Raw genomic sequence first — 137,575 nt, 5'->3', positions numbered from 1 at the left:
TCTACTGTAGTTTTGTGTCATTTCACGTAGTCTAGTGTAGATTTGTGTTGTTTCAGTTCGTCCAGTGTAGTTTTGTGTTGTTTCACGTAGTGTAATGTAGTTTTGTGTTGTTTCAGGTAGTCTAGTGAAATTTTGTGATGTTGCAGGTAATCTAGTGTAGTTTTGTATCATTTCAGGTAGTCTAGAGTCGTTTTGCGTTGTTTCAATTTATCTAGTGTAGTTTGGTATCACTTCACGTAGTGCAGAGTAGTTTTGTGTTGTTTCACGTAGTCCAGTTTAGTTTTGTGTTGTTTCACTTTATCTAGTGTAGTCTGGTGTCATTTCACGTAGTCTGGTGTAGATTTGTGTTTTTACTGGTAGTCCAGTGTAGTTTTGTGTTGCTTCAGGTAGTCTAGTTTTGTGTTGTTTCGCAGTCTGGAGTAGTTTTGTGTTGTTTCGGGTAGTCCAGTGTAGTTTTGTGTTGTTTCACGTAGTCTAATGTAATGTTGTGTTGTTTCAGGTAGTCTAGTGGAGTTTTGTGTTTTTGCAGGTAATCTAGTGTAGTTTTGTTTCGTTTCATGTAGTCTGGTGTAGTTTTGTGCTGTTTCAGGTAGTCTAGTGTAGTTTTGTGTTGTTTCACTTTATCTAGTGCACTTTTGTGACATTTCACTTAGTGCAGAGTAGTTTTGTGTTGTTTCGGGTAGTCCAGTGTAGTTTTGTGCTGTTTCACTTTATCTACGGACGTTTTGTGTCATTTCACGTAGTGTAGAATAGATTTGTGTAGATTCAGTTCGTCCAATGTATTTTTGAGTAGTTTTGTGTTGTTTCACATAGTGTAATGTAGTTTTGTGTTGTTTCAGGTAGTCTAGTGCAATTTTGTGATGTTGCAGGTAATCCAGTGTAGATTAGTGTCATTTCACGTAGTCTGGAGTAGTTTGGTGTTGTTTCACGTAGTCCAGTGTAGTTTTGTGTTGTTTCACTTTATCTAGTGTAGTCTGGTGTCATTTCACGTAGTCTACTGTAGATCTGTGTTGTTACTGGTAGTCCAGAGTAGTTTTGTGTTGCTTCATGTAGTCTAGTTTTGTGTTGTTTCGCAGTCTGGAGTTGTTTTGTGTTGTTTCGGGTAGTCAAGTGTAGTTTTGTGTTGCTTCAGGTAGTTTAGTTTTGTGTTGTTTCGCAGTCTGGAGTAGTTTTGTGTTGTTTCGGGTAGTCCAGTGTAGTTGTGTGTTGTTTCACGTATTCCAGTGTAGTTTTGTGTTGTTTCACTTTATCTAGTGTAGTTTGGTATCATTTCACGTAGTCCAGTGTAGTTTTCTGTTGTTTCAGGTAGTCCAGTGTAGTTTTGTGTTGTTTCACTTTATCTAGTGTAGTTTTGTGTCTTTTCACATAGTGTAGTGTAGTTTTGTGTTGTTTCACGTATTCCAGTGTAGTTTTGTATTGTTTCACTTTATCTACTGAAGTTTTGTGTCATTTCACGTAGTGTAGAGTAGTTTTGTGTTGTTTCAGTTCGTCCAGTGTAGTTTTGTGTTGTTCACGTAGTCTAATGTAATGTTGTGTTGTTTCAGGTAGTCTAGTGGAGTTTTGTGTCTTTGCAGGTAATCTAGTGTAGTTTTGTTTCGTTTCAGGTAGTCTGGTGTAGTTTTGTGTTGTTTCAGGTAGTCTAGTGTAGTTTTGTGTTGCTTCAGGTAGTCTAGTTTTGTGTTGTTTCGCAGTCTGGAGTAGTTTTGTGTTGTTTCGGGTAGTCCAGTGTAGTTGTGTGTTGTTTAACGTATTCCAGTGTAGTTTTGTATTGTTTCACTTTATCTACTGAAGCTTTGTGTCATTTCACGTAGTGCAGAGTAGATTTGGGTAGTTTCAGTTCGTCCTATGTAGTTTTGTGTTGTTTCACGTAGTGTAATGTAGTTTTGTGTTGTTTCAGGTAGTCTAGTGCAATTTTGTGACGTTGCAGGTAATCTAGTGTAGTTTTGTGTCATTTCACGTAGTCTAGAGTAGTTTTGTGTTGTTTCACTTTATCTAGTGTAGTCTGGTGTCATTTCACGTAGTCTGGTGTAGATTTGTGTTGTTACTGGTAGTCCAGTGTAGTTTTGTGTTGCTTCAGGTAGTCTAGTTTTGTGTTGTTTCGCAGTCTGGATTAGTTTTGTGTTCTTTCGGGTAGTCCAGTGTAGTTTTGTGTTGCTTCAGGTAGTCTAGTTTTGTGATGTTTCACAGTCTGGAGTAGTTTTGTGTTGTTTCGGGTAGTCCAGTGTAGTTGTGTGTTGTTTCGCGTATTCCAGTGTAGTTTTGTGTTGTTTCACTGTATCGACTGAAGTTTTGTGTCATTTCACATAGTGTAGAGTAGTTTTGTGTTCTTTCTGTTCGTCCAGTGTAGTTTTGTGTTGTTTCACGTAGTGTATTGTAGTTTTGTGTTGTTTCAGGTAGTCTCCTGCAATTTTGTGACGTTGCAGGTAATCTAGTGTAGTTTTGTCTCATTTCACGTAGTCTGGAGTAGTTTGCTGTTGTTTCACGTAGTCTAGTGTAGTTTTGTGTTGTTTCACTTTATCTAGTGTACTTTTGTGTCATTTCACTTAGTGCAGAGTAGTTTTGTGTTGTTTCACGTAGTCCAGTGTAGTTTTGTGTTGTTTCACTTTATCTAGTGTAGTCTGGTGTCATTTCACGTAGTCTGGTGTAGATTTGTATTGTTACTGGTAGTCCAGTGTAGTTTTGTGTTGCTTCAGGTAGTCTAGTTTTGTGTTGTTTCGCAGTCTGGATTAGTTTTGTGTTCTTTCGGGTAGTCCAGTGTAGTTTTGTGTTGCTTCAGGTAGTCTAGTTTTGTGATGTTTCACAGTCTGGAGTAGTTTTGTGTTGTTTCGGGTAGTCCAGTGTAGTTGTGTGTTGTTTCGCGTATTCCAGTGTAGTTTTGTGTTGTTTCACTGTATCGACTGAAGTTTTGTGTCATTTCACATAGTGTAGAGTAGTTTTGTGTTCTTTCTGTTCGTCCAGTGTAGTTTTGTGTTGTTTCACGTAGTGTATTGTAGTTTTGTGTTGTTTCAGGTAGTCTCCTGCAATTTTGTGACGTTGCAGGTAATCTAGTGTAGTTTTGTCTCATTTCACGTAGTCTGGAGTAGTTTGCTGTTGTTTCACGTGGTCTAGTGTAGTTTTGTGTTGTTTCACTTTATCTAGTGTACTTTTGTGTCATTTCACATAGTCCATTGTAGTTTTGTGTTGCTTCAGGTAGTCTACTTTTGTGTTGTTTCGCATAGTCTGGAGTAGTTTTGTGTTGTTTCGGGTAGTCCTGTGTAGTTTTGTGTTGTGTCACGTATTCCAGTGTAGTTTTGTGTTGTTTCACTTTATCTACTGTAGTATTGTGTCATTTCACGTAGTATAGAGTAGATTTGTGTTGTTTCAGTTCATCCAGTGTAGTTTTGTGCTGTTTCACTTTATCTAGTGTAGTCTGGTGTCATTTCACATAGTCTACTGTAGTTTTGTGTTGTTTCGGGTAGTCCTGTGTAGTTTTGTGTTGTGTCACGTATTCCAGTGTAGTTTTGTGTTGTTTCACTTTATCTACTGTAGTATTGCGTCATTTCACGTAGTATAGAGTAGATTTGTGTTGTTTCAGTTCGTCCAGTCTAGTTTTGTGTTGTTTCAGGTAGCCCAGTGTAGTTTTGTGTTGTATCACGTAGTCTAGTGTAGTTTTGCATTGCTTCAGGTGCTGTAATGTAGTTTTGTTTAGCTTCAGCTAGTCTAGTGTAGTTTTCTGTGGTTTCACGTAATCTACTGTAGATTTGTGTTGTTACTGGTAGTCCAGTGTAGTTTTGTGTTGCTTCAGGTAGTCTAGTTTTGTGTTGTTTCGCAGACTGGAGTAGTTTTGTGTTGTTTCGGGTAGTCCAGTGTAGTTGTGTGTTGTTTCACTTTATCTAGTGTAGTTTGGTATCATTTCACGTAGTCTAGTGTAGTTTTCTGTTGTTTCACTTTATCTAGTGTACTTTTGTGTCATTTCACTTAGTGCAGAGTAGTTTTGTGTTGTTTCACGTAGTCCAGTGTAGTTTTGTGATGTTTCACTTTATCTACTGAAGTTTTGTGTCATTTCAGGTAGTCTGGTGTAGTTTTGTGTTGTTTCAGGTAGTCTAGTGTAGTTTTGTGTTGTTTCACTTTATCTAGTGTAGTTTGGTATCATTTCATGTAGTGCAGAGTAGTTTTGTTTTGTTTCACGTAGTCCAGTGTAGTTTTGTGTAGTTTCACTTTATCTAGTGTAGTCTGGTGTCATTTCACGTAGTCTGGTGTAGATTTGTGTTGTTACTGGTAGTCCAGTGTAGTTTTGTGTTGCTTCAGGTAGTCTAGTTTTGTGTTGTTTCGCAGTCTGGAGTAGTTTTGTGTTGTTTCGGGTAGTCCAGTGTAGTTTTGTGTTGCTTCACTTTATCTACTGAAGTTTTGTGTCTTTTCAAGTAGTGCAGAGTAGATTTGGGTAGTTTCAGTTCGTCCAGTGTAGTTTTGTGTTGTTTCACGTAGTGTAATGTAGTTTTGTGTCATTTTACGATGTGTACAGTAGTTTTGTGTTGTTTCTGTTCGTCCAGTGTAGTTTTGTGTTGTTTCACGTAGTGTCATGTAGTTTTGTGTTGTTTCAGGTAGTCTAGTGAAATTTTGTGACGTTGCAGGTAATCTACTGTAGTTTTGTGTCATTTCACATAGTCTAGAGTAGATTGGTGTTGTTTCACGTAGTCTAGTGTAGTTTTGTGTTGTTTCTCTTTATCTAGTGTAATTTTGTGTCATTTCACTTAGTGCAGAGTAGTTTTGTGTTGTTTCATGTAGTCCAGTGTAGTTTTGTGTTCTTTCACTTTATCTAGTGTAGTTTGGTATCATTTCACGTAGTGCAGTGTAGTTTTGTGTTGTTTCACATAGTCCTGTGTAGTTTTGTGTTGTTTCACTTTATCTAGTGTAGTCTGGTGTCATTTCACGTAGTCTAGTGTAGATTTGTGTTGTTACTGGTAGTCCAGTGTAGTTTTGTGTTGCTTCAGGTAGTCTAGTTTTGTGTTGTTTCGCAGTCTGGAGTAGTTTTGTGTTGTTTCGGGTAGTCCAGTGTAGTTTTATATTGTTTCACTTTATCTACTGAAGTTTTGTGTCATTTCACGTAGTGTAGAGTAGTTTTGTGTTGTTTCTGTTCGTCCAGTGTAGTTTTGTGTTGTTTCACGTAGTGTAATGTAGTTTTGTGTTGTTTCAGGTAGTCTCCTGCAATTTTGTGACGTTGCAGGTAATCTCGTGTAGTTTTGTGTCATTTCACGTAGTCTAGTGTAGTTTTGTGTTGTTTCACTTTATCTAGTGTACTTTTGTGTCATTTCACTTAGTGCAGAGTAGCTTTGTGTTGTTTCACGTAGTCCAGTGTAGTTTTGTGTTGTTTCACTTTATCTAGTGTAGTCTGGTGTCATTTCACATAGTCTACTGTAGATTTGTGTTCTTTCTGGTAGTCCAGTGTAGTTTTGTGTTGCTTCAGGTAGTCTAGTTTTGTGTTGTTTCGCATAGTCTGGAGTAGTTTTGAGTTGTTTCACGTAGTCCAGTGTAGTTTTGTGTTGTTTCCCGTAGTCTAATGTAATGTTGTGTTGTTTCAGGTAGTCTAGTGGAGTTTTGTGTTTTTGCAGGTAATCTAGTGTAGGTTTGTTTCGTTTCAGGTAGTCTGGTGTAGTTTTGTGTTGTTTCACAGAGTCTAGTGTAGTTTTGTGTTGTTTCACGTTATCTAGTGTACTTTTGTGTCATTTCACTTAGTGCAGAGTAGTTTTGTGTTGTTTCACGTAGTCCAGTGTAGTTTTGTGTTGTTTCACTTTATCTAGTGTAGTCTGGTGTCATTTCACGTAGTCTAGTATAGATTTGTGTTGTTACTGGTAGTCCATTGTAGTTTTGTGTTACTTCAGGTAGTCTAGTTTTGTGTTGTTTCGCAGTCTGGAGTAGTTTTGTGTTGTTTCGGGTAGTCCAGTGTAGTTGTGTGTTGTTTCGCGTATTCCAGTGTAGTTTTGTATTGTTTCACTTTATCTACTGAAGTTTTGTGTCATTTCACGTAGTGTAGAGTAGATTTGAGTAGTTTCAGTTCGTCCAGTGTAGTTTTGTGTTGTTTCACATAGTGTAATGTAGTTTTGTGTCATTTTACGATGTGTACAGTAGTTTTGTATTGTTTCTGTTCGTACAGTGAAGTTTTGTGTTGTTTCAAGTAGTGTATTGTAATTTTGTGTTGTTTCAGGTAGTCTCCTGCAATTTTGTGACGTTGCAGGTAATCTACTGTAGTTTTGTGTCATTTCACGTAGTCTGGAGTAGATTTGTGTTGTTTCAGTTCGTCCAGTGTAGTTTTGTGTTGTTTCACGTAGTGTAATGTAGTTTTGTGTTGTTTCAGGTAGTCTAGTGAAATTTTGTGATGTTGCAGGTAATCTAGTGTAGTTTTGTATCATTTCAGGTAGTCTAGAGTCGTTTTGCGTTGTTTCAATTTATCTAGTGTAGTTTGGTATCACTTCACGTAGTGCAGAGTAGTTTTGTGTTGTTTCATGTAGTCCAGTTTAGTTTTGTGTTGTTTCACTTTATCTAGTGTAGTCTGGTGTCATTTCACGTAGTCTGGTGTAGATTTGTGTTTTTACTGGTAGTCCAGTGTAGTTTTGTGTTGTTTCACGTAGTGTAATGTAGTTTTGTGTTGTTTCAGGTAGTCTAGTGAAATTTTGTGATGTTGCAGGTAATCTAGTGTAGTTTTGTATCATTTCAGGTAGTCTAGAGTCGTTTTGCGTTGTTTCAATTTATCTAGTGTAGTTTGGTATCACTTCACGTAGTGCAGAGTAGTTTTGTGTTGTTTCATGTAGTCCAGTTTAGTTTTGTGTTGTTTCACTTTATCTAGTGTAGTCTGGTGTCATTTCACGTAGTCTGGTGTAGATTTGTGTTTTTACTGGTAGTCCAGTGTAGTTTTGTGTTGCTTCAGGTAGTCTAGTTTTGTGTTGTTTCGCAGTCTGGAGTAGTTTTGTGTTGTTTCGGGTAGTCCAGTGTAGTTTTGTGTTGTTTCACGTAGTCTAATGTAATGTTGTGTTGTTTCAGGTAGTCTAGTGGAGTTTTGTGTTTTTGCAGGTAATCTAGTGTAGTTTTGTTTCGTTTCATGTAGTCTGGTGTAGTTTTGTGCTGTTTCAGGTAGTCTAGTGTAGTTTTGTGTTGTTTCACTTTATCTAGTGCACTTTTGTGACATTTCACTTAGTGCAGAGTAGTTTTGTGTTGTTTCGGGTAGTCCAGTGTAGTTTTGTGCTGTTTCACTTTATCTACGGACGTTTTGTGTCATTTCACGTAGTGTAGAATAGATTTGTGTAGATTCAGTTCGTCCAATGTATTTTTGAGTAGTTTTGTGTTGTTTCACATAGTGTAATGTAGTTTTGTGTTGTTTCAGGTAGTCTAGTGCAATTTTGTGATGTTGCAGGTAATCCAGTGTAGATTAGTGTCATTTCACGTAGTCTGGAGTAGTTTGGTGTTGTTTCACGTAGTCCAGTGTAGTTTTGTGTTGTTTCACTTTATCTAGTGTAGTCTGGTGTCATTTCACGTAGTCTACTGTAGATCTGTGTTGTTACTGGTAGTCCAGAGTAGTTTTGTGTTGCTTCATGTAGTCTAGTTTTGTGTTGTTTCGCAGTCTGGAGTTGTTTTGTGTTGTTTCGGGTAGTCAAGTGTAGTTTTGTGTTGCTTCAGGTAGTTTAGTTTTGTGTTGTTTCGCAGTCTGGAGTAGTTTTGTGTTGTTTCGGGTAGTCCAGTGTAGTTGTGTGTTGTTTCACGTATTCCAGTGTAGTTTTGTGTTGTTTCACTTTATCTAGTGTAGTTTGGTATCATTTCACATAGTGTAGTGTAGTTTTGTGTTGTTTCACGTATTCTTGTGTAGTTTTGTATTGTTTCACTTTATCTACTGAAGTTTTGTGTCATTTCACGTAGTGTAGAGTAGTTTTGTGTTGTTTCAGTTCGTCCAGTGTAGTTTTGTGTTGTTCACGTAGTCTAATGTAATGTTGTGTTGTTTCAGGTAGTCTAGTGGAGTTTTGTGTCTTTGCAGGTAATCTAGTGTAGTTTTGTTTCGTTTCAGGTAGTCTGGTGTAGTTTTGTGTTGTTTCAGGTAGTCTAGTGTAGTTTTGTGTTGCTTCAGGTAGTCTAGTTTTGTGTTGTTTCGCAGTCTGGAGTAGTTTTGTGTTGTTTCGGGTAGTCCAGTGTAGTTGTGTGTTGTTTAACGTATTCCAGTGTAGTTTTGTATTGTTTCACTTTATCTACTGAAGCTTTGTGTCATTTCATGTAGTGCAGAGTAGATTTGGGTAGTTTCAGTTCGTCCTATGTAGTTTTGTGTTGTTTCACGTAGTGTAATGTAGTTTTGTGTTGTTTCAGGTAGTCTAGTGCAATTTTGTGACGTTGCAGGTAATCTAGTGTAGTTTTGTGTCATTTCACGTAGTCTAGAGTAGTTTTGTGTTGTTTCACTTTATCTAGTGTACTTTTGTGTCATTTCACGTAGTGTAGAGTAGTTTTGTGTAGTTTCAGTTCGTCCAGTGTAGTTTTGTGTTGATTCACGTAGTGTAATATAGTTTTGTGTTGTTTCAGGTAGTCTAGTGCAATTTTGTGACGTTGCAGGTAATCTAGTGCAGTTTTGTGTCATTTCACGTAGTCTAGAGTAGTTTGGTGTTGTTTCACGTAGTCTAGTGTAGTTTTGTGTTGTTTCACTTTATCTAGTGTACTTTTGTGTCATTTCACTTAGTGCAGAGTAGTTTTGTGTAGTTTCAGTTCGTCCAGTGTAGTTTTGTGTTGTTTCACGTAGTGTAATATAGTTTTGTGTTGTTTCAGGTAGTCTAGTGAAATTTTGTGACGTTGCAGGTAATCTAGTGTAGTTTTGTTTCGTTTCAGGTAGTCTGGTGTAGTTTTGTGTTGCTTCAGGTAGTCTAGTTTTGTGTTGTTTCGCAGTCTGGAGTCGTTTTGTGTTGTTTCGGGTAGTCCAGTGTAGTTGTGTGTTGTTTCACGTATTCCAGTGTAGTTTTGTATTGTTTCACTTTATCTACTGAAGCTTTGTGTCATTTCACATAGTGCAGAGTAGATTTGGGTAGTTTCAGTTCGTCCTATGTAGTTTTGTGTTGTTTCACGTAGTGTAATGTAGTTTTGTGTTGTTTCAGGTAGTCTAGTGCAATTTTGTGACGTTGCAGGTAATCTAGTGTAGTTTTGTGTCATTTCACGTAGTCTAGACTAGTTTGGTGTTGTTTCACGTAGTCTAGTGTAGTTTTGTGTTGCTTCACTTTATCTAGTGTAGTTTGGTATCACTTCACGTAGTACAGAGTCGTTTTGTGTTGTTTCACGTAGTGTAATTTGTGTAGATTCAGTTCGTCCAGTGTATTTTTGAGTAGTTTTGTGTTGTTTCACGTAGTGTAATGTAGTTTTGTGTTGTTTCAGGTAGTCTAGTGCAATTTTGTGACGCTGCAGGTAATCTAGTGTAGTTTTGTGTCATTTCACGTAGTCTGGTGTAGTTTTGTGTTGTTTCACTTTATCTAGTGTAGTCTGGTGTCATTTCACGTAGTCTGGTGTAGATTTGTGTTGTTACTGGTAGTCCAGTGTAGTTTTGTGTTGCTTCAGGTAGTCTAGTTTTGTGTTGTTTCGCAGTCTGGATTAGTTTTGTGTTCTTTCGGGTAGTCCAGTGTAGTTTTGTGTTGCTTCAGGTAGTCTAGTTTTGTGATGTTTCACAGTCTGGAGTAGTTTTGTGTTGTTTCGGGTAGTCCAGTGTAGTTGTGTGTTGTTTCGCGTATTCCAGTGTAGTTTTGTGTTGTTTCACTGTATCGACTGAAGTTTTGTGTCATTTCACATAGTGTAGAGTAGTTTTGTGTTCTTTCTGTTCGTCCAGTGTAGTTTTGTGTTGTTTCACGTAGTGTATTGTAGTTTTGTGTTGTTTCAGGTAGTCTCCTGCAATTTTGTGACGTTGCAGGTAATCTAGTGTAGTTTTGTCTCATTTCACGTAGTCTGGAGTAGTTTGCTGTTGTTTCACGTAGTCTAGTGTAGTTTTGTGTTGTTTCACTTTATCTAGTGTACTTTTGTGTCATTTCACTTAGTGCAGAGTAGTTTTGTGTTGTTTCACGTAGTCCAGTGTAGTTTTGTGTTGTTTCACTTTATCTAGTGTAGTCTGGTGTCATTTCACGTAGTCTGGTGTAGATTTGTATTGTTACTGGTAGTCCAGTGTAGTTTTGTGTTGCTTCAGGTAGTCTAGTTTTGTGTTGTTTCGCAGTCTGGATTAGTTTTGTGTTCTTTCGGGTAGTCCAGTGTAGTTTTGTGTTGCTTCAGGTAGTCTAGTTTTGTGATGTTTCACAGTCTGGAGTAGTTTTGTGTTGTTTCGGGTAGTCCAGTGTAGTTGTGTGTTGTTTCGCGTATTCCAGTGTAGTTTTGTGTTGTTTCACTGTATCGACTGAAGTTTTGTGTCATTTCACATAGTGTAGAGTAGTTTTGTGTTCTTTCTGTTCGTCCAGTGTAGTTTTGTGTTGTTTCACGTAGTGTATTGTAGTTTTGTGTTGTTTCAGGTAGTCTCCTGCAATTTTGTGACGTTGCAGGTAATCTAGTGTAGTTTTGTCTCATTTCACGTAGTCTGGAGTAGTTTGCTGTTGTTTCACGTGGTCTAGTGTAGTTTTGTGTTGTTTCACTTTATCTAGTGTACTTTTGTGTCATTTCACATAGTCCATTGTAGTTTTGTGTTGCTTCAGGTAGTCTACTTTTGTGTTGTTTCGCATAGTCTGGAGTAGTTTTGTGTTGTTTCGGGTAGTCCTGTGTAGTTTTGTGTTGTGTCACGTATTCCAGTGTAGTTTTGTGTTGTTTCACTTTATCTACTGTAGTATTGTGTCATTTCACGTAGTATAGAGTAGATTTGTGTTGTTTCAGTTCATCCAGTGTAGTTTTGTGCTGTTTCACTTTATCTAGTGTAGTCTGGTGTCATTTCACATAGTCTACTGTAGTTTTGTGTTGTTTCGGGTAGTCCTGTGTAGTTTTGTGTTGTGTCACGTATTCCAGTGTAGTTTTGTGTTGTTTCACTTTATCTACTGTAGTATTGCGTCATTTCACGTAGTATAGAGTAGATTTGTGTTGTTTCAGTTCGTCCAGTCTAGTTTTGTGTTGTTTCAGGTAGCCCAGTGTAGTTTTGTGTTGTATCACGTAGTCTAGTGTAGTTTTGCATTGCTTCAGGTGCTGTAATGTAGTTTTGTTTAGCTTCAGCTAGTCTAGTGTAGTTTTCTGTGGTTTCACGTAATCTACTGTAGATTTGTGTTGTTACTGGTAGTCCAGTGTAGTTTTGTGTTGCTTCAGGTAGTCTAGTTTTGTGTTGTTTCGCAGACTGGAGTAGTTTTGTGTTGTTTCGGGTAGTCCAGTGTAGTTGTGTGTTGTTTCACTTTATCTAGTGTAGTTTGGTATCATTTCACGTAGTCTAGTGTAGTTTTCTGTTGTTTCACTTTATCTAGTGTACTTTTGTGTCATTTCACTTAGTGCAGAGTAGTTTTGTGTTGTTTCACGTAGTCCAGTGTAGTTTTGTGATGTTTCACTTTATCTACTGAAGTTTTGTGTCATTTCAGGTAGTCTGGTGTAGTTTTGTGTTGTTTCAGGTAGTCTAGTGTAGTTTTGTGTTGTTTCACTTTATCTAGTGTAGTTTGGTATCATTTCATGTAGTGCAGAGTAGTTTTGTTTTGTTTCACGTAGTCCAGTGTAGTTTTGTGTAGTTTCACTTTATCTAGTGTAGTCTGGTGTCATTTCACGTAGTCTGGTGTAGATTTGTGTTGTTACTGGTAGTCCAGTGTAGTTTTGTGTTGCTTCAGGTAGTCTAGTTTTGTGTTGTTTCGCAGTCTGGAGTAGTTTTGTGTTGTTTCGGGTAGTCCAGTGTAGTTTTGTGTTGCTTCACTTTATCTACTGAAGTTTTGTGTCTTTTCAAGTAGTGCAGAGTAGATTTGGGTAGTTTCAGTTCGTCCAGTGTAGTTTTGTGTTGTTTCACGTAGTGTAATGTAGTTTTGTGTCATTTTACGATGTGTACAGTAGTTTTGTGTTGTTTCTGTTCGTCCAGTGTAGTTTTGTGTTGTTTCACGTAGTGTCATGTAGTTTTGTGTTGTTTCAGGTAGTCTAGTGAAATTTTGTGACGTTGCAGGTAATCTACTGTAGTTTTGTGTCATTTCACATAGTCTAGAGTAGATTGGTGTTGTTTCACGTAGTCTAGTGTAGTTTTGTGTTGTTTCTCTTTATCTAGTGTAATTTTGTGTCATTTCACTTAGTGCAGAGTAGTTTTGTGTTGTTTCATGTAGTCCAGTGTAGTTTTGTGTTCTTTCACTTTATCTAGTGTAGTTTGGTATCATTTCACGTAGTGCAGTGTAGTTTTGTGTTGTTTCACATAGTCCTGTGTAGTTTTGTGTTGTTTCACTTTATCTAGTGTAGTCTGGTGTCATTTCACGTAGTCTAGTGTAGATTTGTGTTGTTACTGGTAGTCCAGTGTAGTTTTGTGTTGCTTCAGGTAGTCTAGTTTTGTGTTGTTTCGCAGTCTGGAGTAGTTTTGTGTTGTTTCGGGTAGTCCAGTGTAGTTTTATATTGTTTCACTTTATCTACTGAAGTTTTGTGTCATTTCACGTAGTGTAGAGTAGTTTTGTGTTGTTTCTGTTCGTCCAGTGTAGTTTTGTGTTGTTTCACGTAGTGTAATGTAGTTTTGTGTTGTTTCAGGTAGTCTCCTGCAATTTTGTGACGTTGCAGGTAATCTCGTGTAGTTTTGTGTCATTTCACGTAGTCTAGTGTAGTTTTGTGTTGTTTCACTTTATCTAGTGTACTTTTGTGTCATTTCACTTAGTGCAGAGTAGCTTTGTGTTGTTTCACGTAGTCCAGTGTAGTTTTGTGTTGTTTCACTTTATCTAGTGTAGTCTGGTGTCATTTCACATAGTCTACTGTAGATTTGTGTTCTTTCTGGTAGTCCAGTGTAGTTTTGTGTTGCTTCAGGTAGTCTAGTTTTGTGTTGTTTCGCATAGTCTGGAGTAGTTTTGAGTTGTTTCACGTAGTCCAGTGTAGTTTTGTGTTGTTTCACGTAGTCTAATGTAATGTTGTGTTGTTTCACGTAGTCTAGTGGAGTTTTGTGTTTTTGCAGGTAATCTAGTGTAGGTTTGTTTCGTTTCAGGTAGTCTGGTGTAGTTTTGTGTTGTTTCACAGAGTCTAGTGTAGTTTTGTGTTGTTTCACGTTATCTAGTGTACTTTTGTGTCATTTCACTTAGTGCAGAGTAGTTTTGTGTTGTTTCACGTAGTCCAGTGTAGTTTTGTGTTGTTTCACTTTATCTAGTGTAGTCTGGTGTCATTTCACGTAGTCTAGTATAGATTTGTGTTGTTACTGGTAGTCCATTGTAGTTTTGTGTTACTTCAGGTAGTCTAGTTTTGTGTTGTTTCGCAGTCTGGAGTAGTTTTGTGTTGTTTCGGGTAGTCCAGTGTAGTTGTGTGTTGTTTCGCGTATTCCAGTGTAGTTTTGTATTGTTTCACTTTATCTACTGAAGTTTTGTGTCATTTCACGTAGTGTAGAGTAGATTTGAGTAGTTTCAGTTCGTCCAGTGTAGTTTTGTGTTGTTTCACATAGTGTAATGTAGTTTTGTGTCATTTTACGATGTGTACAGTAGTTTTGTATTGTTTCTGTTCGTACAGTGAAGTTTTGTGTTGTTTCAAGTAGTGTATTGTAATTTTGTGTTGTTTCAGGTAGTCTCCTGCAATTTTGTGACGTTGCAGGTAATCTACTGTAGTTTTGTGTCATTTCACGTAGTCTGGAGTAGATTTGTGTTGTTTCAGTTCGTCCAGTGTAGTTTTGTGTTGTTTCACGTAGTGTAATGTAGTTTTGTGTTGTTTCAGGTAGTCTAGTGAAATTTTGTGATGTTGCAGGTAATCTAGTGTAGTTTTGTATCATTTCAGGTAGTCTAGAGTCGTTTTGCGTTGTTTCAATTTATCTAGTGTAGTTTGGTATCACTTCACGTAGTGCAGAGTAGTTTTGTGTTGTTTCACGTAGTCCAGTTTAGTTTTGTGTTGTTTCACTTTATCTAGTGTAGTCTGGTGTCATTTCACGTAGTCTGGTGTAGATTTGTGTTTTTACTGGTAGTCCAGTGTAGTTTTGTGTTGCTTCAGGTAGTCTAGTTTTGTGTTGTTTCGGGTAGTCCAGTGTAGTTTTGTGTTGTTTCACGTAGTCTAATGTAATGTTGTGTTGTTTCAGGTAGTCTAGTGGAGTTTTGTGTTTTTGCAGGTAATCTAGTGTAGTTTTGTTTCGTTTCATGTAGTCTGGTGTAGTTTTGTGCTGTTTCAGGTAGTCTAGTGTAGTTTTGTGTTGTTTCACTTTATCTAGTGCACTTTTGTGACATTTCACTTAGTGCAGAGTAGTTTTGTGTTGTTTCGGGTAGTCCAGTGTAGTTTTGTGCTGTTTCACTTTATCTACGGACGTTTTGTGTCATTTCACGTAGTGTAGAATAGATTTGTGTAGATTCAGTTCGTCCAATGTATTTTTGAGTAGTTTTGTGTTGTTTCACATAGTGTAATGTAGTTTTGTGTTGTTTCAGGTAGTCTAGTGCAATTTTGTGATGTTGCAGGTAATCCAGTGTAGATTAGTGTCATTTCACGTAGTCTGGAGTAGTTTGGTGTTGTTTCACGTAGTCCAGTGTAGTTTTGTGTTGTTTCACTTTATCTAGTGTAGTCTGGTGTCATTTCACGTAGTCTACTGTAGATCTGTGTTGTTACTGGTAGTCCAGAGTAGTTTTGTGTTGCTTCATGTAGTCTAGTTTTGTGTTGTTTCGCAGTCTGGAGTTGTTTTGTGTTGTTTCGGGTAGTCAAGTGTAGTTTTGTGTTGCTTCAGGTAGTTTAGTTTTGTGTTGTTTCGCAGTCTGGAGTAGTTTTGTGTTGTTTCGGGTAGTCCAGTGTAGTTGTGTGTTGTTTCACGTATTCCAGTGTAGTTTTGTGTTGTTTCACTTTATCTAGTGTAGTTTGGTATCATTTCACATAGTGTAGTGTAGTTTTGTGTTGTTTCACGTATTCTTGTGTAGTTTTGTATTGTTTCACTTTATCTACTGAAGTTTTGTGTCATTTCACGTAGTGTAGAGTAGTTTTGTGTTGTTTCAGTTCGTCCAGTGTAGTTTTGTGTTGTTCACGTAGTCTAATGTAATGTTGTGTTGTTTCAGGTAGTCTAGTGGAGTTTTGTGTCTTTGCAGGTAATCTAGTGTAGTTTTGTTTCGTTTCAGGTAGTCTGGTGTAGTTTTGTGTTGTTTCAGGTAGTCTAGTGTAGTTTTGTGTTGCTTCAGGTAGTCTAGTTTTGTGTTGTTTCGCAGTCTGGAGTAGTTTTGTGTTGTTTCGGGTAGTCCAGTGTAGTTGTGTGTTGTTTAACGTATTCCAGTGTAGTTTTGTATTGTTTCACTTTATCTACTGAAGCTTTGTGTCATTTCATGTAGTGCAGAGTAGATTTGGGTAGTTTCAGTTCGTCCTATGTAGTTTTGTGTTGTTTCACGTAGTGTAATGTAGTTTTGTGTTGTTTCAGGTAGTCTAGTGCAATTTTGTGACGTTGCAGGTAATCTAGTGTAGTTTTGTGTCATTTCACGTAGTCTAGAGTAGTTTTGTGTTGTTTCACTTTATCTAGTGAACTTTTGTGTCATTTCACTTCGTGCAGAGTAGTTTTGTGTTGTTTCACGTAGTCCAGTGTAGTTTTGTGTTGTTTCACGTAGTGTAATGTAGTTTTGTGTTGTTTCAGGTAGTCTAGTGCAATTTTGTGACGTTGCAGGTAATCTACTGTAGTTTTGTGTCATTTCACATAGTCTAGAGTAGATTGGTGTTGTTTCACGTAGTCTAGTGTAGTTTTGTGTTGTTTCTCTTTATCTAGTGTAATTTTGTGTCATTTCACTTAGGGCAGAGTAGTTTTGTGTTGTTTCACGTAGTCCAGTGTAGTTTTGTGTTCTTTCACTTCATCTAGTGTAGTTTGGTATCATTTCACGTAGTACAGAGTAGTTTTGTGTTGTTTCACATAGTCCAGTGTAGTTTTGTGTTCTTTCACTTCATCTAGTGTAGTTTGGTATCATTTCACGTAGTGCAGAGTAGTTTTGCGTTGTTTCACATACTCCAGTGTAGTTTTGTGTTGTTTCACTTTATCTAGTGTAGTCTGGTGTCATTTCACGTAGTCTAGTGTAGATTTGTGTTGTTACTGGTAGTCCAGTGTAGTTTTGTGTTGTTTCACATATTCCAGTGTAGTTTTGTGTTGTTTCACTTTATCTACTGTAGTATTGTGTCATTTCACGTAGTATAGAGTAGATTTGTGTTGTTTCAGTTCGTCCAGTGTAGTTTTGTGTTGTTTCACGTAGTCTAATGTAATGTTGTGTTGTTTCAGGTAGTCTAGTGCAATTTTGTGACGTTGCAGGTAATCTAGTGTAGTTTTGTGTCATTTCACGTAGTCTAGAGTAGTTTGGTGTTGTTTCACGTAGTCTAGTGTAGTTTTGTGTTGTTTCACGTTATCTAGTGTACTTTTGTGTCATTTCACTTAGTGCAGAGTAGTTTTGTGTTGTTTCACGTAGTCCAGTGTAGTTTTGTGCTGTTTCACTTTATCTAGTGTAGTCTGGTGTCATTTCACGTCGTCTAGTATAGATTTGTGTTGTTACTGGTAGTCCAGTGTAGTTTGTGTTACTTCAGGTAGTCTAGTTTTGTGTTGTTTCGCAGTCTGGAGTAGTTTTGTGTTGTTTCAGGTAGTCTAGTTTTGTGTTGTTTCGCAGTCTGGAGTAGTTTTGTGTTGTTTCGGGTAGTCCAGTGTAGTTGTGTGTTGTTTAACGTATTCCAGTGTAGTTTTGTATTGTTTCACTTTATCTACTGAAGCTTTGTGTCATTTCACGTAGTGCAGAGTAGATTTGGGTAGTTTCAGTTCGTCCTATGTAGTTTTGTGTTGTTTCACGTAGTCTAATGTAATGTTGTGTTGTTTCAGGTAGTCTAGTGGAGTTTTCTGTCTTTGCAGGTAATCTAGTGTAGTTTTGTTTCGTTTCAGGTAGTCTGGTGTAGTTTTGTGTTGTTTCAGGTAGTCTAGTGTAGTTTTGTGTTGTATCACGTAGTCTAGTGTAGTTTTGTGTTGTTTCACGTAGTCTAGAGTAGTTTGGTGTTGTATCACGTAGTCTAGTGTAGTTTTGTGTTGTTTCACGTTATCTAGTGTACTTTTGTGTCATTTCACTTAGTGCAGAGTAGTTTTGTGTTGTTTCACGTAGTCCAGTGTAGTTTTGTGCTGTTTCACTTTATCTAGTGTAGTCTGGTGTCATTTCACGTCGTCTAGTATAGATTTGTGTTGTTACTGGTAGTCCAGTGTAGTTTGTGTTACTTCAGGTAGTCTAGTTTTGTGTTGTTTCGCAGTCTGGAGTAGTTTTGTGTTGTTTCGGGTAGTCCAGTGCAGTTGTGTGTTGTTTCGCAGTCTGGAGTAGTTTTGTGTTGTTTCAGGTAGTCTAGTTTTGTGTTGTTTCGCAGTCTGGAGTAGTTTTGTGTTGTTTCGGGTAGTCCAGTGTAGTTGTGTGTTGTTTAACGTATTCCAGTGTAGTTTTGTATTGTTTCACTTTATCTACTGAAGCTTTGTGTCATTTCACGTAGTGCAGAGTAGATTTGGGTAGTTTCAGTTCGTCCTATGTAGTTTTGTGTTGTTTCACGTAGTCTAATGTAATGTTGTGTTGTTTCAGGTAGTCTAGTGCAATTTTGTGACGTTGCAGGTAATCTAGTGTAGTTTTGTGTCATTTCACGTAGTCTAGAGTAGTTTGGTGTTGTTTCACGTAGTCTAGTGTAGTTTTGTGTTGTTTCACGTTATCTAGTGTACTTTTGTGTCATTTCAATTAGTGCAGAGTAGTTTTGTGTTGTTTCACGTAGTCCAGTGTAGTTTTGTGTTGTTTCACTTTATCTAGTGTAGTCTGGTGTCATTTCACGTCGTCTAGTATAGATTTGTGTTGTTACTGGTAGTCCAGTGTAGTTTGTTTTACTTCAGGTAGTCTAGTTTTGTGTTGTTTCGCATAGTCTGGAGTAGTTTTGTGTTGTTTCGGGTAGTCCAGTGTAGTTGTGTGTTGTTTTGCGTATTCCAGTGTAGTTTTGTATTGTTTCACTTTATCTACTGAAGTTTTGTGTCATTTCACGTAGTGTAGAGTAGTTTTGTGTTGTTTCAGGTAGTCTAGTGAAATTTTGTGACGCTGCAGGTAATATAGTGTAGTTTTCTATCATTTCACGTAGTCTAGAGTAGTTTTGTGCTGTTTCACTTTATCTAGTGTAGTTTGGTATCACTTCATGTAGTGCAGAGTAGTTTTGTGTTGTTTCACGTAGTCCAGTTTAGTTTTGTGTTGTTTCACTTTATCTTGTGTAGTCTGGTGTCGTTTCACGTAGTCTGGTGTAGATTTGTGTTGTTACTGGTAGTCCAGTGTAGTTTTGTGTTGCTTCAGGTAGTCTAGTTTTGTGTTGTTTCGCAGTCTGGATTAGTTTTGTGTTCTTTCGGGTAGTCCAGTATAGTTTTGTGTTACTTCAGGTAGTCTAGTTTTGTGTTGTTTCGCAGTCTGGAGTAGTTTTGTGTTGTTTCGAGTAGTCCAGTGTAGTTTTGTGTTGTTTCACGTAGTCTAATGTAATGTTGTGTTGTTTCAGGTAGTCTAGTGGAGTTTTGTGTTTTTGCAGGTAATCTAGTGTAGTTTTGTTTCGTTTCAGGTAGTCTGGTGTAGTTTTGTGTTGTTTCAGGTAGTCTAGTGTAGTTTTGTGTTGCTTCAGGTAGTCTAGTTTTGTGTTGTTTCGCAGTCTGGAGTAGTTTTGTGTTGTTTCGGGTAGTCCAGTGCAGTTGTGTGTTGTTTCGCAGTCTGGAGTAGTTTTGTGTTGTTTCAGGTAGTCTAGTTTTGTGTTGTTTCGCAGTCTGGAGTAGTTTTGTGTTGTTTCGGGTAGTCCAGTGTAGTTGTGTGTTGTTTAACGTATTCCAGTGTAGTTTTGTATTGTTTCACTTTATCTACTGAAGCTTTGTCTCATTTCACGTAGTGCAGAGTAGATTTGGGTAGTTTCAGTTCGTCCTATGTATTTTTGTGTTGTTTCACGTAGTCTAGAGTAGTTTGGTGTTGTATCACGTAGTCTAGTGTAGTTTTGTGTTGTTTCACGTTATCTAGTGTACTTTTGTGTCATTTCACTTAGTGCAGAGTAGTTTTGTGTTGTTTCACGTAGTCCAGTGTAGTTTTGTGTTGTTTCACTTTATCTAGTGTAGTCTGGTGTCATTTCACGTAGTCTAGTGTAGATTTGTGTTGTTACTGGTAGTCCAGTGTAGTTTTGTGTTGTTTCACGTGGTGTAATGTAGTTTTGTGTCTTTTCACGATGTGTAGAGTAGTTTTGTGTTGTTTCTGTTCGTCCAGTGTAGTTTTGTGTTGTTTCACGTAGTGTAATGTAGTTTTGTGTTGTTTCAGGTAGTCTAGTGCAATTTTGTGACGTTGCAGGTAATCTAGTGTAGTTTTGTGTCATTTCACGTAGTCTGGAGTAGTTTTGTGTTGTTTCACTTTATCTAGTGTACTTTTTTGTCATTTCACTTAGTGCAGAGTAGTTTTGTGTTGTTTCACGTAGTCCAGTGTAGTTTTGTGTTGTTTCACTTTATCTAGTGTAGTCTGGTGTCATTTCACGTAGTCTAGTATAGATTTGTGTTGTTACTGGTAGTCCATTGTAGTTTTGTGTTACTTCAGGTAGTCTAGTTTTGTGTTGTTTCGCAGTCTGGAGTAGTTTTGTGTTGTTTCGGGTAGTCCAGTGTAGTTGTGTGTTGTTTCGCGTATTCCAGTGTAGTTTTGTATTGTTTCACTTTATCTACTGAAGTTTTGTGTCATTTCACGTAGTGTAGAGTAGATTTGAGTAGTTTCAGTTCGTCCAGTGTAGTTTTGTGTTGTTTCACATAGTGTAATGTAGTTTTGTGTCATTTAACGATGTGTACAGTAGTTTTGTATTGTTTCTGTTCGTACAGTGAAGTTTTGTGTTGTTTCAAGTAGTGTATTGTAATTTTGTGTTGTTTCAGGTAGTCTCCTGCAATTTTGTGACGTTGCAGGTAATCTACTGTAGTTTTGTGTCATTTCACGTAGTCTAGTGTAGATTTGTGTTGTTTCAGTTCGTCCAGTGTAGTTTTGTGTTGTTTCACGTAGTGTAATGTAGTTTTGTGTTGTTTCAGGTAGTCTAGTGAAATTTTGTGATGTTGCAGGTAATCTAGTGTAGTTTTGTATCATTTCAGGTAGTCTAGAGTCGTTTTGCGTTGTTTCAATTTATCTAGTGTAGTTTGGTATCACTTCACGTAGTGCAGAGTAGTTTTGTGTTGTTTCACGTAGTCCAGTTTAGTTTTGTGTTGTTTCACTTTATCTAGTGTAGTCTGGTGTCATTTCACGTAGTCTGGTGTAGATTTGTGTTTTTACTGGTAGTCCAGTGTAGTTTTGTGTTGCTTCAGGTAGTCTAGTTTTGTGTTGTTTCGCAGTCTGGAGTAGTTTTGTGTTGTTTCGGGTAGTCCAGTGTAGTTTTGTGTTGTTTCACGTAGTCTAATGTAATGTTGTGTTGTTTCAGGTAGTCTAGTGGAGTTTTGTGTTTTTGCAGGTAATCTAGTGTAGTTTTGTTTCGTTTCATGTAGTCTGGTGTAGTTTTGTGCTGTTTCAGGTAGTCTAGTGTAGTTTTGTGTTGTTTCACTTTATCTAGTGCACTTTTGTGACATTTCACTTAGTGCAGAGTAGTTTTGTGTTGTTTCGGGTAGTCCAGTGTAGTTTTGTGCTGTTTCACTTTATCTACGGACGTTTTGTGTCATTTCACGTAGTGTAGAATAGATTTGTGTAGATTCAGTTCGTCCAATGTATTTTTGAGTAGTTTTGTGTTGTTTCACATAGTGTAATGTAGTTTTGTGTTGTTTCAGGTAGTCTAGTGCAATTTTGTGATGTTGCAGGTAATCCAGTGTAGATTAGTGTCATTTCACGTAGTCTGGAGTAGTTTGGTGTTGTTTCACGTAGTCCAGTGTAGTTTTGTGTTGTTTCACTTTATCTAGTGTAGTCTGGTGTCATTTCACGTAGTCTACTGTAGATCTGTGTTGTTACTGGTAGTCCAGAGTAGTTTTGTGTTGCTTCATGTAGTCTAGTTTTGTGTTGTTTCGCAGTCTGGAGTTGTTTTGTGTTGTTTCGGGTAGTCAAGTGTAGTTTTGTGTTGCTTCAGGTAGTTTAGTTTTGTGTTGTTTCGCAGTCTGGAGTAGTTTTGTGTTGTTTCGGGTAGTCCAGTGTAGTTGTGTGTTGTTTCACGTATTCCAGTGTAGTTTTGTGTTGTTTCACTTTATCTAGTGTAGTTTGGTATCATTTCACGTAGTCCAGTGTAGTTTTCTGTTGTTTCAGGTAGTCCAGTGTAGTTTTGTGTTGTTTCACTTTATCTAGTGTAGTTTTGTGTCTTTTCACATAGTGTAGTGTAGTTTTGTGTTGTTTCACGTATTCCAGTGTAGTTTTGTATTGTTTCACTTTATCTACTGAAGTTTTGTGTCATTTCACGTAGTGTAGAGTAGTTTTGTGTTGTTTCAGTTCGTCCAGTGTAGTTTTGTGTTGTTCACGTAGTCTAATGTAATGTTGTGTTGTTTCAGGTAGTCTAGTGGAGTTTTGTGTCTTTGCAGGTAATCTAGTGTAGTTTTGTTTCGTTTCAGGTAGTCTGGTGTAGTTTTGTGTTGTTTCAGGTAGTCTAGTGTAGTTTTGTGTTGCTTCAGGTAGTCTAGTTTTGTGTTGTTTCGCAGTCTGGAGTAGTTTTGTGTTGTTTCGGGTAGTCCAGTGTAGTTGTGTGTTGTTTAACGTATTCCAGTGTAGTTTTGTATTGTTTCACTTTATCTACTGAAGCTTTGTGTCATTTCACGTAGTGCAGAGTAGATTTGGGTAGTTTCAGTTCGTCCTATGTAGTTTTGTGTTGTTTCACGTAGTGTAATGTAGTTTTGTGTTGTTTCAGGTAGTCTAGTGCAATTTTGTGACGTTGCAGGTAATCTAGTGTAGTTTTGTGTCATTTCACGTAGTCTAGAGTAGTTTTGTGTTGTTTCACTTTATCTAGTGAACTTTTGTGTCATTTCACTTCGTGCAGAGTAGTTTTGTGTTGTTTCACGTAGTCCAGTGTAGTTTTGTGTTGTTTCACATAGTGTAATGTAGTTTTGTGTTGTTTCACGTAGTCTAGTGTAGTTTTGTGTTGTTTCTCTTTATCTAGTGTAATTTTGTGTCATTTCACTTAGGGCAGAGTAGTTTTGTGTTGTTTCACGTAGTCCAGTGTAGTTTTGTGTTCTTTCACTTCATCTAGTGTAGTTTGGTATCATTTCACGTAGTACAGAGTAGTTTTGTGTTGTTTCACATAGTCCAGTGTAGTTTTGTGTTCTTTCACTTCATCTAGTGTAGTTTGGTATCATTTCACGTAGTACAGAGTAGCTTTGTGTTGTTTCACATAGTCCAGTGTAGTTTTGTGTTGTTTCACTTTATCTAGTGTAGTTTGGTATCATTTCACGTAGTGCAGAGTAGTTTTGCGTTGTTTCACATACTCCAGTGTAGTTTTGTGTTGTTTCACTTTATCTAGTGTAGTCTGGTGTCATTTCACGTAGTCTAGTGTAGATTTGTGTTGTTACTGGTAGTCCAGTGTAGTTTTGTGTTGTTTCACATATTCCAGTGTAGTTTTGTGTTGTTTCACTTTATCTACTGTAGTATTGTGTCATTTCACGTAGTATAGAGTAGATTTGTGTTGTTTCAGTTCGTCCAGTGTAGTTTTGTGTTGTTTCACGTAGTCTAATGTAATGTTGTGTTGTTTCAGGTAGTCTAGTGCAATTTTGTGACGTTGCAGGTAATCTAGTGTAGTTTTGTGTCATTTCACGTAGTCTAGAGTAGTTTGGTGTTGTTTCACGTAGTCTAGTGTAGTTTTGTGTTGTTTCACGTTATCTAGTGTACTTTTGTGTCATTTCACTTAGTGCAGAGTAGTTTTGTGTTGTTTCACGTAGTCCAGTGTAGTTTTGTGCTGTTTCACTTTATCTAGTGTAGTCTGGTGTCATTTCACGTCGTCTAGTATAGATTTGTGTTGTTACTGGTAGTCCAGTGTAGTTTGTGTTACTTCAGGTAGTCTAGTTTTGTGTTGTTTCGCAGTCTGGAGTAGTTTTGTGTTGTTTCGGGTAGTCCAGTGCAGTTGTGTGTTGTTTCGCAGTCTGGAGTAGTTTTGTGTTGTTTCAGGTAGTCTAGTTTTGTGTTGTTTCGCAGTCTGGAGTAGTTTTGTGTTGTTTCGGGTAGTCCAGTGTAGTTGTGTGTTGTTTAACGTATTCCAGTGTAGTTTTGTATTGTTTCACTTTATCTACTGAAGCTTTGTGTCATTTCACGTAGTGCAGAGTAGATTTGGGTAGTTTCAGTTCGTCCTATGTAGTTTTGTGTTGTTTCACGTAGTCTAATGTAATGTTGTGTTGTTTCAGGTAGTCTAGTGGAGTTTTGTGTCTTTGCAGGTAATCTAGTGTAGTTTTGTTTCGTTTCAGGTAGTCTGGTGTAGTTTTGTGTTGTTTCAGGTAGTCTAGTGTAGTTTTGTGTTGTATCACGTAGTCTAGTGTAGTTTTGTGTTGTTTCACGTAGTCTAGAGTAGTTTGGTGTTGTATCACGTAGTCTAGTGTAGTTTTGTGTTGTTTCACGTTATCTAGTGTACTTTTGTGTCATTTCACTTAGTGCAGAGTAGTTTTGTGTTGTTTCACGTAGTCCAGTGTAGTTTTGTGCTGTTTCACTTTATCTAGTGTAGTCTGGTGTCATTTCACGTCGTCTAGTATAGATTTGTGTTGTTACTGGTAGTCCAGTGTAGTTTGTGTTACTTCAGGTAGTCTAGTTTTGTGTTGTTTCGCAGTCTGGAGTAGTTTTGTGTTGTTTCGGGTAGTCCAGTGCAGTTGTGTGTTGTTTCGCAGTCTGGAGTAGTTTTGTGTTGTTTCAGGTAGTCTAGTTTTGTGTTGTTTCGCAGTCTGGAGTAGTTTTGTGTTGTTTCGGGTAGTCCAGTGTAGTTGTGTGTTGTTTAACGTATTCCAGTGTAGTTTTGTATTGTTTCACTTTATCTACTGAAGCTTTGTGTCATTTCACGTAGTGCAGAGTAGATTTGGGTAGTTTCAGTTCGTCCTATGTAGTTTTGTGTTGTTTCACGTAGTCTAATGTAATGTTGTGTTGTTTCAGGTAGTCTAGTGCAATTTTGTGACGTTGCAGGTAATCTAGTGTAGTTTTGTGTCATTTCACGTAGTCTAGAGTAGTTTGGTGTTGTTTCACGTAGTCTAGTGTAGTTTTGTGTTGTTTCACGTTATCTAGTGTACTTTTGTGTCATTTCAATTAGTGCAGAGTAGTTTTGTGTTGTTTCACGTAGTCCAGTGTAGTTTTGTGTTGTTTCACTTTATCTAGTGTAGTCTGGTGTCATTTCACGTCGTCTAGTATAGATTTGTGTTGTTACTGGTAGTCCAGTGTAGTTTGTGTTACTTCAGGTAGTCTAGTTTTGTGTTGTTTCGCATAGTCTGGAGTAGTTTTGTGTTGTTTCGGGTAGTCCAGTGTAGTTGTGTGTTGTTTTGCGTATTCCAGTGTAGTTTTGTATTGTTTCACTTTATCTACTGAAGTTTTGTGTCATTTCACGTAGTGTAGAGTAGTTTTGTGTTGTTTCAGGTAGTCTAGTGAAATTTTGTGACGCTGCAGGTAATATAGTGTAGTTTTCTATCATTTCACGTAGTCTAGAGTAGTTTTGTGCTGTTTCACTTTATCTAGTGTAGTTTGGTATCACTTCATGTAGTGCAGAGTAGTTTTGTGTTGTTTCACGTAGTCCAGTTTAGTTTTGTGTTGTTTCACTTTATCTTGTGTAGTCTGGTGTCGTTTCACGTAGTCTGGTGTAGATTTGTGTTGTTACTGGTAGTCCAGTGTAGTTTTGTGTTGCTTCAGGTAGTCTAGTTTTGTGTTGTTTCGCAGTCTGGATTAGTTTTGTGTTCTTTCGGGTAGTCCAGTATAGTTTTGTGTTACTTCAGGTAGTCTAGTTTTGTGTTGTTTCGCAGTCTGGAGTAGTTTTGTGTTGTTTCGGGTAGTCCAGTGTAGTTGTGTGTTGTTTCGCGTATTCCAGTGTAGTTTTGTATTGTTTCACTTTATCTACTGAAGTTTTGTGTCATTTCACGTAGTGTAGAGTAGATTTGAGTAGTTTCAGTTCGTCCAGTGTAGTTTTGTGTTGTTTCACATAGTGTAATGTAGTTTTGTGTCATTTTACGATGTGTACAGTAGTTTTGTATTGTTTCTGTTCGTACAGTGAAGTTTTGTGTTGTTTCAAGTAGTGTATTGTAGTTTTGTGTTGTTTCAGGTAGTCTCCTGCAATTTTGTAACGTTGCAGGTAATCTAGTGTAGTTTTGTGTCATTTCACGTAGTCTGGAGTAGATTTGTGTTGTTTCAGTTCGTCCAGTGTAGTTTTGTGTTGTTTCACGTAGTGTAATGTAGTTTTGTGTTGTTTCAGGTAGTCTAGTGAAATTTTGTGATGTTGCAGGTAATCTAGTGTAGTTTTGTATCATTTCAGGTAGTCTAGAGTCGTTTTGCGTTGTTTCAATTTATCTAGTGTAGTTTGGTATCACTTCACGTAGTGCAGAGTAGTTTTGTGTTGTTTCACGTAGTCCAGTTTAGTTTTGTGTTGTTTCACTTTATCTAGTGTAGTCTGGTGTCATTTCACGTAGTCTGGTGTAGATTTGTGTTTTTACTGGTAGTCCAGTGTAGTTTTGTGTTGCTTCAGGTAGTCTAGTTTTGTGTTGTTTCGGGTAGTCCAGTGTAGTTTTGTGTTGTTTCACGTAGTCTAATGTAATGTTGTGTTGTTTCAGGTAGTCTAGTGGAGTTTTGTGTTTTTGCAGGTAATCTAGTGTAGTTTTGTTTCGTTTCATGTAGTCTGGTGTAGTTTTGTGCTGTTTCAGGTAGTCTAGTGTAGTTTTGTGTTGTTTCACTTTATCTAGTGCACTTTTGTGACATTTCACTTAGTGCAGAGTAGTTTTGTGTTGTTTCGGGTAGTCCAGTGTAGTTTTGTGCTGTTTCACTTTATCTACGGACGTTTTGTGTCATTTCACGTAGTGTAGAATAGATTTGTGTAGATTCAGTTCGTCCAATGTATTTTTGAGTAGTTTTGTGTTGTTTCACATAGTGTAATGTAGTTTTGTGTTGTTTCAGGTAGTCTAGTGCAATTTTGTGATGTTGCAGGTAATCCAGTGTAGATTAGTGTCATTTCACGTAGTCTGGAGTAGTTTGGTGTTGTTTCACGTAGTCCAGTGTAGTTTTGTGTTGTTTCACTTTATCTAGTGTAGTCTGGTGTCATTTCACGTAGTCTACTGTAGATCTGTGTTGTTACTGGTAGTCCAGAGTAGTTTTGTGTTGCTTCATGTAGTCTAGTTTTGTGTTGTTTCGCAGTCTGGAGTTGTTTTGTGTTGTTTCGGGTAGTCAAGTGTAGTTTTGTGTTGCTTCAGGTAGTTTAGTTTTGTGTTGTTTCGCAGTCTGGAGTAGTTTTGTGTTGTTTCGGGTAGTCCAGTGTAGTTGTGTGTTGTTTCACGTATTCCAGTGTAGTTTTGTGTTGTTTCACTTTATCTAGTGTAGTTTGGTATCATTTCACGTAGTCCAGTGTAGTTTTCTGTTGTTTCAGGTAGTCCAGTGTAGTTTTGTGTTGTTTCACTTTATCTAGTGTAGTTTTGTGTCTTTTCACATAGTGTAGTGTAGTTTTGTGTTGTTTCACGTATTCCAGTGTAGTTTTGTATTGTTTCACTTTATCTACTGAAGTTTTGTGTCATTTCACGTAGTGTAGAGTAGTTTTGTGTTGTTTCAGTTCGTCCAGTGTAGTTTTGTGTTGTTCACGTAGTCTAATGTAATGTTGTGTTGTTTCAGGTAGTCTAGTGGAGTTTTGTGTCTTTGCAGGTAATCTAGTGTAGTTTTGTTTCGTTTCAGGTAGTCTGGTGTAGTTTTGTGTTGTTTCAGGTAGTCTAGTGTAGTTTTGTGTTGCTTCAGGTAGTCTAGTTTTGTGTTGTTTCGCAGTCTGGAGTAGTTTTGTGTTGTTTCGGGTAGTCCAGTGTAGTTGTGTGTTGTTTAACGTATTCCAGTGTAGTTTTGTATTGTTTCACTTTATCTACTGAAGCTTTGTGTCATTTCACGTAGTGCAGAGTAGATTTGGGTAGTTTCAGTTCGTCCTATGTAGTTTTGTGTTGTTTCACGTAGTGTAATGTAGTTTTGTGTTGTTTCAGGTAGTCTAGTGCAATTTTGTGACGTTGCAGGTAATCTAGTGTAGTTTTGTGTCATTTCACGTAGTCTAGAGTAGTTTTGTGTTGTTTCACTTTATCTAGTGAACTTTTGTGTCATTTCACTTCGTGCAGAGTAGTTTTGTGTTGTTTCACGTAGTCCAGTGTAGTTTTGTGTTGTTTCACATAGTGTAATGTAGTTTTGTGTTGTTTCAGGTAGTCTAGTGCAATTTTGTGACGTTGCAGGTAATCTACTGTAGTTTTGTGTCATTTCACATAGTCTAGAGTAGATTGGTGTTGTTTCACGTAGTCTAGTGTAGTTTTGTGTTGTTTCTCTTTATCTAGTGTAATTTTGTGTCATTTCACTTAGGGCAGAGTAGTTTTGTGTTGTTTCACGTAGTCCAGTGTAGTTTTGTGTTCTTTCACTTCATCTAGTGTAGTTTGGTATCATTTCACGTAGTACAGAGTAGTTTTGTGTTGTTTCACATAGTCCAGTGTAGTTTTGTGTTCTTTCACTTCATCTAGTGTAGTTTGGTATCATTTCACGTAGTACAGAGTAGCTTTGTGTTGTTTCACATAGTCCAGTGTAGTTTTGTGTTGATTCACTTTATCTAGTGTAGTTTGGTATCATTTCACGTAGTGCAGAGTAGTTTTGCGTTGTTTCACATACTCCAGTGTAGTTTTGTGTTGTTTCACTTTATCTAGTGTAGTCTGGTGTCATTTCACGTAGTCTAGTGTAGATTTGTGTTGTTACTGGTAGTCCAGTGTAGTTTTGTGTTGTTTCACTTTATCTACTGTAGTATTGTGTCATTTCACGTAGTATAGAGTAGATTTGTGTTGTTTCAGTTCGTCCAGTGTAGTTTTGTGTTGTTTCACGTAGTCTAATGTAATGTTGTGTTGTTTCAGGTAGTCTAGTGCAATTTTGTGACGTTGCAGGTAATCTAGTGTAGTTTTGTGTCATTTCACGTAGTCTAGAGTAGTTTGGTGTTGTTTCACGTAGTCTAGTGTAGTTTTGTGTTGTTTCACGTTATCTAGTGTACTTTTGTGTCATTTCACTTAGTGCAGAGTAGTTTTGTGTTGTTTCACGTAGTCCAGTGTAGTTTTGTGCTGTTTCACTTTATCTAGTGTAGTCTGGTGTCATTTCACGTCGTCTAGTATAGATTTGTGTTGTTACTGGTAGTCCAGTGTAGTTTGTGTTACTTCAGGTAGTCTAGTTTTGTGTTGTTTCGCAGTCTGGAGTAGTTTTGTGTTGTTTCGGGTAGTCCAGTGTAGTTGTGTGTTGTTTCGCGTATTCCAGTGTAGTTTTGTATTGTTTCACTTTATCTACTGAAGTTTTGTGTCATTTCACGTAGTGTAGAGTAGTTTTGTGTTGTTTCAGGTAGTCTAGTGAAATTTTGTGATGTTGCAGGTAATCCAGTGTAGATTAGTGTCATTTCACGTAGTCTGGAGTAGTTTGGTGTTGTTTCACGTAGTCCAGTGTAGTTTTGTGTTGTTTCACTTTATCTAGTGTAGTCTGGTGTCATTTCACGTAGTCTACTGTAGATCTGTGTTGTTACTGGTAGTCCAGAGTAGTTTTGTGTTGCTTCATGTAGTCTAGTTTTGTGTTGTTTCGCAGTCTGGAGTTGTTTTGTGTTGTTTCGGGTAGTCAAGTGTAGTTTTGTGTTGCTTCAGGTAGTTTAGTTTTGTGTTGTTTCGCAGTCTGGAGTAGTTTTGTGTTGTTTCGGGTAGTCCAGTGTAGTTGTGTGTTGTTTCGCGTATTCCAGTGTAGTTTTGTATTGTTTCACTTTATCTACTGAAGTTTTGTGTCATTTCACGTAGTGTAGAGTAGTTTTGTGTTGTTTCAGGTAGTCTAGTGAAATTTTGTGATGTTGCAGGTAATCCAGTGTAGATTAGTGTCATTTCACGTAGTCTGGAGTAGTTTGGTGTTGTTTCACGTAGTCCAGTGTAGTTTTGTGTTGTTTCACTTTATCTAGTGTAGTCTGGTGTCATTTCACGTAGTCTACTGTAGATCTGTGTTGTTACTGGTAGTCCAGAGTAGTTTTGTGTTGCTTCATGTAGTCTAGTTTTGTGTTGTTTCGCAGTCTGGAGTTGTTTTGTGTTGTTTCGGGTAGTCAAGTGTAGTTTTGTGTTGCTTCAGGTAGTTTAGTTTTGTGTTGTTTCGCAGTCTGGAGTAGTTTTGTGTTGTTTCGGGTAGTCCAGTGTAGTTGTGTGTTGTTTCACGTATTCCAGTGTAGTTTTGTGTTGTTTCACTTTATCTAGTGTAGTTTGGTATCATTTCACGTAGTCCAGTGTAGTTTTCTGTTGTTTCAGGTAGTCCAGTGTAGTTTTGTGTTGTTTCACTTTATCTAGTGTAGTTTTGTGTCTTTTCACATAGTGTAGTGTAGTTTTGTGTTGTTTCACGTATTCCAGTGTAGTTTTGTATTGTTTCACTTTATCTACTGAAGTTTTGTGTCATTTCACGTAGTGTAGAGTAGTTTTGTGTTGTTTCAGTTCGTCCAGTGTAGTTTTGTGTTGTTCACGTAGTCTAATGTAATGTTGTGTTGTTTCAGGTAGTCTAGTGGAGTTTTGTGTCTTTGCAGGTAATCTAGTGTAGTTTTGTTTCGTTTCAGGTAGTCTGGTGTAGTTTTGTGTTGTTTCAGGTAGTCTAGTGTAGTTTTGTGTTGCTTCAGGTAGTCTAGTTTTGTGTTGTTTCGCAGTCTGGAGTAGTTTTGTGTTGTTTCGGGTAGTCCAGTGTAGTTGTGTGTTGTTTAACGTATTCCAGTGTAGTTTTGTATTGTTTCACTTTATCTACTGAAGCTTTGTGTCATTTCACGTAGTGCAGAGTAGATTTGGGTAGTTTCAGTTCGTCCTATGTAGTTTTGTGTTGTTTCACGTAGTGTAATGTAGTTTTGTGTTGTTTCAGGTAGTCTAGTGCAATTTTGTGACGTTGCAGGTAATCTAGTGTAGTTTTGTGTCATTTCACGTAGTCTAGAGTAGTTTTGTGTTGTTTCACTTTATCTAGTGAACTTTTGTGTCATTTCACTTCGTGCAGAGTAGTTTTGTGTTGTTTCACGTAGTCCAGTGTAGTTTTGTGTTGTTTCACATAGTGTAATGTAGTTTTGTGTTGTTTCAGGTAGTCTAGTGCAATTTTGTGACGTTGCAGGTAATCTACTGTAGTTTTGTGTCATTTCACATAGTCTAGAGTAGATTGGTGTTGTTTCACGTAGTCTAGTGTAGTTTTGTGTTGTTTCTCTTTATCTAGTGTAATTTTGTGTCATTTCACTTAGGGCAGAGTAGTTTTGTGTTGTTTCACGTAGTCCAGTGTAGTTTTGTGTTCTTTCACTTCATCTAGTGTAGTTTGGTATCATTTCACGTAGTACAGAGTAGTTTTGTGTTGTTTCACATAGTCCAGTGTAGTTTTGTGTTCTTTCACTTCATCTAGTGTAGTTTGGTATCATTTCACGTAGTACAGAGTAGCTTTGTGTTGTTTCACATAGTCCAGTGTAGTTTTGTGTTGATTCACTTTATCTAGTGTAGTTTGGTATCATTTCACGTAGTGCAGAGTAGTTTTGCGTTGTTTCACATACTCCAGTGTAGTTTTGTGTTGTTTCACTTTATCTAGTGTAGTCTGGTGTCATTTCACGTAGTCTAGTGTAGATTTGTGTTGTTACTGGTAGTCCAGTGTAGTTTTGTGTTGTTTCACATATTCCAGTGTAGTTTTGTGTTGTTTCACTTTATCTACTGTAGTATTGTGTCATTTCACGTAGTATAGAGTAGATTTGTGTTGTTTCAGTTCGTCCAGTGTAGTTTTGTGTTGTTTCACGTAGTCTAATGTAATGTTGTGTTGTTTCAGGTAGTCTAGTGCAATTTTGTGACGTTGCAGGTAATCTAGTGTAGTTTTGTGTCATTTCACGTAGTCTAGAGTAGTTTGGTGTTGTTTCACGTAGTCTAGTGTAGTTTTGTGTTGTTTCACGTTATCTAGTGTACTTTTGTGTCATTTCACTTAGTGCAGAGTAGTTTTGTGTTGTTTCACGTAGTCCAGTGTAGTTTTGTGCTGTTTCACTTTATCTAGTGTAGTCTGGTGTCATTTCACGTCGTCTAGTATAGATTTGTGTTGTTACTGGTAGTCCAGTGTAGTTTGTGTTACTTCAGGTAGTCTAGTTTTGTGTTGTTTCGCAGTCTGGAGTAGTTTTGTGTTGTTTCGGGTAGTCCAGTGTAGTTGTGTGTTGTTTCGCGTATTCCAGTGTAGTTTTGTATTGTTTCACTTTATCTACTGAAGTTTTGTGTCATTTCACGTAGTGTAGAGTAGTTTTGTGTTGTTTCAGGTAGTCTAGTGAAATTTTGTGATGTTGCAGGTAATCCAGTGTAGATTAGTGTCATTTCACGTAGTCTGGAGTAGTTTGGTGTTGTTTCACGTAGTCCAGTGTAGTTTTGTGTTGTTTCACTTTATCTAGTGTAGTCTGGTGTCATTTCACGTAGTCTACTGTAGATCTGTGTTGTTACTGGTAGTCCAGAGTAGTTTTGTGTTGCTTCATGTAGTCTAGTTTTGTGTTGTTTCGCAGTCTGGAGTTGTTTTGTGTTGTTTCGGGTAGTCAAGTGTAGTTTTGTGTTGCTTCAGGTAGTTTAGTTTTGTGTTGTTTCGCAGTCTGGAGTAGTTTTGTGTTGTTTCGGGTAGTCCAGTGTAGTTGTGTGTTGTTTCGCGTATTCCAGTGTAGTTTTGTATTGTTTCACTTTATCTACTGAAGTTTTGTGTCATTTCACGTAGTGTAGAGTAGTTTTGTGTTGTTTCAGGTAGTCTAGTGAAATTTTGTGATGTTGCAGGTAATCCAGTGTAGATTAGTGTCATTTCACGTAGTCTGGAGTAGTTTGGTGTTGTTTCACGTAGTCCAGTGTAGTTTTGTGTTGTTTCACTTTATCTAGTGTAGTCTGGTGTCATTTCACGTAGTCTACTGTAGATCTGTGTTGTTACTGGTAGTCCAGAGTAGTTTTGTGTTGCTTCATGTAGTCTAGTTTTGTGTTGTTTCGCAGTCTGGAGTTGTTTTGTGTTGTTTCGGGTAGTCAAGTGTAGTTTTGTGTTGATTCACTTTATCTAGTGTAGTTTGGTATCATTTCACGTAGTGCAGAGTAGTTTTGCGTTGTTTCACATACTCCAGTGTAGTTTTGTGTTGTTTCACTTTATCTAGTGTAGTCTGGTGTCATTTCACGTAGTCTAGTGTAGATTTGTGTTGTTACTGGTAGTCCAGTGTAGTTTTGTGTTGTTTCACATATTCCAGTGTAGTTTTGTGTTGTTTCACTTTATCTACTGTAGTATTGTGTCATTTCACGTAGTATAGAGTAGATTTGTGTTGTTTCAGTTCGTCCAGTGTAGTTTTGTGTTGTTTCACGTAGTCTAATGTAATGTTGTGTTGTTTCAGGTAGTCTAGTGCAATTTTGTGACGTTGCAGGTAATCTAGTGTAGTTTTGTGTCATTTCACGTAGTCTAGAGTAGTTTGGTGTTGTTTCACGTAGTCTAGTGTAGTTTTGTGTTGTTTCACGTTATCTAGTGTACTTTTGTGTCATTTCACTTAGTGCAGAGTAGTTTTGTGTTGTTTCACGTAGTCCAGTGTAGTTTTGTGCTGTTTCACTTTATCTAGTGTAGTCTGGTGTCATTTCACGTCGTCTAGTATAGATTTGTGTTGTTACTGGTAGTCCAGTGTAGTTTGTGTTACTTCAGGTAGTCTAGTTTTGTGTTGTTTCGCAGTCTGGAGTAGTTTTGTGTTGTTTCGGGTAGTCAAGTGTAGTTTTGTGTTGCTTCAGGTAGTTTAGTTTTGTGTTGTTTCGCAGTCTGGAGTAGTTTTGTGTTGTTTCGGGTAGTCCAGTGTAGTTGTGTGTTGTTTCGCGTATTCCAGTGTAGTTTTGTATTGTTTCACTTTATCTACTGAAGTTTTGTGTCATTTCACGTAGTGTAGAGTAGTTTTGTGTTGTTTCAGGTAGTCTAGTGAAATTTTGTGATGTTGCAGGTAATCCAGTGTAGATTAGTGTCATTTCACGTAGTCTGGAGTAGTTTGGTGTTGTTTCACGTAGTCCAGTGTAGTTTTGTGTTGTTTCACTTTATCTAGTGTAGTCTGGTGTCATTTCACGTAGTCTACTGTAGATCTGTGTTGTTACTGGTAGTCCAGAGTAGTTTTGTGTTGCTTCATGTAGTCTAGTTTTGTGTTGTTTCGCAGTCTGGAGTTGTTTTGTGTTGTTTCGGGTAGTCAAGTGTAGTTTTGTGTTGCTTCAGGTAGTTTAGTTTTGTGTTGTTTCGCAGTCTGGAGTAGTTTTGTGTTGTTTCGGGTAGTCCAGTGTAGTTGTGTGTTGTTTCACGTATTCCAGTGTAGTTTTGTGTTGTTTCACTTTATCTAGTGTAGTTTGGTATCATTTCACGTAGTCCAGTGTAGTTTTCTGTTGTTTCAGGTAGTCCAGTGTAGTTTTGTGTTGTTTCACTTTATCTAGTGTAGTTTTGTGTCTTTTCACATAGTGTAGTGTAGTTTTGTGTTGTTTCACGTATTCCAGTGTAGTTTTGTATTGTTTCACTTTATCTACTGAAGTTTTGTGTCATTTCACGTAGTGTAGAGTAGTTTTGTGTTGTTTCAGTTCGTCCAGTGTAGTTTTGTGTTGTTCACGTAGTCTAATGTAATGTTGTGTTGTTTCAGGTAGTCTAGTGGAGTTTTGTGTCTTTGCAGGTAATCTAGTGTAGTTTTGTTTCGTTTCAGGTAGTCTGGTGTAGTTTTGTGTTGTTTCAGGTAGTCTAGTGTAGTTTTGTGTTGCTTCAGGTAGTCTAGTTTTGTGTTGTTTCGCAGTCTGGAGTAGTTTTGTGTTGTTTCGGGTAGTCCAGTGTAGTTGTGTGTTGTTTAACGTATTCCAGTGTAGTTTTGTATTGTTTCACTTTATCTACTGAAGCTTTGTGTCATTTCACGTAGTGCAGAGTAGATTTGGGTAGTTTCAGTTCGTCCTATGTAGTTTTGTGTTGTTTCACGTAGTGTAATGTAGTTTTGTGTTGTTTCAGGTAGTCTAGTGCAATTTTGTGACGTTGCAGGTAATCTAGTGTAGTTTTGTGTCATTTCACGTAGTCTAGAGTAGTTTTGTGTTGTTTCACTTTATCTAGTGAACTTTTGTGTCATTTCACTTCGTGCAGAGTAGTTTTGTGTTGTTTCACGTAGTCCAGTGTAGTTTTGTGTTGTTTCACATAGTGTAATGTAGTTTTGTGTTGTTTCAGGTAGTCTAGTGCAATTTTGTGACGTTGCAGGTAATCTACTGTAGTTTTGTGTCATTTCACATAGTCTAGAGTAGATTGGTGTTGTTTCACGTAGTCTAGTGTAGTTTTGTGTTGTTTCTCTTTATCTAGTGTAATTTTGTGTCATTTCACTTAGGGCAGAGTAGTTTTGTGTTGTTTCACGTAGTCCAGTGTAGTTTTGTGTTCTTTCACTTCATCTAGTGTAGTTTGGTATCATTTCACGTAGTACAGAGTAGTTTTGTGTTGTTTCACATAGTCCAGTGTAGTTTTGTGTTCTTTCACTTCATCTAGTGTAGTTTGGTATCATTTCACGTAGTACAGAGTAGCTTTGTGTTGTTTCACATAGTCCAGTGTAGTTTTGTGTTGATTCACTTTATCTAGTGTAGTTTGGTATCATTTCACGTAGTGCAGAGTAGTTTTGCGTTGTTTCACATACTCCAGTGTAGTTTTGTGTTGTTTCACTTTATCTAGTGTAGTCTGGTGTCATTTCACGTAGTCTAGTGTAGATTTGTGTTGTTACTGGTAGTCCAGTGTAGTTTTGTGTTGTTTCACTTTATCTACTGTAGTATTGTGTCATTTCACGTAGTATAGAGTAGATTTGTGTTGTTTCAGTTCGTCCAGTGTAGTTTTGTGTTGTTTCACGTAGTCTAATGTAATGTTGTGTTGTTTCAGGTAGTCTAGTGCAATTTTGTGACGTTGCAGGTAATCTAGTGTAGTTTTGTGTCATTTCACGTAGTCTAGAGTAGTTTGGTGTTGTTTCACGTAGTCTAGTGTAGTTTTGTGTTGTTTCACGTTATCTAGTGTACTTTTGTGTCATTTCACTTAGTGCAGAGTAGTTTTGTGTTGTTTCACGTAGTCCAGTGTAGTTTTGTGCTGTTTCACTTTATCTAGTGTAGTCTGGTGTCATTTCACGTCGTCTAGTATAGATTTGTGTTGTTACTGGTAGTCCAGTGTAGTTTGTGTTACTTCAGGTAGTCTAGTTTTGTGTTGTTTCGCAGTCTGGAGTAGTTTTGTGTTGTTTCGGGTAGTCCAGTGTAGTTGTGTGTTGTTTCGCGTATTCCAGTGTAGTTTTGTATTGTTTCACTTTATCTACTGAAGTTTTGTGTCATTTCACGTAGTGTAGAGTAGTTTTGTGTTGTTTCAGGTAGTCTAGTGAAATTTTGTGATGTTGCAGGTAATCCAGTGTAGATTAGTGTCATTTCACGTAGTCTGGAGTAGTTTGGTGTTGTTTCACGTAGTCCAGTGTAGTTTTGTGTTGTTTCACTTTATCTAGTGTAGTCTGGTGTCATTTCACGTAGTCTACTGTAGATCTGTGTTGTTACTGGTAGTCCAGAGTAGTTTTGTGTTGCTTCATGTAGTCTAGTTTTGTGTTGTTTCGCAGTCTGGAGTTGTTTTGTGTTGTTTCGGGTAGTCAAGTGTAGTTTTGTGTTGCTTCAGGTAGTTTAGTTTTGTGTTGTTTCGCAGTCTGGAGTAGTTTTGTGTTGTTTCGGGTAGTCCAGTGTAGTTGTGTGTTGTTTCGCGTATTCCAGTGTAGTTTTGTATTGTTTCACTTTATCTACTGAAGTTTTGTGTCATTTCACGTAGTGTAGAGTAGTTTTGTGTTGTTTCAGGTAGTCTAGTGAAATTTTGTGATGTTGCAGGTAATCCAGTGTAGATTAGTGTCATTTCACGTAGTCTGGAGTAGTTTGGTGTTGTTTCACGTAGTCCAGTGTAGTTTTGTGTTGTTTCACTTTATCTAGTGTAGTCTGGTGTCATTTCACGTAGTCTACTGTAGATCTGTGTTGTTACTGGTAGTCCAGAGTAGTTTTGTGTTGCTTCATGTAGTCTAGTTTTGTGTTGTTTCGCAGTCTGGAGTTGTTTTGTGTTGTTTCGGGTAGTCAAGTGTAGTTTTGTGTTGCTTCAGGTAGTTTAGTTTTGTGTTGTTTCGCAGTCTGGAGTAGTTTTGTGTTGTTTCGGGTAGTCCAGTGTAGTTGTGTGTTGTTTCACGTATTCCAGTGTAGTTTTGTGTTGTTTCACTTTATCTAGTGTAGTTTGGTATCATTTCACGTAGTCCAGTGTAGTTTTCTGTTGTTTCAGGTAGTCCAGTGTAGTTTTGTGTTGTTTCACTTTATCTAGTGTAGTTTTGTGTCTTTTCACATAGTGTAGTGTAGTTTTGTGTTGTTTCACGTATTCCAGTGTAGTTTTGTATTGTTTCACTTTATCTACTGAAGTTTTGTGTCATTTCACGTAGTGTAGAGTAGTTTTGTGTTGTTTCAGTTCGTCCAGTGTAGTTTTGTGTTGTTCACGTAGTCTAATGTAATGTTGTGTTGTTTCAGGTAGTCTAGTGGAGTTTTGTGTCTTTGCAGGTAATCTAGTGTAGTTTTGTTTCGTTTCAGGTAGTCTGGTGTAGTTTTGTGTTGTTTCAGGTAGTCTAGTGTAGTTTTGTGTTGCTTCAGGTAGTCTAGTTTTGTGTTGTTTCGCAGTCTGGAGTAGTTTTGTGTTGTTTCGGGTAGTCCAGTGTAGTTGTGTGTTGTTTAACGTATTCCAGTGTAGTTTTGTATTGTTTCACTTTATCTACTGAAGCTTTGTGTCATTTCACGTAGTGCAGAGTAGATTTGGGTAGTTTCAGTTCGTCCTATGTAGTTTTGTGTTGTTTCACGTAGTGTAATGTAGTTTTGTGTTGTTTCAGGTAGTCTAGTGCAATTTTGTGACGTTGCAGGTAATCTAGTGTAGTTTTGTGTCATTTCACGTAGTCTAGAGTAGTTTTGTGTTGTTTCACTTTATCTAGTGAACTTTTGTGTCATTTCACTTCGTGCAGAGTAGTTTTGTGTTGTTTCACGTAGTCCAGTGTAGTTTTGTGTTGTTTCACATAGTGTAATGTAGTTTTGTGTTGTTTCAGGTAGTCTAGTGCAATTTTGTGACGTTGCAGGTAATCTACTGTAGTTTTGTGTCATTTCACATAGTCTAGAGTAGATTGGTGTTGTTTCACGTAGTCTAGTGTAGTTTTGTGTTGTTTCTCTTTATCTAGTGTAATTTTGTGTCATTTCACTTAGGGCAGAGTAGTTTTGTGTTGTTTCACGTAGTCCAGTGTAGTTTTGTGTTCTTTCACTTCATCTAGTGTAGTTTGGTATCATTTCACGTAGTACAGAGTAGTTTTGTGTTGTTTCACATAGTCCAGTGTAGTTTTGTGTTCTTTCACTTCATCTAGTGTAGTTTGGTATCATTTCACGTAGTACAGAGTAGCTTTGTGTTGTTTCACATAGTCCAGTGTAGTTTTGTGTTGATTCACTTTATCTAGTGTAGTTTGGTATCATTTCACGTAGTGCAGAGTAGTTTTGCGTTGTTTCACATACTCCAGTGTAGTTTTGTGTTGTTTCACTTTATCTAGTGTAGTCTGGTGTCATTTCACGTAGTCTAGTGTAGATTTGTGTTGTTACTGGTAGTCCAGTGTAGTTTTGTGTTGTTTCACATATTCCAGTGTAGTTTTGTGTTGTTTCACTTTATCTACTGTAGTATTGTGTCATTTCACGTAGTATAGAGTAGATTTGTGTTGTTTCAGTTCGTCCAGTGTAGTTTTGTGTTGTTTCACGTAGTCTAATGTAATGTTGTGTTGTTTCAGGTAGTCTAGTGCAATTTTGTGACGTTGCAGGTAATCTAGTGTAGTTTTGTGTCATTTCACGTAGTCTAGAGTAGTTTGGTGTTGTTTCACGTAGTCTAGTGTAGTTTTGTGTTGTTTCACGTTATCTAGTGTACTTTTGTGTCATTTCACTTAGTGCAGAGTAGTTTTGTGTTGTTTCACGTAGTCCAGTGTAGTTTTGTGCTGTTTCACTTTATCTAGTGTAGTCTGGTGTCATTTCACGTCGTCTAGTATAGATTTGTGTTGTTACTGGTAGTCCAGTGTAGTTTGTGTTACTTCAGGTAGTCTAGTTTTGTGTTGTTTCGCAGTCTGGAGTAGTTTTGTGTTGTTTCGGGTAGTCCAGTGTAGTTGTGTGTTGTTTCGCGTATTCCAGTGTAGTTTTGTATTGTTTCACTTTATCTACTGAAGTTTTGTGTCATTTCACGTAGTGTAGAGTAGTTTTGTGTTGTTTCAGGTAGTCTAGTGAAATTTTGTGATGTTGCAGGTAATCCAGTGTAGATTAGTGTCATTTCACGTAGTCTGGAGTAGTTTGGTGTTGTTTCACGTAGTCCAGTGTAGTTTTGTGTTGTTTCACTTTATCTAGTGTAGTCTGGTGTCATTTCACGTAGTCTACTGTAGATCTGTGTTGTTACTGGTAGTCCAGAGTAGTTTTGTGTTGCTTCATGTAGTCTAGTTTTGTGTTGTTTCGCAGTCTGGAGTTGTTTTGTGTTGTTTCGGGTAGTCAAGTGTAGTTTTGTGTTGCTTCAGGTAGTTTAGTTTTGTGTTGTTTCGCAGTCTGGAGTAGTTTTGTGTTGTTTCGGGTAGTCCAGTGTAGTTGTGTGTTGTTTCGCGTATTCCAGTGTAGTTTTGTATTGTTTCACTTTATCTACTGAAGTTTTGTGTCATTTCACGTAGTGTAGAGTAGTTTTGTGTTGTTTCAGGTAGTCTAGTGAAATTTTGTGATGTTGCAGGTAATCCAGTGTAGATTAGTGTCATTTCACGTAGTCTGGAGTAGTTTGGTGTTGTTTCACGTAGTCCAGTGTAGTTTTGTGTTGTTTCACTTTATCTAGTGTAGTCTGGTGTCATTTCACGTAGTCTACTGTAGATCTGTGTTGTTACTGGTAGTCCAGAGTAGTTTTGTGTTGCTTCATGTAGTCTAGTTTTGTGTTGTTTCGCAGTCTGGAGTTGTTTTGTGTTGTTTCGGGTAGTCAAGTGTAGTTTTGTGTTGATTCACTTTATCTAGTGTAGTTTGGTATCATTTCACGTAGTGCAGAGTAGTTTTGCGTTGTTTCACATACTCCAGTGTAGTTTTGTGTTGTTTCACTTTATCTAGTGTAGTCTGGTGTCATTTCACGTAGTCTAGTGTAGATTTGTGTTGTTACTGGTAGTCCAGTGTAGTTTTGTGTTGTTTCACATATTCCAGTGTAGTTTTGTGTTGTTTCACTTTATCTACTGTAGTATTGTGTCATTTCACGTAGTATAGAGTAGATTTGTGTTGTTTCAGTTCGTCCAGTGTAGTTTTGTGTTGTTTCACGTAGTCTAATGTAATGTTGTGTTGTTTCAGGTAGTCTAGTGCAATTTTGTGACGTTGCAGGTAATCTAGTGTAGTTTTGTGTCATTTCACGTAGTCTAGAGTAGTTTGGTGTTGTTTCACGTAGTCTAGTGTAGTTTTGTGTTGTTTCACGTTATCTAGTGTACTTTTGTGTCATTTCACTTAGTGCAGAGTAGTTTTGTGTTGTTTCACGTAGTCCAGTGTAGTTTTGTGCTGTTTCACTTTATCTAGTGTAGTCTGGTGTCATTTCACGTCGTCTAGTATAGATTTGTGTTGTTACTGGTAGTCCAGTGTAGTTTGTGTTACTTCAGGTAGTCTAGTTTTGTGTTGTTTCGCAGTCTGGAGTAGTTTTGTGTTGTTTCGGGTAGTCAAGTGTAGTTTTGTGTTGCTTCAGGTAGTTTAGTTTTGTGTTGTTTCGCAGTCTGGAGTAGTTTTGTGTTGTTTCGGGTAGTCCAGTGTAGTTGTGTGTTGTTTCGCGTATTCCAGTGTAGTTTTGTATTGTTTCACTTTATCTACTGAAGTTTTGTGTCATTTCACGTAGTGTAGAGTAGTTTTGTGTTGTTTCAGGTAGTCTAGTGAAATTTTGTGATGTTGCAGGTAATCCAGTGTAGATTAGTGTCATTTCACGTAGTCTGGAGTAGTTTGGTGTTGTTTCACGTAGTCCAGTGTAGTTTTGTGTTGTTTCACTTTATCTAGTGTAGTCTGGTGTCATTTCACGTAGTCTACTGTAGATCTGTGTTGTTACTGGTAGTCCAGAGTAGTTTTGTGTTGCTTCATGTAGTCTAGTTTTGTGTTGTTTCGCAGTCTGGAGTTGTTTTGTGTTGTTTCGGGTAGTCAAGTGTAGTTTTGTGTTGCTTCAGGTAGTTTAGTTTTGTGTTGTTTCGCAGTCTGGAGTAGTTTTGTGTTGTTTCGGGTAGTCCAGTGTAGTTGTGTGTTGTTTCGCGTATTCCAGTGTAGTTTTGTATTGTTTCACTTTATCTACTGAAGTTTTGTGTCATTTCACGTAGTGTAGAGTAGTTTTGTGTTGTTTCAGGTAGTCTAGTGAAATTTTGTGATGTTGCAGGTAATCCAGTGTAGATTAGTGTCATTTCACGTAGTCTGGAGTAGTTTGGTGTTGTTTCACGTAGTCCAGTGTAGTTTTGTGTTGTTTCACTTTATCTAGTGTAGTCTGGTGTCATTTCACGTAGTCTACTGTAGATCTGTGTTGTTACTGGTAGTCCAGAGTAGTTTTGTGTTGCTTCATGTAGTCTAGTTTTGTGTTGTTTCGCAGTCTGGAGTTGTTTTGTGTTGTTTCGGGTAGTCAAGTGTAGTTTTGTGTTGCTTCAGGTAGTTTAGTTTTGTGTTGTTTCGCAGTCTGGAGTAGTTTTGTGTTGTTTCGGGTAGTCCAGTGTAGTTGTGTGTTGTTTCACGTATTCCAGTGTAGTTTTGTGTTGTTTCACTTTATCTAGTGTAGTTTGGTATCATTTCACGTAGTCCAGTGTAGTTTTCTGTTGTTTCAGGTAGTCCAGTGTAGTTTTGTGTTGTTTCACTTTATCTAGTGTAGTTTTGTGTCTTTTCACATAGTGTAGTGTAGTTTTGTGTTGTTTCACGTATTCCAGTGTAGTTTTGTATTGTTTCACTTTATCTACTGAAGTTTTGTGTCATTTCACGTAGTGTAGAGTAGTTTTGTGTTGTTTCAGTTCGTCCAGTGTAGTTTTGTGTTGTTCACGTAGTCTAATGTAATGTTGTGTTGTTTCAGGTAGTCTAGTGGAGTTTTGTGTCTTTGCAGGTAATCTAGTGTAGTTTTGTTTCGTTTCAGGTAGTCTGGTGTAGTTTTGTGTTGTTTCAGGTAGTCTAGTGTAGTTTTGTGTTGCTTCAGGTAGTCTAGTTTTGTGTTGTTTCGCAGTCTGGAGTAGTTTTGTGTTGTTTCGGGTAGTCCAGTGTAGTTGTGTGTTGTTTAACGTATTCCAGTGTAGTTTTGTATTGTTTCACTTTATCTACTGAAGCTTTGTGTCATTTCACGTAGTGCAGAGTAGATTTGGGTAGTTTCAGTTCGTCCTATGTAGTTTTGTGTTGTTTCACGTAGTGTAATGTAGTTTTGTGTTGTTTCAGGTAGTCTAGTGCAATTTTGTGACGTTGCAGGTAATCTAGTGTAGTTTTGTGTCATTTCACGTAGTCTAGAGTAGTTTTGTGTTGTTTCACTTTATCTAGTGAACTTTTGTGTCATTTCACTTCGTGCAGAGTAGTTTTGTGTTGTTTCACGTAGTCCAGTGTAGTTTTGTGTTGTTTCACATAGTGTAATGTAGTTTTGTGTTGTTTCAGGTAGTCTAGTGCAATTTTGTGACGTTGCAGGTAATCTACTGTAGTTTTGTGTCATTTCACATAGTCTAGAGTAGATTGGTGTTGTTTCACGTAGTCTAGTGTAGTTTTGTGTTGTTTCTCTTTATCTAGTGTAATTTTGTGTCATTTCACTTAGGGCAGAGTAGTTTTGTGTTGTTTCACGTAGTCCAGTGTAGTTTTGTGTTCTTTCACTTCATCTAGTGTAGTTTGGTATCATTTCACGTAGTACAGAGTAGTTTTGTGTTGTTTCACATAGTCCAGTGTAGTTTTGTGTTCTTTCACTTCATCTAGTGTAGTTTGGTATCATTTCACGTAGTACAGAGTAGCTTTGTGTTGTTTCACATAGTCCAGTGTAGTTTTGTGTTGATTCACTTTATCTAGTGTAGTTTGGTATCATTTCACGTAGTGCAGAGTAGTTTTGCGTTGTTTCACATACTCCAGTGTAGTTTTGTGTTGTTTCACTTTATCTAGTGTAGTCTGGTGTCATTTCACGTAGTCTAGTGTAGATTTGTGTTGTTACTGGTAGTCCAGTGTAGTTTTGTGTTGTTTCACATATTCCAGTGTAGTTTTGTGTTGTTTCACTTTATCTACTGTAGTATTGTGTCATTTCACGTAGTATAGAGTAGATTTGTGTTGTTTCAGTTCGTCCAGTGTAGTTTTGTGTTGTTTCACGTAGTCTAATGTAATGTTGTGTTGTTTCAGGTAGTCTAGTGCAATTTTGTGACGTTGCAGGTAATCTAGTGTAGTTTTGTGTCATTTCACGTAGTCTAGAGTAGTTTGGTGTTGTTTCACGTAGTCTAGTGTAGTTTTGTGTTGTTTCACGTTATCTAGTGTACTTTTGTGTCATTTCACTTAGTGCAGAGTAGTTTTGTGTTGTTTCACGTAGTCCAGTGTAGTTTTGTGCTGTTTCACTTTATCTAGTGTAGTCTGGTGTCATTTCACGTCGTCTAGTATAGATTTGTGTTGTTACTGGTAGTCCAGTGTAGTTTGTGTTACTTCAGGTAGTCTAGTTTTGTGTTGTTTCGCAGTCTGGAGTAGTTTTGTGTTGTTTCGGGTAGTCCAGTGTAGTTGTGTGTTGTTTCGCGTATTCCAGTGTAGTTTTGTATTGTTTCACTTTATCTACTGAAGTTTTGTGTCATTTCACGTAGTGTAGAGTAGTTTTGTGTTGTTTCAGGTAGTCTAGTGAAATTTTGTGACGCTGCAGGTAATATAGTGTAGTTTTCTATCATTTCACGTAGTCTAGAGTAGTTTTGTGCTGTTTCACGTAGTCTAGTGTAGTTTTGTGTTGTTTCACTTTATCTAGTGTAGTTTGGTATCACTTCATGTAGTGCAGAGTAGTTTTGTGTTGTTTCACGTAGTCCAGTTTAGTTTTGTGTTGTTTCACTTTATCTTGTGTAGTCTGGTGTCGTTTCACGTAGTCTGGTGTAGATTTGTGTTGTTACTGGTAGTCCAGTGTAGTTTTGTGTTGCTTCAGGTAGTCTAGTTTTGTGTTGTTTCGCAGTCTGGATTAGTTTTGTGTTCTTTCGGGTAGTCCAGTGTAGTATTGTGTTTTTTCACGTATTCCAGTGTAGTTTTGTATTGTTTCACTTTATCTACTGAAGCTTTGTGTCATTTCACGTAGTGCAGAGTAGATTTGGGTAGTTTCAGTTCGTCCAGTGTAGTTTTGTGTTGTTTCACGTAGTGTAATGTAGTTTTGTGTCATTTTACGATGTGTACAGTAGTTTTGTGTTGTTTCTGTTCATACAGTGAAGTTTTGTGTTGTTTCAAGTAGTGTATTGTAGTTTTGTGTTGTTTCAGGTAGTCTCCTACAATTTTGTGACGTTGCAGGTAATCTAGTGTAGTTTTTTGTCATTTCACGTAGTCTGGAGTAGATTTGAGTTGTTTCACGTACTCCAGTGTAGTTTTGTGTTGTTTCACGTAGTCTAATGTAATGTTGTGTTGTTTCAGGTAGTCTAGTGGAGTTTCGTGTTTTTGCAGGTAATCTAGTGTAGTTTTGTTTCGTTTCAGGTAGTCTGGTGTAGTTTTGTGTTGTTTCAGGTAGTCTAGTGTAGTTTTGTGTTGTTTCGCAGTCTGGAGTAGTTTTGTGTTGTTTCAGGTAGTCTAGTTTTGTGTTGTTTCGCAGTCTGGAGTAGTTTTGTGTTGTTTCGGGTAGTCCAGTGTAGTTGTGTGTTGTTTAACGTATTCCAGTGTAGTTTTGTATTGTTTCACTTTATCTACTGAAGCTTTGTGTCATTTCACGTAGTGCAGAGTAGATTTGGGTAGTTTCAGTTCGTCCTATGTAGTTTTGTGTTGTTTCACGTAGTGTAATGTAGTTTTGTGTTGTTTCAGGTAGTCTAGAGCAATTTTGTGACGTTGCAGGTAATCTAGTGTAGTTTTGTGTCATTTCACGTAGTCTAGAGTAGTTTGGTGTTGTTTCACGTAGTCTAGTGTAGTTTTGTGTTGTTTCACTTTATCTAGTGTACTTTTGTGTCATTTCACTTAGTGCAGAGTAGTTTTGTGTTGTTTCACTTTATCTAGTGTAGTCTGGTGTCATTTCACGTAGTCTAGTGTATATTTGTGTTGTTACTGGTAGTCCAGTGTAGTTTTGTGTTGTTTCACGTGGTGTAATGTAGTTTTGTGTCTTTTCACGATGTGTAGAGTAGTTTTGTGTTGTTTCTGTTCGTCCAGTGTAGTTTTGTGTTGTTTCACGTAGTGTATTGTAGTTTTGTGTTGTTTCCAGTAGTCTCCTGCAATTTTGTGACGTTGCAGGTAATCTAGTGTAGTTTTGTCTCATTTCACGTAGTCTGGAGTAGTTTGCTGTTGTTTCACATAGTCTAGTGTAGTTTTGTGTTGTTTCACTTTATCTAGTGCACTTTTGTGACATTTCACTTAGTGCAGAGTAGTTTTGTGTTGTTTCACGTAGTCCAGTGTAGTTTTGTGTTGTTTCACTTTATCTAGTGTAGTCTGGTGTCATTTCATGTAGTCTCCTGCAATTTTGTGACGTTGCAGGTAATCTAGTGTAGTTTTGTCTCATTTCACGTAGTCTGGAGTAGTTTGCTGTTGTTTCACATAGTCTAGTGTAGTTTTGTGTTGTTTCACTTTATCTAGTGCACTTTTGTGACATTTCACTTAGTGCAGAGTAGTTTTGTGTTGTTTCACGTTTTCCAGTGTAGTTTTGATTTGTTTCACTTTATCTACTGACGTTTTGTGTCATTTCACGTAGTGTAGAGTAGATTTGTGTAGATTCAGTTCGTCCAGTGTATTTTTGAGTAGTTTTGTGTTGTTTCACGTAGTGTAATGTAGTTTTGTGTTGTTTCAGGTAGTCTAGTGCAATTTTGAGATGTTGCAGGTAATCTAGTGTAGATTAGTGTCATTTCACGTAGTCCAGAGTAGTTTGGTGTTGTTTCACGTAGTCCAGTGTAGTTTTGTGTTGTTTCTCTTTATCTAGTGTAGTCTGGTGTCATTTCACGTAGTCTACTGTAGATTTGTGTTGTTACTGGTAGTCCAGTTTAGTTTTGTGTGGCTTCAGGTAGTCTAGTTTTGTGTTGTTTCGGGTAGTCAAGTGTAGTTTTGTGTTGCTTCAGGTAGTCTAGTTTTGTGTTGTTTCGCAGTCTGGAGTAGTTTTGTGTTGTTTCGGGTAGTCCAGTGTAGTTTTGTGTTGTTTCACGTATTCCAGTGTAGTTTTGTATTGTTTCACTTTATCTACTGAAGTTTTGTGTCATTTCACGTAGTGTAGAGTAGTTTTGTGTAGTTTCAGTTCGTCCAGTGTAGTTTTGTGTTGTTTCACGTAGTGTAATGTAGTTTTGTGTTGTTTCAGGTAGTCTAGTGAAATTTTGTGACGATGCAGGTAATCTAGTGTAGTTTTGTATCATTTCACGTAGTCTAGAGTATTTTTGTGTTGTTTCACGTAGTCCAGTTTACTTTTGTGTTGTTTCACTTTATCTAGTGTAGTCTGGTGTCATTTCACGTAGTCTGGTGTAGATTTGTGTTGTTACTGGTAGTCCAGTGTAGTTTTGTGTTGCTTCAGGTAGTCTAGATTTGTGATGTTTTGCTGTCTGGATTAGTTTTGTGTTCTTTCGGGTAGTCCAGTGTAGTTTTGTGTTACTTCAGGTAGTCTAGTTTTGTGTTGTTTCGCAGTCTGGAGTAGTTTTGTGTAGTTTCAGTTCATCCAGTGTAGTTTTGTATTGTTTCAATTTATCTACTGAAGTTTTGTGTCATTTCACGTAGTGTAGAGTAGATTTGAGTAGTTTCAGTTCGTCCAGTGTAGTTTTGTGTTGTTTCACGTAGTGTATTGTAGTTTTGTGTTGTTTCAGGTAGTCTCCTGCAATATTGTGACGTTGCAGGTAATCTAGTGTAGTTTTGTGTCATTTCACGTAGTCTGGAGTAGTTTTGTGTTGTTTCGCTTTATCTAGTGTAGTTTTGTGTCATTTCACTTAGTGCAGAGTAGTTTTGTGTTGTTTCACGTAGTCCAGTGTAGTTTTGTGTTCTTTCACTTTATCTAGTGTAGTTTGGTATCATTTCACGTAGTGCAGAGTAGTTTTGTGTTGTTTCACATAGTCCAGTGTAGTTTTGTGTTGTTTCACTTTATCTAGTGTAGTCTGGTGTCACTTCACATAGTCTACTGTAGATTTGTGTTGTTTCTGGTAGTCCAGTGTAGTTTTGTGTTGCTTCAGGTAGTCTAGTTTTGTGTTGTTTCGCATAGTCTGGAGTAGCTTTGTGTTGTTTCGGGTAGTCCTGTGTAGTTTTGTGTTGTTTCGGGTAGTCCAGTGTAGTTTTGTGTTGTTTCACTTTATCTACTGTAGTTTTGTGTCATTTCACGTAGTGTAGAGTAGTTTTGTGTTGTTTCACGTAGTCTAATGTAATGTTGTGTTGTTTCAGGTAGTCTAGTGAAGTTTTGTGTTTTTGCTGGTAATCTAGTGTAGTTTTGTATTGTTTCACTTTATCTATGTAGTTTGGTGTCATTTCACGTAGTCTAATGTAGATTTGTGTTGTTACTGGTAGTCCAGTGTAGTTTTGTGTCGTTGCAGGTAATCTAGTGTAGTTTTGTGTCGTTTCAGGTGGCCTGGTGTAGTTTTATATTGTTTCACGTGATTTAGTGTAGTTTTGTGTTGTTTCAGGTAGTCTGGTGTAGTTTTGAGTTGTTTCAGGTAGTCTAGTGGAGTTTTGTATCGTTTCAGGTAGTCTAGTTGAGTTTTGTGTCATTTCACGTAGTCTAGTGAAGTTTTGAGTTGTTTCAGATAGTCTAGTGTAATTTTGTGTTGTTTCATGTAGTCTAGTGTAGTTTGGTGTTGTTTCACCTAGTACAGTGTAGGTTTGTGTTGTTTCATGTAGTCCAGTGTAGTTTTGTGTTGTTTCACGTACTGCAGTGTAGTTTTGTGTCGTTGCAGGTAATCTAGTGTAGTTTTGTGTCGTTTCAGGTGGCCTGGTGTAGTTTTGTATTGTTTCACGTGATTTAGTGTAGTTTTGTGTTGTTTCAGGTAGTCTAGTGGAGTTTTGTATCGTTTCAGGTAGTCTAGTTGAGTTTTGTGTCATTTCACGTAGTCTAGTGAAGTTTTGTGTCATTTCATGCAGTCTATTGTATTTTCGTATGGTTTCAGGTAGTCTAGTTTTGTGTTGTTTCACGTAGTCCGGAGTAGTTTTGTGTTGTCTCATGTAGTCTAGTGTAGTTTTGTGTTGTTACACGTAGTCTGCAATGGTTTTGTGTCGTTTCAGCTTCTCTAGTGTAGTTTTGTGTTGTTTCATGTGTTCTAGTGAAGTTTTGTGTTGTTGCAGGTATTCTAGTGTAGTTTTGTGTCGTTTCAGGTGGTCTAGTGTAATTTTGTATTGTTTCAATTTATCTAGTGTAGTTTTGTGTCATTTCATGTAGTGTAGACTAGTTTCGTGTTGTTTCACGCAGTCTAATGTAGTTTTATTTTGTTTCAAGTAGTCTAGTTTTGTGTTGTTTCACGTAGTCCGGAGTACTTTTGTGTTGTCTCATGTAGTCTAGTGTAGTTTTGTGTTGTTTCACGTAGTCTGCAATGGTTTTGTGTCGTTTCAGCTTGTCTAGTGTAGTTTTGTGTAGTTTCACGTAGAACAGTGTAGATTTGTGTCATTTCAGGTATCTAATGCAGTTTTGTGTCGTTTCAGGTAGTCTAGTGTAGCTTTGTGTCATTTCATGTATGTGGAGTATTTTTGTGTTGTTTCACGTAGTTTAGTGTAGTTTTGCATTGTTTCAGTTGCACTAATGTAGTTTTGTGTAGTTTCACCTAGTCTAGTGTAGTTTTCTGTGGTTTCACGTAGTCTAATGTAGATTTGTGTTGTTTCTGGTAGTCTATTGTAGTTTTCTGTTGTTTCAGGTAGTCTAGTTTTGTGTTGCTTCACATGTTCTGGAGTGGATTTGTTTTGTTTCAGGTAGTCTTGTGTAGTTTTGTGTTGTTTCATGTAGTATAGTGTAGTATAGTGTCGTTTCAGGTAGTCTATAATAATTTTGTGTCATTTCAGGTATGTAGAGTAGTTTTGTGTTGTTTCAGGTAGCCCAGGGTAGTTTTGTGTTGTTTCAGGTAGTCCAGGGTATTTTGTGTTGTTTCACTTTATCTAGTGTAGTTTTGTGTCTTTTCACATAGTGTAGAGTAGTTTTGTGTTGTTTCAGCTTGTCTAGTGTAGTTTTGTGTTGTTTCATGTGTTCTAGTGAAGTTTTGTGTCGTTGCAGGTATTCTAGTGTAGCTTTGCGTCATTTCACGTATGTTGTGTAGTTTTGTGTTGTTTCACGTAGTCTAATGTAGATTTGTGTTGTTTCTGGTAGTCTAGTGTAGTTTTCTGTTGTTTCAGGTAGTCCAGTTTTGTGTTGTTTCACAAGTTCTGGAGTGGATTTGTTTTGTTTCAGGTAGTCTAGTTTTGCATTGTTTCACATGTTCTGGAGTAGAAATGTTTTGTTTCAGGTAGTCTAGTGTCGTTTTGTGTTGTTTCATGTAGTATAGTGTAGTATAGTGTTGTTTCAGGTAGTCTATTATAGTTTTGTGTCATTTCACGTAGTGTAGAGTAGTTTTGTGTTGTTTCAGGTAGTCTAGTTTTGTGTTGTTTCAGGTAGTCTAGTTTTGTGTTGTTTCACGTAGTCTGAAGTAGTCTTGTGTTGTCTCATGTAGTCTAGTGTAGTTTTGTGTTGTTTCACGTAGTCTGCTATGGTTTTGTGTCGTTTCAGCTTGTCTCGTGTAGTTTTGTGTTGTTTCATGTGTTCCAGTGAAGTTTTGTGTCGTTGCAGGTATTCTAGTGTAGTTTTGTGTCGTTTCAGGTGGTCTAGTGTAATTTTGTATTGTTTCAATTTATCTAGTGTAGTTTTGTGTCATTTCATGTAGTGTAGACAAGTTTCGTGTTGTTTCACGCAGTCTAATGTAGTTTTGTGTTGTTTCAAGTAGTCTAGTTTTGTGTTGTTTCACGTAGTCCGGAGTACTTTTGTGTTGTCTCATGTAGTCCGGTGTAGTTTTGTGTTGTTTCACGTAGTCTGCAATGGTTTTGTGTCGTTTCAGCTTGTCTAGTGTAGTTTTGTGTTGTTTCAAGTAGTCTACTGTAGCTTTGTGTTGTTTCACGTAGAACAGTGTAGATTTGTGTCATTTCAGGTGGTCTAATGTAGCTTTGTGTCATTTCACGTATGTAGAGTAGTTTTGTGTTGTTTCATGTAGTCTAGTGTAGTTTTGCATTGTTTCAGGTGCTCTAATGTAGTTTTGTGTAGTTTCACCTAGTCTAGTGTAGTTTTCTGTGGTTTCACGTAGTCTAATGTAGATTTGTGTTGTTTCTGGTAGTCTAGTGTAGTTTTGTGTTCTTTCAAGTAGTCTACTGTAGTTTTGTGTTGTTTCACGTGGAGCAATGTAGATTTGTGTCATTTCAGGTGGTCTAATGTAGCTTTGTGTCATTTCAAGTATCTAGAGTAGTTTTGTGTTTTTTCAGGTAGTCTCGTGAAGTTTTGTGTCGTTGCAGGTATTCTAGTGTAGTTTTGTGTCGTTTCAGGTGGTCTAGTGTAATTTTGTATTGTTTCAATTTATCTAGTGTAGTTTTGTGTTGTTTCAGGTAGTCCAGTGTAGTTTTGTGTTTTTTCACTTTATCTAGTGTAGTTTTGTGTCATTTCACGTAGTGCAGAGTAGTTTTGTGTTGTTTCAGGTAGTCCAGTGTAGTTTTGTGTTGTTTCACGTAGTGTAATGTAGTTTTCTGTTGTTTCAGGTAGTCTAGTGCAATTTTGTCACGTTACAGGTAATCTAGTGTAGTTTGGTGTCATTTCACGTAGTGTAGATTAGTTTTGTGTTGTTTCAGATCGTCCCGTGTAGTTTTCTGTTGTTTCACGTACTCCAGTGTAGTTTTGTGTCGTTGCAGGTAATCTAGTGTAGTTTTGTGTCGTTTCAGGTGGCCTGGTGTAGTTTTATATTGTTTCACGTGATTTAGTGTAGTTTTGTGTTGTTTCAGTTAGTCTGGTGTAGTTTTGAGTTGTTTCAGGTAGTCTAGTGGAGTTTTGTATCGTTTCAGGTAGTCTAGTTGAGTTTTGTGTCATTTCACGTAGTCTAGTGAAGTTTTGAGTTGTTTCAGATAGTCTAGTGTAGTTTGGTGTTGTTTCACCTAGTCCAGTGTAGGTTTGTGTTGTTTCATGTAGTCTAGTGAAGTTTGGTGTTGTTTCATGTAGTCTAGTGTAGTTTGATGTTGTTTCACGTAGTCTACAATGGTTTTGTGTCGTTTCGGGTTGTTTAGTGTAGATTTATGTTGTTTCAAGTAGTCCAGTGTACTTGTCTGTCTTTTCACATTGTCTAGTGTAGATTTGTGTTGTTTCTGATAGTCTCGTGTAGTGTTGTGTCATTTCATGTAGTGTAGAGTAGTTTTGTGTTGTTTAAGGTAGTCCGGTCTAGTTTTGTGTAGTTTCACGTTGAAGAGTGTAGATTTGTGTTGTTTCACGTAGTGCAGAGTAGTTTTGTGTTGTTTCACGTATTCCAGTGTAGATTTGTGTTGTTTCTGATAGTCTCGTGTACTGTTGTGTCATTTCATGTAGTGTAGAGTAGTTTTGTGTTGTTTAAGGTAGTCCAGTGTAGTTTTGTGTAGTTTCACGTATTCCAGTGTAGATTTATGTTGTTTCTGATAGTCTCGCGTAGTGTTGTGTCATTTCATGTAGTGCAGAGTAGTTTTGTGTTGTTTCACGTACTCCAGGGTAGTTTTGTGTTGTTTCACTTTACCTGGTGTAGTTTTGTGTCGTTGCAGGTAATCTAGTGTAGTTTTGTGTCGTTTCAGGTGGCCTGGTGTAGTTTTGTATTGTTTCACGTGATTTAGTGTAGTTTTGTGTTGTTTCAGTTAGTCTGGTGTAGTTTTGAGTTGTTTCAGGTAGTCTAGTGGAGTTTTGTATCGTTTCAGGTAGTCTAGTTGAGTTTTGTGTCATTTCACGTAGTCTCGTGAAGTTTTGAGTTGTTTCAGATAGTCTAGTGTAATTTTCTGTTGTTTCATGTAGTCTAGTGTAGTTTGGTGTTGTTTCACCTAGTCCAGTGTAGGTTTGTGTTGTTTCATGTAGTCTAGTGAAGTTTGGTGTTGTTTCATGTAGTCTAGTGTAGTTTGATGTTGTTTCACGTAGTCTACAATGGTTTTGTGTCGTTTCAGGTTGTTTAGTGTAGATTTATGTTGTTTCATGTAGTCCAGTGTACTTGTCTGTCTTTTCACATTGTCTAGTGTAGATTTGTGTTGCTTCTGATAGTCTCGTGTAGTGTTGTGTCATTTCACGTAGTGCAGAGTAGTTTTGTGTTGTTTCACGTACTCCAGGGTAGTTTTGTGTTGTTTCACTTTACCTGGTGTAGTTTTGTGTCGTTGCAGGTAATCTAGTGTAGTTTTGTGTCGTTTCAGGTGGCCTGGTGTAGTTTTGTATTGTTTCACGTGATTTAGTGTAGTTTTGTGTTGTTTCAGGTAGTCTGGTGTAGTTTTGTGTCATTTCACGTAGTCTCGTGAAGTTTTGAGTTGTTTCAGATAGTCTAGTGTAATTTTCTGTTGTTTCATGTAGTCTAGTGTAGTTTGGTGTTGTTTCACCTAGTCCAGTGTAGGTTTGTGTTGTTTCATGTAGTCTAGTGAAGTTTGGTGTTGTTTCATGTAGTCTAGTGTAGTTTTGTGTTGTTTCACGTAGTCTACAATGGTTTTGTGTCGTTTCAGGTTGTTTAGTGCAGATTTATGTTGTTTCATGTAGTCCAGTGTACTTGTCTGTCTTTTCACATTGTCTAGTGTAGATTTGTTTTGTTTCTGATAGTCTCGTCTAGTATTGTGTCATTTCATGTAGTGTAGAGTAGTTTTGTGTTGCTTCAGGTCGTTCAGTGTAGTTTTGTGTTGTTTCACTTTATCTACTGTAGTTTTGTGTCATTTCACGTAGTGTAGATTAGTTTTGTGTTGTTTCACGTTTTCCAGTGTAGTGTTGTCTTGTTTCTCGTATTCCAGTGTATTTTTGTGTTGTTTCACGTAGTCTGATGTATTTTTGTGTTATTTCAGGTAGCCGAGTGAAGTTTTGTGTCATTTCACGTAGTGTAGAGTAGTTTTTTGTTGCTTCAGGTCGTCCAGTGTAGTTTTGTGTTGTTTCACTTTATCTAGTGTAGTTTTGTGTCATTTCACGTAGTGTAGATTAGTTTTGTGTTGTTTCACGTATTCCAGTGTAGTTTTGTGTTGCTTCAGGTCGTCCAGTGTAGTTTTGTGTTGTTTCACTTTATCTAGTGTAGTTTTGTGTCATTTCACGTAGTGTAGAGTAGTTTTGCGTTGTTTCACGTACTCCAGTGTAGTTTTCTGTTGTTTCACATAGTCTAATGTAATGTTGTGTTGTTTCAGGTAGTCTAGCGAAGTTTTGTGTTGTTTCAGGTTGTCCAATGTAGATTTGTGTTGTTTAACGTAGTCTAGTGTAGATTTTGTTGTTTTAGGTAGTCTAGTGAATTTTTGTGTCGTTGCAGGTAATCTAGTGTAGTTTTGTGTCCTTTCAAGTGTTCTAGTGTAGTTTTGTACTGTTTCACGTGATCTAGTGTAGTTTTGTGTTGTGTCAGGTAGTCTGGTGTAGTTTTGTGTTGTTTCAGGTAGTCTAGTGGAGTTTTGTTTCGTTTCTGGTCGTCTAGTGTAGCTTTGTGTCATTTCACGTAAGTAGGGTAGTTTTGTGTTGTTTCAGGTAGTCCAGTGCAGTTTTGTGTTGTTTCACATAGTCCAGTGTAGTTTTGTGCCATTTCACGTAGTGTGGAGTAGTTTTGTGTTGTTTCTGGTAGTCCAGTGTAGTTTTGTGTTATTTCTGGAAGTCTAGTGTAGTTTTGTGTTGCTTCAGGTAGTCTAGTTTTGTGTTGTTTCGCATAGTCTGGAGTAGTTTTGTGTTGTTTCGGGTAGTCCAGTGTAGTTTTGTGTTGTTTCACTTTAGCTACTGTAGTTTTGTTTCATTTCACGTAGTGTAGAGTAGTTTTGTGTTGTTTCAGTTCGTCCAGTGTAGTTTTGTGTTGTTTCACTTGGTTTGTGTTGCTTCAGGTAGTCTAGTTTTGTGTTGTTTCACATAGTCTGGTGTAGTTTTGTGTTGCTTCAGGTAGTCTAGTTTTGTGTTGTTTCGCAGACTGGAGTAGTTTTGTGTTGTTTCGGGTAGTCCAGTGTAGTTTTGTGTTTTTTCACATATTCCAGTGTAGTTTTGTGTCATTTCACGTAGTGTAGATTAGTTTTGTGTTGTTTCACGTAGTCTAGTGTAGTTTTGTGTTGTTTCACGTAGTCTAATTTATTTTTGTGTTGTTTCAGGTAGCCTAGTGAAGTTTTGTGTCATTTCACATAGTGTAGAGTAGTTTTGCGTTGTTTCAGATAGTCTAATCTAATGTTGTGTTGTTTCACGTAGTCTAGTGAAGTTTTGTGTTTTTGCAGGTAATCTAGTGTAGTTTTGTATTGTTTCAGGTAGTCTGGTGTAGTTTTGTGTTGTTTACCTTTATCTAGTGTAGTTTTGTGTCATTTCACGTAGTCTAGAGTAGTTTTGTGCTGTTTCACGTAGTCTAGTGTAGTTTGGTGTTGTTTCACCTAGTCCAGTGTAGGTTTGTGTTGTTTCATGTAGTCTAGTGAAGTTTGGTGTTGTTTCATGTAGTCTAGTGTAGTTTGGTGTTGTTTCACGTAGTCTACAATGGTTTTGTGTCGTTTCGGGTTGTTTAGTGTAGATTTATGTTGTTTCAAGTAGTCCAGTGTACTTGTCTGTCTTTTCACATTGTCTAGTGTAGATTTGTGTTGTTTCTGATAGTCCCGTGTAGTGTTGTGTCATTTCATGTAGTGTAGAGTAGTTTTGTGTTGTTTAAGGTAGTCCAGTGTAGTTTTGTGTAGTTTCACGTTGAAGAGTGTAGTTTTGTGTTGTTTCACGTACTCCAGTGTAGTTTTGTGTTGTTTCACTTTACCTGGTGTAGTTTTGTGTCGTTGCAGGTAATCTAGTGTAGTTTTGTGTCGTTTCAGGTGGCCTGGTGTAGTTTTGTATTGTTTCACGTGATTTAGTGTAGTTTTGTGTTGTTTCAGGTAGTCTGGTGTAGTTTTGTGTCATTTCACGTAGTCTCGTGAAGTTTTGAGTTGTTTCAGATAGTCTAGTGTAATTTTCTGTTGTTTCATGTAGTCTAGTGTAGTTTGGTGTTGTTTCACCTAGTCCAGTGTAGGTTTGTGTTGTTTCATGTAGTCTAGTGAAGTTTGGTGTTGTTTCATGTAGTCTAGTGTAGTTTGATGTTGTTTCACGTAGTCTACAATGGTTTTGTGTCGTTTCAGGTTGTTTAGTGTAGATTTATGTTGTTTCATGTAGTCCAGTGTACTTGTCTGTCTTTTCACATTGTCTAGTGTAGATTTGTGTTGTTTCTGATAGTCTCGTCTAGTATTGTGTCATTTCATGTAGTGTAGAGTAGTTTTGTGTTGCTTCAGGTCGTCCAGTGTAGTTTTGTGTTGTTTCACTTTATCTAGTGTAGTTTTGTGTCATTTCTCGTAGTGTAGATTAGTTTTGTGTTGTTTCACGTTTTCCAGTGTAGTGTTGTCTTGTTTCTCGTATTCCAGTGTAGTTTTGTGTTGTTTCACGTAGTCTGATGTATTTTTGTGTTATTTCAGGTAGCCTAGTGAAGTTTTGTGTCATTTCACGTAGTGTAGTGTAGTTTTGCGTTGTTTCACGTACTCCAGTGTATTTTTGTGTCGTTTCACGTAATGTAGAGTAGTTTTGCGTTGTTTCACGTACTCCAGTGTAGTTTTCTGTTGTTTCACATAGTCTAATGTAATGTTGTGTTGTTTCAGGTAGTCTAGCGAAGTTTTGTGTTGTTTCAGGTTGTCCAATGTAGATTTGTGTTGTTTCACGTAGTCTAGTGTAGATTTTGTTGTTTTAGGTAGTCTAGTGAATTTTTGTGTCGTTGCAGGTAATCTAGTGTAGTTTTGTGTCCTTTCAAGTGTTCTAGTGTAGTTTTGTACTGTTTCACGTGATCTAGTGTAGTTTTGTGTTGTGTCAGGTAGTCTGGTGTAGTTTTGTGTTGTTTCAGGTAGTCTAGTGGAGTTTTGTTTCGTTTCTGGTCGTCTGGTGTAGCTTTGTGTCATTTCACGTAAGTAGGGTAGTTTTGTGTTGTTTCAGGTAGTCCAGTGCAGTTTTGTGTTGTTTCACATAGTCCAGTGTAGTTTTGTGCCATTTCACGTAGTGTGGAGTAGTTTTGTGTTGTTTCCGGTAGTCCAGTGTAGTTTTGTGTTATTTCTGGAAGTCTAGTGTAGTTTTGTGTTGCTTCAGGTAGTCTAGTTTTGTGTTGTTTCGCATAGTCTGGAGTAGTTTTGTGTTGTTTCGGGTAGTCCAGTGTAGTTTTGTGTTGTTTCACTTTAGCTACTGTAGTTTTGTTTCATTTCACGTAGTGTAGAGTAGTTTTGTGTTGTTTCAGTTCGTCCAGTGTAGTTTTGTGTTGTTTCACGTAGTGTAATGTAGTTTTGTGTTGTTTCACGTAGTGTAATGTAGTTTTGTGTTGTTTCACTTGGTTTGTGTTGCTTCAGGTAGTCTAGTTTTGTGTTGTTTCACATAGTCTGGAGTAGTTTTGTGTTGTTTCGGGTAGTCCAGTGTAGTTTTGTGTTTTTTCACATATTCCAGTGTTGTTTTGTGTTGTTTCACTTTATCTACTGTAGTTTTGTGTCATTTCACGTAGTGTAGATTAGTTTTGTGTTGTTTCACGTTTTCCAGTGTAGTGTTGTCTTGTTTCTCGTATTCCAGTGTAGTTTCGTGTTGTTTCACGTAGTCTAATTTATTTTTGTGTTGTTTCAGGTAGCCTAGTGAAGTTTTGTGTCATTTCACGTAGTGTAGAGTAGTTTTGCGTTGTTTCAGATAGTCTAATCTAATGTTGTGTTGTTTCACGTAGTCTAGTGAAGTTTTGTCTTTTTGCAGGTAATCTAGTGTAGCTTTGTATTGTTTCAGGTAGTCTGGTGTAGTTTTGTGTTGTTTACCTTTATCTAGTGTAGTTTTGTGTCATTTCACGTAGTCTAGAGTAGTTTTGTGCTGTTTCACGTAGTCTAGTGTAGTGTTGTGTTCTTTCACTTTATCTATGTAGTTTAGTGTCATTTCACGTAGTCTAATGTAGATTTGTGTTGTTACTGGTAGTCCAGTGTAGTTTTGTATTGTTTCACTTTATCTACTGACGTTTTGTGTCATTTCACGTAGTGTAGAGTAGTTTTGTGTTGTTTCAGATCGTCCCATGTAGTTTTCTGTTGTTTCACGTACTCCAGTGTAGTTTTGTGTCGTTGCAGGTAATCTAGTGTAGTTTTGTGTCGTTTCAGGTGGCCTGGTGTAGTTTTATATTGTTTCACGTGATTTAGTGTAGTTTTGTGTTGTTTCAGGTAGTCTGGTGTAGTTTTGAGTTGTTTCAGGTAGTCTAGTGGAGTTTTGTATCGTTTCAGGTAGTCTAGTTGAGTTTTGTGTCATTTCACGTAGTCTAGTGAAGTTTTGAGTTGTTTCAGATAGTCTAGTGTAATTTTGTGTTGTTTCATGTAGTGCAGAGTAGTTTTGTGTTGTTTCACGTATTCCAGTGTAGTTTTGTGTTGTTTCAGGTAGTCCAGTGTAGTTTTGTGTTGTTTCACTTTATCTAGTGTAGTTTTGTGTCATTTCACGTAGTCCAGTGTAGTTTTGTGTTGCTTCAGGTAGTCTCATGTAGTTTTGTGTCATTTCACGTACTCTACAATGGCTTTGTGTCATTTCAGGTTGTCCTGTGTAGATTTCTGTTGTTTCACGTAGTCTAGTGTAGTTTTATGTTGTTTCACTTTATCTAGTGTAGTTTTGTGTTGTTTCAGATCGTCCCGTGTAGTTTTGTGTCATTTCACATAGTGTAGAGTAGTTTTATGTTGTTTCAGATCGTCCCGTGTAGTTTTGTGTCATTTCACATAGTGTAGAGTAGTTTTGTGTTGTTTCAGATCGTCCCCTGTAGTTTTCTGTTGTTTCACGTACTCCAGTGTAGTTTTGTGTCTTTGCAGGTAATCTAGTGTAGTTTTGTGTCGTTTCAGGTGGCCTGGTGTAGTTTTGTATCGTTTCAGGTAGTCTAGTTGAGTTTTGTGTCATTTCACGTAGTCTCGTGAAGTTTTGAGTTGTTTCATATAGTCTAGTGTAATTTTCTGTTGTTTCATGTAGTCTAGTGTAGTTTGGTGTTGTTTCACCTAGTCCAGTGTAGTTTTGTGTTGCTTCAGGTCGTCCAGTGTAGTTTTGTGTTTTTGCTGGTAATCTAGTGTAGTTTTGTATTGTTTCACTTTATCTATGTAGTTTGGTGTCATTTCACGTAGTCTAATGTAGATTTGTGTTGTTACTGGTAGTCCAGTGTAGTTTTGTATTGTTTCACTTTATCTACTGAAGTTTTGTGTCATTTCACATAGTGTAGAGTAGTTTTGTGCTGTTTCAGATCGTCCCCTGCAGTTTTCTGTTGTTTCACGTACTCCAGTGTAGTTTTGTGTCGTTGCAGGTAATCTAGTGTAGTTTTGTGTCGTTTCAGGTGGCCTGGTGTAGTTTTGTATTGTTTCACGTGATTTAGTGTAGTTTTGTGTTGTTTTGTGTAGTCTGGTGGAGTTTTGTATCGTTTCAGGTAGTCTAGTTGAGTTTTGTGTCATTTCACGTAGTCTAATGTATTTTTGTCTTGTTTCAGGTAGCCTAGTGAAGTTTTGTGTCATTTCACATAGTGTAGAGTAGTTTTGCGTTGTTTCAGATAGTCTAATCTAATGTTGTGTTGTTTCACGTAGTCTAGTGAAGTTTTGTGTTTTTGCAGGTAATCTAGTGTAGTTTTGTATTGTTTCAGGTAGTCTGGTGTAGTTTTGTGTTGTTTACCTTTATCTAGTGTAGTTTTGTGTCATTTCACGTAGTCTAGAGTAGTTTTGTGCTGTTTCACGTAGTCTAGTGTAGTTTGGTGTTGTTTCACCTAGTCCAGTGTAGGTTTGTGTTGTTTCATGTAGTCTAGTGAAGTTTGGTGTTGTTTCATGTAGTCTAGTGTAGTTTGGTGTTGTTTCACGTAGTCTACAATGGTTTTGTGTCGTTTCGGGTTGTTTAGTGTAGATTTATGTTGTTTCAAGTAGTCCAGTGTACTTGTCTGTCTTTTCACATTGTCTAGTGTAGATTTGTGTTGTTTCTGATAGTCCCGTGTAGTGTTGTGTCATTTCATGTAGTGTAGAGTAGTTTTGTGTTGTTTAAGGTAGTCCAGTGTAGTTTTGTGTAGTTTCACGTTGAAGAGTGTAGTTTTGTGTTGTTTCACGTACTCCAGGGTAGTTTTGTGTTGTTTCACTTTACCTGGTGTAGTTTTGTGTCGTTGCAGGTAATCTAGTGTAGTTTTGTGTCGTTTCAGGTGGCCTGGTGTAGTTTTGTATTGTTTCACGTGATTTAGTGTAGTTTTGTGTTGTTTCAGGTAGTCTGGTGTAGTTTTGTGTCATTTCACGTAGTCTCGTGAAGTTTTGAGTTGTTTCAGATAGTCTAGTGTAATTTTCTGTTGTTTCATGTAGTCTAGTGTAGTTTGGTGTTGTTTCACCTAGTCCAGTGTAGGTTTGTGTTGTTTCATGTAGTCTAGTGAAGTTTGGTGTTGTTTCATGTAGTCTAGTGTAGTTTGATGTTGTTTCACGTAGTCTACAATGGTTTTGTGTCGTTTCAGGTTGTTTAGTGTAGATTTATGTTGTTTCATGTAGTCCAGTGTACTTGTCTGTCTTTTCACATTGTCTAGTGTAGATTTGTGTTGTTTCTGATAGTCTCGCGTAGTGTTGTGTCATTTCATGTAGTGTAGAGTAGTTTTGTGTTGTTTCACATAGTCCAGGGTAGTTTTGTGTTGTTTCACTTTATCTAGTGTAGTTTTGTGTCATTTCACGTAGTGTAGATTAGTTTTGTGTTGTTTCACGTTTTCCAGTGTAGTGTTGTCTTGTTTCTCGTATTCCAGTGTAGTTTTGTGTTGTTTCACGTAGTCTGATGTATTTTTGTGTTATTTCAGGTAGCCTAGTGAAGTTTTGTGTCATTTCACGTAGTGTAGTGTAGTTTTGCGTTGTTTCACGTACTCCAGTGTATTTTTGTGTCGTTTCACGTAATGTAGAGTAGTTTTGCGTTGTTTCACGTACTCCAGTGTAGTTTTCTGTTGTTTCACATAGTCTAATGTAATGTTGTGTTGTTTCAGGTAGTCTAGCGAAGTTTTGTGTTGTTTCAGGTTGTCCAATGTAGATTTGTGTTGTTTCACGTAGTCTAGTGTAGATTTTGTTGTTTTAGGTAGTCTAGTGAATTTTTGTGTCGTTGCAGGTAATCTAGTGTAGTTTTGTGTCCTTTCAAGTGTTCTAGTGTAGTTTTGTACTGTTTCACGTGATCTAGTGTAGTTTTGTGTTGTGTCAGGTAGTCTGGTGTAGTTTTGTGTTGTTTCAGGTAGTCTAGTGGAGTTTTGTTTCGTTTCTGGTCGTCTGGTGTAGCTTTGTGTCATTTCACGTAAGTAGGGTAGTTTTGTGTTGTTTCAGGTAGTCCAGTGCAGTTTTGTGTTGTTTCACATAGTCCAGTGTAGTTTTGTGCCATTTCACGTAGTGTGGAGTAGTTTTGTGTTGTTTCCGGTAGTCCAGTGTAGTTTTGTGTTATTTCTGGAAGTCTAGTGTAGTTTTGTGTTGCTTCAGGTAGTCTAGTTTTGTGTTGTTTCGCATAGTCTGGAGTAGTTTTGTGTTGTTTCGGGTAGTCCAGTGTAGTTTTGTGTTGTTTCACTTTAGCTACTGTAGTTTTGTTTCATTTCACGTAGTGTAGAGTAGTTTTGTGTTGTTTCAGTTCGTCCAGTGTAGTTTTGTGTTGTTTCACGTAGTGTAATGTAGTTTTGTGTTGTTTCACGTAGTGTAATGTAGTTTTGTGTTGTTTCACTTGGTTTGTGTTGCTTCAGGTAGTCTAGTTTTGTGTTGTTTCACATAGTCTGGAGTAGTTTTGTGTTGTTTCGGGTAGTCCAGTGTAGTTTTGTGTTTTTTCACATATTCCAGTGTTGTTTTGTGTTGTTTCACTTTATCTACTGTAGTTTTGTGTCATTTCACGTAGTGTAGATTAGTTTTGTCTTGTTTCTCGTATTCCAGTGTAGTTTTGTGTTGTTTCACGTAGTCTAATTTATTTTTGTGTTGTTTCAGGTAGCCTAGTGAAGTTTTGTGTCATTTCACATAGTGTAGAGTAGTTTTGCGTTGTTTCAGATAGTCTAATCTAATGTTGTGTTGTTTCACGTAGTCTAGTGAAGTTTTGTGTTTTTGCAGGTAATCTAGTGTAGTTTTGTATTGTTTCAGGTAGTCTGGTGTAGTTTTGTGTTGTTTACCTTTATCTAGTGTAGTTTTGTGTCATTTCACGTAGTCTAGAGTAGTTTTGTGCTGTTTCACGTAGTCTAGTGTAGTTTGGTGTTGTTTCACCTAGTCCAGTGTAGGTTTGTGTTGTTTCATGTAGTCTAGTGAAGTTTGGTGTTGTTTCATGTAGTCTAGTGTAGTTTGGTGTTGTTTCACGTAGTCTACAATGGTTTTGTGTCGTTTCGGGTTGTTTAGTGTAGATTTATGTTGTTTCAAGTAGTCCAGTGTACTTGTCTGTCTTTTCACATTGTCTAGTGTAGATTTGTGTTGTTTCTGATAGTCCCGTGTAGTGTTGTGTCATTTCATGTAGTGTAGAGTAGTTTTGTGTTGTTTAAGGTAGTCCAGTGTAGTTTTGTGTAGTTTCACGTTGAAGAGTGTAGTTTTGTGTTGTTTCACGTACTCCAGGGTAGTTTTGTGTTGTTTCACTTTACCTGGTGTAGTTTTGTGTCGTTGCAGGTAATCTAGTGTAGTTTTGTGTCGTTTCAGGTGGCCTGGTGTAGTTTTGTATTGTTTCACGTGATTTAGTGTAGTTTTGTGTTGTTTCAGGTAGTCTGGTGTAGTTTTGTGTCATTTCACGTAGTCTCGTGAAGTTTTGAGTTGTTTCAGATAGTCTAGTGTAATTTTCTGTTGTTTCATGTAGTCTAGTGTAGTTTGGTGTTGTTTCACCTAGTCCAGTGTAGGTTTGTGTTGTTTCATGTAGTCTAGTGAAGTTTGGTGTTGTTTCATGTAGTCTAGTGTAGTTTGATGTTGTTTCACGTAGTCTACAATGGTTTTGTGTCGTTTCAGGTTGTTTAGTGTAGATTTATGTTGTTTCATGTAGTCCAGTGTACTTGTCTGTCTTTTCACATTGTCTAGTGTAGATTTGTGTTGTTTCTGATAGTCTCGTCTAGTATTGTGTCATTTCATGTAGTGTAGTGTAGTTTTGTGTTGCTTCAGGTCGTTCAGTGTAGTTTTGTGTTGTTTCACTTTATCTAGTGTAGTTTTGTGTCATTTCTCGTAGTGTAGATTAGTTTTGTGTTGTTTCACGTTTTCCAGTGTAGTGTTGTCTTGTTTCTCGTATTCCAGTGTAGTTTTGTGTTGTTTCACGTAGTCTGATGTATTTTTGTGTTATTTCAGGTAGCCTAGTGAAGTTTTGTGTCATTTCACGTAGTGTAGTGTAGTTTTGCGTTGTTTCACGTACTCCAGTGTATTTTTGTGTCGTTTCACGTAATGTAGAGTAGTTTTGCGTTGTTTCACGTACTCCAGTGTAGTTTTCTGTTGTTTCACATAGTCTAATGTAATGTTGTGTTGTTTCAGGTAGTCTAGCGAAGTTTTGTGTTGTTTCAGGTTGTCCAATGTAGATTTGTGTTGTTTCACGTAGTCTAGTGTAGATTTTGTTGTTTTAGGTAGTCTAGTGAATTTTTGTGTCGTTGCAGGTAATCTAGTGTAGTTTTGTGTCCTTTCAAGTGTTCTAGTGTAGTTTTGTACTGTTTCACGTGATCTAGTGTAGTTTTGTGTTGTGTCAGGTAGTCTGGTGTAGTTTTGTGTTGTTTCAGGTAGTCTAGTGGAGTTTTGTTTCGTTTCTGGTCGTCTGGTGTAGCTTTGTGTCATTTCACGTAAGTAGGGTAGTTTTGTGTTGTTTCAGGTAGTCCAGTGCAGTTTTGTGTTGTTTCACATAGTCCAGTGTAGTTTTGTGCCATTTCACGTAGTGTGGAGTAGTTTTGTGTTGTTTCCGGTAGTCCAGTGTAGTTTTGTGTTATTTCTGGAAGTCTAGTGTAGTTTTGTGTTGCTTCAGGTAGTCTAGTTTTGTGTTGTTTCGCATAGTCTGGAGTAGTTTTGTGTTGTTTCGGGTAGTCCAGTGTAGTTTTGTGTTGTTTCACTTTAGCTACTGTAGTTTTGTTTCATTTCACGTAGTGTAGAGTAGTTTTGTGTTGTTTCAGTTCGTCCAGTGTAGTTTTGTGTTGTTTCACGTAGTGTAATGTAGTTTTGTGTTGTTTCACGTAGTGTAATGTAGTTTTGTGTTGTTTCACTTGGTTTGTGTTGCTTCAGGTAGTCTAGTTTTGTGTTGTTTCACATAGTCTGGAGTAGTTTTGTGTTGTTTCGGGTAGTCCAGTGTAGTTTTGTGTTTTTTCACATATTCCAGTGTAGTTTTGTGTTGTTTCACTTTATCTACTGTAGTTTTGTGTCATTTCACGTAGTGTAGATTAGTTTTGTGTTGTTTCACGTTCTCCAGTGTAGTGTTGTCTTGTTTCTCGTATTCCAGTGTAGTTTCGTGTTGTTTCACGTAGTCTAATTTATTTTTGTGTTGTTTCAGGTAGCCTAGTGAAGTTTTGTGTCATTTCACGTAGTCCAGTGTAGTTTTGTGTTGTTTCACGTAGTCTGGTGTAGTTTTGTGTTGTTTACCTTTATCTAGTGTAGTTTTGTGTCATTTCACGTAGTCTAGAGTAGTTTTGTGCTGTTTCACGTAGTCTAGTGTAGTGTTGTGTTCTTTCACTTTATCTATGTAGTTTAGTGTCATTTCACGTAGTCTAATGTAGATTTGTGTTGTTACTGGTAGTCCAGTGTAGTTTTGTATTGTTTCACTTTATCTACTGACGTTTTGTGTCATTTCACGTAGTGTAGAGTAGTTTTGTGTTGTTTCAGATCGTCCCATGTAGTTTTCTGTTGTTTCACGTACTCCAGTGTAGTTTTGTGTCGTTGCAGGTAATCTAGTGTAGTTTTGTGTCGTTTCAGGTGGCCTGGTGTAGTTTTATATTGTTTCACGTGATTTAGTGTAGTTTTGTGTTGTTTCAGGTAGTCTGGTGTAGTTTTGAGTTGTTTCAGGTAGTCTAGTGGAGTTTTGTATCGTTTCAGGTAGTCTAGTTGAGTTTTGTGTCATTTCACGTAGTCTAGTGAAGTTTTGAGTTGTTTCAGATAGTCTAGTGTAATTTTGTGTTGTTTCATGTAGTGCAGAGTAGTTTTGTGTTGTTTCACGTATTCCAGTGTAGTTTTGTGTTGTTTCAGGTAGTCCAGTGTAGTTTTGTGTTGTTTCACTTTATCTAGTGTAGTTTTGTGTCATTTCACGTAGTCCAGTGTAGTTTTGTGTTGCTTCAGGTAGTCTCATGTAGTTTTGTGTCATTTCACGTACTCTACAATGGCTTTGTGTCATTTCAGGTTGTCCTGTGTAGATTTCTGTTGTTTCACGTAGTCTAGTGTAGTTTTATGTTGTTTCACTTTATCTAGTGTAGTTTTGTGTTGTTTCAGATCGTCCCGTGTAGTTTTGTGTCATTTCACATAGTGTAGAGTAGTTTTATGTTGTTTCAGATCGTCCCGTGTAGTTTTGTGTCATTTCACATAGTGTAGAGTAGTTTTGTGTTGTTTCAGATCGTCCCCTGTAGTTTTCTGTTGTTTCACGTACTCCAGTGTAGTTTTGTGTCTTTGCAGGTAATCTAGTGTAGTTTTGTGTCGTTTCAGGTGGCCTGGTGTAGTTTTGTATCGTTTCAGGTAGTCTAGTTGAGTTTTGTGTCATTTCACGTAGTCTCGTGAAGTTTTGAGTTGTTTCATATAGTCTAGTGTAATTTTCTGTTGTTTCATGTAGTCTAGTGTAGTTTGGTGTTGTTTCACCTAGTCCAGTGTAGTTTTGTGTTGCTTCAGGTCGTCCAGTGTAGTTTTGTGTTTTTGCTGGTAATCTAGTGTAGTTTTGTATTGTTTCACTTTATCTATGTAGTTTGGTGTCATTTCACGTAGTCTAATGTAGATTTGTGTTGTTACTGGTAGTCCAGTGTAGTTTTGTATTGTTTCACTTTATCTACTGAAGTTTTGTGTCATTTCACATAGTGTAGAGTAGTTTTGTGCTGTTTCAGATCGTCCCCTGCAGTTTTCTGTTGTTTCACGTACTCCAGTGTAGTTTTGTGTCGTTGCAGGTAATCTAGTGTAGTTTTGTGTCGTTTCAGGTGGCCTGGTGTAGTTTTGTATTGTTTCACGTGATTTAGTGTAGTTTTGTGTTGTTTTGTGTAGTCTGGTGGAGTTTTGTATCGTTTCAGGTAGTCTAGTTGAGTTTTGTGTCATTTCACGTAGTCTAGTGAAGTTTTGAGTTGTTTCAGATAGTCTAGTGTAATTTTGTGTTGTTTCATGTAGTCTAGTGTAGTTTGATGTTGTTTCACCTAGTCCAGTGTAGGTTTGTGTTGTTTCATGTAGTCTAGTGAAGTTTGGTGTTGTTTCATGTAGTCTAGTGAAGTTTGGTGTTGTTTCACGTAGTCTACAATGGCTTTGTGTTGTTTCGGGTTGTTTAGTGTAGATTTATGTTGTTTCATGTAGTCCAGTGTACTTGTCTGTCTTTCCACATTGTCTAGTGTAGATTTGTGTTGTTTCTGATAGTCTCATGTAGTGTTGTGTCATTTCATGTAGTGCAGAGTAGTTTTGTGTTGTTTCACGTACTCCAGTGTAGTTTTGTGTCGTTGCAGGTAATCTAGTGTAGTTTTGTGTCGTTTCAGGTGGCCTGGTGTAGTTTTATATTGTTTCACGTGATTTAGTGTAGTTTTGTGTTGTTTCAGTTAGTCTCGTGTAGTTTTGAGTTGTTTCGGGTAGTCTAGTGGAGTTTTGTATCGTTTCAGGTAGTCTAGTTGAGTTTTGTGTCATTTCACGTAGTCTAGTGAAGTTTTGAGTTGTTTCAGATAGTCTAGTGTAATTTTGTGTTGTTTCATGTAGTCTAGTGTAGTTTGGTGTTGTTTCACCTATTCCAGTGTAGGTTTGTGTTGTTTCATGTAGTCTAGTGAAGTTTGGTGTTGTTTCATGTAGTCTAGTGTAGTTTGGTGTTGTTTCACTTAGTCTACAATGGCTTTGTGTCGTTTCGGGTTGTTTAGTGTAGATTTATGTTGTTTCAAGTAGTCCAGTGTACTTGTCTGTCTTTTCACATTGTCTAGTGTAGATTTGTGTTGTTTCTGATAGTCTCGCGTAGTGTTGTGTCATTTCACGTAGTGTAGATTAGTTTTGTGTTGTTTCCCGTAGTCTAATGTAATGTTGTGTTGTTTCAGGTAGTCTAGTGAAGTTTTGTGTTTTTGCTGGTAATCTAGTGTAGTTTTGTATTGTTTCACTTTATCTATGTAGTTTGGTGTCATTTCACGTAGTCTAATGTAGATTTGTGTTGTTACTGGTAGTCCAGTGTAGTTTTGTATTGTTTCACTTTATCTACTGAAGTTTTGTGTCATTTCACGTAGTGTAGAGTAGTTTTGTGCTGTTTCAGATCGTCCCCTGCAGTTTTCTGTTGTTTCACGTACTCCAGTGTAGTTTTGTGTCGTTGCAGGTAATCTAGTGTAGTTTTGTGTCGTTTCAGGTGGCCTGGTGTAGTTTTGTATTGTTTCACGTGATTTAGTGTAGTTTTGTGTTGTTTTGTGTAGTCTGGTGGAGTTTTGTATCGTTTCAGGTAGTCTAGTTGAGTTTTGTGTCATTTCACGTAGTCTAGTGAAGTTTTGAGTTGTTTCAGATAGTCTAGTGTAATTTTGTGTTGTTTCATGTAGTCTAGTGTAGTTTGATGTTGTTTCACCTAGTCCAGTGTAGGTTTGTGTTGTTTCATGTAGTCTAGTGAAGTTTGGTGTTGTTTCATGTAGTCTAGTGTAGTTTGGTGTTGTTTCACGTAGTCTACAATGGCTTTGTGTTGTTTCGGGTTGTTTAGTGTAGATTTATGTTGTTTCATGTAGTCCAGTGTACTTGTCTGTCTTTCCACATTGTCTAGTGTAGATTTGTGTTGTTTCTGATAGTCTCGCGTAGTGTTGTGTCATTTCATGTAGTGTAGAGTAGTTTTGTGTTGTTTAAGGTAGTCCGGTCTAGTTTTGTGTAGTTTCACGTTGAAGAGTGTAGATTTGTGTTGTTTCACGTAGTGCAGAGTAGTTTTGTGTTGTTTCACATATTCCAGTGTAGTTTTGTGTTGTTTCAGGTAGTCCAGTGTAGTTTTGTGTTGTTTCACGTTGAAGAGTGTAGATTTATGTTGTTTCACGTAGTGCAGAGTAGTTTTGTGTTGTTTCACTTTATCTAGTGTAGTTTTGTGTCATTTCACGTACTGTAGAGTAGTTTTGTGTTGTTTCAGGTCGTCCAGTGTAGTTTTGTGTTGCTTCAGGTAGTCTCATGTAGTTTTGTGTCATTTCACGTACTCTACAATGGCTTTGTGTCGTTTCAGGTTGTCCTGTGTAGATTTCTGTTGTTTCACGTAGTCTGGTGTAGTTTTGTGTTGTTTCACTTTATCTACTGTAGTTTTGTGTCATTTCACGTAGTGTAGATTAGTTTTGTGTTGTTTCACATAGTCCAGGGTAATTTTGTGTTGTTTCACTTTATCTAGTGTAGTTTTGTGTCATTTCACGTAGTGTAGATTAGTTTTGTGTTGTTTCACGTTTTCCAGTGTAGTGTTGTCTTCTTTCTCATATTCCAGTGTAGTTTTGTGTTGCTTCAGGTAGTCCAGTGTAGTTTTGTGTCATTTCACGTAGTGTAGATTAGTTTTGTGTTGTTTCACGTACTCCAGTGTAGTTTTCTGTTGTTTCACGTAGTGTAATGTAATGTTGTGTTGTTTCAGGTAGTCTAGTGAAGTTTTGTGTTTTTGCTGGTAATCTAGTGTAGTTTTGTATTGTTTCACTTTATCTATGTAGTTTGGTGTCATTTCACGTAGTCTAATGTAGATTTGTGTTGTTTCGGGTAGTCCAGTGTAGTTTTGTATTGTTTCACTTTATCTACTGAAGTTTTGTGTCATTTCACGTAGTGTAGAGTAGTTTTGTGTTGTTTCAGATCGTCCCCTGTAGTTTTCTGTTGTTTCACGTACTCCAGTGTAGTTTTGTGTCGTTGCAGGTAATCTAGTGTAGTTTTGTGTCGTTTCAGGTGGCCTGGTGTAGTTTTGTATTGTTTCACGTGATTTAGTGTAGTTTTGTGTTGTTTCAGGTAGTCTGGTGTAGTTTTGAGTTGTTTCAGGTAGTCTAGTGGAGTTTTGTATCGTTTCAGGTAGTCTAGTTGAGTTTTGTGTCATTTCACGTAGTCTAGTGAAGTTTTGAGTTGTTTCAGATAGTCTAGTGTAATTTTGTGTTGTTTCATGTAGTCTAGTGTAGTTTGGTGTTGTTTCACCTAGTCCAGTGTAGGTTTGTGTTGTTTCATGTAGTCTAGTGAAGTTTGGTGTTGTTTCATGTAGTCTGGTGTAGATTGATGTTGTTTCACGTAGTCTACAATGGTTTTGTGTCGTTTCGGGTTGTTTAGTGTAGATTTATGTTGTTTCAAGTAGTCCAGTGTACTTGTCTGTCTTTTCACATTGTCTAGTGTAGATTTGTGTTGTTTCTGATAGTCTCATGTAGTGTTGTGTCATTTCATGTAGTGCAGAGTAGTTTTGTGTTGTTTCACGTACTCCAGTGTAGTTTTGTGTCGTTGCAGGTAATCTAGTGTAGTTTTGTGTCGTTTCAGGTGGCCTGGTGTAGTTTTATATTGTTTCACGTGATTTAGTGTAGTTTTGTGTTGTTTCAGTTAGTCTCGTGTAGTTTTGAGTTGTTTCGGGTAGTCTAGTGGAGTTTTGTATCGTTTCAGGTAGTCTAGTTGAGTTTTGTGTCATTTCACGTAGTCTAGTGAAGTTTTGAGTTGTTTCAGATAGTCTAGTGTAATTTTGTGTTGTTTCATGTAGTCTAGTGTAGTTTGGTGTTGTTTCACCTAGTACAGTGTAGGTTTGTGTTGTTTCATGTAGTCTAGTGAAGTTTGGTGTTGTTTCATGTAGTCTAGTGTAGTTTGGTGTTGTTTCACGTAGTCTACAATGGCTTTGTGTCGTTTCGGGTTGTTTAGTGTAGATTTATGTTGTTTCAAGTAGTCCAGTGTACTTGTCTGTCTTTTCACTTTATCTAGTGTAGTTTTGTGTCATTTCACGTAGTGTAGATTAGTTTTGTGTTGTTTCACTTTATCTAGTGTAGTTTTGTGTCATTTCACGTAGTGTAGATTAGTTTTGTGTTGTTTCCCGTAGTCTAATGTAATGTTGTGTTGTTTCAGGTAGTCTAGTGAAGTTTTGTGTTTTTGCTGGTAATCTAGTGTAGTTTTGTATTGTTTCACTTTATCTATGTAGTTTGGTGTCATTTCACGTAGTCTAATGTAGATTTGTGTTGTTACTGGTAGTCCAGTGTAGTTTTGTATTGTTTCACTTTATCTACTGAAGTTTTGTGTCATTTCACGTAGTGTAGAGTAGTTTTGTGCTGTTTCAGATCGTCCCCTGCAGTTTTCTGTTGTTTCACGTACTCCAGTGTAGTTTTGTGTCGTTGCAGGTAATCTAGTGTAGTTTTGTGTCGTTTCAGGTGGCCTGGTGTAGTTTTGTATTGTTTCACGTGATTTAGTGTAGTTTTGTGTTGTTTTGTGTAGTCTGGTGGAGTTTTGTATCGTTTCAGGTAGTCTAGTTGAGTTTTGTGTCATTTCACGTAGTCTAGTGAAGTTTTGAGTTGTTTCAGATAGTCTAGTGTAATTTTGTGTTGTTTCATGTAGTCTAGTGTAGTTTGATGTTGTTTCACCTAGTCCAGTGTAGGTTTGTGTTGTTTCATGTAGTCTAGTGAAGTTTGGTGTTGTTTCATGTAGTCTAGTGAAGTTTGGTGTTGTTTCACGTAGTCTACAATGGCTTTGTGTTGTTTCGGGTTGTTTAGTGTAGATTTATGTTGTTTCATGTAGTCCAGTGTACTTGTCTGTCTTTCCACATTGTCTAGTGTAGATTTGTGTTGTTTCTGATAGTCTCGTTTAGTGTTGTGTCATTTCATGTAGTGTAGAGTAGTTTTGTGTTGTTTAAGGTAGTCCGGTCTAGTTTTGTGTAGTTTCACGTTGAAGAGTGTAGATTTGTGTTGTTTCACGTAGTGCAGAGTAGTTTTGTGTTGTTTCACATATTCCAGTGTAGTTTTGTGTTGTTTCAGGTAGTCCAGTGTAGTTTTGTGTTGTTTCACGTTGAAGAGTGTAGATTTATGTTGTTTCACGTAGTGCAGAGTAGTTTTGTGTTGTTTCACATATTCCAGTGTAGTTTTGTGTTGTTTAAGGTAGTCCGGTCTAGTTTTGTGTAGTTTCACGTTGAAGAGTGTAGATTTATGTTGTTTCACGTAGTGCAGAGTAGTTTTGTGTTGTTTCACATATTCCAGTGTAGTTTTGTGTTGTTTAAGGTAGTCCGGTCTAGTTTTGTGTAGTTTCACGTTGAAGAGTGTAGATTTATGTTGTTTCACGTAGTGCAGAGTAGTTTTGTGTTGTTTCACATATTCCAGTGTAGTTTTGTGTTGTTTAAGGTAGTCCGGTCTAGTTTTGTGTAGTTTCACGTTGAAGAGTGTAGATTTATGTTGTTTCACGTAGTGCAGTGTAGTTTTGTGTTGTTTCACTTTATCTAGTGTAGTTTTGTGTCATTTCACGTACTGTAGAGTAGTTTTGTGTTGTTTCAGGTCGTCCAGTGTAGTTTTGTGTTGCTTCAGGTAGTCTCATGTAGTTTTGTGTCATTTCACGTACTCTACAATGGCTTTGTGTCGTTTCAGGTTGTCCTGTGTAGATTTCTGTTGTTTCACGTAGTCTGGTGTAGTTTTGTGTCATTTCACGTAGTGTAGATTAGTTTTGTGTTGTTTCACGTTTTCCAGTGTAGTGTTGTCTTCTTTCTCATATTCCAGTGTAGTTTTGTGTTGCTTCAGGTCGTCCAGTGTTGTTTTGTGTTGTTTCACTTTATCTACTGTAGTTTTGTGTCATTTCACGTAGTGTAGATTAGTTTTGTGTTGTTTCACATAGTCCAGTGTAGTTTTGTGTTGTTTCACGTAGTCTAATGTAATGTTGTGTTGTTTCAGGTAGTCTAGTGAAGTCTTGTGTTTTTGCTGGTAATCTAGTGTAGTTTTGTATTGTTTCACTTTATCTATGTAGTTTGGTGTCATTTCACGTAGTCTAATGTAGATTTGTGTTGTTACTGGTAGTCCAGTGTAGTTTTGTGTTGCTTCAGGTAGTCTAGTTTTGTGTTGTTTCGCAGTCTGGAGTAGTTTTGTGTTGTTTCGGGTAGTCCAGTGTAGTTTTGTGTTGTTTCACGTAGTCCAGTGTAGTTTTGTGTTGTTTCACGTAGTCCAGTGTAGTTTTGTATTGTTTCACTTTATCTACTGAAGTTTTGTGTCATTTCACGTAGTGTAGAGTAGTTTTGTGTTGTTTCAGATCGTCCCCTGTAGTTTTCTGTTGTTTCACGTACTCCAGTGTAGTTTTGTGTCATTGCAGTTAATCTAGTGTAGTTTTGTGTCGTTTCAGGTGGCCTGGTGTAGTTTTGTATTGTTTCACGTGATTTAGTGTAGTTTTGAGTTGTTTCAGGTAGTCTAGTGGAGTTTTGTATCGTTTCAGGTAGTCTAGTTGAGTTTTGTGTCATTTCACGTAGTCTAGTGAAGTTTTGAGTTGTTTCAGATAGTCTAGTGTAATTTTGTGTTGTTTCATGTAGTCTAGTGTAGTTTGGTGTTGTTTCACCTAGTCCAGTGTAGGTTTGTGTTGTTTCATGTAGTCTAGTGAAGTTTGGTGTTGTTTCATGTAGTCTAGTGTAGTTTGATGTTGTTTCACGTAGTCTACAATGGTTTTGTGTCGTTTCGGGTTGTTTAGTGTAGATTTATGTTGTTTCATGTAGTCCAGTGTACTTGTCTGTCTTTTCACATTGTCTAGTGTAGATTTGTGTTGTTTCTGATAGTCTCGCGTAGTGTTGTGTCATTTCATGTAGTGTAGAGTAGTTTTGTGTTGTTTCACATAGTCCAGGGTAGTTTTGTGTTGTTTCACTTTACCTGGTGTAGTTTTGTGTCATTTTACGTAGTGTAGATTATTTCTGTGTTGTTTCTGGTAGTCTAGAATAGTTTTGTGTTGTTTCACGTAGTCCAGTGAAGTTTTGTGTCTTTTTAGGTTATCTCGTGTAGTTTTGTGTCGTTTCACGTAGTTTTGTGTTGTTTCACGTAGTCCAGTGTAGTTTTGTGTTGCTTCATGTATTCTAGTGTAGTTTGGTGTTGTTTCATGTTTTCTACAATGGTTTCGTGTCGTTTCAGCTTGTCTCGTGTAGTTTTGTGTTGTTTCAAGTTGTCTAATGTAGTTTTGTGTAGTTTCACATAGACTAGTGTAGATTTGTGTTGTTTCAGGTAATCTAGTGTGGTTTTGTGTCATTTCACATAATCTTGTGCAGTTTTATGTTCTTTCAGCTAGTCTAGTGTAGTTTTGTGTCATTTGATGTAGTGCAGAGTAGTTTTATGTTATTCAGGTACTCCAGTGTAGTTTTATGTTGTTTCTGGTAGTCTAATATACATTTGTATCATTTCAGGTAGTCTAGTGTAGTCTTGTGTTGTTTCACATAGTCTAGTGCAGTTTTGTGTCATTTCACGTAGTCAAGTCTACTTTTGTGTCAGTTCAGCTGGTCTAGTGTAGTTTTGTATTGTTTCACGTGATCTTGTGTAGATTTCTGTTGCTTCAGGTAGTCTTGTGTAGCTTTGTGTCGTTTCTGGTAATCTAAAGTAGTTTTGTGTCATTTCAGGTAGTCTAATGTAGTTTTGTGTCGTTTCAGGTAGTCTAATGTAGTTTTGTATCATTTCAGATCGTCTAGTGTAGTTTTGTGTCGTTTCACGTGGTCTTCTAATGTGGTTTTGTGTCGTTTCAGGTAGTCTATTGTAGTTTTGTGTAGTTTGTGTTGTTTCAGGTAGTCCAGTGTAGTTTTGTGTCATTTCAGGCAGTCTAGTGTTATTTTGTGTCATTTCAGGAAGTCTAGCCTATTTTTCTGTAGTTTCAGCTGGTCTAGTGTCTTTTTGTATTGTTTTTTATGATCTAGTGCAGTTTTGTGTTGTTTCACATCGTGTGTATTAGTTTTGTTTTGTTTCAGGTGGTCTAGTGCAGTTATGTGTTATTTCAAGTAGTCTAGTGTAGACTTGTGAAATTTCAGGTTGTCTACTTTTGTGTTGTTTCACGTAGTCTGGTGTAGTTTTGTGTCGTTTCAGTTATTCTAATGTAGTATTGTGTCATTTCAGGTAGTCTAGTGGAGTTTTCTGTTGTTTCACGTAGCCAATTGCAGTTTTGTGTTGTTTCAGGTAGTCTAGTGTAGTTTCGTGTCGTTTCACATAGTCTAGTGTAGATTTGTGTTGTTTCTCGTAGTCTAATGTAGTTTTGTTTTGTTTCAGGTAATCTAGAGTAGTTTTCTGTCATTTCACATAACCTAATGTACTTTTGTGTTGTTTCTGGCAGTCTAATGTAGTTTTGTGTTGTTTCACATCGTGTGGAGTAGTTTTGTTTTGTTTCAGGTGGTCTAATGTAGTTTTGTGTCGTTTCATGTAGTCTAGTCTAGTTTTGTGTTGTTTCTGGTAATCTACAGTAGTTTTGTGTCACTTCAGGTAGTCTGATGTAGTTTTGTGTCGTTTCAGGTGGTCTTATGTAGTTTTGTATTGTTTCAAGTGATCTAGTGTTGATTTGTGTTGCTTCAGGTAGTCTTGTGTAATTTTGTGACGTTTCTGGTAGTCTAGAGTAGTTTTGTGTCATTTCAGGTAGTCTTATGTAGTTTTGTGTTGTTTCAGGTGGTCTAATGTAGTTTTGTGTCATTTCAGGTAGTCTAGTGTAGTTTTGTGTCATTTGACGTAGTGTAGAGTAGTTGTCTGTTGTTCAGGTAGTCTAGTGTAGTTTGGTGTTGTTTCACGTAGTGTAGTGTATTTTTGTGTCATTTCACGTAGTCTTCTGTAGTTTTGTGTTTCTTGTAGTTAATGTAGTTTTGTGTCATTTCAGCTTGTCTAGTGTACTTTTCTGTAGTTTCAGTTGGTCTAGTGTATTTTTGTATTGTTTTATATGATCTAGTGTAGTTTTGTATTGTTTCAGGTAGTCTAGTGTAGATTTGTGTTATTTCAGGTAGCCTACTTTTGTGTCGTTTCACATAGTCTAGTGTAGTTTTGTGTCGTTTTAGGTAGTCTAGTGTTATTTTGTGTCATTTCACGTAGTCTTGTGTGGTTTTCTGTTGTTTCTGGTAGTCTAATGTAGATTTGTGTCATTTCAGGTAGTCTAGTGTAGTTTTGTGTCGTTTCTGTTAGTCTAATGTAGTATTGTTTCGTTTCAGCTGGTCTAGTGTAGTTTTCTATTGTTTCACGTGATCTAGTTTAAATTTGTGTTTCTTCAGGTCGTCTAGTGTAGCTTTGTGTCGTTTCTGGTAGTCTAGTGTTCTTTTGTGTCATTTCAACTGGTCCAGTGTAGTTTTGTATTGTTTGACTTCATCTGGTGTAGTTTTGTGTTGTTTCATGTAGTCTCGTGTCGTTTTCGGTTGTTTCACCTAGTCCAGTGTAGGTTTCTGTCGTTTCTATTTGTCTAATGTAGTTTTGTGTCGTTTCAGGTGCTCCTGTGTTGTTTTGTATTGTTTCACGTGATCTAGTGTAGTTTTGTGTCATTTCACGTAGTCTAGTGTACTTTTGTGTCGTTTCACGTAGTCCTGAAGGAACATTGTTTTGTTTAACTGGGCTGTATGGAAGGGTCCCATGACCATGCTGGTCAGTTGACGGAACCACCTATTCTCGCTCTTCCGCTCAGCTGTGTTTCTGGAAATGTTGGAGACTCTGTTTTGCCATTAGGAGTTCGTTCGGGTGCCCCAGTGCCCAGCTGTCTCCATGATGAGAGAGAACCCTTTGGCGAGATTGGTGCCGGATGGGGCGTTACCCGATGTCCGACCCCGATTAAAGCAGCCAGGGCGATTGAAACTGACCTGTGGGCGAGTGAGCAAGTTTGGAGATTGTTTGGGTGTTCCAGCACTCTGTAGAAACTCCGAGAGGCAGAACAGTGGGTGCAAACCTTGCTACGGGTGAAATGCAGGCCCACCCTCGGCTCCATTTCGCCAAGCAAAGCCTCCATGGTTCACCGACTAACGTGACAAAGGAGATTGAGGCAACGGAGCAGGTGCGGAGAGTGGGTACCGACTGTCTGCCTTTCCATCACTCTGTTACACTACCCGAGAAGGGTGAGCCCACCACTGCCCAGGTAGATGTGCACTTGGACTATAAAATATTTTTTTTCAGCCTTATAGTTTTTATGTTATAGAACCATAAAACCACAGAACATTACAGCACAGAAACAGGCCTTTTGGCTCTCCTTGGCTGTGCCGAACCATTTTTCTGCCTAGTCCCACTGACCTGCACCTGGACCATATCCCTCCATACCTGTACCATCCATGTACCTGTCCAAGTTTTTCTTAAATGTCAAAAGTGAGCCTGCATTTACTGCTTCACCTGGCACTATTTGTTTGCCTTATTTCCATTGACTCCATGCCAGTTTCCTTAGTAAATACCGATGAAAAAAAACTATTTAAGAATCCCCCATTTCTTTTGGCTCCATACATAGCCGACCACTCTGATCTTCAAGAGGACCAATCTTATCCCTTACTATCCTTTTGCTCTTAATTTACCTGTAGAAGCTCTTTGGATTATCCTTCACCCTGACTGCCAAAGCGACCTCATGTCTTCTTTTAGCCCTCCTTATTTCTTTCTTAATTACTTTTTCGCACTTTCTATACTCCTCAAGCACCTTATTTGCTCCCTGTGGCCTATACGTGTTATACATCTCTCTCTTCTTCTTCGTCAGAGTTCCAATATCCCCGGAGAATCAAGGTTCCTTATTCTTATTCATTTTGCCTTTAATCCTGACGGGAATATACAAACTCTGCACTCTCAAAATCTCTCCTTTGAAGGCCTCCCACTTACCAATCACATCCTTGCCAGAGAACAACCTGTCCCAGTTCACGCTTTTTAGATCCTTTCTCATTTCTTCAAATTTGGCCTTTTTCCAGTTTAGAACCTCAACCCGAGGACCAGATCTATCTTTATCTATGATCAAGTTGAAATTAATGACTTTATGATCACTGGAACCAAAGTGTTCCCCTACACACACTTCCGTCACCTGTCCTAACTCATTTCCTAATAGGAGATCTAATATTGCATCCTCTCTAGCTGGTACCTCTATATATTGATTTAGAAAACTTTCCTGAACACATTTTACAAACTCTAACCCGTCTCGACCTTTAACAGTATGGGAGTCCCAATCAATATGTGGAAAATTAAAATCCCCTACTATCACAACTTTATGTTTCCTGCAGTTGTCTGCTATCTCTCTGCAGATTTGCTGCTCCAATTCTTGCTGACTGTTGGGTGGTCTATAATACAACCCCATTAATGCGGTCATACCTTTCCTGTTTCTCAGCTCCACCCATATGGCGTCGGTAGACAAGCCCTCTAATCTGTCCTGCCTTGAAATAGACACACCACAGAAGATTATTACCACCACACACAAACCTTCTATTTGTGACTTTGTGTGAACTTTTAACGTAATTTATTTTCACCCCTCCTCCACTATCTGCTCTGTTCCCATCCCCCTGCAAATGTAGTTTAAACCCTCTGTGGTGAACTATGTGCCTGTCTGGACACGCCCCCTGCTGACTGCTCCTGTGGCTCCTCCCTCAGACCCCTCTATAAAGGCGATCTGAGGCCTGACGCTCGGCCTCAGTCTCCAGGACATGGTATGATGGACACTCACTCCTGGTTCCTTCTTCCAGTCAATAAAAGCCGATATCTCGCCTTACGTCTCAGTGTGAGTTATTGATGGTGCATCACCCTCCCCAATAGCACTAACAAACCTCCCAGCAAGGATATTGGTCCCCCTGTAGTTCAGGTGTAACCCGTCTCTCTTGTACAGGTCCCACCTGCCCCAGAAGAGGTCCCAATGATCTAGAAATCGGAAACCCTGCCCCCTACACCAGTTTCTCAGCCACGTGTTCATCTGCCAGAGCATCCTACTCTTCCCCTCACTGGCATGTGGCACAGGCAGCAATCTGGAGATTACCACCCTCGAGGTCCTGCTTTTTAACTTCCTACCAAGCTCTCTATACTCACTCTTTCTACCTATGTCATTGGTACCGATGTGTACCACGACATTTGGCTGATCACCCTACCACCTCAGAATGCTGTGCACGTGATCAGAGACATCCCTGACCCTGGCACCCGGGAGGCAACAAACCATCCAGGAGTCTCTGTCACGACCACAGAATCTCCTGTCTGTACCTCTAACTATTGAGTCCCCTATCACTACCGCTCTCCTCTTCTTCCTCCCTGCCTTCTGCACTGCAGAACCAGACGCAGTGCCAGAGATCCGGCTGCTGCAGCTTGTTCCAGGTAAGCCATCCCCCCCCGCCAAATTCAAATCGGTATACTTGTTCTGGAGGGGAATGGCCACAGGGGAACCCCGCTCTGCCTGCCCTTTCCCTTCCCTCGCCTGATGGTAACCCAATTACCTGTGCGCTGCTCCTTTGGCGTAACTACCTCCCTGAAGCTACTATCTATAAACTGCTCAGTCTCCCGAATGATCCGGAGGTCATCCAGCTCCTGCTCCAGTTCCCTAACGCGGTCTGTTAGGAGCTGCAGCTGGATGTACTTCCTGCAGGTGTCGTTGTCAGAGACACCAGACTAGTCTCCCTGACTTCCCACATCCTGCCTGGCATTCTCTCTACTCTAAACAAATGGAACAAAACTTACCGGATGGAGCCTACCCTCGCCTCTGCCTGTTCACGCCGAATTCTGTGTTTTCTTTTTGCCCAGTGGGGAGGGGGATTCTTGGGGGGGGGGTGAGTGACGTGCCTGATCTGTTTTGGGTTTTTTTGTGTGGGGGAGGAGAGATCCGGAGGTAAATGAGCTTCATCCATTTTGCTCGACTTTATTTGTTCAGGAAGAGGGGTGTTGATGTCCCTGTTCTGGTTTTTTTATTGGGGGGTGGGATTTGGGGGTTGACGACCATGCTGCCTGTCCTTTCTTTCTTGGTTTCATGGCTACCCGGAGAATTTCAGAGTTGCGTACTTCGATGATAACCTTTCCCTCTAGAGCGTAGAAAAGCACAGGAGCAGGCCATTCGGCCCACAACGCTGTGCCGAACCAGCTAAAGGGTAAATCAAATACACCCCATAACTAATCCCTCCATCCACCTCACATGCCTGCGCCCACCCAAAAGCCTCTCGTGCACTTGCCTCCACCACCACCACAGGCCGTGCATTCCAGCACTGCCCCACTCCCCAAGTAAAACGCTTGCCCCTCACATCCCCCTTGAACCTACCCCCTCTCACCTTCAATGCACGCCCCCTGGTGTTAGACATTCCAGCACTGGGAAGCGGATACTCCCCGTTGACTCTGTGCCTCTCATTTATCAGAACTCCCCTCAGAAAGATGGCTTTCCCCGGAGAAAATCAACCCAAGCTTGTCCGGCCTCTCGTGAGGCATCCTGGTGAACCTCTTCTGCACCCTCCCCAAAGCCCCAACATCCCTCCTATAGTGGGGCGACCACAGCTGTAAGCAATACTCCAGATGTGACCTCTCCAGAGCTTTATAAAGTTGCAACACAACCTCCTGACTTTTGAACTCAACGCTTCGACTAATAAAAGCAAACGTCCCATAACCCTTCTTAACCACCCTATCAACCTGTGTAGCCACTTTCAAGGAGCTGTGAACTTGGATCCCGAGATCTCTCTGCTCAGCAACACCGTTAGGACCTTTCCCTTAATAGTGCACCGTCTCCTTGCATTTGCCTTACTGAGGTGCTACTCCTTCACATTTACCTGGATAAAACTCCATCTGCCATTTCTCAGCCAGGATCTGCAACTGATCTATATTGTGCTGTATTCTTCACCGACCTTCTACACTATCCACAACTCCACCAGTCAGGGTATCATCTGGAAACTTACTAACCCACCCAACTGCATTTTCATCAGTATCTTCACAAACAGTAGAGATCCCAGCACAGACCCCCTGCAGAACGCCACTAATTACAGATCTCCACCTCGAATAAGTCCTTTCAACCACTAACCTCTGCCTTCTATGTGCAAGCCAGTCCTGGTTCCAAACAGCAAACTTGCCATGGATCCCATGCATCTTAATCTTCTCAAGTCAACTCAACTTTTATTGTCATTTCAACCATAGATGCTGGTACAGTGCACAGTAAAAATGAGACAATGTTTTTCAGGACCATGGTGTTACATGACACAGTACAAAAACTAGACTGAACTACGTAAAAAAACAACGCAGAGAAAGCTACACCAGACGACAGACCTACACAGGACTGCGTAAAGTGCACAAAACAGTGCAGGCATTACAATATTAGCCTCCAAGAGAAACTTTGTCACTCGCCTTACTAAGACCCATGTAGACAACATCCACACCCTACCCTCATCAATCTCTCTCCTCACCTTGACAACAAAAACTCAATCAAGTTGGTAAGACGTGACCTGCCGCACACTAAGTCTCTCCCTAATTAGGCCCAAATGCTCACATATCCTACCTCTAAGAATTTTCTCCTGCAATTTCCCAACAACTGACGTGAGACTCACCAGTCTATAGTTCCCAGGAGTCTTCCTTGTCCCCTTCTTAAGTGGAGGTAGAACATCGGCCTCTCGCCAGACCTCCAGGACCTCCCCTGTGACTAGAGAGGACATGAGGCCCAGCAATCTCGTCTCTTGCCTCCCTCACTCACCTGCGGTAAATCCCATCAGGCCCTGGGGACTTCTCCACCTTAGTACTCATTAGGAGGCCCAACACTTCCTCCTCCTTGACCTCTGAACCCCTGAACGTATTTATACACTCAACACTGATCTCCTGGTCCTCCGTGTCCTTGGTAAACACTGAAGCACTGAATACCTCACGCACATTCTCTGCATCCAAGTAAACGTTCCCTCCTTTATCCTTGAGTGGTGCCACTCTCTCCCTAGCTATCATCTTGCTCTTGACGTATGCATAGAATGCCTTGGGATTCACTTTGAAACTACTTGCCAAGGACCCTCCTGGCTTTCCAGACTTCTTCATACTCCTCATGTGCTCCACTTGATCCTAACTTCCGAAGCTTTACGTACTTTTCCTTGACTAACTTCATCACCTCTCTGGACTCCCAAGGTTTTCTAATCTTTCCATTTCCCCCCCCCCACCCCTTCCTTCCAACAGGAACATACCCTTCCCGTAGTCTGTGCAATTGGTCTTTAAACAGCCTCCACACGTCTAATGTAGACTTGCCTGAAAAAAAAGTGTTCCCAATTACAGGTTTCCCCGCTATCCGAAGGTCGAGCATTCCTAGGAAGCCGTTTGTAAGCCGAAATGTCGTAAAGCGAAGAAACAATTACCATTAATTTATATGGGAAAAATTTTTGAGCATTCCCAGACCCAAAAAATAACCTACCAAATCATACCAAATAACACATAAAACCTAAAATAACACTGACATATAGTAAAAGCAGCCTATATAAAGTAGAAATATTGTATGTACGGTGTAGTTTCATTTATCAGAATGGGGAAGATAACGAGCCAAAATCGATTTGGCACGTACACATATGCACACACAACTGCCCGCACAAGGCTTCACGGTCATTGTCGTCTTTCTCGGGGTAAACACACGTATAAAGCGGGCGTCTTTTTTTCGTAAAAGCGAAAATCCTCTTTGTTTAGCGAAAACAGGTACTAACTTGGGTCTTTCATAACAGCGAGCTGCCGCAAAGCGAACGTTCGAAAAACGGGGGGGGCCACCTGTAATTCTTCTTAGTTCCTGCCTAATGCCCTCTAATTTGCTCTACTCCAATTTAAGACTGTCCTGCAAGGACCATACCTACCCCTATCTACTGCTATCCTGAAAGTTAAGGAGTTGTGGTCACTGTTCAACCACTGAAAGGTCAGTCACCTGGCCGGGCTCATTACCCAACACCAGGTCCGGTACGGCCCCTCCTCTCGATGGACCATCTACATAGTGATTTAAGAAACCCTCCTGGATACTCTTAACGAATTCAGCCCCATCCAAACCCCTTCCGCTAAGAAGGTCCCAGTTTATACTAGGGAAGTTGAAATCCCCCTTGACAATAACCCTATTTTATTTTGACACATTTCCTAAATCTGATTCCATATCTGTTCTTCAATGTTTTTCAATGCCCCGGTGGCTATTGGTGGCGGGGGGAGGGTGATCCTGTGGTACAACCCCATTAATGTGATTTTGCACCCCTCCTATTCCTGAGGCCCACCCAAACAGACTCAGTGTCTGACCCCTCCATTACATCTCCCCTGTCACTACATCTCGATATGGCCCAAATGCGGAGAGAGAGAGAGACACTGAAGCAGGCCGATAGTTCACAGACTTCAATGCGAACAGAGTCAGAGGGAAAAGAAAACAATAAACGCTCAGCCAAAACAGGGCCGTTAACTGAGACTCTCAAATGGAAAACGAAGCCTCCACTGCGGCTGAAAGGAATAAAACGAAAACCGCTGGTCTTCGGACTCCGTTGACTCGACTGTCCAATTTCTGGGGCGAGGCCGAACGCAAGTGGGCAGCGAAGAGTTGCCGTGCCGTGCCCAAGTCTCGATAAGCGCTGCGACGAAAAGAATGGAGTTAAATACCACCACAATGAAATAATAGCTGACACACGCATGCTCACAAGCGCAATTGCCGTATCTGCTGTGCTGCTGAATCCCTGGTTGTGATTGATGTCCCCTGGAGTGGGACTGTGATATTGTCCACAATTAGTAGTGCAACTTCCCACTCTTTTACTTCCTTCCCTAGCTTTTCTAAAACTTCAAAAACGTGGTAGATTGATCACACACTCCTGCCCCCTCTCTCAATTAAGTTTCAGTAACGGGCACACCATTGTAGTCCCATATACTGAGCCAAGTTCATTACCTTTACCCATAATACTCCAAGCATTAAAACACACACACTTCAAACTGTCCATCCCGTCGTACCTGTTATTTCGATTTTGCCTTTCAATACCTTCCCTGACAACCGCCTTCTGGTCAGATCCTTCCCTTACTGACCTGGGGCTCCCTGCGAAACTAACAAACTCTAAACGTCTAAGTAAAAATAAGATAGAAACAATATCGTAAGGGCAACGAAGAGGAGGTTAAAGGAATCATGGAACAAGGTTTGAAATAAATGCCTAACAAGATATTTAATGGGGCCTCAAGTGATGACTTCGAAGTTCTGTAGGTTTTTGCAAACACAAAATGCAGTAGAAGTACTTTACGTAATCATGTCATCGCCTCAGACAATCCTCTAAAACTGAAAGCCCAATTCAATGTCGGTGGTTCTGAATTATGTATGTTTCCAACAATTACCTTACCCTGCAGTTCAAAGTTCAAAGCAACAGTTTCACCAGTTAATTAACATACCACACTGTGCAAAGCTCTTGGGCAGATACATATATTTATATATGTACAGGTGCAGGGGCAGACACACCCAGCCCTGAGACACCAGGCAAGGTCATTTGATTACCAAACAATTAGTTTATTGATCATTACAGAATGTCTCTCTGGTGTTTCCCACTCCCTTCCCTCTCCCTTCCCCTTTTCCCAACCATGATTCCCCCTCTCCCTGCCCCCTTCCCACTCTCAGTACACAGTAGAAACAGAAATATAGAAAACCTACAGCACGATACAGGCCCTTCAGCCCACAAAGCTGTGCCGAACATGTACTTACTTTAGAAATTACCTGGGGTTACCCATAGCCCTCGATTCTTCTGAGCTCCATGTACCTGTCCAGGAATCTCTTAAAAGACCCTATTGTTTCCGCCTCCACCAAAGCCACCGGCAACCCGTTCCACGCTCTCAGCACTCTCTGCATAAAAAACTTACCCCTGACATCTCCTCTGTACCTACTTCCAAACACCTTAAAACTGTTCCCTCTTGTGGCAGCCGTTTCAGCCCTGGGGAAAAAGCCTCTGACTATCCACAGGATCATCTTATACACCTCTATCAGGTCACCTCTCATCCTCTGTCACGCCGAGGAGAAAAGGCCGAGTTCACTCAACCTATTCTCATATTCTCCCCAATCCAGGCAACATCCTTGTAAATCTCCTCTGCACTCTCTCTATAGTATCCACATCCTTCCTGTAGGGAGGTGACCAGAACTGAGCACAGTACTCCAAGTGGGGTCTGACCAGGGTCCATATCAGAATCAGGTTTATCATCACAAACAAAGGAGAATCTGCAGATGCTGGAAATCCGAGCAACACACACACACAAAATGCTGGAGGAACTCAGCAAGCCAGGAAAAAGAGCATCTGTGGAAAAAGAGTACAGCTGACATTTTGGGCCGAAACCCTTCGGCAGGACTGGAGAGAAAAAGCTGAGGAGTAGATTTGAGAAGTGGGGGAAGGGGAGAGAGAAACACCAGGCGATAGGTGAAACCTAGAGAGGGAGGATGAAGCAAAGAGCCAGGAAGTTGATCGTTGAAAGAGACAGAAGGCCGTGTGAGAGAAATGATTAAATTAAAGACGGTACTTAAGGAGTCCATTTAGAATGTGCTGACACAGAAAGAACGTGCAAAGCAACTTGCAGGGCAACGTATAAACCAATTTGCAAAATCAGGATGAAACAATAGCTTGCTGATTAAAGAAGCGATACGGGTAACGGGAAGACATGCTTAACGGTTGAACAATAACGGTGTTAATGCGCTGAGGCTGATAAGTGGGCCAAAGGGTAATCACATTTGTAATTTTGTAATGAGATTAAGGAAGAATGTCTGCACCTCACATGGGTGCAACTCACAAAGTCGTAAACAAGTAGGGTATAAAAAACTGTGCAAAGTGTAATTCGGCACTCAATCTAGCAGGAGCTGGTTGGGTCCGACTCTGCAGACTCGAAAAATAAAGTTTACCGTTCTGCAAATTGCTGAGACTCAGTGTGTTTCTGACAACGTGGGGGCTCGTCCGGGATCCACACTCCGGCCGCGGTGGACACGAGGAAGGACATCGGAGACGGTGCACCCCGCCGAGTTTGGCAGTCCCTGACTCCTTGCTCGTCGCTCCAGCGCGGCTTGAGCGAGTGATATCCGGACAACGCAGAGCGGTAAACGGGGAGAAGGGGACAGTACCTGGTACTGGAAGTCCCCAGGACGCACCGGGTAAGTGCCTACTATTATAGTAGAAGGGTGCGGGAATAAGTAAGGACGGAGAAGACCGGGATCGCTACCCGGGGTCCTCCTGATAAAAGTCCTTGGGACGCACCGGGTAAAGTGCCTACTGTTGCAGTAGAAGGGTGCGGGATTAAGTAAGAGCGGAATAAGATGGGAGGGGGTGGCTCTAAAAAGAAAGAGGAGACGGAGAAGACCGGGACCATACCCGGGGGTTCCTCCTGATAGCCCCCTCGGTAGAATGTTTGAGAATTGGGGATGTGGAAGACTAAAAGGGAAACAAAAGAAAAAAATGATACAGTACTGTTTAATTTGGTCGAAACAGCCGATAGAAAAACCTGCGGTCTGGTGGCCGCGGCTTGGGTCTGAGGAGGATTGGGTACGACAAGCCTTAAACATTTACGTTAATTCAAAACCAAATGTAAAACCGGAAGAAATTGCTTATGCTTTTTGTTGGGCTCCCTGGCCAGGAGTAACAACAAAGAGTTTTAAATTGGGCATTAAAGGGGAGCGGAAGTGGGACCCACTCGATCATTTACCCCCTCCCTATGTCCAGCCTTCTGCGCCCCTTGCGGGAGCAGAGGGAGGACGTGAAGAAAGTGAAGGAACAGAAGAAATAGACCCGGAGAGGGAAGAGAGGGATGTTAGGGAAAAAGCAAAAGCAAGGATCGAAACAAGGAGTGTGACAGGAGCAGATAAGAAAAAGAAAGACGAATTAAAAAAGGAAGAGGTACAGCTGTGTCCCCTTTGAGAGGTTCCAATGGGAGGAGAACGGGGAGGAACAGGATTTGTAAACGTCCCTCTGACAAGTACCGAAGTACGAGGATTTAAGAAAGATATGAAAACTTTATTAGAAGATCCAATGGGACTGGCAGAATAGTTGGATCAATTCTTAGGACCTAATGTTTACACTTGGGAAGAAATGCATGCGATTATGGGAACGCTATTTTCTGCACAAGAGAGGCAAATGATACGACAAGCTGCAATATCAATTTGGGGAAGGGAACAGCCGAATGAGTTACCGGGGGACCTGAAATTTCCAGTAAACGACCCACAGTGGGACAAACAAGCAGAAGAGAGAAGACGGCAATATCCCATTGCCATGGAAGGGAGGAGGGGATTACAACCTGTAATTGAGACATTAGTATCAGATGGACTCTTGGAAGAATGTATGTCACCCTTTAATACCCCCATCCTACCGGTCCGAAAGCCCGACGGCACGTATCGAATGGTTCAAGATCTGAGAGGCTTAAATGCGGTAGTCCAAACACGATACCCGGTAGTGCCTAACCCCTATACATTAATGAGCAAAATACCTCCTGAACATGAATGGTTCAGTGTGATAGATCTAAAAGATGCCTTTTGGAGTTGCCCGTTGGAGGAAGGTAGCCGAGATATGTTCGCATTTGAATGGGAAAATCCCTTCACTGGGCGGAAGAAGCAACTCCGGTGGACCGTCTTGCCCCAAGGGTTCACGGAGTCCCCAAACCTATTCGAACAGGTACTGGAGCAAGTATTGGCTGGATTCCATTGTACCGAAAAGAACCAACTATTACAGTATGTCGATGACCTACTACTATCGGGACCAGCAGAGGAGGTAGTGCGAGACGATACTATAAGACTCCTGAATTACCTAGGAGAAAAAGGATTGCGGGTGCCCAAGAAGAAACTGCAATTTGTCGAGAAGGAAATAACATATCTCGGACACAGAGTCAGTAAAGGGCACCGCCAAATAACCCCAGAAAGAATAGCGGGAATAACTAAAATACCGCTTCCCAGGACAAAGAAGGAAATAAGACAATTTCTGGGCTTAGTGGGCTATTGCCGGATTTGGATAGAGAATTATACCTCCCTGGTGAAGTTTATGTACGACAAATTGGCAAAGGAAGACCGGGGAATAATCAGCTGGACCGAAGAAGAAGAACAGAAGTTCCGGAAAATAAAAGGGCAACTAATTCGGGCCCCGGTATTAACACTGCCAGCACTGGAAAAGCCCTTTCAGCTGTATGCAACAAACAATGAAGGAACTGCGTTAGGAGTACTAACCCAAGAAAAAGGAGGAAAGCGGCAACCTGTGGCCTTTTTATCAAAAATGTTAGACCCGGTATCCCGGGGATGGCCGACGTGCATACAAGCCGTAGCGGCAGCAGCCGTACTAGTAGAAGAAGCACGGAAATTAACCTTTGGGGGAAGAATGACGGTGTATACCCAGCACTCCGTTAGCACCCTCTTAGCCCAAAAAGCTCAGCGGTGGTTGACGGACTCTCGCATACTGAAATACGAAACCATTCTGATGGTCGGGGATGACTTAAGCTTTGAAAAGAACAATAGTTGTAACCCGGCACAGTTCTTATACGGGGAATCAACAGGGGAGGAAACCGAGCATAACTGCGTGGAGCTAACAGACCTTCAGACAAAAAGTAGGGAAGATCTACAAGAAGTTCCCCTAATTGAAGGCGAGGAACTATATATCGACGGCTCCTCCAGATGCATCAATGAGGTACGACACAGTGGATATGCTATTATAAACGGGAAGACTAGGGAGACGGTGGAGTCCGGCCGGCTCCCGGGTAATTGGTCAGCCCAGTCTTGTGAACTATATGCCTTGCAGAGGGGACTGCAACTGTTAAGAAACAAAATAGGCACTATATACACCGATTCTAAGTATGCCTATGGAGTGGTACACACCTTCGGAAAGATTTGGAAAGAACGGGGGTTGATAACAGCCAGGGGAAGGGAATTAGCTCACGAACAAATGATAAGCATGACTCTGGAAGCTCTAACATTACCTCAAGAAATTGCAGTGGTTCACGTTCCAGGACATCAACGAGGAACAGCCCCGGAAGCAATAGGAAACCGGCTCGCAGATGAAGAAGCCAAGCGGGCAGCAATGGAAAAAACGGTCCGACTTCTAACCCTGATACCAATAAGGGAAGGGCTTAACAAACTATCAGTCTTCACCCAAGTAGAAATAGACGCTATGAGCCAGCTGGGAGCCCGACAAACATCAGAAGGCGAGTGGAAGACCCCCGACAGACGGCAAGTACTGAATAAGGAAGTAACTCGTCATATACTGCAACAACTACACCAACAAAGCCATTGGGGAGTGCAAGCTATGTGCGACACTATCCTAAGGGACTATGTTTGTAAAGGGATATTCACACTAGCTCAACAGGAGGTGTGGGGCTGTTACACCTGCCAAAAGGTAAACAAGAAAATGATGCGTGCCACCCATAAGGGGGGACAAACACTAGCCGTCCAACCGTTCCATCGGATCCAAATAGACTTTACGGAACTACCACAAGTTCAGAGATGGAAGTACCTGTTAGTAATTGTGGATCACTTCACTAAAGCAGATGCCCCTACAGTGGCACGGATCCTATTAGAAAATATAGTCCCGAGATATGGAATAATGGGGTCTATTGATTCAGATAGGGGAACACACTTTGCCTCAAAAACACACCAGCTAATCTGTGACGCCTTAGGAATCCAGTGGAAGCTGCACACCCCCTGGCACCCTCAGAGCTCAGGAAGAGTTGAGAGGATGAACAGTACTTTGAAGACGCAATTGACAAAACTAATGATGGAAACCAAGCTACCCTGGACCAAGTGTCTACCCCTGGCCCTACTAAGAATCCGCACGGCTCCTCGAAAAGATATAGGAGTATCCCCTTATGAAATGTTGTTTGGCCTTCCATATTGGAACAAGGTGGAGGGCTATCCTTCCCTGCAAGGGGGAGATGTCTTTGTAAGGGACTATTTACAGGCACTGTCTCGTTCTTTTGCAGAATTGCGCAGGAAGGGGTTACTCGCACAAACCCCACCTCTGGACTTCGCACTCCACCGAACTCAGCCCGGTGACTGGGTCCTGATTAAGACTTGGAAGCCGCAGTGGGAAGGCCCATTCCAGGTGCTACTGACCACCGAAGCCGCAGTAAGGACAAAAGAAAAAGGGTGGACCCACGCCGCGAGAATCAAGGGACCCGTAAAGCCCGAAGAAGGTGCAGAATGGACTTGCGTCCAGGGAGAAGACCCGATGGTGCTAAAGCTCAAAAGACGGACAGAATGAACTTTGGGACTGTAATGTATATACTGCTATTGTTGAGAAGCGCTGAAGGGGGATGTGATAAGTGCAGGACGACGGTAAGGGTGGGCATGACTGTTTTTCCAGGGTCCTTTGTATCACACTCGCATGTAAACGAGAAATGTTATGACTACAACAAAAAGGAGGAGTATGTGGAAAGTTTAATCTAACCAACTGCTGCTTAAAGATAGATGACAACGGAAAGGTGGTTCAAAAAAAAATATCAGATAAAATAAGGAAACTGGCCCACGTGCCGGGACAGACCTGGAAGCCGCTGGGGTATTGGGACTGGCTGGACGGATGGTTGAAAGGAGGCTGGTGGCAAACCACTTTAGGGGTTATAGGAGGGGGATTGATGGTCCTCCTTCTGCTACCATGTCTGATCCCCTGCTTGCGGGAGCTAGTAGCTCGGGTGGCAAGACAAGTCATGCAACCAGGGGCCCCAGCTGATCCTGTTCAGGTACTCCTACAAAGGGAAATAGAGCTAGAGGAAGAAGCCTATGTAAACCTGTGGCAAAAGCCCAACTGATAGCACATTCTAAAAAGAAAAAGGGTGGATTGAGAGAAATGATTAAATTAAAGACGGTACTTAAGGAGTCCATTTAGAATGTGCTGACACAGAAAGAACGTGCAAAGCAACTTGCAGGGCAACGTATAAACCAATTTGCAAAATCAGGATGAAACAATAGCTTGCTGATTAAAGAAGCGATACGGGTAACGGGAAGACATGCTTAACGGTTGAACAATAACGGTGTTAATGCGCTGAGGCTGATAAGTGGGCCAAAGGGTAATCACATTTGTAATTTTGTAATGAGATTAAGGAAGAATGTCTGCACCTCACATGGGTGCAACTCACAAAGTCGTAAACAAGTAGGGTATAAAAAACTGTGCAAAGTGTAATTCGGCACTCAATCTAGCAGGAGCTGGTTGGGTCCGACTCTGCAGACTCGAAAAATAAAGTTTACCGTTCTGCAAATTGCTGAGACTCAGTGTGTTTCTGACAACGTGGGGGCTCGTCCGGGATCCACACTCCGGCCGCGGTGGACACGAGGAAGGACATCGGAGACGGTGCACCCCGCCGAGTTTGGCAGTCCCTGACTCCTTGCTCGTCGCTCCAGCGCGGCTTGAGCGAGTGATATCCGGACAACGCAGAGCGGTAAACGGGGAGAAGGGGACAGTACCTGGTACTGGAAGTCCCCAGGACGCACCGGGTAAGTGCCTACTATTATAGTAGAAGGGTGCGGGAATAAGTAAGGACGGAGAAGACCGGGATCGCTACCCGGGGTCCTCCTGATAAAAGTCCTTGGGACGCACCGGGTAAAGTGCCTACTGTTGCAGTAGAAGGGTGCGGGATTAAGTAAGAGCGGAATAAGATGGGAGGGGGTGGCTCTAAAAAGAAAGAGGAGACGGAGAAGACCGGGACCATACCCGGGGGTTCCTCCTGATAGCCCCCTCGGTAGAATGTTTGAGAATTGGGGATGTGGAAGACTAAAAGGGAAACAAAAGAAAAAAATGATACAGTACTGTTTAATTTGGTCGAAACAGCCGATAGAAAAACCTGCGGTCTGGTGGCCGCGGCTTGGGTCTGAGGAGGATTGGGTACGACAAGCCTTAAACATTTACGTTAATTCAAAACCAAATGTAAAACCGGAAGAAATTGCTTATGCTTTTTGTTGGGCTCCCTGGCCAGGAGTAACAACAAAGAGTTTTAAATTGGGCATTAAAGGGGAGCGGAAGTGGGACCCACTCGATCATTTACCCCCTCCCTATGTCCAGCCTTCTGCGCCCCTTGCGGGAGCAGAGGGAGGACGTGAAGAAAGTGAAGGAACAGAAGAAATAGACCCGGAGAGGGAAGAGAGGGATGTTAGGGAAAAAGCAAAAGCAAGGATCGAAACAAGGAGTGTGACAGGAGCAGATAAGAAAAAGAAAGACGAATTAAAAAAGGAAGAGGTACAGCTGTGTCCCCTTTGAGAGGTTCCAATGGGAGGAGAACGGGGAGGAACAGGATTTGTAAACGTCCCTCTGACAAGTACCGAAGTACGAGGATTTAAGAAAGATATGAAAACTTTATTAGAAGATCCAATGGGACTGGCAGAATAGTTGGATCAATTCTTAGGACCTAATGTTTACACTTGGGAAGAAATGCATGCGATTATGGGAACGCTATTTTCTGCACAAGAGAGGCAAATGATACGACAAGCTGCAATATCAATTTGGGGAAGGGAACAGCCGAATGAGTTACCGGGGGACCTGAAATTTCCAGTAAACGACCCACAGTGGGACAAACAAGCAGAAGAGAGAAGACGGCAATATCCCATTGCCATGGAAGGGAGGAGGGGATTACAACCTGTAATTGAGACATTAGTATCAGATGGACTCTTGGAAGAATGTATGTCACCCTTTAATACCCCCATCCTACCGGTCCGAAAGCCCGACGGCACGTATCGAATGGTTCAAGATCTGAGAGGCTTAAATGCGGTAGTCCAAACACGATACCCGGTAGTGCCTAACCCCTATACATTAATGAGCAAAATACCTCCTGAACATGAATGGTTCAGTGTGATAGATCTAAAAGATGCCTTTTGGAGTTGCCCGTTGGAGGAAGGTAGCCGAGATATGTTCGCATTTGAATGGGAAAATCCCTTCACTGGGCGGAAGAAGCAACTCCGGTGGACCGTCTTGCCCCAAGGGTTCACGGAGTCCCCAAACCTATTCGAACAGGTACTGGAGCAAGTATTGGCTGGATTCCATTGTACCGAAAAGAACCAACTATTACAGTATGTCGATGACCTACTACTATCGGGACCAGCAGAGGAGGTAGTGCGAGACGATACTATAAGACTCCTGAATTACCTAGGAGAAAAAGGATTGCGGGTGCCCAAGAAGAAACTGCAATTTGTCGAGAAGGAAATAACATATCTCGGACACAGAGTCAGTAAAGGGCACCGCCAAATAACCCCAGAAAGAATAGCGGGAATAACTAAAATACCGCTTCCCAGGACAAAGAAGGAAATAAGACAATTTCTGGGCTTAGTGGGCTATTGCCGGATTTGGATAGAGAATTATACCTCCCTGGTGAAGTTTATGTACGACAAATTGGCAAAGGAAGACCGGGGAATAATCAGCTGGACCGAAGAAGAAGAACAGAAGTTCCGGAAAATAAAAGGGCAACTAATTCGGGCCCCGGTATTAACACTGCCAGCACTGGAAAAGCCCTTTCAGCTGTATGCAACAAACAATGAAGGAACTGCGTTAGGAGTACTAACCCAAGAAAAAGGAGGAAAGCGGCAACCTGTGGCCTTTTTATCAAAAATGTTAGACCCGGTATCCCGGGGATGGCCGACGTGCATACAAGCCGTAGCGGCAGCAGCCGTACTAGTAGAAGAAGCACGGAAATTAACCTTTGGGGGAAGAATGACGGTGTATACCCAGCACTCCGTTAGCACCCTCTTAGCCCAAAAAGCTCAGCGGTGGTTGACGGACTCTCGCATACTGAAATACGAAACCATTCTGATGGTCGGGGATGACTTAAGCTTTGAAAAGAACAATAGTTGTAACCCGGCACAGTTCTTATACGGGGAATCAACAGGGGAGGAAACCGAGCATAACTGCGTGGAGCTAACAGACCTTCAGACAAAAAGTAGGGAAGATCTACAAGAAGTTCCCCTAATTGAAGGCGAGGAACTATATATCGACGGCTCCTCCAGATGCATCAATGAGGTACGACACAGTGGATATGCTATTATAAACGGGAAGACTAGGGAGACGGTGGAGTCCGGCCGGCTCCCGGGTAATTGGTCAGCCCAGTCTTGTGAACTATATGCCTTGCAGAGGGGACTGCAACTGTTAAGAAACAAAATAGGCACTATATACACCGATTCTAAGTATGCCTATGGAGTGGTACACACCTTCGGAAAGATTTGGAAAGAACGGGGGTTGATAACAGCCAGGGGAAGGGAATTAGCTCACGAACAAATGATAAGCATGACTCTGGAAGCTCTAACATTACCTCAAGAAATTGCAGTGGTTCACGTTCCAGGACATCAACGAGGAACAGCCCCGGAAGCAATAGGAAACCGGCTCGCAGATGAAGAAGCCAAGCGGGCAGCAATGGAAAAAACGGTCCGACTTCTAACCCTGATACCAATAAGGGAAGGGCTTAACAAACTATCAGTCTTCACCCAAGTAGAAATAGACGCTATGAGCCAGCTGGGAGCCCGACAAACATCAGAAGGCGAGTGGAAGACCCCCGACAGACGGCAAGTACTGAATAAGGAAGTAACTCGTCATATACTGCAACAACTACACCAACAAAGCCATTGGGGAGTGCAAGCTATGTGCGACACTATCCTAAGGGACTATGTTTGTAAAGGGATATTCACACTAGCTCAACAGGAGGTGTGGGGCTGTTACACCTGCCAAAAGGTAAACAAGAAAATGATGCGTGCCACCCATAAGGGGGGACAAACACTAGCCATCCAACCGTTCCATCGGATCCAAATAGACTTTACGGAACTACCACAAGTTCAGAGATGGAAGTACCTGTTAGTAATTGTGGATCACTTCACTAAAGCAGATGCCCCTACAGTGGCACGGATCCTATTAGAAAATATAGTCCCGAGATATGGAATAATGGGGTCTATTGATTCAGATAGGGGAACACACTTTGCCTCAAAAACACACCAGCTAATCTGTGACGCCTTAGGAATCCAGTGGAAGCTGCACACCCCCTGGCACCCTCAGAGCTCAGGAAGAGTTGAGAGGATGAACAGTACTTTGAAGACGCAATTGACAAAACTAATGATGGAAACCAAGCTACCCTGGACCAAGTGTCTACCCCTGGCCCTACTAAGAATCCGCACGGCTCCTCGAAAAGATATAGGAGTATCCCCTTATGAAATGTTGTTTGGCCTTCCATATTGGAACAAGGTGGAGGGCTATCCTTCCCTGCAAGGGGGAGATGTCTTTGTAAGGGACTATTTACAGGCACTGTCTCGTTCTTTTGCAGAATTGCGCAGGAAGGGGTTACTCGCACAAACCCCACCTCTGGACTTCGCACTCCACCGAACTCAGCCCGGTGACTGGGTCCTGATTAAGACTTGGAAGCCAGAGAAGTTACAGCCGCAGTGGGAAGGCCCATTCCAGGTGCTACTGACCACCGAAGCCGCAGTAAGGACAAAAGAAAAAGGGTGGACCCACGCCGCGAGAATCAAGGGACCCGTAAAGCCCGAAGAAGGTGCAGAATGGACTTGCGTCCAGGGAGAAGACCCGATGGTGCTAAAGCTCAAAAGACGGACAGAATGAACTTTGGGACTGTAATGTATATACTGCTATTGTTGAGAAGCGCTGAAGGGGGATGTGATAAGTGCAGGACGACGGTAAGGGTGGGCATGACTGTTTTTCCAGGGTCCTTTGTATCACACTCGCATGTAAACGAGAAATGTTATGACTACAACAAAAAGGAGGAGTATGTGGAAAGTTTAATCTAACCAACTGCTGCTTAAAGATAGATGACAACGGAAAGGTGGTTCAAAAAAAAATATCAGATAAAATAAGGAAACTGGCCCACGTGCCGGGACAGACCTGGAAGCCGCTGGGGTATTGGGACTGGCTGGACGGATGGTTGAAAGGAGGCTGGTGGCAAACCACTTTAGGGGTTATAGGAGGGGGATTGATGGTCCTCCTTCTGCTACCATGTCTGATCCCCTGCTTGCGGGAGCTAGTAGCTCGGGTGGCAAGACAAGTCATGCAACCAGGGGCCCCAGCTGATCCTGTTCAGGTACTCCTACAAAGGGAAATAGAGCTAGAGGAAGAAGCCTATGTAAACCTGTGGCAAAAGCCCAACTGATAGCACATTCTAAAAAGAAAAAGGGTGGATTGAGAGAAATGATTAAATTAAAGACGGTACTTAAGGAGTCCATTTAGAATGTGCTGACACAGAAAGAACGTGCAAAGCAACTTGCAGGGCAACGTATAAACCAATTTGCAAAATCAGGATGAAACAATAGCTTGCTGATTAAAGAAGCGATACGGGTAACGGGAAGACATGCTTAACGGTTGAACAATAACGGTGTTAATGCGCTGAGGCTGATAAGTGGGCCAAAGGGTAATCACATTTGTAATTTTGTAATGAGATTAAGGAAGAATGTCTGCACCTCACATGGGTGCAACTCACAAAGTCGTAAACAAGTAGGGTATAAAAAACTGTGCAAAGTGTAATTCGGCACTCAATCTAGCAGGAGCTGGTTGGGTCCGACTCTGCAGACTCGAAAAATAAAGTTTACCGTTCTGCAAATTGCTGAGACTCAGTGTGTTTCTGACACCGTGGAAGAAAGTAAGAAGGGGGGAGACGCACCAGAGGGAGGCGATGGGCAGGCAAGGAGATGAGGTGAGGGAGGGGAAAAGGGGGTGGGGAATGGAGAAGGTGGGAAGGGGGGGCATTACTGGAAATTTGAGAAATCAATGTTCATGCCGTCAGTTCAGAGGCTACCCAAACGGAATATAAGGTGTGGCTCCTCCAACCTGAGTGTGGCCTCATCGCGACAGTGGGGGAGTCCGTGGACGAGCATAGCATAGTTGATTGGTTCTTGATTGGCCAAGGTGTCGAAGCTTGCGGGGAGAAGGCAGGAGAATGGGGTTGAGAGGGAAAATGAATCAGCCGTGGCAGAGCATACTCGATGGGCCAAATGGCCTAATTTCTGCTCCTCGTTCTCCTTCCTCGGAATCCACCCACATGCCAATCAACCTCCTCTTTAAATTCGCCCAATGGCTTGGCCTCCAAAGCTGCCCGCAGCTGCGATTTCTACAGATTCACCACCACCTACTGGCTAAATAGATTCCTCTTTAGGTAGAGAAAGAAATACTTTTTTTAAAAAAGGTGTGAAGTCTCCATTGAGGTCAGTGACCTTACTGGTGAATACAGGTATCTGTCGCTTAACCTCCGCGATACATTCTGTGAAATCGGACGTTATGTGATTTGGGCATTGTGCAAACACCATATTATATACTTAGCAAACCTATATGGAGTACTGTAGTGCACCTATATTGACTAAATAGCCAAGAACTTTACTATATGCAACACTACACTTTTTTATTTCATTTTGAACTTTTTAATCTTTTTCATTTTTTAAACTTTTATGTAAACACCTGCCTAAATCCCGAGCATTGACTGGTTTTCCACCTTCATATTGATTAATAACCTTTTGTTTCACTTCCAGATCAATATTTATCCTTAGTATCTTGCTGCTACTACCACGAGGAATGCTTTTGCTGCGTTTGGAAGCCATGATGCACTTTATGGTCATATTTTCGGAAGAAAGTTACACAGAGAGATAATGCTACGACACTCAAGAGACACGCGATACAAGAGATCGGTTACATCCGCCGTGGTGGGTCTCATCAGTAAGAACGACGAGTCAGCTTACAGAGAGGAGGTGCAGCGGCTAACGGACTGGTGCAGAGCCAACAACCTGTCTCTGAATGTGAACGAAACAAAAGAGATAGTTGTTGACTTCAGGAGGGCACGGAGTGACCACTCCCCGCTGAACATCGACGGCTCCTCGGTAGAGATCGTTAAGAGCACCAAATTTCTTGGTGTTCACCTGGCGGAGAATCTCACCTGGTCCCTCAACACCAGCTCCATAGCAAAGAAAGCCCAGCAGCGTCTCTACTTTCTGCGACGGCTGAGGAAAGTCCATCTCCCACCTCCCATCCTCATCACATTCTACAGGGGTTGTATTGAGAGCATCCCGAGCAGCTGCATCACTGTCTGGTTCGGAAATTGCACCATCTCGGATCGCAATACCCTGCAGCAGATAGTGAGGTCAGCTGAGAAGATCATCGGGGTCTCTCTTTCCGACATCACAGACATTTACACTACACGCTGCATCCGCAAAGCAAACAGCATTATGCAGGACCCCGTGCACCCCTCATACAAACTCTTCTCCCTCCTGCCATCTGGGAAAAGGCACCGAAGCATTCGGGCTCTCACGACCAGACTATGTAACAGTTTCTTCCCCCAAGCTATCAGACTCCTCAATATCCAGAGCCCGGACTGATACCTTACTGCCCTATTGTCTTGTTTATAACTTACTGTAAAGCCTGCACTGTTTTGTCACTGGGTAGGTCTGTAGTCAAGCGTAGTTTTTTTTCTGTGTGGTTTTTACGTAGTTCAGTCTAGTTTTTCTACTGTTTCATGTAGCACCATGGTCCTGAAAAACGTTGTCTCATTTTTACTGTGTACTGTACCAGCAGTTATGGTCGAAATGACAATAAAAAGCAACTTGACTTGACTTCATGCTCTGTCCATACAGTGACGCTGGGCTCAGGAGTGTCTGTACACAAGGTGACTCTGACAGGAAATGAGAAAGTAGTGGTGATTGGGGGTGTGGAGGGGTGGGTCAGAGGGTGATTGGGAGTGTGGAGGGGTGGGTCTGTGGGTGATTGGGAGTGTGGAGGGGTGGGTCAGTGGGTGATTGGGGGTGTGGAGGGGTGGGTCTGTGGGTGATTGGGAGTGTGGAGGGGTGGGTCAGTGGGTGATTGGGGGTGTGGAGGGGTGGGTCAGTGGGTGATTGGGGGTGTGGAGGGGTGGGTCAGTGGGTGATTGGGGGAGTGTGGAGGGGTGGGTCAGTGGGTGGTTGGGGGTGTGGAGGGGTGGGTCAGTGGGTGGTTGGGGGTGTGCAGGGGTGGGTCAGTGGGTGGATGGGGGTGTGGAGGGGTGGGTCAGTGGGTGGTTGGGGGTGTGGAGGGGTGGGTCAGTGGGTGATTGGGGGTGTGGAGGGGTGGGTCAGTGGGTGATTGGGGGAGTGTGGAGGGGTGGGTCAGTGGGTGGTTGGGGGTGTGGAGGGGTGGGTCAGTGGGTGGTTGGGGGTGTGGAGGGGTGGGTCAGTGGGTGGATGGGGGTGTGGAGGGGTGGGTCAGTGGGTGGTTGGGGGTGAGGAGGGGTGGGTCAGTGGGTGGTTGGGGGTGTGGAGGGGTGGGTCAGTGGGTGGTTGGGGGTATGGAGGGGTGGGTCAGTGGGTGGTTGGGGGTGTGTGGAGGGGTCAGTCAGTGGGTGGTTGGGAGTGTGGGGGGGTGGGTCAGTGGGTGATTGGGGGTGTGGAGGGGTGGGTCAGTGGGTGGTTGGGGGTGTGGAGGGGTGGGTCAGTGGGTGATTGGGGGTGTGGAGGGGTGGGTCAGTGGGTGGTTGGGGGTGTGGAGGGGTGGGTCAGTGGGTGGTTGGGGGTGTGGAGGGGTGGGTCAGTGGGTGATTGGGGGTGTGGAGGGTGGGTCAGTGGGTGATTGGGGGAGTGTGGAGGGGTGGGTCAGTGGGTGATTGGGGGTGTGGAGGGGTGGGTCAGAGGGTGATTGGGAGTGTGGAGGGGTGGGTCAGTGGGTGATTGGGGGTGTGGAGGGGTGGGCCAGTGGGTGATTGGGGGTGTGGAGGGGTGGGTCAGTGGGTGATTGGGGGTGTGGAGGGGTGGGTCAGTGGGTGATTGGGGGTGTGGAGGGGTGGGTCAGTGGGTGATTGGGGGAGTGTGGAGGGGTGGGTCAGTGGGTGGTTGGGGGTGTGGAGGGGTGGGTCAGTGGGTGGTTGGGGGTGTGGAGGGGTGGGTCAGTGGGTGGATGGGGGTGTGGAGGGGTGGGTCAGTGGGTGGTTGGGGGTGAGGAGGGGTGGGTCAGTGGGTGGTTGGGGGTGTGGAGGGGTGGGTCAGTGGGTGGTTGGGGGTGTGGAGGGGTGGGTCAGTGGGTGGTTGGGGGTATGGAGGGGTGGGTCAGTGGGAGGTTGGGGGTGTGTGGAGGGGTCAGTCAGTGGGTGGTTGGGAGTGTGGAGGGGTGGGTCAGTGGGTGATTGGCGGGGTGTGGAGGGGTGGGTCAGTGGGTGATTGGGTGTGTGGAGGGGTGGGTCAGTGGGTGATTGGGAGTGTGGGGGGTGGGTCAGTGGGTGATTGGGGGAGTGTGGAGGGGTGGGTCAGTGGGTGATTGGGGGTGTGTAGAGGGGTGGGTCAGTGGGTGATTGGGGGTGTAGAGGGATGGGTCAGTGGGTGGTTGGGGGTGTGGAGTGGTGGGTCAGTGGGTGATTGGGGGTGTAGAGGGATGGGTCAGTGGGTGGTTGGGGGTGTGGAGGGGTGGGTCAGTGGGTGGTTGGGGGTGTGGAGGGGTGGGTCAGTGGGTGGTTGGGAGGGTGTGGTGGGGTGGGTAAGTGGGTGGTTGGGGATGTGGAGGGGTGGGTCAGTGGGTGATTGGGTGTGTGGAGGGGTGGGTCAGTGGGTGATTTGGGGGTGTGGAGGGGTGGGTCAGTGGGTGATTGGGGGTGTGCAGGGGTGGGTCAGTGGGTGATTGGGGAGTGTGGAGGGGTGGGTCAGTGGGTGGTTGGGGTTGTGGAGGGGTGGGTCAGTGGGTGGTTGGGGGGGGTGTGGAGAGGAGGGTCAGTGGGTGATTCGGGGTATGGAGGGGTGGGTCAGTGGGTGGTGGGGGTGTGGAGGGGTGGGTCAGTGGGTGGTTGGGGGTGTGGAGGGGTGGGTCAGTGTGTGATTTGGGTGTGTGGAGGGGTGGGTCAGTGGGTGATTGGGTGTGTGGAGGGGTGGGTCAGTGTGTGATTCGGTGTGTGGAGGGGAGGGTCAGTGGGTGGTTGGGGGTGTGTGGAGGGGTGTTTCAGTGGGTGATTGTGGGTGTGGAGGGGTGGGTCAGTGGGTGGTTGGGGGGTGTGGAGGGGTGGGTCAGTGGGTGATTGGGGGTGTGGAGGGGTGGGTCAGTGGTGATTGGGTGTGTGGAGGGGTGGGTCACTGTGTGATTCGGAATGTGGAGGGGTGGTTCAGTGGGTGATTGGGGGTGTGGAGGGGTGGGTCAGTGGGTGATTGGCAGTGTGGAGGTGTAGGTCAGTGGGTGGTTGGGGGTGTGTGGAGGGGTGTGTCAGTGGGTGATTGTGGGTGTGGAGGGGTGGGTCAGTGGGTGGTTGGGGGCTGTGGAGGGGTGGGTCAGTGGGTGATTGTGGGTGTGGAGGGGTGGGTCAGTGGGTGTTGGGGTGTGCAGGGGAGGGTCAGTGGGTGGTTGGGAGGTGTGGAGGGGTGGGTCAGTGGGTGATTGGGGGAGTGTGAAGGAGTGGGTCAGTGGGTGATTGGGGATGTGGAGGGGTGGGTCAGTGGGTGATTGGGAGTGTGGAGGGGTGGGTCAGTGGGTGGTTGGGGGTGAGGAGGGGTGGGTCAGTAGGTAATTGGGGGTGTGGAGGGGTGGGTCAGTGGGTGATTGGGGGTGTGGAGGGGTGGGTCAGTGGGTGATTGCGGATGTGGAGGGGTGGGTCAGTGGGTGGTTGTGGGGTCTTGAGGGTGGGTCAGAGGGTGATTGGGGGTGAGGAGGGGTGGGTCAGTGGGTGAATTGCACTCTGGAGGTGTGGGTCATTGTTGGTTGGGGGTGTGTGGAGGGGTGGGTCAGTAGGTGGTTGGGAGGGTGTGGAGGGGTGGGGCAGTGGGTGGTTGGGGGTGTGGAGGGATGGGTCAGTGTGTGATTGGGGATGTGGTGGGGTGGGTCAGTGGGTGATTGGGTGTGTGGAGGGGTGGGTCAGTGGGTGATTGGGGGTGTGGAGGGGTGGGTCAGTGGGTGATTGGGGGTGTGGAGGGGTGGGTCAGAGGGTGATTGGGGGTGTGGAGGGGTTGGTCAGAGGGTGATTGAGGGGTGGGTCATTGGGTGATTGGGGGTGTGTGAAGGGGTGGGTCAGTGGGTGATTGGGGGTGTGGAGGGGTGGGTCAGTGGGTGGTTGGGGGTGTGGGGGGCGGGTCAGTGGGTGATTGGGGGTGTGGAGGGGTGGGTCAGTGGGTGTTTGGGGCTGTGGATGGGTGGGTCAGTGGGTGATTGAGGGTGTGGAGGGGTGGGTCAGTGGGTGATTGGGGTGTGGAGGGTTGGGTCAGTGGGTGATTTGGGTGTGGAGGGGTGATTCAGTGGGTGAATGGGGATGTGGAGGGGTAAGTCAGTGGGTGATTGGGAGTGTGGAGGGGTGGGTCAGTAGGTGGTTGGGAGGGTGTGGTGGGGTGGGTCAGTGGGTGATTGGGAATGTGGAGGGGTGGGTCAGTGGGTGATTGGGGTGTGGAGGGGTGGGTCAGTGGGTGATTGGGGGTGTGGAGGAGTGGGTCAGTGGGTGATTGGGGGTGTGGAGCGGTGGGTCAGTGGGTGATTGGTGATGTGGAGTGGTGGGTCAGTGGGTGATTGGGGATGTGGAGCGGTGGGTCAGTGGGTGTTTGTGGGGTCTTGAGTGGTGGGTCAGTGGGTGATTGGGGATGTGGAGGGGTAGGTCAGTTGGTGTTTGGGGCTGTGGAGGGGTGGGTCAGTGAGTGATTGGGGGTGTGTGAAGGGGTGGGTCAGTGGGTGATTGGGGGTGTGGAGGAGTGGGTCAGTGGGTGATTGGGGGTGTGGAGCGGTGGGTCAGTGGGTGATTGGTGATGTGGAGTGGTGGGTCAGTGGGTGATTTGGGTTCCGGAGGGAATGGTCAGTGTGTGGTCGGGGGTGTGGAGGGGTGGGACAGTGGGTGATTGGGGGTGTGGTGGAGTGGGTCAGAGGGTGATTGGGGGTGTAGAGGGCTGGGTCAGTGGGTGCTTGGGAGTGCGGAGGGGTGGGTCAGTCGGTGACTGGGGGTGTGGAGGGGTGAGTCAGTGGGTGATTGGGGGTGTGGAGGGGTGAGTCAGTGGGTGATTGGGGGTGTGGAGGGGTGGGTCAGTGGGTGATTGGGGGTGAGGAGGGGTGGGTCAGTGGGTGAATTGCACTCTGGAGGTGTGGGTCATTGTTGGTTGGGGGTGTGTGGAGGGGTGGGTCAGTAGGTGGTTGGGAGGGTGTGGAGGGGTGGGGCAGTGGGTGGTTGGGGGTGTGGAGGGATGGGTCAGTGTGTGATTGGGGATGTGGTGGGGTGGGTCAGTGGGTGATTGGGTGTGTGGAGGGGTGGGTCAGTGGGTGATTGGGGGTGTGGAGGGGTGGGTCAGTGGGTGATTGGGGGTGTGGAGGGGTGGGTCAGAGGGTGATTGGGGGTGTGGAGGGGTTGGTCAGAGGGTGATTGAGGGTGTGGAGGGGTGGGTCATTGGGTGATTGGGGGTGTGTGAAGGGGTGGGTCAGTGGGTGATTGGGGGTGTGGAGGGGTGGGTCAGTGGGTGGTTGGGGGTGTGGGGGGCGGGTCAGTGGGTGATTGGGGGTGTGGAGGGGTGGGTCAGTGGGTGTTTGGGGCTGTGGAGGGGTGGGTCAGTGGGTGATTGAGGGTGTGGAGGGGTGGGTCAGTGGGTGATTGGGGTGTGGAGGGTTGGGTCAGTGGGTGATTTGGGTGTGGAGGGGTGATTCAGTGGGTGAATGGGGATGTGGAGGGGTAAGTCAGTGGGTGATTGGGAGTGTGGAGGGGTGGGTCAGTAGGTGGTTGGGAGGGTGTGGTGGGGTGGGTCAGTGGGTGATTGGGAATGTGGAGGGGTGGGTCAGTGGGTGATTGGGGTGTGGAGGGGTGGGTCAGTGGGTGATTGGGGGTGTGGAGGAGTGGGTCAGTGGGTGATTGGGGGTGTGGAGCGGTGGGTCAGTGGGTGATTGGTGATGTGGAGTGGTGGGTCAGTGGGTGATTGGGGATGTGGAGCGGTGGGTCAGTGGGTGATTGGGGATGTGGAGCGGTGGGTCAGTGGGTGTTTGTGGGGTCTTGAGTGGTGGGTCAGTGGGTGATTGGGGATGTGGAGGGGTAGGTCAGTTGGTGTTTGGGGCTGTGGAGGGGTGGGTCAGTGAGTGATTGGGGGTGTGTGAAGGGGTGGGTCAGTGGGTGATTGGGGGTGTGGAGGAGTGGGTCAGTGGGTGATTGGGGGTGTGGAGCGGTGGGTCAGTGGGTGATTGGTGATGTGGAGTGGTGGGTCAGTGGGTGATTTGGGTTCCGGAGGGAATGGTCAGTGTGTGGTTGGGGGTGTGGAGGGGTGGGACAGTGGGTGATTGGGGGTGTGGTGGAGTGGGTCAGAGGGTGATTGGGGGTGTAGAGGGCTGGGTCAGTGGGTGCTTGGGAGTGCGGAGGGGTGGGTCAGTCGGTGACTGGGGGTGTGGAGGGGTGAGTCAGTGGGTGATTGGGGGTGTGGAGGGGTGAGTCAGTGGGTGATTGGGGGTGTGGAGGGGTGGGTCAGTGGGTGGTTGGGGGTGTGGAGGGGTGGGTCAGTAGGTGATTGGGGATGTGGAGGGGTGGGTCAGTGGGTGATTGTGGGTGTGGAGGGGTGGGTCAGTGGGTAGTTGTGGGCTGTGGAGGGGTGGGTCAGTGGGTGATTCGGGGTATGGAGGGGTGGGTCAGTGGGTGGTGGGGGTGTGGAGGGGTGGGTCAGTGGGTGGTTGGGGGTGTGGAGGGGTGGGTCAGTGTGTGATTTGGGTGTGTGGAGGGGTGGGTCAGTGGGTGATTGGGTGTGTGGAGGGGTGGGTCAGTGTGTGATTGGGGGTGTGGAGGGGTGGGTCAGTGGGTGATTGGGGGTGTGGAGGGGTGGGTCAGAGGGGGATTGGGGGTGTGGAGGGGTTGGTCAGAGGGTGATTGAGGGTGTGGAGGGGTGGGTCATTGGGTGATTGGGGGTGTGTGAAGGGGTGGGTCAGTGGGTGATTGGGGGTGTGGAGGGGTGGGTCAGTGGGTGGTTGGGGGTGTGGGGGGCGGGTCAGTGGGTGATTGGGGGTGTGGAGGGGTGGGTCAGTGGGTGTTTGGGGCTGTGGAGGGGTGGGTCAGTGGGTGATTGAGGGTGTGGAGGGGTGGGTCAGTGGGTGATTGGGGTGTGGAGGGTTGGGTCAGTGGGTGATTTGGGTGTGGAGGGGTGATTCAGTGGGTGAATGGGGATGTGGAGGGGTAAGTCAGTGGGTGATTGGGAGTGTGGAGGGGTGGGTCAGTAGGTGGTTGGGAGGGTGTGGTGGGGTGGGTCAGTGGGTGATTGGGAATGTGGAGGGGTGGGTCAGTGGGTGATTGGGGTGTGGAGGGGTGGGTCAGTGGGTGATTGGGGGTGTGGAGGAGTGGGTCAGTGGGTGATTGGGGGTGTGGAGCGGTGGGTCAGTGGGTGATTGGTGATGTGGAGTGGTGGGTCAGTGGGTGATTGGGGATGTGGAGCGGTGGGTCAGTGGGTGATTGGGGATGTGGAGCGGTGGGTCAGTGGGTGTTTGTGGGGTCTTGAGTGGTGGGTCAGTGGGTGATTGGGGATGTGGAGGGGTAGGTCAGTTGGTGTTTGGGGCTGTGGAGGGGTGGGTCAGTGAGTGATTGGGGGTGTGTGAAGGGGTGGGTCAGTGGGTGATTGGGGGTGTGGAGGAGTGGGTCAGTGGGTGATTGGGGGTGTGGAGCGGTGGGTCAGTGGGTGATTGGTGATGTGGAGTGGTGGGTCAGTGGGTGATTTGGGTTCCGGAGGGAATGGTCAGTGTGTGGTTGGGGGTGTGGAGGGGTGGGACAGTGGGTGATTGGGGGTGTGGTGGAGTGGGTCAGAGGGTGATTGGGGGTGTAGAGGGCTGGGTCAGTGGGTGCTTGGGAGTGCGGAGGGGTGGGTCAGTCGGTGACTGGGGGTGTGGAGGGGTGAGTCAGTGGGTGATTGGGGGTGTGGAGGGGTGAGTCAGTGGGTGATTGGGGGTGTGGAGGGGTGGGTCAGTGGGTGGTTGGGGGTGTGGAGGGGTGGGTCAGTAGGTGATTGGGGATGTGGAGGGGTGGGACAGTGGGTGATTGTGGGCTGTGGAGGGGTGGGTCAGTGGGTGATTCGGGGTATGGAGGGGTGGGTCAGTGGGTGGTGGGGGTGTGGAGGGGTGGGTCAGTGGGTGGTTGGGGGTGTGGAGGGGTGGGTCAGTGTGTGATTTGGGTGTGTGGAGGGGTGGGTCAGTGGGTGATTGGGTGTGTGGAGGGGTGGGTCAGTGTGTGATTCGGTGTGTGGAGGGGAGGGTCAGTGGGTGGTTGGGGGTGTGTGGAGGGGTGTTTCAGTGGGTGATTGTGGGTGTGGAGGGGTGGGTCAGTGGGTGGTTGGGGGGTGTGGAGGGGTGGGTCAGTGGGTGATTGGGGGTGTGGAGGGGTGGGTCAGTGGGTGATTGGGTGTGTGGAGGGGTGGGTCAGTGTGTGATTCGGTGTGTGGAGGGGAGGGTCAGTGGGTGGTTGGGGGTGTGTGGAGGGGTGTTTCAGTGGGTGATTGTGGGTGTGGAGGGGAGGGTCAGTGGGTGGTTGGGGGTGTGTGGAGGGGTGTTTCAGTGGGTGATTGTGGGTGTGGAGGGGTGGGTCAGTGGGTGGTTGGGGTGTGTGGAGGGGTGGTTCAGTGGGTGATTGGGGGTGTGGAGGGGTGGGTCAGTGGGTGATTGGCAGTGTGGAGGTGTAGGTCAGTGGGTGGTTGGGGGTGTGTGGAGGGGTGTGTCAGTGGGTGATTGTGGGTGTGGAGGGGTGGGTCAGTGGGTGGTTGGGGGCTGTGGAGGGGTGGGTCAGTGGGTGATTGTGGGTGTGGAGGGGTGGGTCAGTGGGTGTTGGGGTGTGCAGGGGAGGGTCAGTGGGTGGTTGGGAGGTGTGGAGGGGTGGGTCAGTGGGTGATTGGGGGAGTGTGAAGGAGTGGGTCAGTGGGTGATTGGGGATGTGGAGGGGTGGGTCAGTGGGTGATTGGGAGTGTGGAGGGGTGGGTCAGTGGGTGGTTGGGGGTGAGGAGGGGTGGGTCAGTAGGTAATTGGGGGTGTGGAGGGGTGGGTCAGTGGGTGATTGGGGGTGTGGAGGGGTGGGTCAGTGGGTGATTGCGGATGTGGAGGGGTGGGTCAGTGGGTGGTTGTGGGGTCTTGAGGGTGGGTCAGAGGGTGATTGGGGGTGAGGAGGGGTGGGTCAGTGGGTGAATTGCACTCTGGAGGTGTGGGTCATTGTTGGTTGGGGGTGTGTGGAGGGGTGGGTCAGTAGGTGGTTGGGAGGGTGTGGAGGGGTGGGGCAGTGGGTGGTTGGGGGTGTGGAGGGATGGGTCAGTGTGTGATTGGGGATGTGGTGGGGTGGGTCAGTGGGTGATTGGGTGTGTGGAGGGGTGGGTCAGTGGGTGATTGGGGGTGTGGAGGGGTGGGTCAGTGGGTGATTGGGGGTGTGGAGGGGTGGGTCAGAGGGTGATTGGGGGTGTGGAGGGGTTGGTCAGAGGGTGATTGAGGGTGTGGAGGGGTGGGTCATTGGGTGATTGGGGGTGTGTGAAGGGGTGGGTCAGTGGGTGATTGGGGGTGTGGAGGGGTGGGTCAGTGGGTGGTTGGGGGTGTGGGGGGCGGGTCAGTGGGTGATTGGGGGTGTGGAGGGGTGGGTCAGTGGGTGTTTGGGGCTGTGGAGGGGTGGGTCAGTGGGTGATTGAGGGTGTGGAGGGGTGGGTCAGTGGGTGATTGGGGTGTGGAGGGTTGGGTCAGTGGGTGATTTGGGTGTGGAGGGGTGATTCAGTGGGTGAATGGGGATGTGGAGGGGTAAGTCAGTGGGTGATTGGGAGTGTGGAGGGGTGGGTCAGTAGGTGGTTGGGAGGGTGTGGTGGGGTGGGTCAGTGGGTGATTGGGAATGTGGAGGGGTGGGTCAGTGGGTGATTGGGGTGTGGAGGGGTGGGTCAGTGGGTGATTGGGGGTGTGGAGGAGTGGGTCAGTGGGTGATTGGGGGTGTGGAGCGGTGGGTCAGTGGGTGATTGGTGATGTGGAGGGGTGGGTCAGTGGGTGATTGGGGATGTGGAGCGGTGGGTCAGTGGGTGTTTGTGGGGTCTTGAGTGGTGGGTCAGTGGGTGATTGGGGATGTGGAGGGGTAGGTCAGTTGGTGTTTGGGGCTGTGGAGGGGTGGGTCAGTGAGTGATTGGGGGTGTGTGAAGGGGTGGGTCAGTGGGTGATTGGGGGTGTGGAGGAGTGGGTCAGTGGGTGATTGGGGGTGTGGAGCGGTGGGTCAGTGGGTGATTGGTGATGTGGAGTGGTGGGTCAGTGGGTGATTTGGGTTCCGGAGGGAATGGTCAGTGTGTGGTTGGGGGTGTGGAGGGGTGGGACAGTGGGTGATTGGGGGTGTGGTGGAGTGGGTCAGAGGGTGATTGGGGGTGTAGAGGGCTGGGTCAGTGGGTGCTTGGGAGTGCGGAGGGGTGGGTCAGTCGGTGACTGGGGGTGTGGAGGGGTGAGTCAGTGGGTGATTGGGGGTGTGGAGGGGTGAGTCAGTGGGTGATTGGGGGTGTGGAGGGGTGGGTCAGTGGGTGGTTGGGGGTGTGGAGGGGTGGGTCAGTAGGTGATTGGGGATGTGGAGGGGTGGGTCAGTGGGTGATTGTGGGTGTGGAGGGGTGGGTCAGTGGGTAGTTGTGGGCTGTGGAGGGGTGGGTCAGTGGGTGATTGGGGAGTGTGGAGGTGTGGGTCAGTGGTTGGTTGGGGGTGTGAAGGGGTGGGTCAGTGGGTGGTTGGGTGTGTGTAGAGGGGTGGGTCAGTGGGTGATTGTGGGTGTGGAGGGGTGGGTCAGTGGGTGGTTGGGGGCTGTGGAGGGGTGGGTCAGTGGGTGATTGTGGGTGTGGAGGGGTGGGTCAGTGGGTGTTGGGGTGTGCAGGGGAGGGTCAGTGGGTGGTTGGGAGGTGTGGAGGGGTGGGTCAGTGGGTGATTGGGGGAGTGTGAAGGAGTGGGTCAGTGGGTGATTGGGGATGTGGAGGGGTGGGTCAGTGGGTGATTGGGAGTGTGGAGGGGTGGGTCAGTGGGTGGTTGGGGGTGAGGAGGGGTGGGTCAGTAGGTAATTGGGGGTGTGGAGGGGTGGGTCAGTGGGTGATTGGGGGTGTGGAGGGGTGGGTCAGTGGGTGATTGCGGATGTGGAGGGGTGGGTCAGTGGGTGGTTGTGGGGTCTTGAGGGTGGGTCAGAGGGTGATTGGGGGTGAGGAGGGGTGGGTCAGTGGGTGAATTGCACTCTGGAGGTGTGGGTCATTGTTGGTTGGGGGTGTGTGGAGGGGTGGGTCAGTAGGTGGTTGGGAGGGTGTGGAGGGGTGGGGCAGTGGGTGGTTGGGGGTGTGGAGGGATGGGTCAGTGTGTGATTGGGGATGTGGTGGGGTGGGTCAGTGGGTGATTGGGTGTGTGGAGGGGTGGGTCAGTGGGTGATTGGGGGTGTGGAGGGGTGGGTCAGTGGGTGATTGGGGGTGTGGAGGGGTGGGTCAGAGGGTGATTGGGGGTGTGGAGGGGTTGGTCAGAGGGTGATTGAGGGTGTGGAGGGGTGGGTCATTGGGTGATTGGGGGTGTGTGAAGGGGTGGGTCAGTGGGTGATTGGGGGTGTGGAGGGGTGGGTCAGTGGGTGGTTGGGGGTGTGGGGGGCGGGTCAGTGGGTGATTGGGGGTGTGGAGGGGTGGGTCAGTGGGTGTTTGGGGCTGTGGAGGGGTGGGTCAGTGGGTGATTGAGGGTGTGGAGGGGTGGGTCAGTGGGTGATTGGGGTGTGGAGGGTTGGGTCAGTGGGTGATTTGGGTGTGGAGGGGTGATTCAGTGGGTGAATGGGGATGTGGAGGGGTAAGTCAGTGGGTGATTGGGAGTGTGGAGGGGTGGGTCAGTAGGTGGTTGGGAGGGTGTGGTGGGGTGGGTCAGTGGGTGATTGGGAATGTGGAGGGGTGGGTCAGTGGGTGATTGGGGTGTGGAGGGGTGGGTCAGTGGGTGATTGGGGGTGTGGAGGAGTGGGTCAGTGGGTGATTGGGGGTGTGGAGCGGTGGGTCAGTGGGTGATTGGTGATGTGGAGTGGTGGGTCAGTGGGTGATTGGGGATGTGGAGCGGTGGGTCAGTGGGTGTTTGTGGGGTCTTGAGTGGTGGGTCAGTGGGTGATTGGGGATGTGGAGGGGTAGGTCAGTTGGTGTTTGGGGCTGTGGAGGGGTGGGTCAGTGAGTGATTGGGGGTGTGTGAAGGGGTGGGTCAGTGGGTGATTGGGGGTGTGGAGGAGTGGGTCAGTGGGTGATTGGGGGTGTGGAGCGGTGGGTCAGTGGGTGATTGGTGATGTGGAGTGGTGGGTCAGTGGGTGATTTGGGTTCCGGAGGGAATGGTCAGTGTGTGGTTGGGGGTGTGGAGGGGTGGGACAGTGGGTGATTGGGGGTGTGGTGGAGTGGGTCAGAGGGTGATTGGGGGTGTAGAGGGCTGGGTCAGTGGGTGCTTGGGAGTGCGGAGGGGTGGGTCAGTCGGTGACTGGGGGTGTGGAGGGGTGAGTCAGTGGGTGATTGGGGGTGTGGAGGGGTGAGTCAGTGGGTGATTGGGGGTGTGGAGGGGTGGGTCAGTGGGTGGTTGGGGGTGTGGAGGGGTGGGTCAGTAGGTGATTGGGGATGTGGAGGGGTGGGTCAGTGGGTGATTGTGGGTGTGGAGGGGTGGGTCAGTGGGTAGTTGTGGGCTGTGGAGGGGTGGGTCAGTGGGTGATTGGGGAGTGTGGAGGTGTGGGTCAGTGGTTGGTTGGGGGTGTGAAGGGGTGGGTCAGTGGGTGGTTGGGTGTGTGTAGAGGGGTGGGTCAGTGGGTGATTGTGGGTGTGGAGGGGTGGGTCAGTGGGTGGTTGGTTGTGTGGAGGGGTGGGTCAGTGGGTGATTGTGGGTGTGGAGGGGTGGGTCAGTGGGTGGTTGGGGTGTGGAGGGGTGGGTCAGTGGGTGGTTGGGAGGGTGTGGTGGGGTGGGTAAGTGGGTGGTTGGGGGTGTGGAGGGGTGGGTCAGTGGGTGATTGGTGGTGTGTGGAGGGGTGGGTCAGTGGGTGGTTGGGGGTGTGGAGGGGTGGGTCAGTGAGTGATTGGGGGTGTGTGGAGGGGTGGGTCAGTGGGTGATTGGTGGTGTGTGGAGGGGTGGGTCAGTGGGTGATTGGGAGTGTGGAGGGGTGGGTCAGTGTGTGATTGGGGGTGTGGAGGGGTGGGTCAGTGGTGTGGTTGGGGGTGTGGAGGGTTGGGTCAGTGGGTGATTGCGGGTGTGTTGCAGGGTGGGTCAGTGGGTGATTGGGGGTGTGGAGGGGTGGGTCAGTGGGTGATTGGGGGGGTGGAGTGGTGAGTCAGTGTGTGTAATTGGGGGTGTGTGGAGGGGTGAGTCAGTGGGTGATTGGGGGTGTGGAGGGGTGGGTCAGTGAGTGTTTGTGGGGTCTTGAGTGGTGGGTCAGTGGGTTGGGGTGTGGTGGGGTGGGTCAGTGGATGATTGGGGGTGTGTGGAGGGGTGAGTAAGTGGGTGATTGTGGGTGTGGAGGGGTGGGTCAGTGTGTGATTGGGGTGTGGAGGGGTGGGTCAGTGGGTGATTGGGTGTGTGGAGGAGTGGGTCAGTGGGTGATTGGGGGTGTGGAGGGGTGGGTCAGTGGGTGGTTGGGGGTGTGGAGTGGTGGGTCAGTGGGTGTTTGGGGGTGTGGACGGGTGGGTCAGAGGGTGATTGGGGGTGTGGAGGGGTTGGTCAGAGGGTGATTGAGGGTGTGGAGGGGTTGGTCATTGGGTGATTGGGGGTGTGTGAAGGGGTGGGTCAGTGGGTGATTGGGGGTGTGGAGGGGTGGGTCAGTGGGTGGTTGGGGGTGTGGGGGGCGGGTCAGTGGGTGATTGGGGGTGTGGAGGGGTGGGTCAGTGGGTGTTTGGGGCTGTGGAGGGGTGGGTCAGTGGGTGATTGGGGATGTGGAGGGGTGGGTCTGTGGGTGATTGGGGGTGTGGAGGGGTGGGTCAGTGGGTGGCTGGTGTGTGTGGACGTGTGGGTCAGGTGGTGATTGTGGGTGTGGTGGGGTGGGTCAGTGGGTGGTTGGGGGTGTGGAGGGGAGGGTCAGTGGGTGATTGTGGGTGTGGAGGGGTGGATCAGTGGGTGATTGGGTTGTGGATGGGTGGGTCAGTGGGTGATTGAGGGTGTGGAGGGGTGGGTCAGTGGGTGATTGGGGTGTGGAGGGTTGGGTCAGTGGGTGATTCAGTGGGTGAATGGGGATGTGGAGGGGTAAGTCAGTGGGTGATTGGGAATGTGGAGGGGTGGGTCAGTGGGTGATTGGGGGTGTGGAGGGGTGGGTCAGTGGGTGATTGGTGATGTGGAGTGGTGGGTCAGTGGGTGATTGGGAATGTGGAGCGGTGGGTCAGTGGGTGTTTGTGGGGTCTTGAGTGGTGGGTCAGTGGGTGATTGGGGATGTGGAGGGGTAGGTCATTGGGTGGTTGGGGGTATGTGGAGGGGTGGGTCAGTAGGTGGTTGGGAGGGTGTTGTGGGGTGGGTCAGTGGGTGATTGGGAATGTGGAGGGGTGGGTCAGTGGGTGATTGGGGGTGTGTGAAGGGGTGGGTCAGTGGGTGATTGGGGGTGTGGAGGAGTGGGTCAGTGGGTGATTGGGGGTGTGGAGCGGTGGGTCAGTGGGTGATTGGTGATGTGGAGTGGTGGGTCATTGGGTGATTGGGGATGTAGAGCGGTGGGTCAGTGGGTGTTTGTGGGGTCTTGAGTGGTGGGTCAGTGGGTGATTGGGGATGTGGAGGGGTAGGTCAGTTGGTGTTTGGGGCTGTGGAGGGGTGGGTCAGTGGGTGATTGGGGATGTAAAGGGGTGGGTCTGTGGGTGATTGGGGGTGTGGAGGGGTTGGTCTGTAGGTGTTTGGCAGTGTGGAGGTGTGGGTTAGTGGGTGGCTGGTGTGTGTGGACGTGTGGGTCAGGTGGTGATTGTGGGTTTGGAGGGGTGGGTCAGTGGGTGGTTGGGGGTGTGGAGGGGTGGATCAGTGGGTGATTGTGGGTGTGGATGGGTGGGTCAGTGGGTGATTGAGTGTGTGGAGGGGTGGGTCAGTGGGTGATTGGGGTGTGTAGGGGTGGGTCAGTGGGTGATTTGGGTGTGGAGGGGTGGTTCAGTAGGTGAATGGGGATGTGGAGGGGTAAGTCAGTGGGTGATTGGGAATGTGGAGGGGTAGGTCAGTGGGTGTTTGGGGCTGTGGTGGGGTGGGTCAGTGGGTGATTGTGGGTGTGGAGGGGTGGGTCAGTGGGTGATTGTGGGTGTGGAGGGGTGGGTCAGTGGGTGTTGGGGTGTGCAGGGGAGGGTCAGTGGGTGGTTGGGAGGTGTGGAGGGGTGGGTCAGTGGGTGATTGGGGGAGTGTGAAGGAGTGGGTCAGTGGGTGATTGGGGATGTGGAGGGGTGGGTCAGTGGGTGATTGGGAGTGTGGAGGGGTGGGTCAGTGGGTGGTTGGGGGTGAGGAGGGGTGGGTCAGTAGGTGGTTGGGGGTGAGGAGGGGTGGGTCAGTGGGTGATTGGGGGTGTGGAGGGGTGGGTCAGTGGGTGATTGCGGATGTGGAGGGGTGGGTCAGTGGGTGGTTGTGGGGTCTTGAGGGTGGGTCAGAGGGTGATTGGGGGTGAGGAGGGGTGGGTCAGTGGGTGAATTGCACTCTGGAGGTGTGGGTCATTGTTGGTTGGGGGTGTGTGGAGGGGTGGGTCAGTAGGTGGTTGGGAGGGTGTGGAGGGGTGGGGCAGTGGGTGGTTGGGGGTGTGGAGGGATGGGTCAGTGTGTGATTGGGGATGTGGTGGGGTGGGTCAGTGGGTGATTGGGTGTGTGGAGGGGTGGGTCAGTGGGTGATTGGGGGTGTGGAGGGGTGGGTCAGTGGGTGATTGGGGGTGTGGAGGGGTGGGTCAGAGGGTGATTGGGGGTGTGGAGGGGTTGGTCAGAGGGTGATTGAGGGTGTGGAGGGGTGGGTCATTGGGTGATTGGGGGTGTGTGAAGGGGTGGGTCAGTGGGTGATTGGGGGTGTGGAGGGGTGGGTCAGTGGGTGGTTGGGGGTGTGGGGGGCGGGTCAGTGGGTGATTGGGGGTGTGGAGGGGTGGGTCAGTGGGTGTTTGGGGCTGTGGAGGGGTGGGTCAGTGGGTGATTGAGGGTGTGGAGGGGTGGGTCAGTGGGTGATTGGGGTGTGGAGGGTTGGGTCAGTGGGTGATTTGGGTGTGGAGGGGTGATTCAGTGGGTGAATGGGGATGTGGAGGGGTAAGTCAGTGGGTGATTGGGAGTGTGGAGGGGTGGGTCAGTAGGTGGTTGGGAGGGTGTGGTGGGGTGGGTCAGTGGGTGATTGGGAATGTGGAGGGGTGGGTCAGTGGGTGATTGGGGTGTGGAGGGGTGGGTCAGTGGGTGATTGGGGGTGTGGAGGAGTGGGTCAGTGGGTGATTGGGGGTGTGGAGCGGTGGGTCAGTGGGTGATTGGTGATGTGGAGTGGTGGGTCAGTGGGTGATTGGGGATGTGGAGCGGTGGGTCAGTGGGTGTTTGTGGGGTCTTGAGTGGTGGGTCAGTGGGTGATTGGGGATGTGGAGGGGTAGGTCAGTTGGTGTTTGGGGCTGTGGAGGGGTGGGTCAGTGAGTGATTGGGGGTGTGTGAAGGGGTGGGTCAGTGGGTGATTGGGGGTGTGGAGGAGTGGGTCAGTGGGTGATTGGGGGTGTGGAGCGGTGGGTCAGTGGGTGATTGGTGATGTGGAGTGGTGGGTCAGTGGGTGATTTGGGTTCCGGAGGGAATGGTCAGTGTGTGGTTGGGGGTGTGGAGGGGTGGGACAGTGGGTGATTGGGGGTGTGGTGGAGTGGGTCAGAGGGTGATTGGGGGTGTAGAGGGCTGGGTCAGTGGGTGCTTGGGAGTGCGGAGGGGTGGGTCAGTCGGTGACTGGGGGTGTGGAGGGGTGAGTCAGTGGGTGATTGGGGGTGTGGAGGTGTGAGTCAGTGGGTGATTGGGGGTGTGGAGGGGTGGGTCAGTGGGTGGTTGGGGGTGTGGAGGGGTGGGTCAGTGGGTGATTGTGGGTGTGGAGGGGTGGGTCAGTGGGTGATAGGGGGTGTGGAGAGGTGGGTCAGTGAGTGATTGGGGAGTGTGGAGGGGTGGGTCAGTGGGTGATAGGGGGTGTGGAGGGGTGGGTCAGTGGGTGATTGGGTGTGTGGAGGGGTGGGTCAGTGAGTGATTAGGGGTGTGGAGGGGAGGGTCAGTGGGTGATTGGCGGTGTAGAGGGGTGGGTCAGTGGGTGGTTGGGGTTGTGGAGGGGTGGGTCAGTGGGTGGTTGTGTGTGTGGAGGGGTGGGTCAGTGGGTGATTGGGGGTGTGGAGTGGTGGGTCAGTGGGTGATGGGGGGTGTGGAGAGGTGGGTCAGAGGGTGATTGGGGGTGTAGAGGGCTGGGTCAGTGGGTGCTTGGGAGTGCGGAGGGGTGGGTCAGTCGGTGACTGGGGGTGTGGAGGGGTGAGTCAGTGGGTGATTGGGGGTGTGGAGGGGTGAGTCAGTGGGTGATTGGGGGTGTGGAGGGGTGGGTCAGTGGGTGGTTGGGGGTGTGGAGGGGTGGGTCAGTGGGTGATTGTGGGTGTGGAGGGGTGGGTCAGTGGGTGATAGGGGGTGTGGAGAGGTGGGTCAGTGAGTGATTGGGGAGTGTGGAGGGGTGGGTCAGTGGGTGATAGGGGGTGTGGAGGGGTGGGTCAGTGGGTGATTGGGTGTGTGGAGGGGTGGGTCAGTGAGTGATTAGGGGTGTGGAGGGGAGGGTCAGTGGGTGATTGGCGGTGTAGAGGGGTGGGTCAGTGGGTGGTTGGGGTTGTGGAGGGGTGGGTCAGTGGGTGGTTGTGTGTGTGGAGGGGTGGGTCAGTGGGTGATTGGGGGTGTGGAGTGGTGGGTCAGTGGGTGATGGGGGGTGTGGAGAGGTGGGTCAGTGTGTGATTGGGGGTGTGGAGGGCTGGGTCAGTGGGTGATTGGGGGTGTGGAAGGGTGGGTCAGTGGGTGATTGGGGGTGTAGAGGGGTGGGTCAGTGGGTGGTTGGGGGTGTGGAGGGGTAGGTCAGTGAGGGATTGGGGGTGTGGAAGAGTGGGTCAGTGGGAGATTGGGGGTGTGGAGGGGTGGGTCAGTGGGTGATTGGGGGGTGTGCAGTGGTGGGTCAGTGGGTGATTGGGGGTGTGTGGAGGGGTGGGTCAGTGGGTGATTGGGGGTGTGTGGAGGGGTGGGTCAGTGGGTGATTGGGGGTGTGTGGAGGGGTGGGTCAGTGGGTGATTGGGGGTGTGGAGTGGTGGGTCAGTGGGTGATTGGGGGTGTGGAGGGGTGGGTCAGTGGGTGATTGGGGTTGTGGAGGGGTGGGTCAGTGGGTGATTGGGGGTGTGGGAGGGTGGGTCAGTGGGTGATTGGGTGTGTGGAGGGGTGGGTCAGTGAGTGATTGGGTGTGTGGAGGGGTGGGTCAGTGAGTGATTGGGTGTGTGGAGGGGTGGGTCAGTGGGTGATTGGGTGTGTGGAGGGGTGGGTCAGTGGGTGATTGGGGATGTGGAGGGGTGGGTCAGTGGGTGATTGGGGGTGTGGAGGGGAGGGTCAGTGGGTGACTGGGGGGTGTGGAGGGGAGGGTCAGTGGGTGGTTGGGGGTGTGTGGAGGGGTGTTTCAGTGGGTGATTGTGGGTGTGGAGGGGTGGGTCAGTGGGTGGTTGGGGGGTGTGGAGGGGTGGGTCAGTGGGTGATTGGGGGTGTGGAGGGGTGGGTCAGTGGTGATTGGGTGTGTGGAGGGGTGGGTCACTGTGTGATTCGGAATGTGGAGGGGTGGTTCAGTGGGTGATTGGGGGTGTGGAGGGGTGGGTCAGTGGGTGATTGGCAGTGTGGAGGTGTAGGTCAGTGGGTGGTTGGGGGTGTGTGGAGGGGTGTGTCAGTGGGTGATTGTGGGTGTGGAGGGGTGGGTCAGTGGGTGGTTGGGGGCTGTGGAGGGGTGGGTCAGTGGGTGATTGTGGGTGTGGAGGGGTGGGTCAGTGGGTGTTGGGGTGTGCAGGGGAGGGTCAGTGGGTGGTTGGGAGGTGTGGAGGGGTGGGTCAGTGGGTGATTGGGGGAGTGTGAAGGAGTGGGTCAGTGGGTGATTGGGGATGTGGAGAGGTGGGTCAGTGGGTGATTGGGAGTGTGGAGGGGTGGGTCAGTGGGTGGTTGGGGGTGAGGAGGGGTGGGTCAGTAGGTAATTGGGGGTGTGGAGGGGTGGGTCAGTGGGTGATTGGGGGTGTGGAGGGGTGGGTCAGTGGGTGATTGCGGATGTGGAGGGGTGGGTCAGTGGGTGGTTGTGGGGTCTTGAGGGTGGGTCAGAGGGTGATTGGGGGTGAGGAGGGGTGGGTCAGTGGGTGAATTGCACTCTGGAGGTGTGGGTCATTGTTGGTTGGGGGTGTGTGGAGGGGTGGGTCAGTAGGTGGTTGGGAGGGTGTGGAGGGGTGGGGCAGTGGGTGGTTGGGGGTGTGGAGGGATGGGTCAGTGTGTGATTGGGGATGTGGTGGGGTGGGTCAGTGGGTGATTGGGTGTGTGGAGGGGTGGGTCAGTGGGTGATTGGGGGTGTGGAGGGGTGGGTCAGTGGGTGATTGGGGGTGTGGAGGGGTGGGTCAGAGGGTGATTGGGGGTGTGGAGGGGTTGGTCAGAGGGTGATTGAGGGTGTGGAGGGGTGGGTCATTGGGTGATTGGGGGTGTGTGAAGGGGTGGGTCAGTGGGTGATTGGGGGTGTGGAGGGGTGGGTCAGTGGGTGGTTGGGGGTGTGGGGGGCGGGTCAGTGGGTGATTGGGGGTGTGGAGGGGTGGGTCAGTGGGTGTTTGGGGCTGTGGAGGGGTGGGTCAGTGGGTGATTGAGGGTGTGGAGGGGTGGGTCAGTGGGTGATTGGGGTGTGGAGGGTTGGGTCAGTGGGTGATTTGGGTGTGGAGGGGTGATTCAGTGGGTGAATGGGGATGTGGAGGGGTAAGTCAGTGGGTGATTGGGAGTGTGGAGGGGTGGGTCAGTAGGTGGTTGGGAGGGTGTGGTGGGGTGGGTCAGTGGGTGATTGGGAATGTGGAGGGGTGGGTCAGTGGGTGATTGGGAGTGTGGAGGAGTGGGTCAGTGGGTGGTTGGGGGTGAGGAGGGGTGGGTCAGTAGGTAATTGGGGGTGTGGAGGGGTGGGTCAGTGGGTGATTGGGGGTGTGGAGGGGTGGGTCAGTGGGTGATTGCGGATGTGGAGGGGTGGGTCAGTGGGTGGTTGTGGGGTCTTGAGGGTGGGTCAGAGGGTGATTGGGGGTGAGGAGGGGTGGGTCAGTGGGTGAATTGCACTCTGGAGGTGTGGGTCATTGTTGGTTGGGGGTGTGTGGAGGGGTGGGTCAGAGGGTGATTGGGGGTGTGGAGGGGTTGGTCAGAGGGTGATTGAGGGTGTGGAGGGGTGGGTCATTGGGTGATTGGGGGTGTGTGAAGGGGTGGGTCAGTGGGTGATTGGGGGTGTGGAGGGGTGGGTCAGTGGGTGGTTGGGGGTGTGGGGGGCGGGTCAGTGGGTGATTGGGGGTGTGGAGGGGTGGGTCAGTGGGTGTTTGGGGCTGTGGAGGGGTGGGTCAGTGGGTGATTGAGGGTGTGGAGGGGTGGGTCAGTGGGTGATTGGGGTGTGGAGGGTTGGGTCAGTGGGTGATTTGGGTGTGGAGGGGTGATTCAGTGGGTGAATGGGGATGTGGAGGGGTAAGTCAGTGGGTGATTGGGAGTGTGGAGGGGTGGGTCAGTAGGTGGTTGGGAGGGTGTGGTGGGGTGGGTCAGTGGGTGATTGGGAATGTGGAGGGGTGGGTCAGTGGGTGATTGGGGTGTGGAGGGGTGGGTCAGTGGGTGATTGGGGGTGTGGAGGAGTGGGTCAGTGGGTGATTGGGGGTGTGGAGCGGTGGGTCAGTGGGTGATTGGTGATGTGGAGTGGTGGGTCAGTGGGTGATTGGGGATGTGGAGCGGTGGGTCAGTGGGTGTTTGTGGGGTCTTGAGTGGTGGGTCAGTGGGTGATTGGGGATGTGGAGGGGTAGGTCAGTTGGTGTTTGGGGCTGTGGAGGGGTGGGTCAGTGAGTGATTGGGGGTGTGTGAAGGGGTGGGTCAGTGGGTGATTGGGGGTGTGGAGGAGTGGGTCAGTGGGTGATTGGGGGTGTGGAGCGGTGGGTCAGTGGGTGATTGGTGATGTGGAGTGGTGGGTCAGTGGGTGATTTGGGTTCCGGAGGGAATGGTCAGTGTGTGGTTGGGGGTGTGGAGGGGTGGGACAGTGGGTGATTGGGGGTGTGGTGGAGTGGGTCAGAGGGTGATTGGGGGTGTAGAGGGCTGGGTCAGTGGGTGCTTGGGAGTGCGGAGGGGTGGGTCAGTCGGTGACTGGGGGTGTGGAGGGGTGAGTCAGTGGGTGATTGGGGGTGTGGAGGGGTGAGTCAGTGGGTGATTGGGGGTGTGGAGGGGTGGGTCAGTGGGTGGTTGGGGGTGAGGAGGGGTGGGTCAGTAGGTAATTGGGGGTGTGGAGGGGTGGGTCAGTGGGTGATTGGGGGTGTGGAGGGGTGGGTCAGTGGGTGATTGCGGATGTGGAGGGGTGGGTCAGTGGGTGGTTGTGGGGTCTTGAGGGTGGGTCAGAGGGTGATTGGGGGTGAGGAGGGGTGGGTCAGTGGGTGAATTGCACTCTGGAGGTGTGGGTCATTGTTGGTTGGGGGTGTGTGGAGGGGTGGGTCAGTAGGTGGTTGGGAGGGTGTGGAGGGGTGGGGCAGTGGGTGGTTGGGGGTGTGGAGGGATGGGTCAGTGTGTGATTGGGGATGTGGTGGGGTGGGTCAGTGGGTGATTGGGTGTGTGGAGGGGTGGGTCAGTGGGTGATTGGGGGTGTGGAGGGGTGGGTCAGTGGGTGATTGGGGGTGTGGAGGGGTGGGTCAGAGGGTGATTGGGGGTGTGGAGGGGTTGGTCAGAGGGTGATTGAGGGTGTGGAGGGGTGGGTCATTGGGTGATTGGGGGTGTGTGAAGGGGTGGGTCAGTGGGTGATTGGGGGTGTGGAGGGGTGGGTCAGTGGGTGGTTGGGGGTGTGGGGGGCGGGTCAGTGGGTGATTGGGGGTGTGGAGGGGTGGGTCAGTGGGTGTTTGGGGCTGTGGAGGGGTGGGTCAGTGGGTGATTGAGGGTGTGGAGGGGTGGGTCAGTGGGTGATTGGGGTGTGGAGGGTTGGGTCAGTGGGTGATTTGGGTGTGGAGGGGTGATTCAGTGGGTGAATGGGGATGTGGAGGGGTAAGTCAGTGGGTGATTGGGAGTGTGGAGGGGTGGGTCAGTAGGTGGTTGGGAGGGTGTGGTGGGGTGGGTCAGTGGGTGATTGGGAATGTGGAGGGGTGGGTCAGTGGGTGATTGGGAGTGTGGAGGGGTGGGTCAGTGGGTGGTTGGGGGTGAGGAGGGGTGGGTCAGTAGGTAATTGGGGGTGTGGAGGGGTGGGTCAGTGGGTGATTGGGGGTGTGGAGGGGTGGGTCAGTGGGTGATTGCGGATGTGGAGGGGTGGGTCAGTGGGTGGTTGTGGGGTCTTGAGGGTGGGTCAGAGGGTGATTGGGGGTGAGGAGGGGTGGGTCAGTGGGTGAATTGCACTCTGGAGGTGTGGGTCATTGTTGGTTGGGGGTGTGTGGAGGGGTGGGTCAGTAGGTGGTTGGGAGGGTGTGGAGGGGTGGGGCAGTGGGTGGTTGGGGGTGTGGAGGGATGGGTCAGTGTGTGATTGGGGATGTGGTGGGGTGGGTCAGTGGGTGATTGGGTGTGTGGAGGGGTGGGTCAGTGGGTGATTGGGGGTGTGGAGGGGTGGGTCAGTGGGTGATTGGGGGTGTGGAGGGGTGGGTCAGAGGGTGATTGGGGGTGTGGAGGGGTTGGTCAGAGGGTGATTGAGGGTGTGGAGGGGTGGGTCATTGGGTGATTGGGGGTGTGTGAAGGGGTGGGTCAGTGGGTGATTGGGGGTGTGGAGGGGTGGGTCAGTGGGTGGTTGGGGGTGTGGGGGGCGGGTCAGTGGGTGATTGGGGGTGTGGAGGGGTGGGTCAGTGGGTGTTTGGGGCTGTGGAGGGGTGGGTCAGTGGGTGATTGAGGGTGTGGAGGGGTGGGTCAGTGGGTGATTGGGGTGTGGAGGGTTGGGTCAGTGGGTGATTTGGGTGTGGAGGGGTGATTCAGTGGGTGAATGGGGATGTGGAGGGGTAAGTCAGTGGGTGATTGGGAGTGTGGAGGGGTGGGTCAGTAGGTGGTTGGGAGGGTGTGGTGGGGTGGGTCAGTGGGTGATTGGGAATGTGGAGGGGTGGGTCAGTGGGTGATTGGGGTGTGGAGGGGTGGGTCAGTGGGTGATTGGGGGTGTGGAGGAGTGGGTCAGTGGGTGATTGGGGGTGTGGAGCGGTGGGTCAGTGGGTGATTGGTGATGTGGAGTGGTGGGTCAGTGGGTGATTGGGGATGTGGAGCGGTGGGTCAGTGGGTGTTTGTGGGGTCTTGAGTGGTGGGTCAGTGGGTGATTGGGGATGTGGAGGGGTAGGTCAGTTGGTGTTTGGGGCTGTGGAGGGGTGGGTCAGTGAGTGATTGGGGGTGTGTGAAGGGGTGGGTCAGTGGGTGATTGGGGGTGTGGAGGAGTGGGTCAGTGGGTGATTGGGGGTGTGGAGCGGTGGGTCAGTGGGTGATTGGTGATGTGGAGTGGTGGGTCAGTGGGTGATTTGGGTTCCGGAGGGAATGGTCAGTGTGTGGTTGGGGGTGTGGAGGGGTGGGACAGTGGGTGATTGGGGGTGTGGTGGAGTGGGTCAGAGGGTGATTGGGGGTGTAGAGGGCTGGGTCAGTGGGTGCTTGGGAGTGCGGAGGGGTGGGTCAGTCGGTGACTGGGGGTGTGGAGGGGTGAGTCAGTGGGTGATTGGGGGTGTGGAGGGGTGAGTCAGTGGGTGATTGGGGGTGTGGAGGGGTGGGTCAGTGGGTGGTTGGGGGTGTGGAGGGGTGGGTCAGTAGGTGATTGGGGATGTGGAGGGGTGGGTCAGTGGGTGATTGTGGGTGTGGAGGGGTGGGTCAGTGGGTAGTTGTGGGCTGTGGAGGGGTGGGTCAGTGGGTGATTCGGGGTATGGAGGGGTGGGTCAGTGGGTGGTGGGGGTGTGGAGGGGTGGGTCAGTGGGTGGTTGGGGGTGTGGAGGGGTGGGTCAGTGTGTGATTTGGGTGTGTGGAGGGGTGGGTCAGTGGGTGATTGGGTGTGTGGAGGGGTGGGTCAGTGTGTGATTCGGTGTGTGGAGGGGAGGGTCAGTGGGTGGTTGGGGGTGTGTGGAGGGGTGTTTCAGTGGGTGATTGTGGGTGTGGAGGGGTGGGTCAGTGGGTGGTTGGGGGGTGTGGAGGGGTGGGTCAGTGGGTGATTGGGGGTGTGGAGGGGTGGGTCAGTGGTGATTGGGTGTGTGGAGGGGTGGGTCACTGTGTGATTCGGAATGTGGAGGGGTGGTTCAGTGGGTGATTGGGGGTGTGGAGGGGTGGGTCAGTGGGTGATTGGCAGTGTGGAGGTGTAGGTCAGTGGGTGGTTGGGGGTGTGTGGAGGGGTGTGTCAGTGGGTGATTGTGGGTGTGGAGGGGTGGGTCAGTGGGTGGTTGGGGGCTGTGGAGGGGTGGGTCAGTGGGTGATTGTGGGTGTGGAGGGGTGGGTCAGTGGGTGTTGGGGTGTGCAGGGGAGGGTCAGTGGGTGATTGGGGATGTGGAGGGGTGGGTCAGTGGGTGATTGGGAGTGTGGAGGGGTGGGTCAGTGGGTGGTTGGGGGTGAGGAGGGGTGGGTCAGTAGGTAATTGGGGGTGTGGAGGGGTGGGTCAGTGGGTGATTGGGGGTGTGGAGGGGTGGGTCAGTGGGTGATTGCGGATGTGGAGGGGTGGGTCAGTGGGTGGTTGTGGGGTCTTGAGGGTGGGTCAGAGGGTGATTGGGGGTGAGGAGGGGTGGGTCAGTGGGTGAATTGCACTCTGGAGGTGTGGGTCATTGTTGGTTGGGGGTGTGTGGAGGGGTGGGTCAGTAGGTGGTTGGGAGGGTGTGGAGGGGTGGGGCAGTGGGTGGTTGGGGGTGTGGAGGGATGGGTCAGTGTGTGATTGGGGATGTGGTGGGGTGGGTCAGTGGGTGATTGGGTGTGTGGAGGGGTGGGTCAGTGGGTGATTGGGGGTGTGGAGGGGTGGGTCAGTGGGTGATTGGGGGTGTGGAGGGGTGGGTCAGAGGGTGATTGGGGGTGTGGAGGGGTTGGTCAGAGGGTGATTGAGGGTGTGGAGGGGTGGGTCATTGGGTGATTGGGGGTGTGTGAAGGGGTGGGTCAGTGGGTGATTGGGGGTGTGGAGGGGTGGGTCAGTGGGTGGTTGGGGGTGTGGGGGGCGGGTCAGTGGGTGATTGGGGGTGTGGAGGGGTGGGTCAGTGGGTGTTTGGGGCTGTGGAGGGGTGGGTCAGTGGGTGATTGAGGGTGTGGAGGGGTGGGTCAGTGGGTGATTGGGGTGTGGAGGGTTGGGTCAGTGGGTGATTTGGGTGTGGAGGGGTGATTCAGTGGGTGAATGGGGATGTGGAGGGGTAAGTCAGTGGGTGATTGGGAGTGTGGAGGGGTGGGTCAGTAGGTGGTTGGGAGGGTGTGGTGGGGTGGGTCAGTGGGTGATTGGGAATGTGGAGGGGTGGGTCAGTGGGTGATTGGGGTGTGGAGGGGTGGGTCAGTGGGTGATTGGGGGTGTGGAGGAGTGGGTCAGTGGGTGATTGGGGGTGTGGAGCGGTGGGTCAGTGGGTGATTGGTGATGTGGAGTGGTGGGTCAGTGGGTGATTGGGGATGTGGAGCGGTGGGTCAGTGGGTGTTTGTGGGGTCTTGAGTGGTGGGTCAGTGGGTGATTGGGGATGTGGAGGGGTAGGTCAGTTGGTGTTTGGGGCTGTGGAGGGGTGGGTCAGTGAGTGATTGGGGGTGTGTGAAGGGGTGGGTCAGTGGGTGATTGGGGGTGTGGAGGAGTGGGTCAGTGGGTGATTGGGGGTGTGGAGCGGTGGGTCAGTGGGTGATTGGTGATGTGGAGTGGTGGGTCAGTGGGTGATTTGGGTTCCGGAGGGAATGGTCAGTGTGTGGTTGGGGGTGTGGAGGGGTGGGACAGTGGGTGATTGGGGGTGTGGTGGAGTGGGTCAGAGGGTGATTGGGGGTGTAGAGGGCTGGGTCAGTGGGTGCTTGGGAGTGCGGAGGGGTGGGTCAGTCGGTGACTGGGGGTGTGGAGGGGTGAGTCAGTGGGTGATTGGGGGTGTGGAGGGGTGAGTCAGTGGGTGATTGGGGGTGTGGAGGGGTGGGTCAGTGGGTGGTTGGGGGTGTGGAGGGGTGGGTCAGTAGGTGATTGGGGATGTGGAGGGGTGGGTCAGTGGGTGATTGTGGGTGTGGAGGGGTGGGTCAGTGGGTAGTTGTGGGCTGTGGAGGGGTGGGTCAGTGGGTGATTGGGGAGTGTGGAGGTGTGGGTCAGTGGTTGGTTGGGGGTGTGAAGGGGTGGGTCAGTGGGTGGTTGGGTGTGTGTAGAGGGGTGGGTCAGTGGGTGATTGTGGGTGTGGAGGGGTGGGTCAGTGGGTGGTTGGTTGTGTGGAGGGGTGGGTCAGTGGGTGATTGTGGGTGTGGAGGGGTGGGTCAGTGGGTGGTTGGGCTGTGGAGGGGTGGGTCAATGGGTGATTGGGGGTGTGGAGGGGTTGGTCAGAGGGTGATTGTGGGTGTGGAGGGGTGGGTCAGTGGGTGGTTGGGGGCTGTGGAGGGGTGGGTCAGTGGGTGGTTGGTGGTGTGGAGGGGTGGGTCAGTGGGTGAATGGGGGTGTGGAGGGGTGGGTCAGTGAGTGATTGGGAATGTGGAGGGGTGGGTCAGTGGGTGATTGGGAGTGTGGAGGGGTGTGTCAGCGGGTGATTGGGAATGTAGAGGGGTGGGTCAGTGGGTGGTTGGGGGTGTGGAGGGGTGGGTCAGTGGGTGGTTGGGGGTGTGGAGGGGTGGGTCAGTGGGTGGTTGGGAGGGTGTGGTGGGGTGGGTAAGTGGGTGGTTGGGGGTGTGGAGGGGTGGGTCAGTGGGTGATTGGTGGTGTGTGGAGGGGTGGGTCAGTGGGTGGTTGGGGGTGTGGAGGGGTGGGTCAGTGAGTGATTGGGGGTGTGTGGAGGGGTGGGTCAGTGGGTGATTGGTGGTGTGTGGAGGGGTGGGTCAGTGGGTGATTGGGAGTGTGGAGGGGTGGGTCAGTGTGTGATTGGGGGGGTGGAGGGGTGGGTCAGTGGTGTGGTTGGGGGTGTGGACGGTTGGGTCAGTGGGTGATTGCGGGTGTGTTGCAGGGTGGGTCAGTGGGTGATTGGGGGTGTGGAGGGGTGGGTCAGTGGGTGATTGGGGGGGTGGAGTGGTGAGTCAGTGTGTGTAATTGGGGGTGTGTGGAGGGGTGAGTCAGTGGGTGATTGGGGGTGTGGAGGGGTGGGTCAGTGAGTGTTTGTGGGGTCTTGAGTGGTGGGTCAGTGGGTTGGGGTGTGGTGGGGTGGGTCAGTGGATGATTGGGGGTGTGTGGAGGGGTGAGTAAGTGGGTGATTGTGGGTGTGGAGGGGTGGGTCAGTGTGTGATTGGGGTGTGGAGGGGTGGGTCAGTGGGTGATTGGGTGTGTGGAGGAGTGGGTCAGTGGGTGATTGGGGGTGTGGAGGGGTGGGTCAGTGGGTGGTTGGGGGTGTGGAGTGGTGGGTCAGTGGGTGTTTGGGGGTGTGGACGGGTGGGTCAGAGGGTGATTGGGGGTGTGGAGGGGTTGGTCAGAGGGTGATTGAGGGTGTGGAGGGGTTGGTCATTGGGTGATTGGGGGTGTGTGAAGGGGTGGGTCAGTGGGTGATTGGGGGTGTGGAGGGGTGGATCAGTGGGTGGTTGGGGGTGTGGGGGGCGGGTCAGTGGGTGATTGGGGGTGTGGAGGGGTGGGTCAGTGGGTGTTTGGGGCTGTGGAGGGGTGGGTCAGTGGGTGATTGGGGATGTGGAGGGGTGGGTCTGTGGGTGATTGGGGGTGTGGAGGGGTGGGTCAGTGGGTGGCTGGTGTGTGTGGACGTGTGGGTCAGGTGGTGATTGTGGGTGTGGTGGGGTGGGTCAGTGGGTGGTTGGGGGTGTGGAGGGGAGGGTCAGTGGGTGATTGTGGGTGTGGAGGGGTGGATCAGTGGGTGATTGGGTTGTGGATGGGTGGGTCAGTGGGTGATTGAGGGTGTGGAGGGGTGGGTCAGTGGGTGATTGGGGTGTGGAGGGTTGGGTCAGTGGGTGATTTGGGTGTGGAGGGGTGATTCAGTGGGTGAATGGGGATGTGGAGGGGTAAGTCAGTGGGTGATTGGGAATGTGGAGGGGTGGGTCAGTGGGTGATTGGGGGTGTGGAGGGGTGGGTCAGTGGGTGATTGGTGATGTGGAGTGGTGGGTCAGTGGGTGATTGGGAATGTGGAGCGGTGGGTCAGTGGGTGTTTGTGGGGTCTTGAGTGGTGGGTCAGTGGGTGATTGGGGATGTGGAGGGGTAGGTCATTGGGTGGTTGGGGGTATGTGGAGGGGTGGGTCAGTAGGTGGTTGGGAGGGTGTGGTGGGGTGGGTCAGTGGGTGATTGGGAATGTGGAGGGGTGGGTCAGTGGGTGATTGGGGGTGTGTGAAGGGGTGGGTCAGTGGGTGATTGGGGGTGTGGAGGAGTGGGTCAGTGGGTGATTGGGGGTGTGGAGCGGTGGGTCAGTGGGTGATTGGTGATGTGGAGTGGTGGGTCATTGGGTGATTGGGGATGTAGAGCGGTGGGTCAGTGGGTGTTTGTGGGGTCTTGAGTGGTGGGTCAGTGGGTGATTGGGGATGTGGAGGGGTAGGTCAGTTGGTGTTTGGGGCTGTGGAGGGGTGGGTCAGTGGGTGATTGGGGATGTAAAGGGGTGGGTCTGTGGGTGATTGGGGGTGTGGAGGGGTTGGTCTGTAGGTGTTTGGCAGTGTGGAGGTGTGGGTTAGTGTGTGGCTGGTGTGTGTGGACGTGTGGGTCAGGTGGTGATTGTGGGTTTGGAGGGGTGGGTCAGTGGGTGGTTGGGGGTGTGGAGGGGTGGATCAGTGGGTGATTGTGGGTGTGGATGGGTGGGTCAGTGGGTGATTGAGTGTGTGGAGGGGTGGGTCAGTGGGTGATTGGGGTGTGTAGGGGTGGGTCAGTGGGTGATTTGGGTGTGGAGGGGTGGTTCAGTAGGTGAATGGGGATGTGGAGGGGTAAGTCAGTGGGTGATTGGGAATGTGGAGGGGTAGGTCAGTGGGTGTTTGGGGCTGTGGTGGGGTGGGTCAGTGGGTGATTGTGGGTGTGGAGGGGTGGGTCAGTGGGTGGTAGGGGGCTGTGGAGGGGTGGGTCAGTGGGTGATTGGGGGTGTGGAGGGGTGGGTCAGTAGGTGATTGTGGATGTGGAGGGGTGGGTCAGTTGGTGATTGGGGATGTGGAGGGGTGGGTCAGTTGGTGATTGGGGATGTGGAGGGGTGGGTCAGTGGGTGATTGTGGTTGTGGAGGGGTGGGTCAGTGGGTGATTGTGGTTGTGGAGGGGTGGGTCAGTAGGTGATTGGGGATGTGGAGGGGTGGGTCAGTGGGTGATTGTGGGTGTGGAGGGGTGGGTCAGTGGATGATTGGGGGGGTGTGGAGGGGTGGGTCAGTGAGTGATTGCGGGTGTGTGGAACGGTGGGTCAGTGGGTGATTGGGGGTGTGTGGAGGGGTGGGTCAGTGTGTGATTGGGGGTGTGGAGCGGTGGGTCAGTGGGTGATTGGGGATGTGTGTAGGGGTGGGTCAGTAGGTGATTGGGGGTGTGGAGGGGTGGGTCAGTGGGTGGATGGGGGTGTGTGGAGGGGTGGGTCAGTGGGTGGTTGGGGGTGTGCAGGGATGTGTCAGTGGGTCATTGGGGGTGTGTGGAGGGGTGGGTCAGTGGGTGATTGCGGGTGTGGAGGGGTGGGTCAGTGGGTGATTGGGGGTGTGTGAAGGGGTGGGTCAGTGGGTGGTTGGGGGTGTGGAGGTGTGGGTCAGTGGGTCTGGTGGTGTGGAGGGGTGGGTCAATGGGTGGTGGGGGTGTGGAGGGGTGTGTCAGTGTGTGGTTGGGCGGTGTGGAGGGGTGGGTCAGTGGGTGATTGGGAATGTGGAGGGGTGGGTCAGTGGGTGATTTGGTGGGGTGTGGAGGGGTGGGTCAGTGGGTGGTTTGTGGTGTGTGGAGGGGTGGGTCAGTCAGTGATTGGGGGTGTGGAGGGGTGGGTCAGTGGGTGGTCGGGGTGTGGAGGGGTGGGTCAGTGGGTGGTTGGGGGGTGTGGAGGTGTGGGTCAGTGGGTGGTGGGGGTGTGGAGGAGTGGGTCAGTGGGAGATTGGGGGTGTGGAGGGGTGGGTCAGTGTGTGATTGGGTGTGTGGAGCGGTGGGTCAGTGGGTGATTGGGGGTGTGGAGGGGTGGGTCAGTGGGTGAATGGGGGTGTGGAGCGGTGGGTCAGTGGGTGATTGGGAATGTGGAGGTGTGGGTCAGTGGGTGATTGGGAATGTGGAGTGGTGGGTCAGTGGGTGATTGGGGGTGTGGAGGGGTGGGTCAGTGGGTGATTGCGGGTGTGTGGCAGGGTGGGTCAGTGGGTGGTTGGGGGTGTGGAGGGGTGGGTCAGTGGGTGGTTGGGGGGGGTGTGGAGAGGAGGGTCAGTGGGTGATTCGGGGTATGGAGGGGTGGGTCAGTGGGTGGTGGGGGTGTGGAGGGGTGGGTCAGTGGGTGGTTGGGGGTGTGGAGGGGTGGGTCAGTGTGTGATTTGGGTGTGTGGAGGGGTGGGTCAGTGGGTGATTGGGTGTGTGGAGGGGTGGGTCAGTGTGTGATTCGGTGTGTGGAGGGGAGGGTCAGTGGGTGGTTGGGGGTGTGTGGAGGGGTGTTTCAGTGGGTGATTGTGGGTGTGGAGGGGTGGGTCAGTGGGTGGTTGGGGGGTGTGGAGGGGTGGGTCAGTGGGTGATTGGGGGTGTGGAGGGGTGGGTCAGTGGTGATTGGGTGTGTGGAGGGGTGGGTCACTGTGTGATTCGGAATGTGGAGGGGTGGTTCAGTGGGTGATTGGGGGTGTGGAGGGGTGGGTCAGTGGGTGATTGGCAGTGTGGAGGTGTAGGTCAGTGGGTGGTTGGGGGTGTGTGGAGGGGTGTGTCAGTGGGTGATTGTGGGTGTGGAGGGGTGGGTCAGTGGGTGGTTGGGGGCTGTGGAGGGGTGGGTCAGTGGGTGATTGTGGGTGTGGAGGGGTGGGTCAGTGGGTGTTGGGGTGTGCAGGGGAGGGTCAGTGGGTGGTTGGGAGGTGTGGAGGGGTGGGTCAGTGGGTGATTGGGGGAGTGTGAAGGAGTGGGTCAGTGGGTGATTGGGGATGTGGAGGGGTGGGTCAGTGGGTGATTGGGAGTGTGGAGGGGTGGGTCAGTGGGTGGTTGGGGGTGAGGAGGGGTGGGTCAGTAGGTAATTGGGGGTGTGGAGGGGTGGGTCAGTGGGTGATTGGGGGTGTGGAGGGGTGGGTCAGTGGGTGATTGCGGATGTGGAGGGGTGGGTCAGTGGGTGGTTGTGGGGTCTTGAGGGTGGGTCAGAGGGTGATTGGGGGTGAGGAGGGGTGGGTCAGTGGGTGAATTGCACTCTGGAGGTGTGGGTCATTGTTGGTTGGGGGTGTGTGGAGGGGTGGGTCAGTAGGTGGTTGGGAGGGTGTGGAGGGGTGGGGCAGTGGGTGGTTGGGGGTGTGGAGGGATGGGTCAGTGTGTGATTGGGGATGTGGTGGGGTGGGTCAGTGGGTGATTGGGTGTGTGGAGGGGTGGGTCAGTGGGTGATTGGGGGTGTGGAGGGGTGGGTCAGTGGGTGATTGGGGGTGTGGAGGGGTGGGTCAGAGGGTGATTGGGGGTGTGGAGGGGTTGGTCAGAGGGTGATTGAGGGTGTGGAGGGGTGGGTCATTGGGTGATTGGGGGTGTGTGAAGGGGTGGGTCAGTGGGTGATTGGGGGTGTGGAGGGGTGGGTCAGTGGGTGGTTGGGGGTGTGGGGGGCGGGTCAGTGGGTGATTGGGGGTGTGGAGGGGTGGGTCAGTGGGTGTTTGGGGCTGTGGAGGGGTGGGTCAGTGGGTGATTGAGGGTGTGGAGGGGTGGGTCAGTGGGTGATTGGGGTGTGGAGGGTTGGGTCAGTGGGTGATTTGGGTGTGGAGGGGTGATTCAGTGGGTGAATGGGGATGTGGAGGGGTAAGTCAGTGGGTGATTGGGAGTGTGGAGGGGTGGGTCAGTAGGTGGTTGGGAGGGTGTGGTGGGGTGGGTCAGTGGGTGATTGGGAATGTGGAGGGGTGGGTCAGTGGGTGATTGGGGTGTGGAGGGGTGGGTCAGTGGGTGATTGGGGGTGTGGAGGAGTGGGTCAGTGGGTGATTGGGGGTGTGGAGCGGTGGGTCAGTGGGTGATTGGTGATGTGGAGTGGTGGGTCAGTGGGTGATTGGGGATGTGGAGCGGTGGGTCAGTGGGTGTTTGTGGGGTCTTGAGTGGTGGGTCAGTGGGTGATTGGGGATGTGGAGGGGTAGGTCAGTTGGTGTTTGGGGCTGTGGAGGGGTGGGTCAGTGAGTGATTGGGGGTGTGTGAAGGGGTGGGTCAGTGGGTGATTGGGGGTGTGGAGGAGTGGGTCAGTGGGTGATTGGGGGTGTGGAGCGGTGGGTCAGTGGGTGATTGGTGATGTGGAGTGGTGGGTCAGTGGGTGATTTGGGTTCCGGAGGGAATGGTCAGTGTGTGGTTGGGGGTGTGGAGGGGTGGGACAGTGGGTGATTGGGGGTGTGGTGGAGTGGGTCAGAGGGTGATTGGGGGTGTAGAGGGCTGGGTCAGTGGGTGCTTGGGAGTGCGGAGGGGTGGGTCAGTCGGTGACTGGGGGTGTGGAGGGGTGAGTCAGTGGGTGATTGGGGGTGTGGAGGGGTGAGTCAGTGGGTGATTGGGGGTGTGGAGGGGTGGGTCAGTGGGTGGTTGGGGGTGTGGAGGGGTGGGTCAGTAGGTGATTGGGGATGTGGAGGGGTGGGTCAGTGGGTGATTGTGGGTGTGGAGGGGTGGGTCAGTGGGTAGTTGTGGGCTGTGGAGGTGTGGGTCAGTGGTTGGTTGGGGGTGTGAAGGGGTGGGTCAGTGGGTGGTTGGGTGTGTGTAGAGGGGTGGGTCAGTGGGTGATTGTGGGTGTGGAGGGGTGGGTCAGTGGGTGGTTGGTTGTGTGGAGGGGTGGGTCAGTGGGTGATTGTGGGTGTGGAGGGGTGGGTCAGTGGGTGGTTGGGGTGTGGAGGGGTGGGTCAATGGGTGATTGGGGGTGTGGAGGGGTTGGTCAGAGGGTGATTGTGGGTGTGGAGGGGTGGGTCAGTGGGTGGTTGGGGGCTGTGGAGGGGTGGGTCAGTGGGTGGTTGGTGGTGTGGAGGGGTGGGTCAGTGGGTGAATGGGGGTGTGGAGGGGTGGGTCAGTGGGTGATTGGGAATGTGGAGGGGTGGGTCAGTGGGTGATTGGGAGTGTGGAGGGGTGTGTCAGCGGGTGATTGGGAATGTGGAGGGGTGGGTCAGTGGGTGGTTGGGGGTGTGGAGGGGTGGGTCAGTGGGTGGTTGGGGGTGTGGAGGGGTGGGTCAGTGGGTGGTTGGGAGGGTGTGGTGGGGTGGGTAAGTGGGTGGTTGGGGGTGTGGAGGGGTGGGTCAGTGGGTGATTGGTGGTGTGTGGAGGGGTGGGTCAGTGGGTGGTTGGGGGTGTGGAGGGGTGGGTCAGTGAGTGATTGGGTGTGTGTGGAGGGGTGGGTCAGTGGGTGATTGGTGGTGTGTGGAGGGGTGGGTCAGTGGGTGATTGGGAGTGTGGAGGGGTGGGTCAGTGTGTGATTGGGGGTGTGGAGGGGTGGGTCAGTGGTGTGGTTGGGGGTGTGGAGGGTTGGGTCAGTGGGTGATTGCGGGTGTGTTGCAGGGTGGGTCAGTGGGTGATTGGGGGTGTGGAGGGGTGGGTCAGTGGGTGATTGGGGGGGTGGAGTGGTGAGTCAGTGTGTGTAATTGGGGGTGTGTGGAGGGGTGAGTCAGTGGGTGATTGGGGGTGTGGAGGGGTGGGTCAGTGAGTGTTTGTGGGGTCTTGAGTGGTGGGTCAGTGGGTTGGGGTGTGGTGGGGTGGGTCAGTGGATGATTGGGGGTGTGTGGAGGGGTGAGTAAGTGGGTGATTGTGGGTGTGGAGGGGTGGGTCAGTGTGTGATTGGGGTGTGGAGGGGTGGGTCAGTGGGTGATTGGGTGTGTGGAGGAGTGGGTCAGTGGGTGATTGGGGGTGTGGAGGGGTGGGTCAGTGGTGGTTGGGGGTGTGGAGTGGTGGGTCAGTGGGTGTTTGGGGGTGTGGACGGGTGGGTCAGAGGGTGATTGGGGGTGTGGAGGGGTTGGTCAGAGGGTGATTGAGGGTGTGGAGGGGTTGGTCATTGGGTGATTGGGGGTGTGTGAAGGGGTGGGTCAGTGGGTGATTGGGGGTGTGGAGGGGTGGGTCAGTGGGTGGTTGGGGGTGTGGGGGGCGGGTCAGTGGGTGATTGGGGGTGTGGAGGGGTGGGTCAGTGGGTGTTTGGGGCTGTGGAGGGGTGGGTCAGTGGGTGATTGGGGATGTGGAGGGGTGGGTCTGTGGGTGATTGGGGGTGTGGAGGGGTGGGTCAGTGGGTGGCTGGTGTGTGTGGACGTGTGGGTCAGGTGGTGATTGTGGGTGTGGTGGGGTGGGTCAGTGGGTGGTTGGGGGTGTGGAGGGGAGGGTCAGTGGGTGATTGTGGGTGTGGAGGGGTGGATCAGTGGGTGATTGGGTTGTGGATGGGTGGGTCAGTGGGTGATTGAGGGTGTGGAGGGGTGGGTCAGTGGGTGATTGGGGTGTGGAGGGTTGGGTCAGTGGGTGATTCAGTGGGTGAATGGGGATGTGGAGGGGTAAGTCAGTGGGTGATTGGGAATGTGGAGGGGTGGGTCAGTGGGTGATTGGGGGTGTGGAGGGGTGGGTCAGTGGGTGATTGGTGATGTGGAGTGGTGGGTCAGTGGGTGATTGGGAATGTGGAGCGGTGGGTCAGTGGGTGTTTGTGGGGTCTTGAGTGGTGGGTCAGTGGGTGATTGGGGATGTGGAGGGGTAGGTCATTGGGTGGTTGGGGGTATGTGGAGGGGTGGGTCAGTAGGTGGTTGGGAGGGTGTGGTGGGGTGGGTCAGTGGGTGATTGGGAATGTGGAGGGGTGGGTCAGTGGGTGATTGGGGGTGTGTGAAGGGGTGGGTCAGTGGGTGATTGGGGGTGTGGAGGAGTGGGTCAGTGGGTGATTGGGGGTGTGGAGCGGTGGGTCAGTGGGTGATTGGTGATGTGGAGTGGTGGGTCATTGGGTGATTGGGGATGTAGAGCGGTGGGTCAGTGGGTGTTTGTGGGGTCTTGAGTGGTGGGTCAGTGGGTGATTGGGGATGTGGAGGGGTAGGTCAGTTGGTGTTTGGGGCTGTGGAGGGGTGGGTCAGTGGGTGATTGGGGATGTAAAGGGGTGGGTCTGTGGGTGATTGGGGGTGTGGAGGGGTTGGTCTGTAGGTGTTTGGCAGTGTGGAGGTGTGGGTTAGTGGGTGGCTGGTGTGTGTGGACGTGTGGGTCAGGTGGTGATTGTGGGTTTGGAGGGGTGGGTCAGTGGGTGGTTGGGGGTGTGGAGGGGTGGATCAGTGGGTGATTGTGGGTGTGGATGGGTGGGTCAGTGGGTGATTGAGTGTGTGGAGGGGTGGGTCAGTGGGTGATTGGGGTGTGTAGGGGTGGGTCAGTGGGTGATTTGGGTGTGGAGGGGTGGTTCAGTAGGTGAATGGGGATGTGGAGGGGTAAGTCAGTGGGTGATTGGGAATGTGGAGGGGTAGGTCAGTGGGTGTTTGGGGCTGTGGTGGGGTGGGTCAGTGGGTGATTGTGGGTGTGGAGGGGTGGGTCAGTGGGTGGTAGGGGGCTGTGGAGGGGTGGGTCAGTGGGTGATTGGGGGTGTGGAGGGGTGGGTCAGTAGGTGATTGTGGATGTGGAGGGGTGGGTCAGTTGGTGATTGGGGATGTGGAGGGGTGGGTCAGTTGGTGATTGGGGATGTGGAGGGGTGGGTCAGTGGGTGATTGTGGTTGTGGAGGGGTGGGTCAGTGGGTGATTGTGGTTGTGGAGGGGTGGGTCAGTAGGTGATTGGGGATGTGGAGGGGTGGGTCAGTGGGTGATTGTGGGTGTGGAGGGGTGGGTCAGTGGATGATTGGGGGGGTGTGGAGGGGTGGGTCAGTGAGTGATTGCGGGTGTGTGGAACGGTGGGTCAGTGGGTGATTGGGGGTGTGTGGAGGGGTGGGTCAGTGTGTGATTGGGGGTGTGGAGCGGTGGGTCAGTGGGTGATTGGGGATGTGTGTAGGGGTGGGTCAGTAGGTGATTGGGGGTGTGGAGGGGTGGGTCAGTGGGTGGATGGGGGTGTGTGGAGGGGTGGGTCAGTGGGTGGTTGGGGGTGTGCAGGGATGTGTCAGTGGGTCATTGGGGGTGTGTGGAGGGGTGGGTCAGTGGGTGATTGCGGGTGTGGAGGGGTGGGTCAGTGGGTGATTGGGGGTGTGTGAAGGGGTGGGTCAGTGGGTGGTTGGGGGTGTGGAGGTGTGGGTCAGTGGGTCTGGTGGTGTGGAGGGGTGGGTCAATGGGAGATTGGGGGTGTGGAGGGGTGGGTCAGTGTGTGATTGGGTGTGTGGAGCGGTGGGTCAGTGGGTGATTGGGGGTGTGGAGGGGTGGGTCAGTGGGTGAATGGGGGTGTGGAGCGGTGGGTCAGTGGGTGATTGGGAATGTGGAGGGGTGGGTCAGTGGGTGATTGGGAATGTGGAGTGGTGGGTCAGTGGGTGATTGGGGGTGTGGAGGGGTGGGTCAGTGGGTGATTGCGGGTGTGTGGCAGGGTGGGTCAGTGGGTGATTGGGGGGGTGGAGGGGTTGTGTTAGTGTGTGTAATTGGGGGTGTGTGGAGGGGTGGGTCAGTGGGTGATTGGGGGTGTGGAGGGGTGGGTCAGTGGGTGATTGGGGGGGTGGAGGGGTGTGTCAGTGTGTGTAATTGGGGGTGTGTGGAGGGGTGTGTCAGTGGGTGATTGGGGGTGTGGAGGGGTGGGTCAGTGGGTGTTTGGGTGTGTGGAGGGGTGTGTCAGTGGGTGATTAGGGGTGTGGAGGGGAGGGTCAGTGGGTGATTGGGGGTGCAGAGGGGTGGGTCAGTGGGTGATTAGGGGTGTGGAGGGGTGGGTCAGTGGGTGATTGGGGATGTGGAGGGGTGGGTCAGTGGGTGATTGGGGGGGTGGAGGGGTGTGTCAGTGGGTGCTTGGGGGTGTGGAGGGGTGTGTCAGTGGGTGATTGGGGGTGTGGAGGGGTGTGTCAGTGGGTGATTGGGGGTGTGGAGGGGTGGGTCAGTGGGTGGGCGTGTTGTTCAGTCTCAACACTTGGGGAAAGTCACTATTTTTGAGTCTGATGGTCGAAATGACAGTACAAAGTGACTTGACGACGTAACTCTCTCTGATCGGGACTATGGACGTACATGCGGTCGGACGTTCTCCGAAAGGACGTTAGGCGGCTCTCACCTGTGGAGTCAACGCTGAGCGTGTAACGTTGAGAGGTCAAAATACGGCCAAATACTTCAGTTCAGATTCTTCGACCCTGAGCAGACTGGATGGTCATTCCCAGCGGCTGCACTGACCTACCGGCTGTTGCAGGGGAACACCCTCCGGGACAGGCGCCAAGTGATACTGCAAGCTCATCATCTCGGCGAAGGACGCCCTCCGGTTTCCCCTCCCCACCGAAACCTATCGGTCTTCCGATGCCCATGAAGGACCACTGCTGACCGACAGCTGTGCTTGTCGCAACCTGGGGGTCGTTTTCAAAAAACAGAGTGAAAAAGAATAGACATTTTCCCCCCAGTTAGTAGGTGGATTGCGTCAATCCTGGAGATTGAGATGCTGGATTCAGGCCTCGATCACCTTTATAGAGGGGTCTGAGGGAGGAGCCACAGGAGCAGTCAGCAGGGGGGCGTAATCAGAAAGGTATATGTAGTTCACCACATGGGGACTGCTAAGCTCTCTGTGCTTCCGCCACTTGTATTGAATCCGGGGAAACTGAATGAGCCCAGGATTTCCAGTGTCTTGTGCTAGCTTCGGAAGTTATTGCTTCAACTGGACACCGGGGCTGTCTGACTGGCCCCGAATTCCTACGTTGTCCGGGTGTGTACCTCAAGCCAGCACGCCAACACCGCTTCACTGGGATCCTCATCTGGTAAGAGGCTGACCGATTCCTTCACAAGAACGTAAGAAAAGAGGGACGTCACGTGATGACGTAGGATCGAGACGCTGGAATCCAGCCCTCCCCAAAAAAGTTAATAAATCAATGTCTAAGTGAAGAAAAGTTAATTAATACTTTTTTAAGGTTACTTATAAACTATTCCGGATTGTTTTAAGCTATGCCTCATAAACAGAGGACGAAGAAAACTGCTACTGCGAAGACCGCTCAAGTTGGAACAGAATCAAGGCCTACTTCTACCGAAGAACCGCGGACTCAGGTACAACACACCACCGGTGAAACAGAAAAGGAGACTGCGGCAGCATCGGCCATTTCTAAAGGGAAAGATCAACGAGAACTGCGCAAGCGTAAAGGAACGAGCATGCGCAAAAGAGAACAACCAGAACTACAAATCCCAGCAACGACTGAAACCGACAGTGAAAGTGAGTCTGAGAGAGAGACGGACTCTCTGGAAAAATCAGATGAAGATGGAGAAGATGAAAGTTCCTCTGAAAGTACAAAAAAAACTTTGAGGCAAATAATGCATAAATTAAATGCATTAAAAGTAATTAAAAGTAACCAAAAAGTAATGACACAAAAAATAACAAACATGGAGGCTATGTTTGATAAAATGACAATTAAAAGTAACCAAAAAGTAATGACACAAAAAATAACAAACATGGAGGCTATGTTTGATAAAATGACAAAGAAACAGGAAAAAATGGAAAAGAAAATTATAGATTTGGACGTCAGAATGGAAGATATGGAGGGAAGAATGAAGAAGATGGAAGATGATAATGACGCCTGGACATCAGAAAGAAAACAACTCGTGGGAAAAATTGATAAACTTGAAAATTTTAGTAGACGCAACAATATTAAAATTGTTGGACTTAAAGAAGGCACCGAAGGAGAAGACCCAATAAATTTTTTTCAAAAATGGATTCCTGAAAAATTGGAAATGGGAGAAGAACCTTTAATTGAGATTGAAAGGGTGCACAGAGCTTTAAGACCAAGATCTCAAGATGATCAAAATCCGCGATCAATTTTGATAAGATGTTTAAGATACCAGGATAAAGAAAAGATTTTGAGGGCGGCTGCCCAGGGTGCTAAAAGAAGAAAAGGTCCGTTGATGATAGCTGAGAAACCAGTTCTTTTTTATCCTGATATAAGTTATAACCTTTTGAAGAGAAAGAAAGAATTTAACCCAGCTAAAAAGGTTTTGTGGGAAAAAGGTTATAAGTTTTCAATGCGTCACCCAGCAACACTGATAATTTTTTTGGAGGAAGGAAAAAGATTTTTTTCTGACTATCAAGATGCGGAGGTGTTTGCACAAAGACTTCCATCTATTCGTTGATTAAAAGCGGAGATTTCTAAATGTAATGGTTAAAGACGAAGACAGAGAAAGTAAATGGAACTGATGGACATTTAAGGACGATATAAGGGAGAAAAGTAATATTTTAGAAATATTAATTGAGAATGGTATGTTTTTTTTTATATATATCTTTCATGTTGCGGGGGGGCTGGGGAGCTTTGAATCGGTTACTACGGGATTCACGTGTGTAATCATGGCGATTGCCATGACCCGTACAATAGAGGGGGGTAATGTTGTGTTTCTTTTTTTTCACAACATTAGTAGGGGGGTATTTTGTTTTTTTCTTTATTTTCTATTTTTCTTCTATTCTTTTGCCTGGATGATTGGTGGGGACACACATAGCAACATGGAGACTTCTAAAAAGATTTCCCAGGATATAATGAGAGTTGAAAGATTAGGTCATATTAAAATTATTACGAACTCCATGGAGCATGTGGAGATCTTCCAACCACCAGGCATTCTTTCTTTCTTTCTTTCTTTTTTTTCTAAGGGGCAGTTAGGGGGGAGGGGTTAAGGGGAGGGGGTATGGGTTATATACATTGTTTTTTCATACTTTGTAATCATTTAAAAATGCAATAAAAAATTATTAAAAAAAAAAAAAGAACGTAAGAAATAGGAGCAGGTGTAGGCCATCCGGCCCATCGAGCCTGCCCCACCATTCGATAAGATCGTGGCTGATCTGTCAGCTCCATCTACCTGTCCTTTCCCCATAACCCTTAATTTCCCTACTATGTAAAAATCTGTCTAACTGAATCTTAAATATATTTAGTGAAGAAGCCTCGACTGCTTCCCTGGGCAGAGAATTCCACAGATCCACCACTCTCTGGGAAAAAGTTTCTCCCCATCTCTGTCCTAAATCTTCTCCCCTGAATCTTGAGGGAATGTCCCCTAGTTCTTGTCTCACCTACCAATGGAAACAACTTTCCTACTGCTATCTTATCTATCCCTTTCAAAATTTTGTACGTTTCTATAAGATCCCCTCTCATTCTTCTGAATCCCACAGAGTGTAGTCCCAGGTGACTCAATCTCCCCTCATTGTCTGGTGAACCTCCTCTGCACTGCCTCCAAAGCCAGTCTATCCTTCCTCAAGTGTGGAGACCAGAACTGCACACAGTTCTCCAGGTGCGGCCTCACCAGTACCATGTATAGTTGCAGCATGACCTCCCTGCCCTTGAATTCAATCCCTCTAGCAATGAAGGCCAACGTTCCGTTTGCCTTCTCAATAACCAGGTGTACCTGCAAGCCAGCCTTTTGCGATTCATGCACAGGCACTCCCGAGTCCCTCTGCACAACAGCATGCTGCAAAGTGTACCCTGAAGCTGTTCAGGACCCTGTCTGAGTTCTTGCTGGACAATTTCCGTAACAAATCTTTTCCTCTTTTTGCTTTGGGCTGCTGAAGTTGCTGTGATCCCTGCACTGGGGTTTGCGGGAGACCCTGACCGAAAGCTCAGTCTGGTCCCGTGCGGAGGCTCTGTGGGGGAGGACCGGTCCAGGAGCCTCCCACTACACCACACGGAGGGCCCGAGCTGGGTGCAGAAGCCCACTGAACAGTGAGGTGTGTCACTTCTGTAGGCCGCCTGTGTGCCAGTGGTGCTACGCCTGTTTATCTGTCTCTTTAAGTTTACGTCTCATGGGTAGATGGGATCGAAGAGAGAGCTCTTGGAACATTGGCCTTGGATCCAAGGACTGAGTACAGGAGTTGGGATGTGATGTTGGAGTTGGTGAGGCCTCATTTGGAGTTTGTGTGCAGTTTCGGTCACCTCCCTACAGGAAAGACGTACTGTAAGATTGAAAGAGTACAGAGAAACTTTGCAAGGATATTACCGGGACTGAAGGACCTTAGTTATAAGAAAAGGGTTGATAGCTGAGAACTTTATTCCCTAGAAGAATGAGCGGAGAATTGATAGAGGTATACAAAGTTGTGAGGGGTATATTCATCATCATTATGTGCCATGTTGTTATGACATCATCATTGTGTGCCATGGCATTTGATGCGGGGTGATCATAATTGTTCATGGCAAATTTTATCTACAGAAGTGGTTTTCCATCGTCTTCTTCTGGGGCAGTGTCTTCACAAGGCGGGTGACCCCCAGCCATTATCAATATTCTTCAGAGATTATTCAGACCTTTCCTGAGTCGTGATGAAGGGCCTCAGTCCAAAACTTCGACTGTCAACTCTTTTCCATAGACGCTGCCGGACCTGCTGAGTTCCTCCACCATCTTGAATGTGTTGCTCGACATGTGCCGGTGATATTAAACCCGATTCTGATCCTCATTTCTTTGCTTTTTGGCAAAAGCCTGCAAGAAAACAAATTTCTAGGTCGTATATCCTAACCTTTATGCACCCTGATAATAAGTTTCCTTGGAACTTCAAAACTTTGATGTAATAGAGATAGGAAAGTGGTGCCAAGCCTCATTGACCACAACCAACATGGTTCAAAGTTCGAAATATCCTTACAGGCAGCCACAAAACAGAGGAAACCAACAGAACCCATTGAAAAGGAAGATCATCAAATACTCAAAGAGCAGGGGAAAACAAATCATGCAAACAATAAAGATAAGCAAATAGATTTCAGAAGGGAAGTTCACAAAAGTGAATCCAGGGCCATGAAACCAGTCACAGGCCATCCGGGAGCCCGTTAGTCCTAGACCGCAGCCTCAGTTCAGCACAGAGACAAGAAAACCTCGCTGAGCGGCGAGCTGACCACCAGCCTGTCCCTCTCCTCCGGCCCACACACCCTGACCCCTCTCAATCTGGCCCAAGTGTTTAAGTCGGCCAAACCGCGGATCACTCCTCACTCTCGGGTCCGGGCCTCGCCGCTCCGATACACTCTCAGTCCTGGGCACCGTCACCTCGGTTCGGCCCGAATCTGACCTTTCCTGTCGGGCCCGGCGATTCGGACGGCCAAACCTCCGGTTGCTCCCTGGGTACGGGCCCCGCCGCTTAAATACGTTCCCGGGCCGGGGCCCTGTAGGCCTCTCGATCTCCAACACTGACATCCCCT

This window comes from Hypanus sabinus, assembly GCF_030144855.1.
Source record: "Hypanus sabinus isolate sHypSab1 chromosome X1 unlocalized genomic scaffold, sHypSab1.hap1 SUPER_X1_unloc_3, whole genome shotgun sequence".
Taxonomy (NCBI): Eukaryota; Metazoa; Chordata; class Chondrichthyes; order Myliobatiformes; family Dasyatidae; genus Hypanus; species Hypanus sabinus.
This window is presented reverse-complemented; position numbering follows the sequence as displayed.